We start from the raw sequence: 124241 nt of genomic DNA on the forward strand, positions 1-124241 counted from the left end.
CGTGCCATGTTGAAACTTAGAGCACTGGGAAATCAAGCAATCAGCTCGCCTCCCTGCCAAGCAGTAGTGAGCCTACCAGGCACAGGCTGCGAATCAAACATTCCACCTCCCCCCACTCTAACCCGGTTAGCAAATGGGAGCCAGAAATCTGGGCATCTCTTGGGAGGTTGACCATATGCAATATAACAAATAAGGGGAATTTCCTTCTACCATCTCTTTGAAGGCAACTATTTTTACCACTGTTTTGCTTTATTATGATTAATGGTATCGCTCTATTCAATGTTCTGTTTTGATAAGTTCTACAATGTTCTGTATTTTGTTTTATTTTGCTATACCTGATTGAACAAGAACAACTATTGTGAAGATAACAAGATACACTGTGGTACCTATTACTGTTATCCTGGTAACCTGTTATGAAGTTCTATACCAATTTCAGTACACTGTCTAAACTGGAAAAAAAGTTGGGGGATTTCAGTGTCAGCTACCCCTGGGTTGAATTTTGCCTTGTGCTCTGGAGGGATCTCCCTGCATCTAGACATGGTGATCTTTGACTGTGCATCCCCGGCAAGAAATCAGTGTCTTCACCAAGGTCTTACCTTGAGTTCTACACCCGCTCTTCTGTCTGAGACCTCCCCAGGGGGGAAGCTGAATATGCCATCTCAGAATTGGCTCCAGGGGGCTGACTATTCAGACTCCCCCAGAACCCTTCTACACCTGAGGAAAGCATGGGATCAAACTATGTGCTCAGAAGGACATGGAATAAATCAGTAACTTTGATTCCTTGAAAACAGCACCCGGCAGCCTGCAGGACACACGGAAGGGATCCTTGGCTGTCTATCTCTGAACATTTTGATTTCTATACTATTTCCAAGTATTGTTTATATTTTTAAAAGTTGGAAAGACAAAAATAGAAAGGAAATAAATGAAGGGTGTGGAGGGCATAGCTTATTTTAAGAGTAGGTCAGAGGTGAGGGGTGCAACTCAGTGATAGAGTTATACTGGGCAAGGCTCTGGGTTCAATCCTCAGCACTACAAAAAATAAATCCAAAATGTGAAAATTGATGTTAACTTAAGAAACAAATTGGAAGACTGGTTCCAAGGGTGAAGAAGAATTTCAAGTTTGAGCCTAATCTTGGCAACTTAATGACTTAACATGACTCTATCTCAAATTTAAAAATTAAAAAAAGGTCTGGGAGCCAGGCATGATTGTGTTCACAGATATCCCAGTCCTTTAGGAGCCTGAGGCAGGAGGATCCTCCATTTTGCCCAGCCCAGGCTACTAAGCAATTTAACAAGACCTTATCTCAAAATAGAAGATGAAATACGGGCTGAGGTTGTAGCTCAGTGCTCAGCGAAGCTCTGGCTTCAGTCCCTAGCATAGTACAAAAAAGAAAGAGAGGGGAGAGGCAGAAAGGGGAGAGAAGAGGGGCAGGGAGTTCAATGACGCTTACTGACCCCTGTTAGTCATTTTTCATTGACAATTTCAGGGTGACTTCTGCATCTGCCACCATACCCCAAGTTACCAGGTGGGTTGCAAGCTTTCAGAGAGAAAACAGCATGCCTTTTTGTACCTCTCCTATGACCCAGCCCCGTTTATTGAAGAGAATAAATACTTAAGCATTGGATTCCATTCAAAAACAAATATTCAATACAGATGATTACTCAATGGGGCAAGGATGGTCTCTTCAACAACTGATGCTGGGAAAACTGAATATCCATGTACAAAAGAATGAAACTGTACTGCTATTTATACAACCCACAAAAAAATCACCCGAAATGGATTAAAGATTTAAATGTAAGATCTGAAATTTTAAAACTTCCAAGAGAAAAGCTCTCTGACATTATGTTTGGCAACGATTTTTTTGATTTGACACCAAAAGTACAGGGAACAAAAGCAAGAAGAAGCAAAGAGGGCTACCACAAACTAAATGCTTCTGCACAGCAGGGAAACAACCAACAAAATGAAAAGGCACCACACAGAATGGAAGTAAATATTTTCAAACCACATGTCTGATAAAGATAATATCCCAAGTATGTCAGGCACTCATGTAACTCGATAGCAAAAACAAGAACAAAAAATAAATAAATGAAAGGGGCTGGAGATTTAGTTCAGTGGCATAAGGGCCTGCCTGGCAAGCACGAGGTTGTGAGTTTGATCCCCGGTACCAAAAAATAAATAAATAAATAAATGAAAGAATTCAATTTAAAAATAGGCAAATGATCTGAAAAGACTTTTGCTTTCAAAGATTTATAAATGGCCGACAAAGGGCTGGGTATTTAGCTCAGTAGTATAAATTCCTACCTGGCAAATGCAAGGTTGTTAGCTTGACCCTCTCCCCAAAAATGGCCAACAGATACATTCAAAAGGGGCTGAATACCACTAATTATCAGAGACATACAAATGAAAACTACCATGAGCTATCGCTTCACTGCTGTTAGGATGAATAGTATCAAAGACACCAGAAATAAGTGTTGGTGAGGGCTTCATGGTTGGTATAATGTAAACTGGTACAGCCATTGTGAAAAACAGAATAGCAATCTCTCAGAAACTTAAAATGGAACTAGAACTTCTATGATTCAACAACTCTACCTCTGTGCATACTCCTGAAGGAAATAAAATGAGCTAAAAAAAGGACAATCTGCATACCCATATTCATATCAGCACAGTTCGTAACAGCCAAGACACCCAAGCATCTGGTGATGGATGAATGCATAGAGAACAGGGGTGTGTGTATACAATGATTATTCAGCCATAAAGAAAAGGAAATCCTGTTATTTGTTACCACATGAATAAGCCTTAAAGGCATAATACTAAGTTAAATAAGTCAGAAAGACAAACACTATATGATCTCACTCACATGCAAAGTCTGAAAAAAAAACTCATAGAAACAGTAAAATGTTGATACCAAGAGGTCAGGAGTTGAGGGAAACAGGAAATGCTGGCCAGAGAGTAGAAACTTTTGTTACGTGGTGAATAAGTTCAGAGGAATCTAATGTACAGCATGATGACAATAGTGCACAATGCTATATTGTGCACTCAAAATTTTCTAAGATCAATCTGAAATGACCACCACACACAGACACCAAAGAAAAAGACAGCTATGCAAGATGATAGGTGTGTTACTTAACTTGACTAGTAATTACTTCATTCATATATATCAAATATATGTAGCATCAAAGTAGTACCCTGCATATTTTAAATATGTAGATTTTTACTATTCCCCAAATTAAATTAATTAATTCACTGTAGAGTCTACTTGATTTGTGGCCAGCAAGGGAGGTGGAGAAAGCACAGAGCCTTCTCTTCCATTTCTGTTTTGTCCAGTCTAGAGTCCTCTTTTCTCCCAGTATTATTAACAAGATCTAATTTTCAGTGAGGTCCATCAATAGTATCTAGAGGGGTGGGGATTTAGCTCAGTGACATATGCGCCTGCCTTGCAAGCGCGTGGTCATGAGTTCGATCCCCAGTACCGATAAAAAAAAAAAATAGTATCTAGAGATCAAGTAGCCAGGGATCCAAGAATGGTTTGCCCTCTTTTCCTGTGGAATATAATCAAGGGCTTGTGATCAACCCCATGGTTCCATCTCCACTCAATCCGGCCGTGAGCTATGTTCTGGTCATAGCTCAATAAAGGCTTTTGTTTGGATTTTTTTCCAGAAGAGAACATATTTTTTTATGCAACAATATCTTAATAGATGGAACTGGGCTCCATTTCTTGGCTTTGAGGTAATGAAAAATTAATTACCATACTTTACAAGTAATAGTTTCCACTCACAGCACTCCCCTAGAAGTAAATATATCATAAATAGTTACTGTAATACCAGTGGCTGGTGGATTGGGCAGCCTGTCGTCCATAAATCCTTTTTCAACAGACATGTTATTTCTCCTGGGGGAACAAACAGATTTGTTTTAGATCAGAGAGTCAACTGACAGATGGCCTTTGTAAAAACACACCATTTGTATAAATAAATTATAGTTTTACTATGGTATTCCACATTCGTGGACTTGGAAAATCAATGTACCTATTCTTTAGAATTGGCCTGAACTGGAAAAAGCAATTTTGTGCAGGTGTGAAATCACATTGCACAGATCTGGCAGCATAGATGCTGAAGTCCAAATTCTCTAGATGGTTGCTGCCACTTCCCATCGCAATTGTCACAAAGAGGTCTGCCTGGGGTAACGGGATGATCTCTTAGACAGCATCACTGAGCAGAGCAAGATACCAACTGGCACGCTCCCCTTAGCCCTGAGTTCTGTTTCCATTAAGCTAAATGACACCATGTGCCTTATTTTCCCAACCAAAACTTTGCATAATTGGAGCTGACAGTATATTTGTCTTAAAAACTTGAGATGTTTCGTTTTTCTATACAATACAATTCATCAGTTAAATGCTAAACATTTGGAAGATTCCTTTAAAATCCAGGACAGCCTTACCTCTGAGCCTACCACAATCTCAGTCACTACCTATCTTATAACTATACACAAGTAACACACTTACCACATATTTATGTATTCTACCACAGGATTTATACATAAGTACACATATATACACACACATACACACAAGTGCAAATTTTCTTCCCAGAACCAAAATTCAGAGCTTAGTATCCAACAGGATAGATTTGTTACTGTTTTTCAGAGCCAAGACTAGCAAACTGTTTATTTCGCTGGAAGACCAAGTCATTCATTTCAGCCACCGATGCTAAGAACAGCCTTTGTGTACCTAATAACAGCCTTTGTGTCCTTTCTTTAAGGACATACTTCCCTCCATAAATGATTAGGATTTTAAAGTCATCAGTCTGGTCAAGGAAATAAAAGTTTAATATTAATCATATTCATTATTAAAAATATAGTAACATGAAGGACAGCATGTTCCTAGCCAAAAATATGTATTTTATGCCAGATCAATTGCCTAGTGCTTTTTTTTTTTGGAGCTATAAGGTACTTTTAGAAGCTGTACTTATTCTTTAGAATGATGAGATATTGTTTAGCTTTTTGTTTGCATTCATAACTATAGACCCCCAGGTTGCTCTTTAGAGTTATGACAGCCGGTCCTTGATGGAATGAATAACATATCCCACAATGCCTAAATTACATCCAAAGAAGAGCTTAAATCAATGATGTCCATTTGTTTTTATGACACTCAGAGGGAATCTCAGGTTACTTCAAAGAAAATCAGAACTCTCAAACAAAATTAATCTAGATAAACACATCTTGCACATTTACATTTACATATACAACATATAAACATATGTCTATATGCTCATAGTCCTTCTGGAAGAGGCAAAGCTAGGAAATTAATGAGTGTTACCAAGAACCCAGAAGGGTAAAATGAGCACAAATTATAGTATGCATTATGCTATTATATGCATTATGAACTAATCAGGGAAAATAAAAGTCCACTAAATGACAACATTATACACTGGATCATCAGAAAGAAAAAAGGTCAGGGAGGAGCAAAAAAATCAATGAAGCTATTTTTAAATGGGTGATTTTGTGAATCAATTACTAGCAGTCCCAATAGGTTGTATGGCTACTCATTTAATCCCCTTTTTTTTTCATATCTACATGGTGCTACATTCCTGTCTGTGAATGCAGAAGCAATTCATCCTGCATCTCAATAAAATCTTACTAGACATCTCCGTTGCTAATGGAGCCAACTCAGAATCAATACATGTATTCATCATGTTATCCACACATACAGGTCAAGGGTTAAGCAAATGTTTTCAATACAGTTATAATCAACCAACCCTCCTGTAATTAGACTATTTGGTGACTCTTTAAGTGTAGGTATTGGGAGAGACCCAAGAGTCTTTTTATCTTATGACCAAGTACAAAATTCCTTTGTTTAAAGCAAGTACACTTCCCTATCATCACATTACACAGCGAACGAGAGCATAAACCTGGTGCTTCCTAAATCTCTGTGGACAAGTTTCTCATCTGCTGGCTGCCTCAGTTTGTCTAACTGTAAAAAAAGGAGAAATAGTGTTTACACCATAGAACTGTCGTGAGGATTAAATGAGTTAGGAAGACTGAAGTGTTCAGCACAATCCACATAGTAAGCTTTTAAAAGTGTGAGCTCTTACTGTCATTATGACCTAACTTATCAGAGGTACTCTAGCTAGAGGTCACTGTGGAACTAAGACCGCTGGTGATCTTGTAATCCTTCTGGCTATTTTTAATGTATCTTAATTATAAATATTATTTTCGTGTTTAGATTTTATATGTGCTAAATATTCATTATTAAACACAAGTCATTTGTCTTGACCTGCATATTAAGTTGCATATTTGTCCTTTGTGCATCCTGAAAAGCTTGAAGATGCCAGAGTTTATATTGGCTGTGTCTCGAAATACACTGGAAACTCTACCACTGATTAGTCTGCATGATCTTGCTGGCTCACAGTACCCACCTGAGTACCAGATTTCCTTCTATAACAGAAAGGGCTTGGACCTGGTGGTCTTTATGATCCCTTCTGTTCTAAGAACCAGAGCATTATCCCTGGGTTCTCTGAGTTGTGACTGTATCACCTACAGATGGTCCCTGACTTAGCAATGGTGCAACTTACAAGTTTTCAACTTTACAATGGTGCAAAAGCAATAAGCATTTGGTAGAAACTGTTCTTGGAATTTGGGTTTTGACCTTTTCCCAGACTACTAATACGCAGCACAATCCTCTCCTGAGACACTGGGCAGTGGCAGTGAGCCATGGCTCCAGACAGCCAGGTGATCACGACAGGAAACGATCAATACCCTCCTGTAGACTGCGTTGCCAAGCGAGATGTTTTGGAGGTTAGGGACATCTGCCCATTAGTCATAAAATACTTTCAATTGATAGTAACTTTCCATCATAAGTATGTGGAACATCTGCATCTGAAGAAACCACTCAGTATAAAGTTGGAGGATCTTCATTAACAAATTTCTTAGACACAGCCTTCCTCAGGATAGTACATCAGCAAATGCTAGGATGAAACCAGTTTCATAAAATTCACATAAAAAGGACAATGTATATCATTTTCATTGGAAAATTATATGTAAATCTAATATATATTTTATATATTAGATATATTACATATAATATATTAGATGTAATAAATCTAATATATACTGATGAGTTATTCCACTATATTTCAGTAAGCATGCCTGACTGAGGGACAAAATAGGAGTATTTTTTAAGCACTTCTAGAGGGTTCTGGAACTCTCTTGAATGCTGGCTTGAACTTTATGTCTGTTAAAGTAAGAAGGAACATAGGCATTTGCCCTGGGAATGAGAAAAAACACCATTCAGAGATGTCACAAAAGATCATTTGAAATCCCTTAAATACATTTCTCAGGCAAAGAAGACTTTATCCTGCCTGGATTTCTGACCTGGCAACTATTTCCCAAGACAAATAACAGTGAGGCTGTACACAACACAAAAGGCTTAAAAAGTCAAGTGATGGAAATCCTGATCACCTGAGACCCCAGTCCCCTGGGATCCAGGAGAGTTTGAGAAGATGTATGAAATTTAAAAAGAGGTTATTTACACCTGTAAGATATATGCAAGATTTGGAGGAAAATTAGAGGAAGGCAGCCGATTTCTCAGCAAAAATACGTGTTTAAAATGTACATCTTCTAAATTTAAAGTGCGATCTATAAATGCCAGCAATAGCCACGACTGACTAGTATAGACCTGAGGGTCATTGGCACTAGGTTCTCCCCATTCAAGCAATCAGGCTTGTCACTCCAAACTCCAAACTCCCCCACTGTCCACACTGTCCACACAGTTACAAGGTATGGCAGCAAATATACATAATATGGTCAAACAGTAATGGCTTTGAAAAGCATCCATTTGGCCAATGCTGGAGAATTTTGCTTTCATCCAAGTCCCTTTTTTGAAGAGATCAAACCATTGCCTCTCAGAATCCTTGAATTCATCAAGGAGAAATGAAAGGAAACATGGATGGTCCTTTACAAGTTAGCATTCCCCAGTGACATTTGGAAAAAAAAAAAAAAAAATGGTGCAACTGGCTTTCCAGCCAGGAACCCTGGCCCACATCTCCAAATAGGAGTGCTGGCTTCCACTGGGGACAATTAGTTCCTAATCCTCACTACTGTCACATCTGATACTGTCTACCATACCCTCACACAAAGGTGTTTTTCTAAAACTAATAAAAATTGGTCCCAAAGTCAATAGCCTCATGCTAAGTTTTATCCCATTGGGATATTACCAATGAACCTACTGTAAGCAGCCCAATTAAAAAATCATGCCCAGGACTGGGGATTCAGCGGCACAAGCGCTAGCTTAAGCACGAGGTTCTAAGTTTGATCCTCGGTACCAAAAGATTACAAACAACAACAACAAAAATCATGGCCATTCACACTGTCTTGACCATCAAAATATGCATCTGCTGTTCCAAGAATTAGACCACAACAGATTCTGAATCCGACTTAATTCATGGAAGAGTGGACAGGCGTGGATATAAATTCTCAGTTCTTGTAGCTGTGGCTACCGTATGTTCTCTTCCCAGTGGCGGCCACGAACACTAATGTGCCTTATTATTTCAGGACATTAGAGAATCGCTCGCGTTCACCTTCTGAGGCTCTCCCAGAAAAGCCAGATGAACACTCGCGCGTCTCCTCCTCCCACCAAAGGTAGATGCGGCCAACAGGAGAGGCTGGGTGGTGACCATGGAGCCTGGGTCCCCCACTCTGGGGAAAGCCTCGTCTCCGCAGGAGGCCCTGGGCGCATCCAGCAGATTCGCTAGCTACGCGGAGGCCGCGCGGTTCCATCTTTAATGCTCCTGAAGGACAATAGCTCATCAAGCCCCACCGAAAGCCCCAGACCCGTCGCGGAGCCTGGGCTGGCGGGGGATGAGGCTGAGCGACTCCTCCTAGAGGTGGTTATGTGGAGGAGCAATCCGTTCTCCCTCCTCCTCCTCCTCCCGCTACTATCCTCGGCCCGGAGAACTGCCGCTTGCCGCCATTGACAAGCGCAGATAAAACCCAAAGAAAGGCAAAGAGTCCTGCCCGGCACCGACGCCGCGCGGGCCGAACCTGCGCCCGGGGAGGGGCGCGCAGAGGGCAGCGGGCGCGCGGAGCAGGCGGCGCAGCACCAGGTGAGTCCGCCATGGCGATGGCATTATTGTTTCGGGGCTCCGGGGTCTGGAAACAAAACGCGCCGCCTGGGCAGTGCAGGGGCCAGGGAGAGCCACCCCTGCCTCGCCCCCTCGCCTCTCGCGGGCGCCCCGGTAGCCGGTCCACCTCTGCAAATAATAATAGGAATAATAGTAATAATAAATCTGCCCAGCTTGCTTCCTCGGGAATAAGGGGGAGGGCTGCTGGAGCAGCGGTAACATTCCTGCGGCCGGCGAGGGGCCGGGGCTCCGCGGGCAATGAGGGAGGAGGAAGGAGGGACGCGCGGTCAGCGGCGGGCCCGGCAGCTGGAGCTGCAGGAGCGGAGGGCTGCTGCGGATGCGGCGTTCGGGGCGCCGAAGAGGAAGGAGGCGCCGCGGGGCGTTGGGCGGGGGGCTGCGCCCGAGCCGAGGGCGCCCAGCCGGGCGGCTCGGGGCCTCCGAGGTGCCGGGCTGCAGGCTGACAATGGAGGGGCGCAGAGGCGAAAACGGCGGCACGGGCGCGGGCAGTGCCGGGGAAGGTCGGCCGGGGACGCACGGCGGGCACCGGAGGCTGCGGCGGGCGTATGCCCCGGGCGGGCGCGGGGCCGGACACTCCCCTCCGGTTCCCGTTCCGGGGCACCCGGTGCCGACGCGCGCTGCGCTTTCCCCGGGAAATGGCGGCCCCTTCGCGGTTCGTCCGCGCAGTCCCTGCGTCGCGCTTTGCGCGGGAAAATAATAAATAATAATAGAAAAATGGGCAATAAAAGTAAAGTGATTGCGGTGCAGGGAAGCGCTGCGCAACCGGGTGCAGGACGCAGAATCAGGCGCGGTGCGCAGCGGGTGGGACCTGCCCTGCTGTCCCCTGCGCCCAGTCGGCGGTCCTGGTGCAGCCGGGATCCGAATCTGGCCAGCCTGGCATCTCGCGCCCCCGGGTGACCTTCCCTGCCTTCCCTCGTGGGGGCGCCGTCAGCCGCTGCCCTCTTTGTTCCACATAACAATGGCCAAATGTCCATTGGTCCCCCAAGGGCCAAATGAGACTCCCTTTGCAAGAGTTCTGCATTGCTGTTTGATTGTTCCCTGGTTGAACCTGAGGACTGGTAATTGCTGGGGCTTTTTACCAACCGCCTCAAGACAGATGAGGGAATTAAAGTGGAGAAATGAGTTGATAAACCAAAGCCCAAGTCTCCGCGGGTTTGAGGGGTACAGTGGGCAGGCAGCTCCACAGCCTGATTGTAGGACAGTTCCTGTGGTACAACAGCCATGTGCTGTCAGGCCAGTGTTGCCCAGTGTGGGGAATTCAAGACGAGGGCCCACAGGCCCAAGGATCCCTAGGGGCTCTCAGTCCACTGTGGCAAAGCGTCCCCAAACACAATCGTACCCTCCGTGGGCTACACAGTTGCTATTGAGATGGTTCACGAGGTGAGAGAAAAAAAGACCTTATTAAAAGCGAGAATGACTTAATTTATATTGTCTCAAAACACCAGCTAAGCCTTCCCTAAGTCTCAGGCTGTTCATATTTACTGGAAGTTTATCTCTTACTGCTTTAGCAGACTTCTTATATTTAAACAAACTGTTCAGAGCGCCAAGATTTGATAACATGCCAATGACTTTTAGAATTCCTTTATCATATCAAGATTATCATATAAATAAATACAGGAATTGTCCAGTGGGAAAATTTCTCTCAAATAATATAATTCACATCTTCAAAACTGCTCTTTACTTGTATCCAAATTTCCTCTTAAAATATACCTGCTTTTGCTAACCTCCGTTTTCCCCACCCCAGCACAGTTCTGCTCGCTTGGATGCATTCATTGTCAGGCTTTAGATATTATATGGTTTCTGCTATTTGAGAACTCTATGAAGAATCTACCCCTGAATCCAGAATGTCCCAAAGACTCTGACCCTGCTCCCACACCATTCCATCTTGTCTGCTTCCCAGGGTTTATGAGGTTCCTTTGGCAGCTGAGCCCCAGCAGGTGGGACACCCCACCAGCTATTGTCTGAAACAACCACTTCAGTTTTTTCTGCCTCCTGCCAGCAAAGCAGGAGGTAAATTCTGTTGTAGGCAACTTTAAAGAGAAAGATATCTGTAACTTGTTCTGGGGAAGCATGTGCAAAAACTCAACCAACTTTCTGGAGAATGTTTTTCATTCTTAAGAAATAGCTTCGGAGTTAGATGCAATCTTGGTGAATGCTTTGAAACATGTGTATTGCACAGAGATAAGCCAAAGAAATCAAAATAAATTTAAAAATAACCAGTTTGCTTAGAGGTCATTCAGCAAACATGCAGAGCTCCGATTTTCAAAACACCTCTGAATGAAAAAAGCAATGCAGATGTGAGGAAGTCAGAGCCTGTTATTGAAACTGCAATCCCCAACCTAGGAGGCAAAAATAGAAATGCAGACAAATAAAGTGCGAAGTGAAATTGACACGCTTGTACTGCCGACAGATGTATAAATATACCAATTTAGAGGGCAGGTTGGCACTATTAAATGGATAATGTGCACATTCTCTGACCCAGCATTCCATTTCTTGGTATAAATCCTGGGGCTGGGGATTTAGATCAGTGGCATAAGTGCATGCCTGGCAAATGCAGTTGTGAGTTCCATCTCCGGTAAAAAATAAAATTAAAAAAAACTCATTAATCTTGGTATATACCCTAAAGAAGCAAGTACATGCATGCTCAGGTCATTGCTGAGTTTTGGTAGTTCCAAAAAAATTTTTTTAAAAAACTGTTAATAGAGAATAGCCATAAGTAAACTCTGATACATTTATCTATCTTCTGGAATATTAAACAGCAGTAAAAAAGAATGAAATATATATATATATATATATATATATAGATAGATAGATAGATATATATATAGATATATATATAGATATATATATATATATATAGAGAGAGAGAGAGAGAGAGAGATCACCAAGATGTATTATTAATGAAAAACAGGCAAATGTAAAAGAATACATACTGTTCTATACTATTGTTATAAAAAAAAAACAAGCTGAGAGCAATGGTGCACACCTGTAATCCCAACTACTAGGGAGGCTAAGTCAGGAGGATCTCAGATTTGAGGACAGCCTGAACAACATAATGAAATTCCCTCAAAATAAAAATTGAAAAGTAAGAAAAAAAAAATAAGGGCTAGGGATGTAGCTCAGCAGAACACTTGTCTAATATCAATGAAACCCTGCTTCTGATGCCCAGTGCTATAGAAAAAATAAAGAAGGAAAGGAGAGCCAGAAAGAGGGAGGGAAAGTTTCTGTAAGTGAAAATGCCACATAATTGGTATAAAATAAGAAATACAGTAAGATCTGGAGCCATCATCAAGAAGATATATTTGGTTTGGTTTTTTGCAGTACCGGGGTTGAACCCAAGGCCTCAGGCATATTAGGCAAACACTCCACTGAGTGATAGATACATAAGCTAATACACTCAGGTTCCTAGTACACGTGGCATGTGGTAGGCATGCAATAGGAGCTTTTTCCTGCACACTGAGCTACATCTCCATCTCTTTTTTGTATTTCATTTTGAGAAAAAGTCTCACTAATTTGCAGTCCTCCTGCTTCAGCCTCCTAGAGGGCTGAGATTACAGGTGTGTGTCACCACACCTGGCTTGGAAGTGCTATTCCACAAAAGAATATAGTGACAACTTGAGGATGAGGAATTTTTTTCTTAAGTATACGCTGGGATGTCTGTTAGGAGTTGGATTAGAGGAAAGAAAGAATATTTGAGAAGATAATTCATTCCTCCCGCCCCCCAAAAAAGTTACAGAAGGAAGCTAAAAATGTTTTTGAAGCAACATATTTGAGTGTGGTTTCTTTCATTCGTTAGCTAATTTAAGGAATATTTATTTTTGTCTATTTGTTTGTTTTGTTTTTGAGACAAGGTCTCACTGTGTAGCTCAGGCTAGACTTGAACTCACTATGTAGCCCAGGCTGGCCTCAAACTCACAGCAATCCTCCTGCCTCAGCCTCTTAGGGAATATTTAGTGAATGTCAACTGTGTACTGATGCTCTGCTGGGTTCCTTGAGGGATAAAGCAAGGAGCAAAGGTAGGAAAAGCAGCCTAGACCAGGGTTCTAGAAATAGGGGAGGGATCAGGGCTGGGGATTTAGCTCAGCGGCATAAGCACCTGCCTTGCAAGCAGGCGGTCATGAGTTCAATCCCTGGGACCGATAAAAATGAAAAAGACAAAAAAAATAGGGGAGGAATCGTAGGTGTGGTCTCACACAGACTGTGTTCACAAAGGAGTCATCCCATGCCCGCTGCCCATCCACACACACCTTTCGCTGCAGCTGAAGGACTGTCCCTCTTGCCTTCTATTATGATTCAGTAAAATCCCATAATCTAAGCTGCAACAATTGTGGCTCCCAGACAGATGGATGGGAGGGACTCAGTGTGCCCAGCTTTCAGGCAAAGGAAAGCATTTACTGTTGTGTAGGTGTAGACGATGTGGCTCTCAGAGTTTCCCTGGGGTTGAAATTTCATTTCCACCCTCTAACACCAGCTCCTGTGACGGATGAGGAAAATCAGAGGATGCTGCTGAATTCTAAGCCTCATCTTATGGAACACAGTCCCAAGTGCTATGGTACTGTAGCAGTTGCCTTTGAGATGGAGGAACAAATAGACAGGAGCATGCTTAAGAAAATGTTAGGAGAGCTGGTTGTAGTGGTGTACATCTATAATCCCAGTACTCTGGGAAGCTGAGGCGGGAGGATCGTGAGTTTGAACCCAGCCAAGGTTATATGGTGACTTAGCAGGACCCGGTGTCAAAATGAAAAAGGGGCTAGAGATGTAAGTCAGTGCAGGGGTCCTGAGTTCAAGCCTCAGTATCAAAAATAACCCCTGCATTCCACAAAAATAGTGCTCTATAATGATTTCTTTCAAAGAAATAAGAGTCAGAGATTTAGCTCAGTGACATAAGTGCCTACCTTGCACATGGTTTTGAATTCAATCCCCGTACCAAAAAAAAGAGAGAAATAAGTGTCATAATGTTTATTAAATGGTTAATACCTGCCAGGTAAGTACTTTATACATACTAACTCATTTAGTTCTGAAAACACCCCCACAGGTAGGTACTGTTAAACCTATCTTTCAAAAACAAAGGTTAAAACTGTACCCAGAGTCACCCTTAAGGGACCCCAATGCAGACAGTTTGACTGCATAACCTTGGACTCTATGTCCATTCAGTAAGAAACAGGAGCCACCAGCATTCCTGTGATTCTCAGGCTGAGTGCATTTTAATATCAAAATTACAAAGTATATGCAAATGTGTATTTTTAAAACTCATTTGCATCACTGTTCTCCCAGCAAATGAAAGATAAAGAACGGAAGGTTGAGCCACGTAACACCATACTTTAAACTGTCTTGTCACGAAGTGTTAAGCAAGATGAATTTGGTGGTTTCTCTGAAGCCCTTATTGTGCATGTATCCATCTCACCATCCATCATACTTTGCCCCATTTATTTGACTGGCATGGCCAATTTGGACCAGGCAAGCAGGGTAAGCAATCCAGTCAGAATTCTTGTGCTGGGACAGAAATGCGTGTGGAAATACACACCGGCCAACAGCCCAGGCACTGACTCCAGCTGATTCTTCGATGGCAGAAGATTTAAGGACAATGACCAAGATTTTTAATCTTAAATGACAGTTCATAGTCCGACTGGTGATTTGGATGTTTTGGTTTTTTTCTGGATATGAGAAGCAGCCCTAATGATACAGTTTAGATGCCTAAATTTGGGGTGTTTCCATGGCAACAGGACAAAGATATAATAAGATAAAATCAGACTCCTCCTGGAACCCAGACCCCACATTTGCTGGGCTGACACTCCCAATGGTCTGTGTATAGAATTTTGTAACTCATGTCTTGAACCTTTGCTGTTACTCAGTGATGCATTAAAATTAAATAGTGGTGGTGGAGGACAGAGAGGTAAATTCCAGTAATTTAGACTGCATACAACATAAACTCTCAGGTGAGGCAGTCATTCACGGGCTCCCCGTCAGAGACCTAAACTTCCAAATTGATCAGTCTTGCAGGGTTTCAGTGAAGCAGTAATCATCAACTCAACTCAAGTGCCCCGTTACTGATAAACTGCTCTTTTCTCTTGAGCTGATCAGAAGTCAACAGCAGAGATGGTCATCTTAGGGTGGAGAGTGGACAGTCCCAGAAGCAAAATTCAGCACATTTTTCAGGTGCATGTGTTCTTTTCTGTGATTATCATGGATGATGAAATAGTGACTTCCGAAGAAAGATGCCCCAGGTGTGACTTACTCTTCCCCGGTGTTGTATCACTGAATGTAAATAGCAGGTGGGGCCAGAAGGGGTCACTCAGGTGAGCGACCTTGTACCACAGCAGCATCTTTTGAACTGCAGAGGACCTGAGAGGTCAGCAGATGTGACGGCTGCAGGTCAGGGCAAAGATGGAAGCCAGTCAAGATCCCACACCCTCCCCTCTACCCAGGGCAGCTCTGTTCTGAGCCCCATGAACTTGTTCAACCAGTGACGAGTTCTGGAAAATCCACTAATTTGCCTATGGGCCATACACAGCTGGTGAGCCCACCTCAGCCCACTCTATGTCCATGCAGAGGGTGCAGTGTGGTTAGTGTTGAATGGCCCTCGTAGGTGCCACCATGGGTCCCCGCATGCATAACCACTGAATGACACAGTGCCCATCACAGAGCACTACAACTGGAACATGAGCTCCCCGCATACACACTCCGACCACTTGTCCCCACAGTGCAGCCAGGCCTGAGCACTAAGCAGGGAAAACAGGGTAGGGAGCCTCAGGCAGGGTGGAAGAAGAGGGTTTCAGAGCAGCTGCCCCTCCTTGCAGCCGTCCTTCGTTGGGGGCAGAGAGCAGACCCCTGCCCACCTGTGTGCTGTTTGCCTGGTGACACTGATGTCCCTAAAAGGCCCTGATACATGAGGCAGCACCTGCTAACTGGCACAGTTCCCTCATCCAACCCTGCATACCCGAGCTCACCCATCTCCTCTTCCCGCTGAGAAGCTCCTCTTGGTCCCATCCAAAGCTAGGGAATGCAGGAGGCTGCTGCTGCCCAACTCAGCACCAGAGGCCTCTGACCGAGGAAGCAGGAGAGCGGCCCACAGTTCCTAGTTGTCGACTTTCAAAGAACAAAGCAACAAGAAAAGACCGGGCTGAACCCAGTGAGGATTTTGTCTTTTTGTTTTGTTTTCTTTGAGTAAATAGATTCAGGAATACAAGCTGGTTCATTTTCTGCTTGACTTTCTTTTGAGACACATTACTAACTCAGATTCAAAGAAAATAAAAGTATTATGCATTTCTCATCCAACTGGTACCCTAGGTGGCCAGACATTTATATTAAAGATAACATAAGGCTAATAACGAAGAAGCAAACTCTACAACAGCAATTGCCGCTTCTCGTTGCTGCAAGAAAACCATAGTCAGAACCGGAGGTGTAGCTCGGTGGCACAGTGCCTGCCTGGCGAGCTCAAGGCCCTGAGTTCGAGTCCCAGTTTAAAAAAAAAAAACAGGAAAGAAACGAAAACCATAGGTCAGATCAGCCCGCCGTCATGGCACACATGGTAATCCCAGCCCTTGGGAGGTTGAGGCAGGAGAATCCCAATTCAAAGCCAGCAAAATCTGTCTCAGACAAAAAATTTTTTTTATATATATATAGAAAGGGATAGGAATGTAGCTCAGTGTAAAGGCCCTGGGTTAAATCCCCTGTACCACCCCCACCCCGAAAAAAAGCAAGGAAAGGGAAAAAACCATAGATCAAATTCAACAAAGACAACAAAACATGTGAAAAGGCCTCTGGTCCTGAAGCCCAGAACCCCAAGTCACCCCTCTCCTCCTCACCATCTGTGTAGTGACCAAAGCTGCCACATGCTTTCTGCCTCTGCATCCCAAAGGGCAGCCAAACTTCCCACTCCGCATGAATTGAAACACTTTTTTTAAAAAAGGAAATGATTTGTTATCCATCAGTATGATTTAAATAAATTGGATTAATGCTTGGTTCTCACATTCATGGTTGGTTAATTCAGTTAATTTGATCTAAATGTCATTTTGATGAAATTGCATTTGATATAACTCTTTACATTATAAATTGTTAATGCGCTTTAACCTATAGGACGATAAAATTATTGACTATCCTCATTCACTGAAAGGAGACTGTGGAAGAAAATGGTTTGGAAAGTATTGCTTGTGCAATCATGATTTGCCCTTGGAGTTCATAAATGGAAGTGTAATAGAGGAAGTGATTTAGCTGGTATTACTGAAATGGTTTTTTACAGCTACAAAATGATGCTAACAAACTATTATTATTTTAATGCAATACTTAGGGTAACACACCAAAATATATTCGAATTCTATTACATGTGAAGCTGTCTAAGAGATTTGGTTCACACTCTCTGTAATATATTTCTACATATGGTTAATATGTTGATATTAAATTCCCTTATGTCCTACTTAGTTTTATTTCATCTCATTTTATTCCCCCGAAAGATAGTTTTGAACTGAGAGTAAAGATGCTTCCTTGCAGTGTCTACTCCATTTATCACAAATATTTGCAATATAAAATATTCTGAAGCACAATACCATAGATGAGGAAAATAGCGTAGGTACTGACAATATAAATAAATTGGATCAATTTCTGCAATTTTAAAACAGGGCACAAATCCACTAGGAATGACAGGTTGTAAATTTCAAGCTCACAAACATGTCAGAAAACAGTATTTAAAGTTTTTAAAAATTCATTTTCATCATTAAAAAGCTGGAAGACATTTCTGGATTTAAAATTACCCATATGAAAGCATTTAGGTTTGTACACTTCTGAAGAGAATAAGCATGAAAGAGTGTTTTAAAGTCTTTAAACACCTGCCTGGCAAGCGAAAGGTCCTGAGTTCAATTCTCTGTACCAAAAAAAAAAACTAAAAACAAAATGTAGTCAGCTGTCTTGTAATTCCAGCTTCTCTGGCAAGACCATCCCTCATCGTGACCCATCTCACCTGGGAACCGTGGCCTGTAATTGTTGTTCCTAGTCCTTAAATTCTCATTTTCCTGTCTCCCCCTCCCTCCTTCCCTTCCTCTTCCTCTTCTTCCTTCTTTTTCTTCCTCTTTTCACTCTCTTCTCCTTCTCCTCCGCTGTCTCCCCTCGCCCTCCTCATCCCTCCCCGGCCTCTTTCTCTCTGTCTTAAACTTGACTGTTACAGAACTGATCATTTAACTCAGGGTGCTGCAGGCTTCTAATGGACCACCCTGCTGTTTGACTAGGAGTTTGTTATGGTCTTCGTTAGTATACAGTAAAATGGGGGGCCAAGGCAGAAGGATTGGCATGGGTTGGAGGCCAGCCCGGACTCCAAAGTGAGTTCAAGGCCAGCCCAAAATAATACATAACAAGATTATGTTCACAGAAAAAAAAAAAAAAAAAAAAGTTAAGTTGCTTGAGGGTTAAAAATTCATTGTTTATCTGCTCAAAAAGACCTGATTTGAATTAAATGAAAACTATCAATCTAAAGAATCTGGAGTGCCTTTTTAAACTTTAAATAAAGTTTGCTATTTCTCACCAAAAGCAATTAATTCAGTAAGGGCAAATGATTAGGGATTTTCCTTTCTTTCCCCTCCTTTGTTCTGGGATTACAGTGTAATTTTAAATATTATTTATGAGAATCTCCTATGCTACAGTTGTACAAATACAGCCACACTGAATTGGATTCCATTATATTAATGCGTCTTTAATAATTTCTTAGTACAACATTTTATACTCTTCAGTTATCTCCAGGCCAGTTCATTTCCAGGGACTCACCTGGTGATGGAAGTGATCTTCATTTTTAAATGTGACAGTATTACTCAATTATAAAACAGTGGAGCTATTTCTCCTTATCAGCATATTCGTTTCTAGACTACTCTGCAAATGAGGTTTGTCAAGATTTAAATAAAAATGTCACTGTCAGTTTCCATTTCAAAATGTTGGACTAAAGCCTGTGCCTTCCTTCAGCCTCCTCCTTCTCTAGAGTCCAGAGAGATAATGACAGAGAGGCTGAAGGAAAATGACAACCAAAGCACAGGGGCTGGTTACCATAGATTATCAGCCAATAGGTGATTTCAAGAAACTTCTAGAAGGCATAACTGGCATAAGAATGTGCATGTCCTGTCACAGGGAAGCCACAACTAAGAATGAATGCCACAGACCTTAGGTGATGGTCCATCTCCCGAACTACTGGGCGAATTGGCCTAGCAATCTGAGGGGTTCTAACTAAAGAAATCTAACAATTACAGGGCTTTGCTAGAAGTTCCACAATAGATGTGGCTTTATAAAATAAAGCTCCCCCTTTCTGGCATTTGGGAGCTCTTATTCCTAATGGGACACTCTAAGGTGTCATGCCCTGGACACACATCCAGAGGTTCCAAGCAGGAAGTGTGCACCTCAAATAACAGTTAGGGAAAGTTCTTCTTCTGTAATAATTAACTCCATCCTTCATTTTTAGATACAATGCATAAACAAAGATGGCCAGACATATAGGAAAGACGCATGAAAGCAACAGATGAAGATAAATAAACAGAACTGCCTAAATAAAACAACTTAAAGAACAGACAGTAACTTTAACACCTAATTAGTTTCAGAGAGAATCAAAGAGATGGTACACTCATAAAAGAGTAGGATGCTATGAAAAAGGAACAATCAGGATAAGAAAGAGCTCTTCAAAATTAAAATACTACCAAAATCAAATGTTGAAAGGAGTTAAAAGACAGAAGAGCTGTGGAAGAGCGATTCAAAGGATTTAACACCCAGTTTACAGACCTGCCAGTCAGACAAGGAGATGTGAGGGAAACAGAGGGGTGGGGAACTCATCACATGGCTCACCCAAGGCATGGAAGGCTCCAGCCTGCAGACCGAACTGACTCATTGCCAAGTGCTGGGCAGAATGAATGGGGTGGGGGTCAAGAACATCAGTGACTTCAAAATGTTGAAGTAAAACGATTTTGATGCCAACAATTATATGCCCTGTCGAATGATAAACCTTCAGGATCACTCAGTCAACTCAGTTCCATTTGTGTAAGAAAACAAAGTGGGTTGCCCTCTGCTGTGTCTGAAGAGTTACACAAAGTGGATACCAGCAAAACAATGAGAGAGCCCAACAAAGGAAGGCCTGGGGTCAAGGAGGAGAGGAAACACACCCTAGGATGAATTCTGAGCAAAATGATTTCCATCCTGAAGTGTGGTGGAGAGCAGAGCACTGTGGTCTCTGAGAAGAACTCTGTCCTTGCAGAGAGCAGTATCACAAAGTTGGGTGCTTCTGAGCCTACAGTGATGGCACGTATTTCTTTTATCAATAAGAACAAAGAAAAGTACAGACCATCCTTAACTGCTCACTGGCCGTATATTTGCAACGTTTCTTACTGGCTAAACTTTATTTGCAGCCCCAAAGTTAATATTCATGGCACGATTGCTGTCATCTAAGGACCCCCTGTGCAAGGCAGCAAAAGGTTTGTCCGTCCCACCCTGCACTTTCCCCGCTAGGGGTGAGCAAGACCCTATCCTCCTGCTGCACCTCCTGTGCCATAGGAGGTGTTCTCTGGCTGTCTAGTGTCCCAGTTACTAACATTTTTGGATTTTTGTTGGTGTTTGCTGTTGAAAATGGCCCAAAAGCATAGTGTTAAAGAGCTGCCTCGTATTCCTAAGCACAAGTCTGTGATCTGCTATAAGGAGAAACACGTGAAATAGGCAAGGTGAGTTACGGTGCTGTCCACCATTCAGTTCACTGTTAATAACCAGCAATGTACATTAAATAAGGTGCCTGTAAGCAGAAACATAAGTTATGGGGCTAGAGGTGGAGCTCAGAGGTAGAACACTGGCCTCTCATGTGGGAGGTACTGGGTTCCATCCCCAGCAAGGAAAAAAAAACACACACACACACACACACACAGTTCTGTACAGATTGGTTCGCTAAATGTCAGCAGAACCTACCCCTGAAGGGGAAGGAAAAAGAAGTGAGATGTGGTATGTTCACGTACCGACCCCCCACAAGGAATGTAATCATCATGTACTGTAAACAGGTACTAATAAAAGTTTTACAAAGTTTAAGAGAACCTAACTCTTTGTTGCCCCTAGAAGTGAGGGTTGGGCAGTGATTAGTTCCATGTTTAAGTTACCTTTAGAATATGCTTACTGTGTGTAACAAGAATCGACTGTAGTTGTTGGAGAGGAAATACTATAAGAAAATTATGGTCCCAATGGGAAGCCATTGAAATGGGGAAGGATTTTGAAAAGAAGCTATACTTGAGGCTAAGACACAAGGATCTTGGTGCCAAATCACAGAAGAGGAAATATGAGGCCCACAGCCTGCTCATGTCTGAAGGAAATGGCCTTGATAAAGTCTTAATCGTGTAAATGATGCCTCACAGCACTTAATTTTCAAAATAAGCCTAGAAAAAAAAATGTGGATGATTTTGTTGCGATGATATAACGCAGTATAAAATGTTAGAGGGAGAGGTGAAATTGGAAAGGGGACTTGGGAGAAACCAGGGCCACTGGATCCTGGTCTTCTATGCGCAGGGCATGAGAGATGCCCGGAGTCCACAGAGTCAGAAACAGAGAAGGAAACGTACTTTTAAGTTTCCCAGGCAGACCATGGAAGAAGGAAGAGTGAAAATATAACGTCCATCGTTGGAAAAGTGGGGAACAGACAGGTTAAATTCTTACGCTTCTTAGATGCAGAAACTGTGGGAAAGTAAAAGGGGGTGGAGAAGGAGAAGGATAAGCTAGAATTTAAAGGCACTACCACTGAGCTACATCCCAAAGCCCCAAAATCAAATCTGAAGTATAGTTTCTATTGGATGTGTGTTGCTTTCACAACATTATAACTTGAGCCACCATGAGTCTGCGGCCTTCTGTATATGTTTAAGCATATGGGTTTGGGACCCTGATGCAGAAATTCCCAGGCTTTCTCAGCATACAGAGTTCTTAACCTCGAAGTTCTGTGTTTTTGATGCCACTGGGCAGGAAATAAATGCCCCTCAATTACACTTATGAAGTGGGAAAGCCCAAAGTGCTTAATGAGTATTTATGTCCTACCAGTGTACTAGTCACCTGTAAAATAAAATATATGTGAATAAAAAAAAAGAAATCTCTGTTCTGTTTGTAACCAAGGCAATGGGTGTCATATATTGTTATAACTCAGGCCCCGGTATAAAATCTAAGGAAGCAAGAGAACAAAAATTTAGGTGGCAAAGGCTTTATTTCCAGGCCTGGCGACCAGTCTCCGGGAGCCAATTTGGAGACTGTGTCCCAGAGACTGAAGGGAGGACTTTAAAAAGAGGCTGGAGGAAAAGGAGGGGGAGAAACAAAGAAACCTGCAGAGCCATCAAACTTGTTGACCCAAGTCTGGAAACTGTATTGCTGACCACTTAGCTCTGACAATCTTGGGAGTTCCTGGTGTTTCTCAAATTACTCCCATCCTACAGACTGACATTATCTCGGAGTGGCACATCTGCAGCAACATTTGGAGAAGAAAGTGGAGAGTTAATTATCCCAGGTCAGCTTGTTTTCACTAGTGGGTGCGAAGGGGTCAAGAGTTACAAGAAGCTGAAACTTAAGTTTTATAAAGATCTGATATCTAACTCATTTGATGCATACAGAACAAAAGGAAAGCACCGATTGGGGTTTGGGCCATAGTATTTCCCGGTAATTTCTTTGAAGCTAAACAGTTCTTAAAATTGAGTCAGGCTCATTTTATGACAGATCATCACCGGGTTGGGAAGAGGTCACCAGAAACCCAAATTCTTTATGGCCTAGATAGATAGGTGAGGGGAGAGGGAGGCAATAAGGCGCCATACAGAACAGAAAACGGCGATTATGTGTCAAGGTCAGGTAAAGGGTTAAACTCATACGCAAATCTCTCTGCACACAAGCAAGTTACTTCAAACAAGTGTAAATTAATGGGCCATCCTAGTTTTCTTTAGCTCTTTAGTGGAGAATAGAGGCGCCTAACAGTGATTAACAACCCTTGTTAGCTTGTTTTAGCACAACTTCTGTAATTTGTAGAGGGCAACAATGGTTAACATATCAATTAGGTGAGATTCTTGCAATTCTTTACAGAGGAGAGTATTGCTCAACATATCAATTAGGTCACTTAACATATCAGTTAGGGAAAAAGGATAAAAAAACACATTTAGTAAGCCACGTTACAGGTTTGCTATAATACACAAAATAATAAAGGTATTTTCTTAGAGTACAACATATATGATCTGTGTACCTAGTGGGCACCACTTGGACTCTCAGAACTTGGAACCAGACCAGCCACTGCCACCTTCATTTTCTGTTCCATGTGGATTTTTACACACTACTTTCAATCATAACAAAAGGAAAAAAAGAAACAGAAACCTGTTTCTACATAACTATGGCATCATCAAACAATGCATCCTGGAGCTGAGTGGCAGGAAGTGATGAGGTCCAGGAGAGATCAAGAGTTGAGCACTCCAACCATTCATTCCCCAGTGCCCTTGTGGGCTCATTGTGGCCTGGGGGGCATCTGTTTGAAATTTTATTGTGGTTTATTATTATCTTTATTATGGCTTGTTTTCCAGTGTACCAATGCAACTTTCTTACAAGACATTTAAGGGTAAGAGTCATGTAAATTCCATAACATCTAATAGAGTTTCTTATTCAGTCTCAAACATTCCAGAAATACTATCCTTCAGGGACACTATGATGTCACTGATTGCACAATGCATACCAATTTCTAGAGATAGTAAAATGCTATTTTAAAAAAAGCACATCATAAAAATCAGTGACATACAATAGTTTTTGGAATAGGCCAGTTTATGAGTTTATGGCCCGTGTCTCAGTCCGTGCTACAATTTAATATTTACCCTGTGTTATCCATAAAATCTAACTCGTTGGCATCCTTATGGGTTCAAAATCCAATCCTAGAAATAAATCCTAAAACAACAGAGTTTGAATATCCCCTCTGCCCTGGTACACACACAGATCGTCCTGTTGGACTGTGTGCTCTGGGATGGAAGGGAAGGGGCAGGCAGCCAAAATTCCTCCTCTTCCCTGAGTCTGGAGTTTTATTTTCCTGGCCTCCACCATCAAAGTACTCAGCATTCAAATTATGAGTAATTATGAGGCTATATACCTTGGTCTTTCAGCCCTGGACAGTGCAGATCTATGTTTGATCTGGTTCCTAAAGAACCTCCTTCTTCTCCCTGCCCTGGGCAGGAAGACAGAACCTATAGTCATATGGCCCCCAGGGGACCCTGCACAGTGTCTCCGTGATGCCTCATATTCCTTCTTCAAACACGCACACAGTCATAATGCGTTGTCATCTTTGAGCTTCGCCTAACCAGACGACGCAAAACTGTGTCAGAGCAGATAGCAAATAAATGTAAGCATTTACGTATCAGTGCGTTGGAAACATGATTCCACTTGCATTGCAGTATTGTTTTTCTCTTTAGACAGGAGACCTACAGGAGACTCAGATGCACAAAAACAGATAAAACCACCCGGTTTTTTTTTAATTTTTAAAAATTATTTTGAAGGTAGTAAAGTACCACAGAACAAGACGGAACAAAGCCAATTTAGACAGTGTAGTGAAATTGGTACAGAACTTCACAGCAGGTTACCGGGATAACAGTAATAAATTCCACAGTATATCTCATTATCTTCACAATAGTTGTTCTTTCAATCAGGTATAGCAAAATAAAATAAAATACAGAACATTGTAGAACTTATCAAAACAGAATATTGGATAGAGCAATACCATTAATCAGAATAAAACAAAACAGTGGTAAAAATATTTGCCTTCAAAGAGATGGTAGAAGGAAATTCCCCTTAGTTGCTATATTGCATATGATCAACCTCCCAAGAGAGGCTGAGATCTCTGGCTCCCATTTGCTAACGGGGATTGGGAGGGGATGTTTTATTCTCAGCCCATGTGCCAGTAGCCTTGCAACCGCTTAGCAGGGAGGCGAGCTGGTTGCTTGGCTTCCCAGTGCCCTAAATTCCAACATCCTACCCAAGTTTTTTGTTTCATTTTTGGTTTTGTTTTTTTGGAAAAGGGTCTCGCTGTATAATTCAGGCTGACCTTGAACTCACTGTGAAGCCAGGCTGGCCTCAAACTTGCTGAGATCCTCCTGCATTCTGGGATTATAAGCTGGGCCCCATCTAAAATTTTAATTCCTGATTTCCTAAGACTGAATAAAATAGGAAGAAAGGGAGATGTAGAAAAGAAGGAAGGTAGGGGTTACAATTTGTCTTCCCTCCAGGCAGAGCTCGGCACATGCTTAGGGGAAGGGTAGCCTTAGGATGCAGGGTCTTCTAAGAGGTCCAGGATGCCATGTTTCCTGCTTCCAGTCTGTGCCTCCCTAATGTGATCTGACCATTCCTAAAGATACAGGGACCTCACAGTCCCAATATCCCTGGAAGATACAAGATGTGGTGCCTGGTTGCTTAAGGACAGGCCATGCCTGAAAACGTGGTCTCCTCACATAGTAGAGTCTCCAGTCAATCCATTAAAGCACGTCGATCCATCTCGTGGATAGACTTCACTTGGGGCTGCATCCCCAACCTTGTCCAAGGCTTGAACCTGAGGACAGCTAAGGCCACAGAAGACCAAGTCTTGGTATAAAGAACTAATGTTTGCAATATCCCTCCATTTGGATCCCTTTTTACAATTCGTGATGGGTGTTTTCCTACTTGATCCCACTTTGATTTCCTTAGTTGGCTGTTTTATCTTGTTCTTTCTTTGTTTGGCTTTCTTTGGTAACTGGGGTTAATCAGGTATTGAACTCAAGACCTCACGCTTGGAAGGCAGATGCTGTACCACTGAGCTATATCTCAGCCCCTGTTTTATCTTTGTGAATATTTAAATTTCAGTCCCCTAATGTCACTTGCTTTTCTTCTACTACTGGTTCCAGTTTTTAGGGCAATATCTGTCTCCTGTTGGGCAACACTGAGGAAGTCCCAAAGTGACTTTATCCTGCACACCTACCTAAGTTTTGTTTGAGAAAAATATGTGTATGTACATAGGCGTGCAATATGTTCCCACTCTTGTGACCTTTGTAATTCATACATCATTCCATGATGATAGAAGGTGAAGGGAGATGTGGCCACCCAGCGCACTTTATATCCACAGGGCATGTGCGCCCTGTGATGGCTTTTAAGGTGGTTTTCTCGGCAACAGACTTGCTAATCCTCCCCACGCAGAGACTCACACTTACAGGAACTGAAAAAAGCACATAATTGGTTTAGTGCCTTCACTAGGACCTTCCTGTAAACCTGCACAAGTGCTGAACTCTTCAGAACCAACTTCTTAAGAGGACCTAGCTTCTTTTCTAAAACTTTCTGAAAGTGCACTTCAGCAAAATCAGTGTCCAAAGGACCTCAAGAGCCAATGAACCATGTCCCCAGTTGTACAGAAGAGGTCGAAGGCCCAGGCAAATGACACAGGGAGCTCACATTGCAGTTTAGCCAGAAGTAGGACGAACCAGGGCTTCCTGTCCCTGGTCTGGGCTCATCCCACTACCAAATCCCTGCCTTTGAGCACCACTACCCAGCTAGCAGGGAGCATTTGGTCCTGCTGCACATGGCCTCTCTCCTCTAGCACAGCAGGTATACCATGTTTGCCAATGCCTGGCCTCAGTCCCCTCAGTACCATCATATTGATGGATAACATCCTAAAATGCAAGAGGACACCTCAGTTAATAGATCAATGAGTGGGAGCAGCCTTGGACAGCAGGAACATAGAGAATCCAGAAGGTATAAACATGCTGCATTATATTGTGTCTAAGTCTTATTGTCAAAGATGTATTTGCTGAGCATGGTAGTACATGCCTGCAATCCCAGCACTCTGGGAGGCTGAGACAGGAGGATCAAAAGCCAACTTAGGCAAATTAGCAAGCTTAGGCAAATGAGCATATGTCTCAGAAGCCTGTGTTCATAAGTCAGTGCAAAAACCCTGCAATCAATCTTCAGGACTATTTTTACCTGTATTTGACTAATGAATACCTACATTCCTTGGTGGCAAAAAAAAAAAAAAAAAGACATAAAAATAGGGCAAAAGTAAGTACATGTAAGCATTTAAAAGTAACATGTGAAGTATCTAAAGCCCTAAACATACCTTATTCACCTCGGGAATAAGTGGGTATTGAGAATGGGGTTTGTAATTCATTCCATAGCTATGCAATCAGAAGAGAGTTATCACACACTATAGAAAACTGAACTTTATGTTCACACCTTCATCCAGATTAAGAAAATCTCAGTTTTTGTATCCATTTGTCCATAGTTTTAGCCACTTTCTTAAGCATTTTCATTATCATCTTGGCTGTTGGTTACATGACTTGGTCAGAATGGGAGTCTGTTTTAACAGATAGAAATGATTTCAATTTATTTTGGCTTCCTCATTTTTCATCTCCAGAAGAATGCAGTTGCCCTGAAGCAGAGCTTTGGTTCATTAACACATTTCCTAGAAAATGTCTACTTTGTTTACTTTTGTACTGTTTACTTGTCCTTTGTAACTTACTTTTACTTACTCTGAATTATACTGCATTTTTTTGGCTACAGTATTCCCTCAGCCAACAACAGTTCAAGCCCACCCAACTCTATTACAATTTCCTAGACTATCTTAACCCTTACAAAGACTGTGTCCAGGAGGATGTCATGATTCTAGTGTCACACAAAAGATAGCCTCCATAAGTAATGGTGAATCCTTGCTGCACAGAATAGAAGTCTCCTCTTGGTGCTGACATTATATTTCTCCCCCAAAATCAATCTTGCTTCCCCATTCCAAGGAGCAGGAGCTTAGGTCATATTACGACTTCCATCTGCTGTGTCTGATTACTCCGCAGGAGCATATGTAATAAAACTGCCCCTACTGGCCTGAATGTATCTGCTTTAAAAATGCTACAGTATTGGAGAATTTAGAAAAGTGTTGCCATCTGAGAAATGTATATCAGGCCCAAATTCTATCAGTCAAAGCTAACTATTGTGCTGGAAATGGTGGGTCATGCTCAGCTTCTTGGGAGACTGAGGCAGGAATCTTGCTGGCTGAGTTCAAGGCAAAATAGTGAAACCAGCTTTCCAAAAAAAATGAACCACACCATGCACCCATAAAACAATATAGATTTGTTCTCTGAAAGTTCTGAGGTCCAAAATCAGGTTCAGCAGACCCAAACCTCCTGCCCTCCCACGTCTTACTGCTTTCTGATTCTCTGCCTATGTCATATACCATGTGTGGACCCAGTGATAATCTCAGGCCACTCAGATAATCCTGGGTAATCTCCTCATCTGGAGACACCATAATCACATTTGCAAACTCCTTTGGTTGTATAAAGCCACAGGTTCTGGGAGGAGGAAGTCGACATTTCTGGGAATGGCTGTTCAGCTGACCACAGGACCACAACCTCTCCATGACAGTTTTCTGGGACCCCTCAGGTCTGGCCAGCTCCATAGGGGAAGGATGTTTGTGGGTGGGCCCGCTGATGCCCTGCAGTAACCCATGCCCAGCTTTGTGCCCAGCACACCAGCTAGGTCTCTGCCACCTTCGTCGAGCAGCCAGACATGTCACAGCAGCACGCCAGGACAGCACCACTGTGCCCACAATGTTTCCAGCCACCCTTCGTGAACACTGCCTTCTTTCCTTTACAGCTTTGTCTTAGTATCAGGAACCCAGAGTGACAGCAAGCTGAGAGGGAAACTGAGCCAAGATGTCCGGCCGGAGTGGGAAGAAGAAAATGTCCAAGCTGTCCCGCTCAGCCAGAGCTGGAGTCATCTTCCCGGTGGGGAGGCTCATGCGTTACTTGAAGAAAGGGACGTTCAAGTACCGGATCAGCGTGGGTGCTCCCGTCTACATGGCGGCAGTGATCGAGTACCTGGCAGGTAACGCAAGCCCCTGAGGGCAGGCAGGACACCAAGTCACCCTGTGCCTGACCCAGGGACACGGTGGGTGGTGACAGGGTTTCACCCGGTCTGTGTGCTCATGGAGTGTCTGCAAGCTTCCAGGAAGAGCAGAGGGCACGGGAAGGACAGAATCAGTGTGAGGACAGAGGGTCTCAGTCAAGGGGCCCTTCTAGACCTGTCCCCAGCAAACTGTGTCTCACTTAAGCAAGTACAGTACACAGACTATCTAAAATCCAGAAGAAGAGAAATGACTGGGAGGATTTTGTAAAAGATCTTTATTTAAATCAAATTGCTCAAACAACATCAGTTTTCCTTACTGGGGTGATGGTACACATCTCTACTGCCAGTACTCAGGAGGATGAGGGAAGAGGATCATGAGTTCAAGTCCAGCCTGGTTTATATAATGAAACAATCTCCAAAATCAGGACTCGAGGTCCGTAAGCAACATTGCTCTCAACATGAAAGGTATCTTTAGATGATTCAATAAAGGCTCTAAATTTGCCTTTACTAAAATAGTCATCATTCTGTGGGACATAGTTGCTGTTGTTAAACTATTTATTCACTAAAAGTTGAGATTTGGTGTGTGTATATGGTTGGTTTTTGTTTGTTTCTAGTTTTATGATATTAAGGCTGCATTTTAAGAAACATAGAAAAAGTATTTAAATGCTTGGCAGGGTAGCACATTCCTGTAAATCCTAGCAATCGGGAGGCTGAGGCAGGAGAATTGCTGCAAGATTGAGACCAATCTGGCCTACATAGTGAGTCCAAGGCCAGCATGAACTGCATAGTGAGACCCTGCCTCAAAAACCCAAAACAAAATAAACAATATAAAAATGTTTATAAATAAGTATGCTTAGTTCCTTGTAGGCTCATTTTATCCACAAGCAACAATGTCACCAACTTTACCCAAGAGTCACAATTTCCCCAGACCCCAAGGTCCAGTGCCTTGGGAATTCTACCTGGTGAAAAAGCAAACCTCCCAGACTGCACCCCTGGAGAGCTGAGCCTCACTCACCCCTGTGGGAGCAATCTCTTCCCCTCCTAGTCCCACTGCCCCCTACTAAGGAAAAGTGTGCCTTGCCCGCAGGTGGAAACCTCTCCCAGGGTTTCAGATGGACCCTCAGGACCCTCAGGAGGTTGCAGAGCATTGCATTTCACAGCTGGACTTCTGGGGTCTTGAGGACAAGGTCTGGGGCAGGACCTGAATTTCTGCAATTATGACATACTCTCTGGTGGTCCTGGTGCAGCCAGTCTGGGAACCACACTTAGTAGCAAGATTGTAACTGGTTTTGCAGCCTAGGGCCTGAAGTCTGGTGCTTGTTTAGAATGCACCTTCTAGCTGCACTCCTGGGGTCTGATTCACCCCTGGGGTCTGAGGAGAGCCCTGGGAATGTGCTGGGGAAATTTCCCTGCTCAGCTCAGGGAGGGAGAGGAAGGACTTTGAGATCAGTCTGTGAATTTTCAAAGCAACTCAGTGAGGCTAGAAGATGCTGAGCAGCCCCCAGACCCCTCAGCTTCCAAGTAATGAGGTGGGATTTGAGGCCTCCTAACCCAGGCTGTGTACTTTTTGCTATATCACCATGCCATGGTATTTATATAATGAAAATGATTAAGCATTTCCAGTGTATCCATTTGGCAGAACTCTGAACTCCAATAGTACACAAAATGTAATCTTTTGTTTTGAGAGATGTTGTTGTTTTGAGACAGGGTCTCATTACTCAGGTTGACCTTTAATTCACTATGTAGCCCAGCTTGGCCTCGAACTCAGTGAAATCCTCCAGCCTCAGGCTCCCAAATACTGGGACCATCCGTGTGCTTGCTCCACCACACCCAGCTACAAAATGTGTCCTTCTGAATCACAAGTCTGTGCTATTTGGTCAGGAGAGTTAGATGGGGAAGCTTACGTTCTCCCAGCCTTCCTTCCTTCTGCAGTATTTGCTGAGTGTCTGTGTATCTGAGCGCACAGCAAGTCCTCACACCGTGAGGCCGGGGACAGAACTGGCCACTGGTAGGATGGACTGGCAGGAAAAGTGAGCAAAGAGCAGGTGAGGCTGGCGGAGCCAGTCACCTGCAGAGAAGGTGAGCGGGGCCTTCCGGGGCCCGGGCCGTCCTCACCGCGTCCTTTCCCTCTGCCAGCTCAGGCTGCAGTTGAGAGGGTACAGGCTTCGATTTCAGTTCAGACCTGCATTTCACACTTTGCCAATTCTGTTAAACAAACTAGTGGGTGAACCTGGAGTGTGGGATACTCTCAGTAAGCGGTAGTTTGCCAGGCATGGTGGTGCATGTCTGCAATCTCAGCACTGTGGGAGGTTGAGGTAGAAGGATCACAAGTTCAAAGCCCCGGCCTAGGCAACTTGGTGACTTAATGAGACCCCAACTCAAAAATTTTTGAAGTTTTTTTTTAATGAGTTGGGGGTATTAAGGATGTAGCTCAGTGTGAAGATCCCAAGCTCAGTCCTCAGGAAAGAATTTTTAAAAAAGGAATTCTTCCTCATGTCTCTCTGTTAGGAGCTGATAAAATCATTCAGACAAGGTATAAACGGCTAATTTTGTGAAGCTGGTGTGTTTTTAGGCTAAGTTTGCTTTTTAATGAGACAAGGAATTTAAATCTGAATTCCACTGATTTTAATCACATTAGTGGAATTGAAGGCCACATTGAGTATGTGAAAGGGAAGTTGCTATTTGAAGGGACATCAACTGAGTTTGTTGAAGGGGCTCAAAGCATGGAAGCTGTCCATTACCCTTGAAATGACCTTCACATCCATGCAGCAAATCCTGATTGATGCAGCTGTTGGATCTGGACTTCACAATGTAGCAGAAAACAAGCTGACTTGTCCCCCTTGGCTGGGCACACAGTCTGATGGGGGCAGTTACTTAGCTTATCATAATGAGATGGGATGCGTGATAAGGGGAGTTCCAGGAAGTTTGGGGAGCCCAGGTGGGGAGAGACACTGTCTCAGTAAAGCACAAGTCTTCAAGATATCAAGCAGGTTCTTAGCCCTGTTTTTTCTCAAGTCAATCAATTGCAAAGTCTGGTGCTCGTGTCCAGCCCCTAGGGGTTCTGGGGTATGTGCAAGCTGCCCCCAAATGATTCTGATGAGCAGTCAGGCTGGGGAATTAGGAGGATCTAGCTAGGTTCTGAGGGGCTGGTTGAGCTAGGGTGAGCAGTGGAGGAGGTAGGGAGGGGGAGGAAGTATGTGGTACCATCCAGGAACTAAGGAAGTTCTGGTGCCCAGGCAGCTGTGGAAAATGGGAGATGAGGGAAGAGATGGGCAGAGAGATGAGAGCTGGATTGTGGGGGCCCTTGGACCTTGTGGGCAATGTGCACATTTTACACACACAGCAGGGTGTGGCTTTTGGGGGAGCCTTAGGTGGAGAACCATTGGCAAGGAACAAGAACAGCATCTCTGAGGCCTGTTGCAGGGTCCCTGTGGATACTGACTGGGGGTAGGGGTGCACAGAGGGGGGGGGGTGACAAGAAAAACAAACTGAGGGTATCAGCTCTGCACAGTACTAGATAGGCTGGCAGGGAGGGTGACAAGGGTGACACCAGTCTCCAGGCTGGGACTGCCTGCTCTCTCTCCGGCCTGGCTGCATGGGCCACAGCATGGATATGTAAGTAAGAGGCAAGGGACCAGAGAGTATGTGTAAGAATTTTGCCCAGAGGGAAGAGAAGAGAAGAAAGCAGCTGTCGGATGAGCAGGCAGTGGTGGTGGAAGAGCAGGAGGTGGCCTGCAGGGTTGCATTTGGGATCCTTTCAGGGGAGTGGCAGGAGACAGGGTGGGGCATGCACAGGGGCCAGGATGCAGCCAGGCTGCAGCTGGGAATCTGAACTCAGCTGTTGAGAGGTTCACGCAGAGGTCTCCACTCTGCTGGGTGCAATTTAGAAACTCCGTGCGTCCGGCTCTCCCTGTCATTAAGGTGAGACCTCCTAGGTGTGTCTGGCTGAGGCACAAATGTGGTATGAAGGTCATGGGAGTGCGTGGCGTCACAGAAAACACAGGTGGACCCAAGACCCAGCCCCAGAGAGTGACATCAGAGTGCCCAGATTTCTGGGTATCAAACCCAAGGCGTTCACACTGAGCTACATCCCCAGCCCTTATTTTGCTTTTATTTGTGATCCTCTTCCCTCAGCCTGCCAGACCATTGGGAATGCATGTGTCTCCACATTTGACTTATCTTATGTATTTGAAGCTGATTCTGATTCTCTTTGGAGGGACTACTATTTTTAAAAAATAACAGAAAATATCCAATGTGGGTTAGACTATGGATAATTTGATGGTTTTCTCAAAAAATTAACCTAAACCAGGGATGGTGGCACCCACCTATAATGTCAGCATTCTAGAAATGTGAAGCAAAAGATTCAAAAGCTAGAGCCCACCCTGGGCAATTTAGCAAAACTCTGTCTTGAAATAAAAAATAAAAATGCCAAGAGGCCAGGGATTTAGCTCAGTGCCTGCACGAGGTAAGCATGAGGTTTTGAGTTTGATCCCTGTACAAAAAAAAAAAAAAAGGCATGGTGTTGCACACTTTTAATCCCAGCACTCAGGAGGCTGAAGCAAGGAGAATGGTTGTGAGTCCAAGGCCAGCCTGGGCTACATAGTGAGCTCAAGGCCATGTACATAGCAAGACAGTCTCAAAAATTAAAATGGTTTTCAAAATAAAGGTTAGGTTACATATATCCCCCACAATTTCTTGTAAATACATTATATACCTTACTCAGAGTCAGGGGCTGCGGAACTCACAAGACTATCAAAGCGGTCCTGCAGACATCCCTGGAGCAGCCCAGCCATCTCCTCTCATGTTCTTGCCTGTGGTTTCTGGAGGTCACCGCCCCCGGAGTGACAGTGGCACAAAAATGTCCAGTGGGAGAAGGCAAGGGAGCTGCATAGGTTCTCCAGCTACACTGGACAGGAGAGCGCAGCCCGCCTTGCCTGACACCAGCCCCAGGGTCATACACCAGCCTGACGCTAGAGTGCGCTGTCAGTGCCAAGGTCTTGTCACCCAATAGCGGACAGTGCCTCCGTGCATGCGCACTTCAGTCTCCTGGTCTGTAATATATTTTGACAGCGCAATTACGTTTTAAATTGCGATTGATGAGAGTGGTGGCACATGCCTATAATCTCAGCTACTCCAGAGGCTGAGGCAGGGGGATACCAATTTCAAGGCCAGCATAGGTATCATGGCTTGACCCTGTCTCAAAATAAAATATAAAAGGCTGGAGATGTAGCTCAGTACTAAAGTGCTTGCCTAGCACGCGTGAGATCCTGGCTTCAAACCTCAGTTCATTAAAAATAAAAACGAGTGAATTTCAGGACACCTCATTAAATCATTGTGAAATCCATCATTTATTCACCATTTCCAGATAATTGGATCTCTTCACTTAACAAGCATTTTTTTATCTAAACATCTTTATTTAATATATCTGTGTTTGGCAATTGACTTTGGCAGCCAAGACCATACCTATGTATAGCTGTGAAATTTGTGCTCTGCACAAGAGCACACATGTAAAGCAATATCATTAGCATCAGACTGCAAAGATTTGTGTTTGTTATGGGAATTCCCAGTACAAGGCAGTAAAGAGCCCTTTGGAAGGGCTTGGCTCTGGAGATGGGGAAATCATTAAGATAGCCATTTCAATTACTTGGTCTGGAAGAGCAAAAAGCTTAACTTTGGTAATGACAGGAGGAAGAAAGGACCTGCGACTAATGAGGATGTATGGAGCCTTTGAGGTGACCAGGAGAGGACCAGGAGGCATGGGAGGGGCAGGTTTGAGGAAATGACTTTGATTTGGGGTGTGGTGAGTTTGACCCACCTGTGGAGCCCCAGGGGACATTCCAGGTGACAGGTGGGAGCAGGAGGGACAGCGACTGTCACAAGCTGGGAGCTTGTGACATGTGTTAGATGGAATCCCCCCACCCCTGCCCAGAAAACTGCAAAGCACTTAGAGCAGTGGGTGCCCCACTTCATGGGCAACTGGACAAGGCAGTGTGGCCAAGGAGGGACAGAGTCTGAGGGCACCATGTCCCTTTATGTCCCTCATCCCAACCCTACATTTCATGTTCTGTTTCCCTTCTGAGGACTGGAAAATACCGTGCTGGTTTAAATTGTCTATAAAATGAAAGACATAGATTCCCAACATAATGTACATGGGCTTCACAATGTCCCTTTGGCTGAAGACACTTTGCCAGCTACTCAGTCATGTCCCAGACGGTCACTGCTGCTGAGAATGCGACAGCCAAAGTGCGGGGTCCACTGCAGCTGTCCATGGGCTTGCACAAATGTCTCAGCAGCGTAGCAGGACGGTCTCCCCACATTTACAGTAAAACCAATTTGTACAAAGCCATTTTCCTGTGGATCACCAGGATAAGAGTTCTTTTATCCCCAGGATCAATAAAATCAGTCAAGAATGTAGCCAACTTTTATCATTTCGGTAGACATAATAACATTTGACACTGAATGGTTAATGTTATTTCAGGCATATAAACGATGCCTCTGTCATAAGGACATCCATACTGAACAACCAAAGGACATAAAAGATCATTTGTTCTAGGTTTCTGTACATGCATAATATTGAAAAGAGTTTCTTTTTTATCTTTGGTTTTGATGTTTATGTGTGTTGTTTGTTTTATCTTTGTTGTTATTTGCTTATTTGATTGGTTGCTTGGTCTTTGGAGACAAACTGGCCTCCAACTCATAATCTTCCTGCCTCAACCTACTGAGTGCTGAGATGATAGGTGTGCACCACGCCCAGCAAAAAGTTTTTAAAGAAGAAAAGTTCTACTGCTTCTGCACTAGAGTACACAATCTAGGTTTTCTTTGTCACACAGAAAGCCTTTGTCAGCAGGTTATTTCAAGAGCCCAGTTACCCATTCTCTGAGCCTCACCTGGGGGCCTACATTGTGTGCTGAATCGCTGCCTGTTGGTCTCTTCCTGTGTTACCTTGATTCCTGCAGCTTCACAGTCTGTGGGTCTGATACCTGTGCCTCTGTCTGACAAGCTGAAAACAGCCTGATCTTCCTCAGGGGCTTCCTGGAGGCCCCAAGTATGCGCGGCTGCCCTGGGCCTCCCTGTAGGCTCAGGGTTAACCCCACCATCTGCAGGAGGATGCTATTCTCCCCCTCACTGCAGGTAACAAGGGGAAGGGAGATGGAGTCCAAGATGCTAAATTCGATTAGCTGCTCAGAATCTTTAAATGAGGTTGATCCTCCCCTTCCTTCTAGAGAAGGGGCAAGTTCCCTCCTTCCAGGTGTGGACCCCAAAAATGTCATGCTCCAGGATGTTCGGGTGCAGCACACCCAACTTCATAGCACCTGGCAGGAAGGAGCTGCACATTTTAACCCACACTCCTCTGCTAGGCCATCTGTCTCTTGTGGTGTATTGTTTTTTTGGGTTTTTTTTGCAGGGGGGACACAACAACCTGAATATGTCAGACCAAATTATCTATCACAGCACTAATTTCAAATACTCTGTTCCATTGTCCCAAAAATATGCTCATACATTCAAACTGCAATGCCCTGATATTTGATGCAGAAAACACAGTCACTGTGTAAATGAATTGTTGGTAAACACAATATTCATTGCTTAATAATCAGGGAAGGATGTGAGAATGAATTTGCAATGATTTAGCACTTTTCATTATGGAAATGCCACATAAATATTTAAGTCTAATCTTTATTTTATTCTAATTTTTTGTTAATCACATTTGCTTAGTTAATATGGGCATACTTATGCCAAGCTTTTATTATTGCCATAGATTTTGTGAATGATGGCAATTTCATGTGCTATTTTATTTGAAATTAGGTTGATTGTAAAGCTTTAAACAGAATTGCCTGGTAATTTTAGGAATTAGTGTTTGTGTTATTGTACCAGAAAATCTCTTCAAAACATACGCCCACACCTGCCTACACACACACACACACACACACACACACACACGCACACATGCACTATTCATGCAAATGTACATGCACTTTTTTCAGTGAGACAATATACTGGCATATTGCCTGCAGATTTCTAAGGGAAGTAATTTTTCTTAAAGTCTCATTCATACTTTTTTAAGGCAGACAAATTTGATTTAGCAGAACATCCTTCTAAAATTGAGGAATATGCCAGGTGTGGTGGCACATGCCTATGATTCCAGCATTCAGGAGGGGAAAGCTAGAAGATCACCACAAGTTCGAGGCCAACCTTGAGCTACATAGTGCTACATGCATAGCAAGACTCTGTCACAAAAGATAAAGTAAATAAAATTGAAGAAGAAAGAAAAATAACCCAAAATAAAAACAAAGAGAAAGAAGGAAAGCACAGAGATGATATAAACCAATTCTATAAATTTTTACTAATTGATCCCCAAAATTTTGATAGCATGTAAAGTAGTTTTGGGGGAAAATCTCTTTTATTGGCATTTTCACATTTATCAAATCATGTTTGTTAAAACCAGAGCCATGCTTGAGTCCTCAGGGACATGTGGAATAACCCCAGGCCCCAACGTGCCTTCCTGCACCAGATTCATGGGTGTCGCCTTTAGGAATTTGCTTTTCAGTTCAACATTTCCTATTCCATAGTCGAAGTCTATTCTTTCCATCCATTTTGCTGTAGGACAGCAGAAATCTGGGCTATCAAGCAAAGGCAAATCTAAAGGGAAACCAAATGAATACCAAAGATAGTCTTTACCAACATTGCTGTTCTCTTCAGAGTTAGCCACAACTTCTTGGTCAGATGGCTGCTCAGATTTCAGCAGGCACATCCTCAGTTCCTGAGTAGGAAGGGAAGAAGGTCATAGCCCTTCCTTGGCAGATGCTTCCCACAAGCCCCAGTCAGCACAACTGCTTGCCTTCCTTTGGCCGCAGATCAGTCACATGATCACATTTCACACTTACCAACAAGGGAGGATGGGAAATGTGGTCCTTGTAGTGAGCTCAGCAAAAAAAAAGGGGGGGGGCAGGGAATATCCTAAGGAGGACAAGGGAGACTTACTATTAGGAAACCATTAGACTTTGTCACAGGATCCTATATGATGTCTTGCTATATGGTGTACTTCTCTGTAACTGGAGTCTGTCTGGAAAGACATAAAAATCACAAATGAGTAAGTATGTGTGGTCAAACTCCAAGACCAAATCTAAAGAAAAGGAGTTCAAACCTGGCTCTATGATTGTCTGTTAACAGCGGAAATCCTGGAATTGGCCGGGAATGCCGCAAGGGACAACAAGAAGGCGCGGATAGCCCCGAGACACATCCTGCTGGCCGTTGCCAATGATGAGGAGCTCAACCAGGTATGTCTGAAGCATAGAGATGGCGAGAGATGGCAGGGTGGGTCCACCGAGCACGCTTCTGATTAGTGGCCCACAAAGCACTCCTGCAACAATTCTCAGACTCTCTCTCTCTGTCATCCTCTGTTTCTCTGTCTGTCTCTCTGCTTATCTCTCTGCCTCTCTCTCTGTCTCTCTCATTCAGACCAGGTCAGAGAAAAACAAATTTTGCCCCTTTATTGAGATACTCAGAGTGACATCAAGTTGCTCTGAGTAGATCTCATTATGCATGCCAGGTCTCCCCAGACCTTCCTTTCCATATTACAGACAAGTTCCGTGCATACAGCTCCTTGTACTTTACTCACCCAAACAGTGTCGATGGTTTATTTTGGTCAGAGCTAGAGAACTCTTATTTATACACTAGAACTGGCCTCTACTACCTTGGAACTGACTCCAACGTCAAGTGAATGCCCACTTACCCCAGGACAGTGTGAGAATTTTTATTGGTATTTATTTTCTAATCTCATTCTTCTCAAACAATAGTGAAGCATGTTTTTATTGCCAATCCATCACAGACTGATTTCAAAAAAGTAATAAAAATTGATTACTAGTAAAGTAAAAAATGAAGACATACAAACAAGCCACAGTTTTGTTTTGTTTTTGTTTGTTTATTATCAGATTCATTAGCTGCAAAATAACCCTTGGGAAATTGCTATAAAAGTTTCTAGACTGTCTTGCACTCTGGGTGAATGATTTGAGGATGACAGTGTGCAATGCCCTCTAATTAATGTGTTTTGAAATTTTTTTGTAGTTTTTGTTCTTCCTCCATTTTTTCTTTCTTTTTATCCTTGAATAAAATGGATTTGGAAAAAAAAATTCTAGACTCTTTTTCAAGATTTCTGTGCTTCTTTCCTCTTAGAGGGGAAACTTACATTTCATGGTTGAGCTGAGGTCTCACACACTACTGGCGTGGTGCTATTTCAGGATAGCCAGCATATTGTAGTATAGTAGTACACGTTATTGATAAATAAACCTACCTACTAAGATATATGCGTTTAAATGGTATTTTCCTAATGGGTCACATGTTCAAGGATATGCAGACTGATGGTGTATCATGAACCTGAAAGGGTCTAGTCTCTGTACTGACCTATGAGCCCCATTTTGTCCAGCTGTGTTCTCCCCATGTGAAGCCCTTTATCCTCTTGTTGTCTGAAATTCCAGCGCCCCAGGCAGCCATCCCTGTTTCAGCTTCTATAACTCTTTAACTTTGTTTTGTTTTGTTTTGCTTTCTGCCTAAGATCATAGGATCCTTGACACCTACAGAGAAATGCTCTACAGGAAGGGAAAGCCAATAAAATTGTGTATCGTACAATTTCTTTAGGATGGCAAAGATCAGATTTAAGCTGCATTTTGCTGTTAGAATTTTATGAAATTCCGATCCAGTGAGCTCTCTGCTGCTGTGTGATGCTTCCCTTTCTCTCCTCAGCTGCTAAAAGGAGTGACCATCGCCAGTGGAGGTGTCCTACCCAGAATCCACCCCGAACTGCTGGCCAAAAAGCGAGGGACCAAAGGCAAGTCAGAAACAATCCTCTCCCCACCCCCAGAGAAAAGAGGAAGGAAGGCCACGTCAGGCAAGAAAGGCGGCAAGAAAGCCAAGGCTGCCAAGCCACGGGCATCCAAAAAGGTGAGCCAGAGTGTATCAGCAGGCCCTGTTGGGGTCTGACTGCGGTGTGCCCCAGCCCCCGAGGGATGAGATGAGGAGGTGAAGCCTTTGGGACGTGATGAGCTCACAACAGCAGAGCCCTCATACTTGAAATCAGTGCCCGTATAAAGGAAGCCTGAGGGAGCTTGGTCACTGTTTCCACCACGTGAGCTCACAGAGAGAAGGTGTCATGAGCAAGAAGATGTCATGACCATGTCTAGTGCCTTGATCTTGAGCATCCCAGCATCCAGAAATGGGAGGAATACTAGACTGTTATCTAGGCTGTGGTGAATCAGTAAGCCTGAAGAGAGTAAGAGACCCACAGAATGAAAGAAAAGTTAAAGATTGAAATAATGAGAGTGCTCTTCCAATGCATCACTGAAGACTGAAGACTCTACAGCTTGGTGCTGAGGGAAAGTGATGAGAATGTGTAAACAGGAGAATAAAGGCCTTTGAGATTAGAGCTCAATTATCCAAAAGCTATACTAGAGATTTCCAAACCCAAAGCATGGGCAGGATCTAAAGATCCTTTTGCCTGTGTTAATCAGCTTTCTGTAGCTGTGACAAAACACCTGAGATAATTAACTTAAAAAGAATTAAGGTTTATTTGGGATCATCGTTTCGGAGTTTTTTCCATAGTCATCAACACTTTGGGCCTGTGGCCAGGCATTACACCCTGGTGGGAGTACAAATAGATCAGAGCTGCTCACTTCATGGCAGCCAGAAAGTAAGAGAGAGAGGCAGAAACAGGTCCAAATAACCCCGTCAGAGCCATGGCCCCAGTGACCTCACCTCCTTTTACCAGGTCCCTCCTTTTAAAGTTTCCTTCAAACACCAACAACACCACAAGTTGGTGACCAAACCTTTGGGGGCATTTAAAATTTGAACCATAACATTGTCCCACTGAAGTTGTGAGACATAACCAGGAGCCCTGCTTCTCCTTTTTCTATGGAGACCCATGTTGCATGCTAAACAATCTCTAGTCTCCCATATTTGATTTGGCTAGTTGGTTCAACACTACCTGTGGGTAGTGTTTTCCTATGCTACAGGACAGTAGCCACTAAGCCCAGGTGGCAGATGAAAATTAAAAGTTTAGGTCCAGTTGGGCATGGTGACACATGCCTGTAAACCTCACACTCGGGAGGCCGAGGCAGAAGGACTACTGTGAGTCTGAGGTCAACCTAGGCTATACAGTGAGTTCAAGGCCAGCCTGGACTACAGACTTTTGTCTAAAAGAAAAAGTTCAGGTCCTTGATTGTACAAGTCCCATTTTCAGTGCTCAGTAGCACTGAACAGCACAGACAGCATTTCCATCAGAAAAAATTCTGTCGGATAGCAGGGCTGTCTTAGAGGTTGTGAAGTTTTCACTCCATAGGCCGCCATTATAACAAAAGAACCCTACAAGGTTTCATGCAGCTCGTACTGGGCAGTGGAGAAATCCTGGGGAGAAGAGAAGCTGAGCAAAGCACTATGAACCACCCTGCTGGCCCTGATGCTTATCATTATAAAGACAGGGCAAGACCCCTGACCTGCGTACCTCGCCAGGTCTGAGTGAGGACTGCAGGGTCATGGGGTCCCCTGTGTGCCCTTCGTATTGCCATCCCTTGCTTCCCTCCATCAAGGAACAGTAGAGGATTGCGGTGTAACTCCAAAGTAAGGCACATGTTAGCATGCACAAAGCTGTGGGTTAAATCCACAGGATCAAAAGGGAAAAAAGCAACAGAACCTAACACCTAGCCACTTCCTTCCATATGTAGGTTGGTGGCACCAGGGTAAGAGCTTCATGTAGCTACCTTGGGCTTATTCTGGATTGTTTTTCATTTCTCCTTCTGACTTTTTTTTTAACCAACAGTCCAAACCAAAGGACAGTGACAAAGAAGGAACTTCAAATTCCACCTCTGAAGATGGGCCAGGGGATGGGTTCACCATCTTGTCTTCTAAGAGCCTTGTTCTAGGACAGAAGGTAATAAAGAGAACCATAATGTGCCATTGTATAACACTAGCACATTTTTATAACCTACTGTTTACAGCAGTGATGCCTTCTTCATCCCTCACTCTCTTAATATGACTTTCACTCTCGCCTTGAATTATTCATTTTTAAACTAAAGAGCTATGGTGATTTCTGCATTATGAGAATGAACAAGCCCTTTAGTGCTGGAATCATTCACGCTGACATTGGTCAGCCAAAGTTAAGCACAGAGAATTTTTCTGGTCTGTAGACAGGATGCCATTACTGGTTTTGCAGGGAATTCCCTGGGCCCTAGTTATTTCTGCACCCACCAAAAAAATCCATAGCTAACCATTTCCAGCAGCATCGCAGAGGCCTCTCTCACATGGTCCCATGTAATTTATCAGAGAAAGAAAATAGAAATATATATTTCCTGAATATCCCCAGTGTTAGAAGTGAATTATTTGCCAATAATTCAGTCTGCTTGCCTTCCTGAGCTGCAGAAAGAAAACAAACAGGGCTATACATTTGAGCAGTGTCTAGCAACACAACGGCAACCAGCCAGACATGCAAATAATTCATTCCCACTGGGGTAAAGTTTACTGAGCAGACAATTTATCTATCAAGTCAACTGGGGCAGAAATAAGACACACAAGGAAATACTTAATCATATCTCTGCTTACTGAACATTTGCAGCCTGACAGTGGAGTGTACCTCCATTCAAGCAGCTGGAAGAACATGTTCTAAGAAGAGCATAAATGTGTGGGTTCCTAATCCATCACTGATGGAAGAGAACAGGGAAGCAAACAGATGGAATTTGTGTCCCCTCCAGGGGCCATCCATGGTTATGTGATGATTGGCTTACTCTCACACTTAGCCAGGGAATGCTAAAATTCTTAACACATGTGGGGAAATGATGGAGAATGCCCTTCATTCTACCCTGCTGCAAAAACACAGGACAGCCCCATAACTGTGGTCCCCAAACTTCAATATAGGCAGATAGGAAACCCAGACTTCTCCCCAATAACATGATTGGGTTTGGTTCTCTATCCCAAAAGTTCTGGGCTGCCGCAGGAACAGGAGACCAAGCCCTGGGCTTCTCTTCCTCACAGGAGCTCCTGAGAGAATGTGCTACCAATAACCAGAGCCATGAGGGTTTGGAATCAAAGACATAACTATAAGGGAAAGAAAGAGAGGAGCTCCCATTCCTGTTCCTAGGAGAGCTGCAGATTTGTTGCATGCAGCTGGCCTTAGTGCGAAAAATCAAATTTACTGAGCTCAGGCGAGCTTACTGCAAACCAAATACCTGGGAATCTTGAGCCTGTGGCTATCCACAGCCCTCATACTGGTGATCAGTATGAGTAATTGAGGTAATTAATAACTGTCAAGTAAAATATAAAAGTTTTCAAAGGGATTGGATCCTTCCCATGTTTCCCATTTTTTTCTTCCTAACTCAGCTGTCTCTGACCCAGAGTGACATCAGCCATATTGGCTCTATGAGAGTGGAGGGCATCGTCCACCCAACCACAGCTGAAATTGACCTCAAGGAAGATATAGGTAAGGTCTCGGAACCTCAGTTGTGGTAGCACGGGATAGCAAACTGTTCAGGCAAACTCTCACAACGTCAGTTACTCTCTACCTGACATCCACTGCTTGAAGTCTCTTGTCAAACTCTATCTTTGTGTGTAATTAATGGCGTCACTAGAGAGTAAATTAGTGTGTTTATTTCTGCATATATGTTGTGGCTTTCATACTGAAGCATTAGAGAGAGAGAGAGATCATAAGAGTAGAGCTTAATCAATTTTTCTCAGCCCTTATCTCCTCCAGAAGTAACCACTATCTGACTTTCTAATAGCACAGAAGGTTGCATCTGGAATGTTATTCAAATGAAATGATATACTCCTCTGTGCCTGACTTCTTTTGCTGAGTGTAGTTCATGGTGGGAAATCCACCCAGGCTGTTGAATGTTGTGTTCATTCATTTTCTTTGCTGTGCAGTATTATACTGCATGAAAATGCCACAATTTTTATTGATCCACTCTACCATTGATAGCATTTGGGTAGTTTCCAGATGGGGCTATCCAGAGCAGTGCTTTCATAAATGTTGTTGTATGTGTATATGCTTTGGATTAAACGTCACATACATTTTAAGTTTATTGAGAATGCAATCAATAAAAGAGACATTTAGGAAAAAATAGGTGATCCATAAAACTATAAGCACTGAGTTATTTTGCCAGTGGTTTGCCACCTGTCCCATGAGTAGTGAAGGGAGCTGTCACTAGGTGAAATCAAGAAACTGAGAGATAAATAAACTGTCAAGGGCACTGGAAACAAGCTGAACAGTCACTCTCATGTCCATTTGTCACCATCTTATCTATGTTTGCAAGATAGAACTGTCTGGAGGTGCCTATTGAAAGAATGAAGTGAGCAGGAGAAGCGCTCTCCCTTGGAGTGCAGGAGTGACCTCTGAGGGGGCTGAAGGCCATAGCCAGTAGCTCAGCTATGGTCCTGAGTGGTGACATCAGTACCATAGCTTCTGGGCTCAATCAGGGCTCCCCCCAGACATCAGAGGCCATTTGCTCTGCTGAAAAGGGATAGGAAATGTCTTAGCTATTTTTCTCGTGTTGCTGAGACAAAATACTCAAATACCCAAAGTTACAAGAGGAAAGATTTATTTGGCTCACAGTTTGTAGTGTTTTGAGTCTGTAATTGACTGGTTTCAAGGCAGAGTGGCTTGGCAGGGGTCATCACAGAGGAGAACAGTTTGTGGTACCCACAAGATAGCAAAAGCAATAAGCCTCTTTCTGTTCCTTATATTATATGGAAGCTACCTGTCTTAAGGCAGATGTAGCACTCACACTTTAAATCCCAGCATTAGACCATGAGTCAGTCACAAACTCTAGATTCAGTCACTTCTAAAAAGCACCCCCCCATGACTGCTTGAGGCTGAGGAGGTGCAAATCATAACACTCTGCATCTAGTCCCCCAAAGACTCGTGTACATTCGTTTATACAAAAGGCATTTAATCCATCTCCAAGAGCTTCCAAAGTCCTAACGTGTTCAGCATTGCTGAAAAGGCCAAGTCCCAAGTCTCCTCTGAGATTCAAGGCAAACTTTTAGCTGTCAGCCTCTGTACAAATGAGAAGGTAGTTAAACACTTCCGACATTTAATAGCACATACTGACATTTCTATTCCCAAAGTTACATACATGGGGATCCAAAGAAGTTGTCCAAAGCAAGTCCAAAATACAACAGGGCAAGCATTCAATGCTGCAGTTCCATGTCCAATATCCAAAGCAATCTGTGACAAGGGGTGAAATCCAAAGGATTTGGATGGCTCTGTCTCTATGACACTATCTGTGGTTGTAGCTCCCATTGGCTTTCTTTTTGGGCCCATTATGCTCCCTCTTTGCAGTTTTCCTCAGATGACCCATGTTCCTGGCTTCTATAAATTTTGAAGTCTCCATTGCACCTTTGGCTTCACACATTGCTGCCCTCTTAGGGGCACACTGCCTGGCCTCCCAATCCTTCTTCTAAAATCTGGGTGAAAGCCTTCCTGACCCCACAACTCTTCCATTCTGAATACATCTAAAACTAGCACCACATGGATGATACCAAGATGATACTCTGCTGCAAGCTAGAGCAGTATCCAGGCTTCCCTCTCTATTGTCTATAAGGGTTGAGTCCCTGAATCACTGAGCACTCTGGATCCAATTCTAAGGTCAAATTCACTAGGCCACTGCTGTTCTGAGACATGGTGCTCAGGGATTCTCTTCTCAAAGCAAAGTCTTTCACTTTTGCAATTTTGGCTGCAGAGGGTGAAGCCCTGCTGCTCTATCTTTGCAGTTCACAGTTTTACTGGAGCTTTTTTTATGACCAACTCACAACATTTTAAATCATTCTGCTGGACTCTTTCTCTTGATTCTCAACATAGATCTGGCTAAAAACTCCCTCCCCAACAGTAGCCCTGCTGCTGCTTCAAATGTAACTACTTTGAAATTCTTTCTGCAAGATTAATTAGTCTGTCACTTCAGTCTCAGTCTCAGGCAAAGTCTCTAAACATGAGCCAAATGTAGACAAACATTCTGCCAAAGCATAATACACATCATCTGGAGTCCAGCAGCCAATGCACTCCTTCTCAGAAGTAACCTCCTGAGCTTTCTGGTCTTTTGAGCTCTAAATGGAGCCTGTTATAAGTACAGTGTAAGTAGGATGTTCCAGTGTTGCTTGTTCAGCCAGCATCTCTAAACCTTTCCAAACTCTTCCCACAGGCCATTCTTAAAGGCTCCTGAACAATGTGGTCAGGTATTGTCACAGCAATGACCCCACTCCTGGTACCAAATTCTATTTTAGTTACTTTTCTCTTGTTGCTAAGTCGAAATACTGAATGCCCAAAGTCAAGGGAGAGAAGATTTATTTGGCTTATGGTTTGTAGCAGTTTCAATCTGTAATTGGCTAACTTCAAGGCAGGGTGATTTGGCAGATGATCATCACAGAGAATAGTTCATGGCACCCACAAGATAGCAAAAGCAATAAGGGAGAGAGAAAGAAGCCTCTTTCTCTCCCATATATTGTATGAAGACTACTTGTTCTGGACTGGATGTAGCACTCACATCCTCAACCCCAGCATAGCACCTCTGAAAAGCCCAACCCCATGACTAGATGAGGCTCTGAGGAGAGATGTAGACACAAATCATAACGAGAGGTTCTGAGGGATGACAGTTACAGAAACACAGGCCTTCCCTTGCACATTAACAGACAGGAACAATTTCTTTTTTAGCCTGTACAAGCACCAGCCTTGCTCTCCCCACAGAGGAAGGGCTCCCCCTAGGCCCAAAATCCCTTCAGACGTATTCTACCTTCTCCCAAGTTGCCAGGTTCCTGTTTTATATAAGTATGATAAAAAATATAGCAAAGTTTCCGTTTAAAATATTACAGTAAAAGACCCACTGCCATCAAGCACTCCCTCCAAAAAAATATTCCTCCTCATTTCAAATACACTTATTCCCTTGTTCTTGACATTTTCTGAAGCAGTTCTGGAAGTCTTTCTGCAATTTTGCTGTGATGGCTCCCTTGATGTCCTGAATTCACTCAATGCATTTATCTTTCATGGTCATTTTGACTTTGGGGAAGAAACAGAAGAACAAGTTGCCTAATCTAGTGAATAAGGTAGATGAGGACACACCACATTGTTTTTTGAGCCTCTTGCTGTGCTGGGTGGCACTCAGGAGCATCAGTCACTATACTGTTAAGCACACCTTGTAAAGAACTGAAAGAGGATTTCCAGAACTGCCAGAAAATGGCAAGAATAACGGAATAAGTGTGTTCAAAGCAAGATGGAGTATTTTTAGGAGGATTCATGGCAATGCATCTCTTACTGTAGTAAAGTTTTTATTTAAATTCCATATTTTCGTTCAGCCCATGTACCTTGTTATGGTATTTTCATTTTATATCAGAAAAGCAATAAAGATACTTGTCTTTTTTAAGTAGCAGCATGATAGGATAGAGTACTGCTAGTGGAGCAAGAATTCAAACTCAGATCCCACTGATGTATTCTAAAGGCACCTTTATGGGGACCTTGGGAGGAGACATGGTGAAAAGAACAGGTTCTGAGGCTTCCTGGTCTGTGTCCTGACTTTGAAAAATCACTTCTTCACCGAGTGATTGTGGGAAGTTTTCTTAACCTCTCTGAACCTGCTTCCCATCTGTATAGTTGAGGGTAGCAACAACACTTGTCTCATAGGGATTCTGTGGAGATTAAAACAGTGATATATGGATGAGGGCTTAGTACTGTGTGGGCTCAATGACATCTGATAATTGATAGCCTGTCTGACTGTTGCTACATTGGTGGGAGACCCTCCTGTCATGACTCTCTTCTCCACCAGGATGCAAGCCAATCATTCCACGCAGATAAGGCTTTGATTTATTATTATTATTATTATTATTATTATTATTATTATTATATTGGTACTGGGGATTGAACTCACAACCTTGTGCTTGTCAGGGAGGCACTTATGCCATTGAGCTAAATCCCCAGCCCTGATTTATTATTTTGAAACATTATTATGGCTGGAAGTATAGCTCAGTGGTGTTCATCTCATTGCCTAACATGCATGAGGTTCCCAGTTCAGAAATTAATTAATATTTAATTAATTAAAGCTAAGGAGCTATAAGGGTGGCTTAGTGGTACCGCATGTGCTTAGCATGCAGGAGACCCTAGGTTCAATCCATTCCCAGGAACCTCCAAAATAATTCTTACAAAAAAAGTTCACGTACATGTACTCACTAAAAAAGCAGAAAAATATAATGAAACCTGACACAACCAAATGTGATAATCACTTGTAACTGGTGATTGTTTTTCAGCTCTTCCCCCTCCATGTGCTTCCAGACAAAATAAAAGATAGGGACTGTTTCTTAACAGTACAAACACGACATCATAATCACGCCTTTGTTTATGTCTTTAATTTTTTGGTTTTTTGGCACCAGGAATTGAACTCAGGACCTCATGCTTGCTAGGTGGCACTGTGTTGCTGAACTAAATCCCCAGCTCAATCACCAATCACACCTTTAAAAATATAACTTCATCAACAAATGGCCCCAGCATTCAAATTCCAATTGCATCATAAATGCTGCTTTTTTAAAAGTTTATTTCATTTAGGATCCAAATAAACCCACACTGCAATAGGCTGATAAGTTTCTTATCCTAGAAGCTCTCTCTCTCTCTCTCTCTCTCTCTCTCTCTCTCTCTCTGTCTCTCTCAGAATTGGTAGTTGGATGCAAAGGCTTCATAGGATTCATTTTCAAGAAATTTTGGGCCGTGGTATAGCTCAATGCTAGAAAACTTGCCTAGCACACTGAATCTCGGGGTTTGATAGCCAGCACAAGATTCCTTGGTAGTGACATAGTGTTTTTGCACTAGGCGGCACGTGATACCTGATCATCAGTCTTTGTGTGCAGATATCGATGCCCTCATACTCGAATCCTAGCATTCCTTCATTCTTCCTGGGAAGACTTCCATAGAGAAGAGCTTCTTCATCAGCTTCCCACACTGCTTTATCCTTTGAAGTCTTAAGTCAAGATAGTGAACCCCCCTTGCTGCGCCCTTGGCTCCATGTGGGCCCTGACCTGGACGCAGGGTTCAGCACTTTCACCTATTCCTCTCCTCAGCATGAACTCCTACCGGCGTCAGCTACTCGGCCTTTTCCAGACCTCCAGACCCAGCAGATAACACTGGCCAGGAGTCTGGTGCCAGAGGGGAGACTCAGGCACTCGACATGGCCGGTGATCATCATTTCCCAGTTGTGCCACTGAAACTGAAGCACACTCAGGAAATGTTTCTTACCCAGCCAAAAGGACAGTGACTTCAAGACTAGACATTTGTCCTAAATGAACTGCGTGATGTATCATGGTTGTTCAAAAATACTTAAGTGCAGCCAGGCATGTGATAAACACCTGTAATCTCAGCACTTGGGAGGCTAAGGCAGGATCGTTGCAAGTTTGAGACCAGTCTGGGCTACAAAATGAGCTCAAGGCCAGCCTGAACTACATAGCAAGACCCCGTCTCAAAAAGACAAAAAAAAAAAAAAAAAAACCTTGAGTGCCTCAGTATGGAGAAAGAAAACTCTGTCACCCATGGAATACCCTGGATACTAGTAATAGTAGTAGCAATAATATAAGCTGAATAGCCTTTATCTGAAATGCTTTGAGCCATAAAGGTTTCCAGTTTTGGAGTTTTTCAGATTATGTTATATTTGCATAGACATGACGAGATATCTTGGAGAGGGAATCCAAATTGAAATACAATACCTATTTCACATGTATCTTATCCACAAATCTGAACGTCATTTCACACTGTGTCTTAAGCACACATGAGTTTGACTCTGACCCAGCAGTCACTTGAGAGCAGGTGTGGAATTTTCCATGTTGGTGCTCAAAAAGTTTTGGGTTTCAGAGTCTCCGATCAGGGATGCTCAGTCTGTAATAATAACCAATAGAGAGAGAGAGCTGAAACCTGGCGCAGACATTGAGATCACCAAATGCACCAGAAGATGAGAACTGAGGGGGGCACCTCATCTCCCACCTGGTGCAGTAGTCATCGCAGCCTGGACAGATCCCGTGCCATCCGAGACATGTGGGAGCAGGGCAGGAGGACAACTGCATGGCTTTTTGCTGTTTGCAGGTAAAGCCTTGGAAAAGGCTGGAGGCAAAGAGTTCTTGGAAACAGTAAAGGAGCTTCGCAAATCCCAAGGCCCTTTAGAAGTTGCTGAAGGTAAGTGTGGGATGGGCCCTGTCCCCAGCATACCTCACCTTATTCTTTTCTGGGTTTGTTTGGTTTTTTTTTCTTGAGACAGGGTCCAGGTTGGCCTTGAACTTGCAGCAATCCTCCTGTCTTAGCTTCCTGGAATGCCGGGATTTCCAGGCGTGGGCCACCATGCCCAGCCCCATTTATTCTTACCTTCTCCAGAGTCCCCAGCCTCACTCACCATTTTTAATATACAGATGATCACTTTCATCATGGGCACCTTACGCATGTACACGATTTATCTCCATTCTTTACCCCCGATCCTTTATCCTCCCTTCAATCCTTCTTCCCCTCATTTACAAAAGTTTGTTTCCATTTTTCCTTCTTTTCTCATCTTTTTTTTTTCCCTTCATTTTCTCCTCTCTCCCTTCCCCCAGTGCTCCTTCCCAACTGAGCATTTTTGTCCTATTTTATAATACCTAGTATACATGCTGGTTCTTATTTACACTTTCAGTTTCTCACACCAGAAAAACAATGTGGTATTTAGATGTGTGTTCAGTTTGTTTCACTTAAGAGTATGGTCTCAAGTTCCATCCATTTACCTATTAAAAAAATAAAAGGTACATTGCCATTTATCCCCTCAAAGTGCTCCTTATTATCCTATCATTCTTACCACTTTCTTCCTTTTTCTTCATTCTTATTTTGAAGTTCACTTTATTAAAAAAATTTTGGGTGACTTTTTTTTGAGACATTCTTCCATGTAGTTCAGGCTGGCCTTGAACTCACTGTGTAGCCCAGGCTGGCCTCAAGCTCATGGCGATCCTCCTGTCTCAGCCTTGCAAGTGCTGGAAACAAGTAGGCACCACCGTGCCCGGCTCTTGCTACTTTCTGAAGCAGCTCTGGAAGTCCTCTTTACAAGGTGTGATCAAAATGACAGTGAACACTGCCACTGAGCGCTAGACAGCAAGCACACAGCAAGACGGGTTGTCATGCACCTAATTGATGGGATCTGGCACCGGGCAACTCTGCTCTTCCCCAAAGTCAAGGTGACCACATAAGGTCATTGTTTTTGAATCGCTTCAGAACATTGAGGCAGTCACAACAGCACAAAGAGGACTTCCAGAACTGTTCCAGAAAGTGACCACAAGGATGGGGTAAGTGTGTACGAAGTGAGAGGGAATGTTCTGAGAGGGATTAATGGCAATGTGACTTTTACTGTAACAAATTTTTAAAATTTAAACATTCACTGTAATTTTCGATCTCTCCTTATAAATCAGCCAGTAGTGTGAAGAGCCGGACTCTCCAGCACACAATAGTATTATTCAGGGCCTTTGGCAAAATTACTTTTTTTTTTTAATCTATTTTATTCGTAGATAAAAAAAAAGAAGTAAAAAAAGAAGAAGAAAAAAATTGCAACAAAATTTTAAAGCACGTCAATCAGGGGGTAACAATGGTATATACCTTGGCAAAATTACTTAATCAGTGGTCCAAACCCTGGTTGTCTGCACAACAGACCCCAGGCTACCAGGTATCCTTGTTCAAGCCAAACATGAACTGGACTTTGACTGCTTGTGGACAATAGAGTCCACCTACATGGCTGTGTCTTACCCCCACCCTCGATGGTATCATGTGAACAGGCTCACTGAAGTTTGATTAGATTCAGCACCTTCTGAGCACTGAGAAGACAAGGGGTTTACAGCCTAACCTGCGTGGCTTGAGAGTCCCCTGAACTTAATCTCCAATTTCCAAACTTTATCCTCCAAACAAGTACAATCGCCTGACACCATGATGTCACTAGGAAACATTTCCTGTAGACTAGGTGAACATTGCTTTTTTAGTTTGTAGGGAATGAACCCAGGGCCTTCACACTGAGCTACATTCCTGACCCCTTCCCTCTATTTTTGAGGCAGGGTCTCTACACTAAAGACACGAAGTTGCCCAGGTTGGGCCCAATCATATGATCCCTCATCTCAGCCTTCCAGAGTGCTGGGATTACAGGCCTGAGCCTGTGTCAAATAAGTCTTTCAATCCAACCCACACAGCTCTAGACACCACCCCTCCATCCTTCTTGGGTTTAAGGTAAGACCTGGGAAATGACTTGCAGTCTGTCTCCCACCCATGTCCAGCTGCTGTCAGCCAATCCAGTGGACTCGCTGCTAAATTTGTCATCCACTGTCACATCCCCCAGTGGGGCTCTGACAAATGTGAAGAACAGCTTGAAGAGACCATCAAAAACTGCCTGTCGGCAGCTGAAGACAAGAAGCTGAAGTCTGTCGCCTTCCCACCGTTCCCCAGTGGCAGGTAGGACAGGGTCCTCTCAATGGGTTCTTTGTTCCTGGGCACCAGCCATTCCAACCTGCTCACCTTTGCTGTGCCCAACCAAGGGCTGTCAAGCATGATAGCCAGGTGACAGGGCAAGCACCCCAGTTTCCCACCTTCCACCCCATACAGATGGTCCCCTGGGCCATGGTGGCTGCTCTGCATTGCTGGGGCCAGCTCTGCTGCCTCCTTTGTGTCAGGGCCCCGAGGAATAGAGGCAAGATGGCCTGGTAATGTTTGAGAACCTGTGTTCAAAACACACACACACATACACACAGAGCTGTCCATGTCTAGACTACATTTGAAAACTCCATGCTGAGGCCTTGCTCCACCAAGTGTGGTCAATGGACCAGCAGCAACACGGCTTGGGCAGAGTGTGGACTCCCAGCATACTCTCCAAGACCTTCTGCTTCAGAGTCCACAGTGGGACAGTGGCATCAGGAGGTAGAGGCTTGAGGAACACACCCGGAGTGGTCACGAGCTGCCTACAGGCTTGCTTATGAGGGGCTGGCTCCGCAGCACGGGTCTGACCCTGGGAAGGCTGAGAGAGAGCTAATGGCCAGTCCTGCTGGAATCATCTCCACACAGCAAGCAGCACTGGCTGTCTACAGTCCAGGCCCAGAAGCACAGTGGAACAGTCTCCATCGGCGAGAGCCCAGGCTTGTGCCCCATCCCGGGGAACTCAGCAGGCTACTGTGGCTGTGTCCTAGAGGCTGGTGGTCAGCACTGTCAAGCCCCTGCCCAGAGCTGCGGCTCAGATTACATTGGCAGGTCTCTGTAAGTTAATGAGGGAAATACTAGATACATGAAAAGGAGTTTTGAAGGTGACCTTTGAGCCTACATTTTTGCCCTTATTAAACAATCTAGTTAGCATGTAAAGCAATTTTGAAGGAGCTAATAAAACCTGTATTTGGATGTTTGTTTTGCTGTACTATGGATTCAAGGTCCTTCATACTGAACCTTTTTGTTTTAATTCTGAGTCTAAGATGCCCAGGCTGGAGTAAAACTTGCAATCCTCCTGCCTCAGCCTCATTGGTACAAGTGTTACAGGCCTACACCACCATGCCTGGCCCTCTGTTTGCTTTTTGATGACCAGGTTTAGTGAATCCTGAATTGTTAGAGCTTTTATAGCCCAGTTCTACTGGATTCAGGTGATAGACTCCAATACAGAGCACTCCTCACCCATCAGCTCTGACTTTGCTAAAATCATCCCATGTAAGCCATGTCCTTGCCGCAGGCTGGCCCTTGGAGAGATGATGCTGGACCAGCCTCTGCACACAGTGAGGCCACAGATATGACCCTTCTGGGCCCAGTAGGTCTCAGGGACCAAAATGACATGGGCTTTCCTTTTGCTTTGGCACAGAAACTGCTTTCCCAAACAGACGGCTGCCCAGGTGACCCTCAAGGCAATCTCAGCCCACTTCGACGACTCCAACACATCGTCCCTGAAGAACGTGTACTTCCTGCTCTTCGACAGTGAAAGCATCGGCATCTACGTGCAGGAGATGGCCAAGCTGGACACCAAGTAGCCGAGCTCCAGCAGGGATGCAGGAGCAACAACACGTCACAAGAGTGGGGTTTTATTTTTTAAAAGGAGCGTAGAAGGGTGACGGCAGGGGAGCAGAGGGCAGCTGAGGGGGACGTGGGCAGCAGAGGCAGCCAGCGCAGGTCCTGCCCACGGCACGCGCCCCTGCCTTTTCTATTCTCCCTACTGAGGGCCTCAGTCCACACTTAACCAGGTCTCCACCAGGGGTTTTTTCCATGTCTTTTCTTCGTGTTTTAGAACTTTTTTTAAAAACAAAATCAGACCTCGTTTTAGATTTATAGCATTGACTTTTACACACACTCAAAAAAAATCCTTTTAAGATTCTTAAATCTTTTGTTCCTCCTTTTCCAAGGGAAGAGAGTGTGCGGGTGACTTGGGTTTGTGGGCTGCCTATGTTCCATGGTGGGGAAAAGACAGGAAAGACGTCTCACTGGTGCTTTTCTCTTGTTTCCGTGTCCCCTTCTGCCCCGAGTCCCTGACCCCTGTATCTGTAACGACTCCTAAAATGTTTTTGCTTTGGGCTTATTTTGGTTTGGTTTCATTTTGTTTTTTAAAGAAAATGAAAGAAAAAAAATAAAAGATCCAGTGTCTTTCTTATAATGTGTTCTTTTATTGCAACATTTACTCCTGTTTAGAAAACTAAGAGCCCAGTGGATGGAAGCTTTTGCAGTGTTCTAAGTCAATAGCACCAGGCCTGTCATGAACAGGCTGAGATTCCCACTGTGCCATGCCACAGGACCAAAGCCTTGGACCAAGGTACAGCGGGGTTACCAGCTGGGAGACCCAGCGAAGTGGAACACACCCTGGGTGACCGCATAAATAGGGACAGACTGAGAACCCGAGAGGCAGGAGTCTGAAGGACTCTGCTTCAGTTCCCAAAGGCCATCATCAAAAAGGAGCAGGAAGGAGCAGGTCAGGAAGTCAGACCTGAATTTACTCAGATGAATTCAGCAACCCCTTCTGCTGTGAACATTTAATTGAGGTGTGTCCAAAATAGACACCTCCACTCTGGAAGACCTCTCTACATGGAGGAGTCACTGACACATCTTACCACAGTCAGCAGACAGGCTGCCACACCGCTGGGCCTATAGAGAGTAAATCTGGGGCTAGCCAAGAAACCAGAAGCACAAAACAAAGTCCTTCAGCATCAGCTGGATTTTGTCACTTACAACATCCCCCATGCCAGTAACCTGGCAATACCTGCGAATCTCCTGCAGAAACCCGTCTGCTCCCTGGAGGCTGACTGCCCAGATGGCATCCTACCAGGCTGCACATCTCTGCTGCCTTTCCTGAAACATCCTCAAGAGGGAAGGCCAGGCCATGGCCTCAGCCCTGTCAGCTCCGGAAAGCTCGCTATTGGACTAGCTGGGAGGGAAACTGTATACAGTAACTTTCGTCTTAAAAGTACCTATGGTATATAGTTAGGGTCTAAAAATGGAAATAGAGGAAGGTTTGTGAAGGTTAAAGAGTATAGAGACTGCCTAGATGTGGTGGCATGCACCTGTAATCCCAGGCACTTGAGAGGTTCAGCCGAGAGGACCCCTGGAATTCAAGGCCAAGCTGAGTAACATGGTGAGACCCTGTCTCAGAGGAAAAAGAGAGACAGAGACTATAATCCAGGGAGTTTAAAGTGAGGCTCCTGTTAACAAGCTGCTCATTGCATGACATGTGGACTTCCTGACCCCGATGTGATGGGAAAGGTGTGGAGTGCAGACCCTCTCTCCTTGGCTGCCCTGCTCAGCTGGCCTCACACTGCAGGTTGTCCTTTGGCACTCACAGATGGGATGGCTGCCACCAGACCCAGCACTCTCCCTACTGAGAGTTTGGATCACCACATCCAAGCCCCCTCCCCAACACACATACACAGGCTACACATGCAAATCCCACAGGAGCTGGAGTACAGAAGGCTGCCCAGGCCCTCCTCCCAAGACCCTTCCGCCAGCACAGGTGCAGACAGATCTTTCAGACCCAGAAATGATCCTCTTACATAGTTTTTTAAATCTTCCTTTTGCTCTCATAGTCTCACTCTCCTGCTCCTTTTTGGATTTACACAGGTTATATTTCCAGACAGGGTATCACCAACGCATCTCTCCAGAGAAAGAAAGAGGCTTTGCACTTCTGTCCTTTGGTACAAGTCAGATGGTCCTCTTGTCAAACATCTGTCACCCATGCGCTGGTGCCAGGTCTCCCACCCAGCCTCCCCGTCAGGGTGGAGACTGTCTCATGGTTTTCCAGCTTGTGGAGACGAACAGGTCCCTGCTCTTGGCCAGCCGAACCATGAGCCGACCCACGTAGAAGCCACTGATCTGGCCCACGCCGTCATTTCTACCCATGGACAGGAGAAATGTCAGCGCACCTGTGAGGAAGAGACGCACATAAAGTGGACCCCACTTTAGAGACATGGGTGGGGCTGTGATTCCCAGAGTGCAAACCCTTCCCAAACCTGGAGATTCGGAAATATGCATGACTTTTAGGAAGGCAGATGAGTCCTTGACTGATTCATGTCTTTTCTATACAGGATCTCACTAACCCACTAAGTTGCCCATGCTGGACTCAAACTTGCAATCCCCTTACCTTGCCTTTGAGTGCTGGGATTACAGGCATGTGCCACCATGCCCGGCTTCTTCACTGATTTTTTTGTTTGTTTGTTACCAGGGATTGAACTCACGACCTTGCACTTGCCAGGCAGGTACTGAGCGATATCCCTGGCCTCCACTTTATTGATTTTTAAAGAACTTTAGGGAGCTGTTCCTGTCATCAGCCTTGAGAATTTGGTATGTTAATCAGTCATCTTGTAGCCAAAAAAGATTTTCCCACTTGTAACCCCAAACTCTAAAAACCATGACATTCCCATGCCTCCTTACCTGGCTTGTAGATCTTAAGGGGCCTCTGCTTCAAGCAATTGACGATGTTGGCCACAGCGACATTGGCATGGAGGCCCGCGTGATAGGCCATCTTGGGCTCCTTTAGGTCAGCACAGTCGCCAATGGCGTAGATGTTGCTGTGGCCCTCCACCTGGAGGAACTCGTTCACTCTCAGAGCCCCATTGCTGGCCAGTCTGCCCTCTGTGGACAAGATGACATCTCAAGCAGGCCTCTGAGTGGCCACATTGGGTCCTGGGCACTCTCAAGAGGCCATGGTCCCCTTGTATTCCTGCATACACAGCCTTCCTGCAAAGGCAAGCTTACCCCAGGACAAACACAGAGCTCAGCCAGTGACAGTGATTGGCTAAGCCCTAAATTTCTACTTCATCATAGACTGGAATTTTAAAATATGCACAGGTCTTTAATATGCGATCAACTGCTTTTCTTTTTAAGGGACTGGACAAAACTTATCTTTGAAAATACCTGGGGAAGAAGCAGCCACAGAGCCTGGCCACCCAGTCTGCTACTCACACACAGAGCTTAAACATACATGCGTAGTCCAGCAGGCCTCCATATACAAGCAGCTAAAAAGATAAATGTTGCATTTTAAGAAATGAGGCCATATTTGAGCCCCTACCCCATAAATGGTTTTGCAGCTAAATTAGCCAAATGTTTTGATCTCGATTTGGAGCGACTAGGACATTTGTGAACAGAAAAAAGTTCCAGCCTGGAATTGCCTCCACATCTACATAGAGATGCGCTTGTACTTACAAAAGCAGAATAGAATCTTTCTTATCTCTCTGAAGACTGTTCCTACCTCTTAAAGCTAGGGAGCAGCCCTAAATTTATATCCTTCTGGTCTCAGACCACTTTGGGCCAAGCCATTATCACAGCTGTGGAAAGCGCCCAAAACAGAGACCCTACCCTTAAGTGAAAGTGCAAGGTGATCATTTAGGAGAGAAGCAGTTGCTGTGATGAAAGAAAAAGGCGGGTGCCGATTTAGGGGGAGAAGACTCGGGGCATTTCCAAGGAGTACTGGAGAGGAAGAGGTGGCCTGCACACGCAGGCCATAACTGGGCCACCTCCTTACCAAAAGCACTGCGATAGGCAGAGCTGTTGATCTTGATGCCAATGCAGGGAATCACCAGGTTGGTGGCCACCTCGGTGCCCTTGTCCGTCTGCACTTTGATGTAGTCCCGGTACTCATTGAGAGGCAGCTCCTCCAGGTTGCTCACCCGCTCACCTGTGCGGGAGGACCATGATCAGAAGGCTGGCGCGAGCTCCTCTCAGTCCCCTCCCCCACTCCACAAGCACGAAGTGGACATCTGGGCCCAAAGGACTCAACTGGGGGAAAATGCCAAGAGCTGGCTGCGGGGAAGCGAGGCTTGGGGAAGAGCTGATCAACAGAAGACCCCAGCACATGTCCCTGAGTGACAGCCACTCCCTTGTCTGTGCAGGAGGTCACCTCCCAACACACCATCCACAACGGTGAAACAAGGAAAGGCAGAAGCTGACTTCCCATCCTCATGCCCTGATGATAAGGTGCTAACCGTCCTCCGTGACCAGGTTCTGCAGAGGCTATCACAGCATGAGGGACTGTCATAACAGGTGCCCCATCCCCCAGTTTCTCCACAAACACGAGGAGGCTGAGGCCCAGCACAGTAGACTGTGGGCATCACACCACTGGACTAAAAGCTACACTCACCACCCTCAAAATACAAAGCAACACGCTTATTCCCTCTGCCACAGGCAGGACAGCAGAACAAGGGGCAATTCCCTCAGATGCACTTTAAAAAAACTAATCATTCAGCAAACATGGGCTCTGATGCTCAAAATCCTTTCCCATGTGCCACGATGGACCCTGGATACAGTGGCAAAGAGGGAGGGGGTGAGGTCGCACATACCCAGCAGCAGGTGCACGCCCTTCCGGAGGAGGATCTCCTTCACTTCCTGACGCACAGAGGGCAGGAGCTCCTTGTCAGCCAGGGGTACTTGGGAATGAATAAGGGTGACCTACGGACAAAACAACCCCAGGACAACCCCTGAGTATCCGGCTTATGAGAACATCCACTCCTCCCCCACCTCCAGTTTGCTTCAGGGGAAACTGAGCCACAGAGAAGTAATCTGCTCAGTGCTAGAACCAATTAGTGAGAAGCCAGGCTCAACCCACATCTACAACTCTTTCAGGACCCATGGCCCCACCAGCCACAACCATGCCTCAGGCAGGGCCAACTTGGCAGTTCTTTGCAAGCACCCTTGGGTGCTTGTAATTAGCTAATCTATAGATAAGCTATAGGCATTCTCACTTACCCCAGCCTCACATCAACATTACAGCTGGTTCTAAAAGCAGCACCTCCAGGTCTGCTTGCTGCCAGGGTCAGCACAAGGCGGGAGGCGTACCCCGTGACCAGGTCAAAGCCTGGCTTTGAATCAGACTACCTGGGTTGACATCCTCTATCTGAAACGCACACATCCCCCAAAGACTAAAATGGGCACAAGAGTCCCACTCTAGAATCCTGTGGTGAATGAATATGTATGAAAGAGTTAACTTAGGATATATCAATTCCTCAATAAAGAGTAGCAGTTATACTATTCTAATTTTCCTATTAACTATAAGCATTCTACTACAGATATTATACTTTTTTATCTGGGGCTGGAGATTTAGCTCTGCGGTATAAGTGCCTGCCTGGCAAGCACAAGGTCATGAGTTCAATCCCCGGTACCGGAAAAAAAAAAAAAAAAGCATTTTTTTTTTTATCTGAACTTGTTTACTGGTTCAGACTGGTCTTTGCCTCTGTGATACACAAGAACTATAAATATATATATATATATATATATATATATATATATATATATATCCCCCTGGTTCCTGACACAAAGCTCCTCAAACATTTGTAGACAGGGGTGCTGGCTAAATCTTTTGTTCTAATATTTGGTTCCTGATCCAAAGCATCTAATACCTTTGTAATTTCCTGAATGACAGGAGCATGTGACACACAGTTCCTGAGTCCTTGGAATTCCTTCAGGGATAGGAGCATCTTTGGTCCTAATGAGGCTCCTGGATGAGGCTTGGCCCCCGGGGTGGGAATTTGGAAGCTTCAGTCCTATCCCCAATTCCAACCTCCAGGAAAGGGAAGAAGGGCTGGAGACTAAGTCCACAATCCACCTACGAGATGAAGCCTCCCAAAACTCCTTACAGGTTCCCACTGCCTCCATGTTGGTTTACGTGTCCATGTGGCAGGAAGGGGTGCATCCCAACTCCAAGGGGCAGAAGCTCCTGTGCAAGGAGCTTCATTTATGTCATTTGTAATAAATAAATGGGTTTCCTGGGTTCTACAAGCCCCTCTAACAAACTATGAAACTCAAGGAGGGAATCATAAGAGCTTCCAAATTAGTGATAGGTCAGAAAGAAGTGCAGGTAGCTGGGTCCTACTATGAGCCACTGGTACCTGAAGTGGGGACAGTCGTATAGACTAAACCCTTGGCCCAGGGGCCTGTGCTGACTCCAGTTAGCATCAGAGTTGAGCTGACTCGTAGGACGTGAGTTGGTGCCACAGAATTGGTTGCTATGGGAACAAACCCCACATTTCTGAATTCAGAAGTGTTAAGTATGAGCACAAAGAATAATTAGGTTTTCTTTCTTTTTTTTTTTTTTTTATCGGTACCAGGGATCGAACTCATGACCACGCACTTGCAAGACAGGCGCTTATGCTGCTGAGCTAAATCCCCAGCCCCCTAAGTAGGTTTCCCCTATGCAACTCTTATGAATCAAAATGAAGACCCTGCAATTGTGTCACTCATAATTTCCAATGATTTGCCAGAGAACAGTCAGATAATTCAATTAGTCATGATTAATTTTCCCTTTTAAAACCAACCTGCTTTTCCCTGGGAAAAAAACAGCAATGCACAGGCTCCAACCGCTCTCAGAAGGCAGCCTGCACCCTCAGTAAGCCAGCTCCTACCTGCAGGACCCACGGTGGCCTGCAGGTAGGAACTGGCTTAAAAGGGTGACCTTGGTGGTCAGCCCTCAGCAAGCATCAGAAGGGTACAGTGAGGCTGATGCCACCTCCTGTGTAAGCAGTCTTTCCCAAAGTGGGCAGGCGAGGGGCTGCTTGCCCACTGCCACAGGCCTGGTCCACCTTGTGCAGTCCAGGACAAGGGACCAAGAAGCAACTAAGGGTGTGCTTAGCCACGCTGGTTGCCAGCAAGAAGAGATCATCAAACTCTAGGTTTTTGGGCTGGGGATTTAGCTCAGTGGCATAAGCGCCTGCCTTGCAAGCAGGCAGTCGTGAGTTCGATCCCTGGTACCGATAAAAACGAAAAAGACAAAAACAAAAAACAAAAAAAAAACAAACTCTAGGTTTTATCACAGAAGCCTGACTTCTTAAGAGACACAAGTCCTCTTTGTAAGGACTCTCCCTGGGCTTCATGTTCTCTGTTGCACTGGGATGGCAGGATCCCTCCTGGTTGGGGACACAGTCACAGTGGCTCTGTCAGGGTCCTGGCTCTCAAGGAAAATTTCCTGCAGAATCCTGCTTCAGCACAAGATGGAAAACACACACACACACACACACACACACACACACACACACACACACACACACAAAGTGAGTAGAGCATCCATCCCCCACCCTGGGCAAATCTGTAATGCTCATAAGGGAAAGCCAGCCAGAGCTGGAAGCCTAGGGGGCTGCCTCACCCCTTTCTGTGGGTAGTCTGTTTTGATCTCGGCTGCCATCTCCACTCCGGCAGAGCCTCCTCCCACCACCACAACGAACTCTGAGCGCTGCACCTAGGGACAAAAAGTTTGTCAAACACCTCTAGGCCTCTCACTGCCAGGCGGTCTGCCCCTGTGGACTCCTTGACCAAAGAAGCAGGGAGCGCTCTTTCCATACTGGGGTCTCTCCTGCCCACGCTGCAGGGCTGTTGTGAAAACTGAGATGGGGAGCTGAATCTGCTCTACTAAACCCACAGCCCTGTGTGAACACGACAAGACCTCAGGAAGAACGAGTGTGGACAACCAAGCGGGGCTGAGGAGCCGGAGCACGGGTCCAGGCCTCAGGGCGGGCTCCAGGCTCCTCCCAGGAAATCTCTTTCCAGCAACCTCCAACTTCCCAGCTGCCTCCACCACTCTGAAGCCCTCACTGTGGGCTCCCTGCACAGCCCACAGTCACCACAGCTGTCCCTGCCCTACGTCGGTCAGTGGCAGCTCACCTGTGTCACCATGTCCTCATAGGCCTGGATGGCGGCCTGCTGGCAGCAAACCTTATTAAATTTGCCGGGGAAGGGCCCGGTGCTCCCTGTGGCCAGGATGAGATGTGAGAAGGGCAGGGCCTGTGGGGGACCAGGGAAAGAGAGGTGAGGGTAAGACCGAGCTGGGGCCCAGGAGGCCTGGGTGGAGGCCACCCCTGGGCACCACAGGGTGCCAGGACCCCAGTCCTGTTGGGAGGCAGGACAGTACTAGATCCCCAATTTTATTCCCACTTGGGCCTGCCTGGCAAGCGTGAGGTTGCAAGTTTGATCCCTGATGTCACACACACACACACACACACACACACACACACACACACACAGAGCTGCTGTGGGGAATGAAGTGGAAAACGAGCAGGATGTGCGACTCTGGAGTGGAAGGAGTCCAGAATCTCCTGGGTATCTCAGAAGACACCTCCTCCCCACCCCCTAGAAAAGGGGGCTGTGGAGGAGGATGGGAGGCAGAAAGAGGGCCAGTGGAAGTCTTGTTTGGAACCTAAAAGCTACAAAATGGGCAGGAGACCAATGAGTCTGGATGGCTCAGGACCCTCTTTCCCTACAGATCCCAATGATGCCCTGCTGGCCCTGAGGCTCTGAGAAGCATGGCCCAAAGTGACAGAGCCAGGAGGCATGCAGTAATCTTTCCAAAAAGGAGATTCTCTGGCCCTGAAATTAATTCAACAATAACAAATTAATTCACACAAAAGCACTTGCTCCCTAAGGGCAGAACTTGTCTCCATTCTTTTTTTTTTTTTTTTTTTTTTTTGAGACAGGGTCTTCCTGTCAGGCTGGTCTCCAACTCACAGAAATCTGCCTGCCTCAGCCTCCTAAGTGCCGGTATTACAGGCATGCACCACCATGTCAGGCTTTGTTTCCATTCTTGATCACCTTGAATTTTAACTGAGCAGGTGACTGAGCAGCCCGTGAGATATGTGGGCTGGGGCCATGTGTGGATGGGGCTCCAGTCCTTGCAGGGCATGCTACACACTGGGCAAGGACATAAAGATGAGTGAAGAGACCTCTGCTCACCAATCTCCCAAGCTAGGGGTGTGGCTTCCTGCCTGGGCCTCACTTGGGACGCTGGCTTTCAGGACATGGGCTCTCAGCTAGCACTGCCAGGATTCAAATCCCAGCTTCATCTCTTACAGTTAGGGGACTTAGGCAAGCCTCTAACCTCCCGGTAAAACAAGGCTCTTACTACCTACCCAGTGAGATTTACGCAAAGGCTTAGGACAGTGCCTGGCATAAAGGAAAGACTCACGAAACAATTGCCACTGTATTGTGTGGCTGCTGTGATTAAGCCTTTGTCTATGATACAGCCCCTCTCTGTCCAGCACCATGCAGGCCTGGGTGTCACAGTGGTCTCTGGACCACTGAAGGACTCTGATGAGTTGGACGCTTCCAGGCTCACCTCACCACCCTGCAGCAGCACCGTCTGATTCTTCAGATCTATCCCAACCACCTGGCCCTGCCGGAAGTTGTCCTTGAAGGTCACAGAATAGGAAATGAAAGTCTTTTTGGCAAACCCTGGGGAATGAAAAGGAAGAGGATACAGTGTAGATTTGAGCTAAACCTTTCCTGAGCTGTCTCCCAACAGGGCACCCCACCAGAGCTGGGCCAGCATGTGTGCTGAGACACCCACTGTCCCTAAAGGGTCCAGCTTGCCTGGGTCCTGGAAAAAGTCCAAGCTCTCATTTCAGGGCCTCATTGTGGTAACTGCTTAAGATCAGACACTGTGAGATTCTCCAAATGTGTGTGTATGTATGTGTGTTTTACTAGAGAGTAAGCCACCCTAATTCCCAGCCATAACCCGTTTCTTATAATTTATTTTGAGACAGGCTCTCACTAAGCCACTAAATTACCCACACTAGGTTTGAATTACAATCCTCCTGCCTCAGCCTCCCAGGGTGCTAGGATTATACATGCCCAGCTTAGAATCCACCCAAGTGGAGGACATCACATCCCACAGTAAACAAAGACCACATCACAAAGGCAGCCCAGGAAAGGAATACATTACCACTCTCCACAGAGGCCCGGAGCGATGCTACGTTGTGGTGGAAGGAGTCCTTCATGTCCACCAGCGTGAAGGGCACATTTAGTGCCTGCAGCTGGCTGGCAGCCGCGATGCCACCGAAGCCCCCGCCCACGATCACCACATGCAGAGCTCCTGTGTCCACGGAGACCTGGGACCCCATCTTGTATCAGGCGCTGCTGCGCTGGGAAAAGAGACCACACTGAAGTCAGCGGCAGGGAGGATGGGGTGTCCTTGGTAGAGAGGCCTCACCTCCTAGGCCATCAACTGACCTTTTTAAAAGAGCAAAAATCTTTCACTTAGTAAAATCTTAATTTTGTGACATTTGAATTAAATTCAGAAGGGTTATCCTATGTCTACCCCACGCCTTGCCCCGACTCCCTTTTCCAGAGGCATCCAGTGCTACAGGACTGCGTGAACTCTTCCGGAAACATCCTACACAGCCATGGTCATCAGGCTATGTCTGCGCAAGTCTAACCAACTCTTCAGTCAGCTGCAGTGCTGCATACCTGTGATCCTAGCTACTGGGAAGGCTGAGGAGGAAGACTGCAAATCCGAGGCCAGCTTGGGTAACCGAGTGAGAATTTATCTCAAAATAAAAAATGCAAACCACCTGGGATCCAACTGAGTACAAAGGTCCCGGCTTCCATACTCAGGATGCCTTCCGCTCCAAAACAGAAATTAAAATTTAAAAATGTTGTACACATTTTTTTCTCCATTATATTTCCTCAAAGAATGTGGAAGATAGTAATGATCATTCAACAACACGTAAGTGCTGGCTCCTACTCTCCGACAGGTTCTTGCAGTGGATCTGGTGGGCAGACAGGTAGGGCCCTGCCCTCATAAAGATGGAATCTACAGAGGAAAGGAGGAGGGACGTGATGCACAAGATGCGGGAAGCTAAGCAGGTAAACAACCAGAAGTGATGGGGCAGGCAGAGGGACTGGCCAGCACAGGGCACAGCCAAGGGGGAGAAGACTCTTCAAGCCTCATGCTAGGTGAACACTGCAACCAGACCTCTGCTATGTTCACGGGGTCACCAGGTTGAGCTCCAGACCTAAAGAAGTCAATCAGCAGCGTGTGACAAGCATCCTGCACAACACGATGTTGCTGTGGCTTGAATTTGGGCCCCCAAAAGGCAAGGGCTGGAAATATAGTTCCCAATGTGACCATGTTGGGACCTGATGGGAGGTGGTTGGGTTATGAAGGTTTCCCTCTGTGAATGATGGATAAGTGGCAATTATAAAAGCCCTTGAGGCACATGCCTGTCTGTAATCCCAGCACTCAGGAGGCTGAGGCAGGAGGAGTGAAAGTCTCAGTTCAGCCTAGGCAATTTAGCAACTTAATCAGATCCTGTCTCAAAAAATAAACAAAGTAGAGGTGGGCTGGGGACATAGCTCAGCACAGACTCTGGATTCAATCCCCAGTGCTAGGAAAGAAAAAAGATTCACCCAGTCTGTGGCACTGTTACAGCACCACAAATGGACCAACACGGATGCTGTGTGAACTGAGACCAGGCCAGTGGGATGGGGAGGAGCCTGCTGCTGTCAGGGCAGGCAGAGGGACTGGCCAGCACAGGGCCGTTCCTGGAACAGCTAGGGAACATGTTCCAAGAGATGGGGACATGAAGAAAGGTCTGCCAGGAAAATCATGAACACTGTCTGCCAATAAGACAACCAAGTGTGGAGCCAACCAAGCATGGTGGCACATGCCTGAAATCCAAGACTCTGGAGGCTGGGGCAGGAGGACTGCTGCAGATTCAAGGCCAACATGGGCTACAAAGTGACTTCAAGGCCAACCTGAATTGCACAGTGCAACCATGTCTCAAAAAGACAAAAAAGAAAAAGGGAGCCGGGCATGGTGACACACTCTTGTCATCTCAGCACTTGGGAGGCTGAGACAGAGCTGTTTGCAAGTTTGAGAGCAGCTTGGGCTACAAAGTAAGCCCATGGCCAATCTGAACTGCATAGCAAGACCTTGTCTCAAAGAGACAAGAAATAGAAAGGGTAGGGGAGGAGCCAGATCAGGCAGGCTCCACAGTAAGACTTGAGGTGACAGCAAGGGCCTGCCTGGGGACAGGGAGTGGTCCTTTAACTCACTGGCAGCCTGACTAGTTCCTGGCAAACTGACAATAAACCGTGGCTGAGTCTCAAGGAGCTAAAACCCAGGCACCCTTGGCCCAGAGCGGGAAGCTGAGGCGGTTGGAAGCAGAGCAAAGGGCTGGGCTGGGCCACTGGACAGTGAACTTCTGAGCATGGAGGGAAAAGCAGCCAAACTGCCCAGCTCTCTCACTCCATCTGGAAGCTGGTTGACAGGGCCACCTGCACATCCAGAGTCCAACCTGCGGTGGCCAAGGCCCTGCGTTGGGGCTCATTCCAAGTACTCATAAGGCTGACAACTGGGCCAGAAGGCACCTATCTCCTGGGGGTGAAGACACAGGAGGGCGCAGGGTCCCAGCCAGAGGCAGGAGTGGACACCCAGAGCTGAGCAGGGCCTGGGAACATGGGACATCATGAGGCAGGCTGGGGTGGCACGTGTGTCACCTGCCTCCTCCAGCGTGGTAGCCAAGTATCAGGGGCCAGGAAAAGAGCCCCAATTGGCTGTGTTAAGGGTACAGTGACAAAATAAAAAACAGAGACAAGTTTGGTAGTACATGAGGGGCTGGGGATTTAGCTCAGCGGCATAAGCGCCTGCCTTGCAAGCAGGCAGTCGTGAGTTCGATCCCCGGTATCGATAAAAAGGAAAAAGACCAAAAAAAAAGTTTAGTAATACATGAGTGGCTGCAATGTCATTGTCCCCGATGGGTCCTCCTCCTCACACCCCTTAACAGCCACTATTTACTGGGTGTATACAGTGATAGTCAGGGCTAGCGAAAAGATTCCAATTTGGCAGAAGACTGAGGTTTATGAATGTATAGGCAAGTATAATCCTGGGATAACTCAAGAGGGCACGTATGGTCTTACGCTAAGAAGAGTCAAGGGGGAATGTCAGACAGGAGTACTGATAATCTCAAGGCCTCCATTTCATCCCTTACGGAAATATGCAAAATTAGTCATTGTGAATTTGTGGTCTCCAACAGCCAGAGAATCTGCCTTCCAGCCCAGCTAACCTCAGAGGACACACTGCATGGCCTTCAGACAGGTAACAGGTTCGCCAGTGTGGGAAGAGCCACTCAGTCCACTCAATCCAGTGGCAGCTGAGATGCTGGCAGATGCTGGGAGCATCTCCTCCTGGCCTGTGCCCAACCATAGGTGGGGTTGCTGGGGAGATGGCACGGACAGAAACAAAGCACACCGTGCAGCCACACAGGCTCCACGGCCCTGTGGACTTCAGGGAGCAGGCAGCCAACAGGGCACACAAGGGTGTCAAGGAGGGAGGAAGTGGACTCTGAAGTCCCCCTTGAAGGCTGACCTCAGGTTGCCTCAGAGGGGAGCATGTGTCAGCCCACCTGGGACCCTCTTGGGCAACCCTGTGACACTGGAACCTTCCAGGCTGTCCTGATCATCTGAATGGCTGGGGCAAGACCCATTCCCTCTCTGGGCCTTGATTTACCCTATAAGGAAAGGAGTATAAGGTCCACCCAGCTCTGACACCCTGAACTTACCTTGTGCACAAAAGGTTCCAAAACACGCTGCCCATGAGATGTTTCCTAAATTTTTCTATACTACTTGGAGGGGTGGCTTATGCTTAGAACTCCAGGCTCTATCACTGTTCAAATGCCCACCATCTGACTTTTGCCCTGGAGGAGGATGGCACAGAGGAGGGAAGGCAGGCTGAGTACAAGGGATTGGAAGGGATTAGGTTGCCAGGTGCACCCACTACCCACCCACTGCATTGATTGATCCACCTGTTTTATAGATGGGAGAAAATGAGTCCTTCTCAGGGTTGGGATCAGAACAAGTCCCCCAGGAAACAATGTGACCTTCAGGTTCTTAGACTGGTTGTTCAGAACCGATTCTAAGTACTCATCAGGCTGCCAACTGGGCCAGAAGGAGCTCATCTCCTGGGGATTAGGACCCAGGAGGGCAGAGGCAGGAATGGACACCCAGAGCTGAGCAGGGCCTTGAAACATGGGACATCGTGAGGCAGGCTGGGGTGACATGTGTGTCACCTGCCCTTTCCAGCATGGAGTCAGGCCCTGCCTTTGGACTGGAAGCCAGTGAAACACCCAAAAAATCCTACTTCCAAGCAAGCTGGGCACAGGTGCCAAGAGAGGGTCACAGCTTATCAGAGAAGTGGAGGAAGATCATACCAGTCTACCAAGGAGGCCCAAGGAGGACACCCGAGATCCCTGAATAAAATTTGGGGGGCAGGAGCCTTCCCAGCAGAGGAGACAGCTTAGGGAAGAAGGGAGGAGGCAGGAGCGGCTAAGACACACACTTAGCAGGGACAGAGGCCAGCACAGACATCACAGAGGGTCTGTCATGCCAAGGTGGCTTTAACACCAAGTGGGCAAGCAAGCCCGCCTGCCCCAGGCCCCACAGGGGGCTCCTTCTCTGGCAAGAGAAAGCCAGCATTCTGCAGACAGGCCTCACAGGCAGTGAGCTGGCCCCAGCATCATCAAGCTGCTGCCTCCAAAGCAGACCTTGGCCTCACCAACTAGGCAGACCCCAACCCCTAAGGACAAACTGCTTCCCTGAGTTCCCAGTAGACACCAAGGCAGGGCCTGAAGGTACATCAGAGCTATAGAGACACTAGGGAAGGGCCAGGGGAGGGCCAGTCTGTCATACCTGTGCTGCCTGAGGCCTCTCCAGCAGTCTGACTTCTCTCCTCTATTGACCTCTAACTCCCGGGTTTGGGGACATTCGGTGGCCAGCAGCTCTCCAGCACATTTCACTCTTCTGCAGCAGCCCTTGCCCAATACTCTTGGACACACTGGCTCTGCCCACATCAATTCGTGCCTGGCCCCTAGGACAACTGAACTCTGCCAGGCCAAGACCTACTCTGTCAGATGTTTAATCCAAGGGCTTACGCCATAGGCGTGCATTTCCAGCCACACACCCGGCAAGCATTTAGAATGTATATGTACAAGGAATGAACGTTCAATTCTGTGCGAGCCCTGCCATCCTCAGGAGACTCCATTGATCTGGAAAACTCCATTATTGGAAGACTCCCAGATGAGTTATTACTCATTGTTACTTTTGTTTGTTTATTTGCTTCTATTTTTCCTGCTATTTATTTTTAAAAGATAAATGACTTTTGGGAGGGGGGTCTTTATGAGACAAGGTATCACCATGCAGTTCAAGCTGGCTTGAACTCATTTTGTAGTCGAGGCTGGCCTGGAACTTGCAGCAATCGTCCTGCCTCAGCTTCCCAAGTACTGGAATTACAGGCATCCATCACCATGCCCAGCTCTTGTGAATGACATTTTTACTTGAAAAACTGGGTAACAGAAACACATGTAGGAAGACACTGAAACTCCTGCAATTTAGAACATACACACAGTTGTGCAACGGTGACACAGGGAGGCACCCGCTGCACTCTCATATTTAGTTGGTATGGGGATTTCTCCCTATTTTGGAAAAAAGTTTGGCAACTTTTTTCTAGCACTCATCAGATTCATCTCTGCTCTGAATCAAAATGCTAATAACAATCACTGAAGATGATGGGTTTATTTAATCTTTCCTGAGCTTTTCCTATTTTGTTTAAATCATTTTTAAATAGGTATATACCACTGTTACAGAAATAATAAAGTTTTTTAAATGGAATAGACCTATCCCCATGTAATTTTTTAAGCAAAGCATAAATGATGATCAAAAATATAGTGAATGTTTTTAGGAAGTGTTTTTTTAGTTTGTTTGGTTTGTTTTTGTTTTGTTTTGAGTTTTTTTTTCCTTGAGAGTTCAAGCTGACCTTAAACTCACTATGTAGCTCAGGCTGGCCTTGAACTCAATGATCTGCCTGCCTCCGCTTCCAAAGTGTTGGAGCATGTGCCATCATGCCTGGTTAAAATTTCTAAAAATGTATTATGAAACCAGCTATGGTGACACACACCTGTAATCTCAGTACCAGGCAGGCACAGGCAGGAGGATTGCTATGAGTTCAAGGCCAGCCTGCATTACATAGCAAGACACTGTCTCCAAAAAAAAGTATTATAGTGAAAGACCCAGTGCCATTAATCCCACTCAAAACACTGCCCTTCTTCAGACACACTCATCCCATTGTTTTTGCCACTTTCTGAAGCAGTTCTGGAAGCCTGGAGATTCGGAACTGCCAAATCCTATGGTAATTCTTGGTTTCACTTTTTTTGCTTGTTTGGTTTTTTTGTTTTGCTTTGTTTTTTGAGAGCTGGTCTTGAACTAACTCTGTAGCCCAGGTGGCCTCAAACTCACAGCGATACTCCTGCCTCAGTGTCCTGAGTGCTAGATTACAAGTGTGCAATCTACATGCACTGATTTCCCTTTCTGAGAAACAGCCAGATCCACCATCTGATTCTGAAGTGAACATCAAAGTCCAGGAAAGAAATCTAAGTCTCTTTCCTAAATCTGCCTACCTTGAAGAATGATAGCTTAAGAGAATAAAACAAACTTTAATTATCTAGCAACTCCTCGGTAACTTAATATTTTACACACACACACACACACACACACACACCCAGAACTGCTAGCGGAGGAGAGCTACACTTTACCAATTCATGATTTTTATCCAAGTAAGAACCCGCAACTGACTGGCAACATGCTCAGGAAGTTTACACTTGAGTTTTCTCAGTGAGGCATGCAGCCTAATCCCAGGGGAATTTGCCTTTAGTAAGAGATCTTTAGGAATCCACTGAAAATCCACATTTGCCAAAGCTGTTGAGAGGGTAACCTCAGAAGACACAGCAGGAGCCCCATGGGTTCTGATTAAAGCAAGAACATCACCCTCATGCTGCTTCAGAAAGATCATGGTTGCAATAAGCAGCTTTTGAGTCGTCATGGCTTACGCAGAAGGTAGATTTCAACACTGGCCCTTTGGACAATGGTGTTTCCAGAGTGATCACCCTGGAGGAGAGGGCCACTAGAGCACAGTGTGATGGACTGGGACTGTACCCTCTTCCACTTAGGGGAGGGAGAAGTCAGGCAGCCTCCTTCCCTGGACACCAGGGGCCAGGCTGAGAGTAGAAACTCTGTGGCCAGCCCTCAACAAACACACCCTAAGAGTACCCTATCTAAAGAAAGCCAATCTCAGAAAGAGATTCAAAGTCTGAACAAGAGACAGTTCTCTTTCATGTCCCAGGAAAGGACAACAATGGAGCAGACAGGCCCATTTGGGGTCCACATACACTCCCTGTACCCAAAACCTAGGTCCACCCTCCCATATCTGGTCACTTTGTGGTCCCTATAACATTCCTATATCTTCCAACATGCGCACCTGACCTCTGGCTTCATTTATTCCTCCACCAAAGACCCAACTGGCCATGGAGTGCACCCAGCTGTCCAGCTCCACCACTTAAGGGCTGGGTAATCCCGGGCAAGGCCCTGCCTTGGCTGGACCTCAGTACCCTGCTCAGTGAAACGGAGGTGCATGGTTCATTGATCAAATGAGGCATCCCTGGGAGAACTCTTCCCTAGGTACAGGAGGGCCAGTGGGCGGCATGCGGGTCGGTGTCTAGCAATAGCCCCTTGCATCCCAACTAGAGGAGCATTCCGTCCTCGGCACACCGATGCAAAGTTTGGAAACCTGGAAGTCCCTTCTCAAACTATGTCAGATCCTCTGCCCCGTGTCTGTCCTCCTGCAGGATCCTTAGCTCCCAAGACACTTAGCTGCTCCCCAGTCTCACCTTAAATCCTAGGGTCACAAAGGATCTGGTTGAACAGAGAAGCCAGGTTAACTGGGGGTGCTGGAGGGAAAGGGCTCTCTATAGCACCCAGGAAAGCAGTTCCAGCCAGGTTCAGGAGTCCCACCAGAGCTCAGCGCACTCTTTGTCCCATGGGCCCTCCCTCCCGGGTGTGGTCACTTTCCTCCTAGAGGCAGAGGTTTTGCCCCTGCCCTCAGACACCAGCCTCAGACACCTGCTGCCCTTCCAGGATCGAGACTACAGGGCCCGTGACCCCAGCTCTCCGGCTCTTCCTGGCCCGAGTCCATCTTTCTCGGAAAGACTTCGCAGGGATTTAGGGAGGACGCGGAGGGCGGAGTCCCTCTGCCACGGGCAGGTAATAACGCCCCCGGTTGTGTCTGGGGGATGCGGGGAGCTTCAGGCCTCAAACGCGTATCGCAAGCAACAGCCTGGTCTTCCCAAAGCCACGACTCCGCTGCCGTCCCGACCTCCCCACGCAGTCCCGGGATCCGCGCGCTCCTGCTGGAGTCCCGTCCAGCCAGAGACGCTAAGGCCCGCGTCCCCCAGCGGCGCGACCTCACCTCTGCCGCCTCCCGCCGCCCGTGCACTCCGTCTCAGCCCCGAGCCGCAGGCGTCTTCCGGCGCCAGCCCTCCGGACGCCGGGTGGACTGGGCGGGGACCCGCGCCCAGCACCTCGACCACGCCCCGCGGCCCCCGAGGCCACACCCCACGACCCCCGAGGCCACGCCCCGCCTCCTAGCCACGCCCTCCCGGGGCTAGGCCTGGTAGCCAGGGCACTGACCTTGACAGGGAACCTGAGACCCAGTGAACTTTGCAACAAAAGGTTTCTCTGGTCAACGAGGACTCCACGCTCAGCCCTTCTCGAACCACAAGGCTTGGCTTGGTCCTGGGAAACACCTACTCTTATATTTTTATTTTTTTTAGCTCATGTCTATAGTACATAGTGATTACATTCCTCATGGGCAGGTGGTACGTATGCATAACAACACATCTGAATTCTTTTTACTGGGAAACATCTACCTTTAAAGCTGCTCCTGTGCCCTACTGTAAGCCAGGCATTGTGATAGGTGTGGTGGGAGAGGAGACAGCAAAACAGTTTTGCTTTCCTGGAGGAAGCACTACTTGCAGTAAAGACTGGAGGCAGTGAAGGATGCCAAACTCTCCCTAGCACAGTGAGGAGGGAGAAGAGGCCCGAGGCAAGATGAAGATCTGGAAGGAAGCCAGCACTTTCATTTGTTTGATGACTGTAAATGGAAGCACACACCTGTAATTCTATCGTTCAAAGGGTGAGGCAAGAAGATTGCTGGGAGTTCGAGGACAGACTGGTCTCATAGTGAGTTCTAGGCCAATTTGGACTACATAGCAAGACTCTGTCTCCAAAAGAAAAAAAAAGGAGAAGATGACTAATCAATAAAGAAATTCTTGCAGACAGACTAAAGCGTATTTTATGATGTTCAGAATGCATTTAGGGATTTCTGTTTGGCTCAGTCAGGTTTTCATTGTTTTGTTTTTTGTTTTTGTGGTACTAGAGTTTTACCACCAAGCTACATTCCTGGTGCTTTTAAATTTTATTATTCTTATTAGCACATACTAATACAGTACATACTAATACTAACAGAGAGTTTCTCACTAGCATACTAGCATTGAATATGCAAGAAAATGGATGGAACTAGAAATCAATCAACACGTTATGTGACATAAAGACTCAGAAAGACACGTTTTCCCTCTTTAAAAAAAAAAAGATTTGAAAAGCAGAAGGGGATGAGAGGGAGAGAGGAGGGAAGGACACAGGGGTAACAGGGTGGTGGAGGTGGAAGCTCAGCCCTTTGTGCAAACATCAGCGCTCACCCTTTGAGCTGCAGGAAGGATTCGTAAGATCGCTTCTCTGAAGGGTTAGGACTCGATGCCAGGCACACAGCAGCCTTTCTAGGGCTACAGAGATTTTATTTTGCAAATTAGTTTGCCCAAGGCCACTCTGTTCCTTGGCTGCTTTCTCCCCTACAAGCAACTCATAAATACTGCCCTTTGCCTTCCCAGTTTCCATGGATACTCTCAGAGAGGGAATCCTTTTTTTAAAAGCTTCAAAGAACTTTTTACCCATACTCCTAAGACAAGGTGCTTTGTGATAGTCCCTCTAGGAGACACTGGTGACCAGATTCATCTGCTGCAGGCAGTGAGGTTTGTATCCTCCCAGGAGCACCTGGTTATCAGCTCACAAGCTCTGGCTGCATCCAGTTCTCTGTAATCCCTGTCTCTTCCTTTCCTTGTTCAGCAACTGCCCAGGACATCTGGGTAAAGAGGGGATTATTTATAGTCAGAGAAGTGAGAGTCTCTGCCCTGTTCCCTAAACCTCCAGGCCCATGTGTGGAAGCAAAAGCTCCTGGTGGGCTTGTCCTCACTCTGCCTGGCAGGGATCTATCCAGGAAGCCATGGGCCAAACCTTCCAGGCACAGTGAGACCTGCATGTGGCTAGGCTTTGTGAAATTCCAAATAGCTTTCATCTTTCACTTTTCGTCTTAAAATCCCATAAGGAAAATCGTGCAAGTGTTAATTTTGACACCAAGAAAACATACCTTAGGACAGCTCTTCAGAGCAGAGATCTTACTTTGCTAGACTGTGGGTCACCACCGACCCCATACCAGGTTCCTGAGGAATTCACCCATGTGTGGTAAATGAATGATCTTAAAAATTAAAATATAATTCACATGCCAAAAACTCACCCTTTTAAAGTATATAAATCAGGTATGGTGGTGCACACCTATAATCCTGGCACCTGGAAGACCAAGGCTGGAGGATTGCCAAGAGTTCAAAGCCAGCTTGGGCTACACAGTGAGCTCAAGTTAGGCTAACCCTACACAGCAAGACCTGTCTCAAAAAAAAAAAGACTGGGGTTGTAACTTAGTGTGAAAGCCCTGCGTTCACTCCCCAGTACTGCAAAATAACAAAGATAATAAATAAAGCTATCAGAAATGATGGGAATAATTAGCACTGACCAAGCAGCAGTTATTCAACCAACAAACATCAGTGGATGTTAAACCTAAGAGGTGAAAGAAGGGTAAGAAATAGCATATTTGCATAATCTCAAAGTACCCCTGCAGAAGTGTTTTTTTTTTTTTTTTGTCTTTTTCATTTTTACCAGTACCAGGGATTGAACTCACAACCGCCTGCTTGCAAGGCAGGTGCTTATGCCGCTGAGCTAAATCCCCAGCCCCGGGAATTTTTTTTTAGTTGCACAGGAAAAATGGGACATTTACAGTGGAGAGATCCAGAAGGGAACAATCATACTCAAGTAATCCACATTAACATCATCTTGATGGGACAAGTAAACATCATGTGCCGCCCAAGAGGGCACAGAAGAAGACACTGCTTGAGGGAGAACCCTGCTAAATACGGAGATTCGCATCCAATCCTGGGGAGGTTTGGACCAATCCCAATGAAGAGACAGCTCACGGAGATTGGCTGGTGTCCTCATAAAGTCCAGGGCACAAAACCCAAGGAGATAGAGAAGCTGTTCCCAGTCAAGGAGAACAGGGTAGTGGCCAGTACCCATGATCCCAAATTAGATCTTTTGGTTACCAAAAACATCACCTGTTGACATCTAGGTGTATGGGTATATGGGGGTTGTTGGAGCTTGTCTGAGAATTTGAAATCATTACAAAGTAAAACTATATTTTAAAAGCAGTAGGGGGCAAGGAAGACAAAAATAAATGAATGAAACAGGGATCCTTTCTGTCTTTATTTTTAGAGACACGGTCTCACTATGCAGCCCAGGCTGGCCTCCAGCTTGCCATCCTCCTGCCCCGAGTGCTAGGATTACCACACTCAGCTTCTTGTCTCTCTCCCTTCACTTGCCAACCAGGTGCAGAGGACACAGTCGAGGTCTCAAGGGCCCCAGACCAATGGCACGAGAGGGAAGGCGCCGGCTGTCTCCATCACTCGCACAAAACCAACCCTTCCTGCTTAGACATTTTCCAATTTTCTCTCTGCTTAGCCCTCCTGGAACAAGCAAATAGTTCCATACGTCCTTGTCCCATTCCTGTTGCTCTTGGCATGGAACACCCTCCCCTTTTCAGTCTCCTACTTAGTATACCCTGAAGATCCTTGTCACAGTTTAGCTCAAGTCGCCTTGATGAACCCATACTCGGTCACCCTCTCTGGGTCTATGGACATATTCTTCCATGGGAAAAGTTGCTCAGCTCACTGCACTAGCAGATGGACATACCAGAATCACCAGAACATCCAGTGAGCACCTTGGTATCACACATGCTGGAATAACACCACCCCTGGACCTGGACTCCAGCCCCCAGCTACCACATAGGATTTCTCTCACACTAACCTGGCCCTCTGTATCACGGAGTGCTCTGCCACTGCCCACAGCTGGCATTCAACATCTAGATGTCAGGAATAGCACTGCCAGGCGCAGACTTGCACATGACTAACCCCCAGAGCCTGCATGACAGGAGAGCATTCCAGGAGAAAAAAAAAACACCAGAAAGCATCCCAGACACAGTGCATTTTCTTTCACTGCCGAACTCATGAAAAAAAAAATCTGACCTAGCAGAGCGTAGGTGTTGTGCGGTAGATGTTTATTTCTAAGCCGCAACCACAAATTCTACCCTTTCCATCCCTGAGACCCAGGCCCAGGACTGATAAATGAAGGCACTGTGTCGGAGCAAAGGCCAGACATCCCAGCTCTGAGACTGGCCTGTCCCAGGGTGTGGCAGAGCAGGACCCTGTACTGAGGTATCCTGAGCAAACCCCAGGGCTGCCGGCCCACGTGACACAGGCAGCCAGCCAGTGGCCATTGGGGTAACAGGGGATTATCTGCCTACCAAGACCAGTGCTCTTGTGCCTCTGGACTAGGGTCCCCAAAAGGAAAGGAACATAGCTGAGTCTAGTACCAAGGGCAGAGAGAAACACTGGCTCAAGGCAGCACCCCAGAATGGGTTGCAAGGCTGAGGTCCCATGGGACAAGAAAGAAGTCTGTCCCGAGGCTCAGAGCTCAGATCGTGGTCAACGGGTGGAGATGAGGCGGTCCAGCTGGGTCGTGACCGGTCAGGAACGGAGCCTGGATCCTAAGGCAGCTACCACCTCATCATTTCTTATGATTCCTCGTTCCCAGAGAGTGACATGGCCTCAAAGCTTGCTCCTTGGGACCGTGGGCTGGGGCCGCTGCAGCCGCCACACCACCCTGATGGGCTCGGCGGCACGGTCCAGCTCGCGGAGGCCACTCAGGTCGCCCGTCTGAAGGTACTGCTGCAGGGCCGGCTGGAGCACTGTGATGGGAATGCTGAAGTTCAGGTGTGGGTAGGTGGCCCCAGTGTTATTGTCCCGGGTATTGCTGGCGACAATGCCTGTCAGAGGATCAGAAAGCACAGACGGGCATGAGCCAGGGCACAGAAGGACGCCACTGGGAAGACCATTCCCAATCTGCACCTCTGGGGCCTGCAGGGGTTTTGAAACTCCCCCTAGTGACGGACACTGAGCTTCCTGCCACAGGCACCTGCTCCTCAATCGTCTCCTCTGAACTTTACTCTCCTTAACACCATCTGCATCTCATATGCTCTGGATTCCCCTATTTGACCAACTTCTTTCATCCAATTTTTCTGGTACTGAGAATGGCGTTTGCCAGAGTAGACCCAGGAACGCTTACACAATGAATGAAATAGGACCTGCAGTGTCTCATGTCTGGCCTGCTATTATTGTTTTTGCAGTACTGGGGATTAAACCCAGGGCCTTCACACCGAGATACATCCCCAGCCCTTTTTTAAAGACAGGGCCTCAGTTGCCCAGGCCAGTCTTGAATTATAATTCTCCTGCCTCATCCTCCCAAAGTACTGAGATTAAAGGAACGCACCTCCACATCTGGCTTGTCTATTCTTTAATGTTACCCCTGCAGAAGCTTTGCCTCAAAAGGACAGTTTCTGTGTTCCTCTCAGTTGACTTTCCCCATGCAGATATCTTACATCATAAAATATTTATCAAAATCAAGAAATTAACTTTGGAACGTTAATACTGTGGAAATCTTTCGGCTTTCACTCGTTTTTCCTGACTATTGTCTTTGTTCTTTTCCAGGACTCAATAGTGCATTAATTGTCATGGCTCCCTAAATCGCCTGTGACCTGAGTTGGTTCCCAGCCTTTTCTGTTTGTGCTCTTTACAGTTTGAAGAGCAGAGATCAGCTGTTTTTGTTGGAAGGTCCTCAATGTGGAGTTATCTCATGTTTTCTCATGACTGGACTAAATTCTGTATTGAGAAGAACTCCACAGAAGCAATGAGTCCTTCCCTCTATTCAGAAGTATCTGATGTCTATACATAGTATTTGTCCTTTTACTGGCCCAGGTATCATGAATTTAGGACCTTGTGCAAGGTGGGCAAGTGCTCTACCACTGAACCACATTCCCAGCCCTTATACACGGTTCTTATTTTGTTTGTTTTTGAAACAGGCTGGTCTTGAACTCCTAGCAATCTTCTTGTCTCAGCCTCTTGAGCACTGGGATTATAAGTATATGCCACCATATCTGGCTTTTAGGGGGAAAATTCGGAGGTTATACAAATACTGTTTCTATTAAAATTTTGCACACTAAATTTAGTATCCACCCATTTAGAACCTATTTGTAACAACTGCTACTGCAAACTCGGGAGCTTTTAATGAGCTACATTCTCAGCCCCAGTTGGGAGCCATTGAAGCTGGAAACTGACCACATGTACAGGAGTGAGGCATGGCCAGCCCAAGAACAAAGACACCACAAAGGACAAGATAAGGTCACAGCTGAGGACACCTGGCCCCAACTGCAATTAACTAAATAAAGACTGTAGCTGCAGGCACTTCACTCCTGTAGTGAAATACAACATGGAGATCTTCTCCTAAGATACTTCTCTGAAATTAACATAAAATAGTTCTCCTAAATGAAACATAATCTGTTACTTGTCAAAGTCCTTGAACCACTCCCAAGGTCGTTCAGTTTCCTGTGTTTTCCACTCTAACCCCTTCCTTGTTTGAAAAACTAAAAACATATGGGCCACCTAGAGACATTCCTTGTCTTAGCCCCCAGACTCTCAATCTCTGCAGAGGGTTTTGATCCTCCTTGAGCCCTAAAATCATATCACTTGTCTCATTTATTTTAACCCTTTGCCATATACTCATTTGGAGGATTGGCCAGGTCCCCAGTAGCCCCATTTTTATTTTTGAGACAGAGTCTAAGTCGCCCAAGGTGGGTTTAAACTTGTGATCCTGCTTGCCTTGTCTCCCAGAGTGCTGGGCTTACTCACAGGTGTGAACCACCACTGTTTACTGCAGTGTCTCAATAGTGACTTCCTATTTCCCTCATTCCACATTTACTGATTAGATTTCTGTAAAGAGCTACAGTTTTTCTCTACTTCTAAACTTATTCAATCATTTATATCAGGACAGACTCATGGATACTCCTTTTCTTTGGATTAGCGTTTATAGCAAATTGTTGCTATTTGTTTACGTTCTTCTGCATGTTCTGGTGGGGCCTCCTAGAGGCTGGTTGCTGGTCTTGTCCACACTTAAGTCCCCATCATTTGTGTTGGGAGCACGTCTTCTCTGGACATGATACGTTTGGCTCATCTTGGCTATGTCATGTCCTGGCTCTGGAATCCATCAGTTCTTGATTCCTTTTGTCACAGAAGGGTATTTAGAAACCAAGATCTGAACACATGCATACCCATATTTACAGCAACACAATTCATAATAAGTAAACCTTAGAAGCAGCTTTATACGTCCATCAGCAAATAAGTGGACAATGTATTTACATACAGTGGAGCACTGCTCCGCCATAAAGACAAACCTGAATCATTTGTAGGAAAATGGATGACCATGGAGTGAAATAAATGAGATACACAAGCTTAAATATCTCATGGTTTCCCTTATATGAGAAATCCAAGATATAAATAAAGAACAAAGTAACAGATAGATAAGGCAGGTATAGTGGCACATGCCTGTAATTCCAGCATTCAGGAGGCTGAGGCAGGAGGCTCCCTAACAGTTCAAAGCTAACCTAGGCTACACAGTATAAGACCAGCCTGAACTACATAATGAGACCGTGTTTCAAAACAAAAAAGATAGATAATAGAAAGACTGGCCTTTCTCAAATAGGAAGAAGACCAAGAGATAGAGGAAAAAGGGAGGGAAGGGATAAAAAGGGGATAAAAAGGGAGGGAAGGGCATAAAAAAAGAGGAATAGGGCAGGGACTTAGCTCAGTGGCACAGTGCCTGCCTGGCAAGAACCAGATCATGAGTTTGATCCCCAGTATGAAAAAAATAAAAAAGAGGAATAGAGAAATTAAGGTTGGTATATACACCAACTTCAAACAAGGAATGTAAATATTATATACTACAAAAATGTACTAGTTTGCCAGGCATGGTGGCACACACCTATAATCCTAGCACTCAGGAAGTTGAGGCAGGATTACTGTGAGTTTGAGACCAGCCTGGCTACAAAGTGAGTTCAAGACCGGCCCGAACTGCATAGTGAGACTGTCTTAAAAATAACAACAACAACAAAAAAAGCAAACAGTTACTATTTAAAAAAAAAAAGAACCCAAGAGCTAAGCTATAGGTATGTTCTAGGCATCACTGCTCCTGGCCCCTTTCAGCAGACAGAGCTTAAAGACAGAGACTGCGTGACTATTAACTGATGTGCACACAACAGAGTTCACTTCTGTGCTCACCAGGCTATAGACATGGTTTTAAAAGTCAGCCAAGGGGCTGGAGGTTTAGCTCAGTGGCATAAGTGCCTGCCTTGCAGGTAAGCAGTCGTAAGTTCGATCCCTGGTACTGATAAAAATGAAAAAGACAAAAAAAAAAAGTCAGCCAGGATTGGGGAAAAAAAGATATAGGGAAAAATTGTGACAGGTGATTCCAACTGCATTACAAATAAGTAACATAACCTGAGTTCCTCAGATAGTGAAGTTCTGCCTGGACACTCGAAACCTAAAGACAAGAACCAATGCACATGTGCACTCCAGCCCTGTGCTCTACTGCCTACATTTACAGCTCACAGGGATGTGGGCTGGTAATTCTTACACTATTTTCTTTGTAAAGTAGGAATACTACACATATATACTATGGTTGGTACATATGGTTGGACAAATACATATATTGTAAACAGGAAAAGCTATGTCTCTTGCTACAAGTGAAAAAGAAACAAAATGCATGGTTAGTATGAATCAAGTGATGCCACATATAGAATTCTGGAAGTTTTTACAGGGACTCACACTTTGATTTTGAAAAAACTCCAAGTGACTCAGTTAAACAAAAAACTTAGCCAGGTGTGTGGATGCATACCTGTGATCCCAGCACTTAGGAGGCTGAGACAGGAGGATCACGAGTGAGGTCATCCTGAGTTACATATGCAAGTTGAAGGCCAGCCCACCCTACACAGTGAGCCCTGCCTCAAAAAACAAAACATGAAACAAAAACATTTGAGTTATAATTTTTGTTGCTGTTGTTGAGGCAGGATCTTACTATGTAGTTCAGGCTGGCCATGAATTCCCTTTGTAGCCCAGGCTGGCATCAAACCTGTGATGATTTTCGTAAGCCTCCCTGCTACTGGGATTACAGGCATGTTCTCTCCACATCAGGCTCAAGTTACAAATTTTTAAAATTTGATTTTTTGGATTTGATTTATGGTTTTCCTCTTCTGTTTTCAAGTACTAAGGACTGAACTCAGGGCCTTTGCACAAAGCTGTATTCTCAGCCTTTTCTTTTTTATTTGGAGACAAGGTCTCGCTAAATCATTATTAAACTGCCTAGGCCAGGCTCAAACTTGCAATCCTCCTGCTCAGCCTCTCAAAACGCTGAAAATTATGAGCATCTGCCACCAAATCTGGGCATAAGACTGAAAAAAATTAAAAGTTTCTAGCTGCTCCTGAACTGTGCTAGGTCACATCCGTCTATGGCCACAACTTGCAGCAGCTGAGCAAGTTTCATTCTAGCTGATCCCTGACCCTTTACCTCCACTTCTTCTGTCTTCACTCATTTACCTCCTGACCTCTGTGCACTGAAGAATTTGTGAGCCTTGGACTGTTCCAACTCTTGAATTTCACACATCAGAGCCTGGAGCTCAGCTTCTTCCCTCTCCACCCACTGAGGCAGAGCAGCCTGAAATCTCCAATCACTAACTCTGGGCCTGAGGCGCACCATCTCCCCAGCCAGAGGGCTCTCCTTGCATTGGACACTGGGTGGGACAAGGTCCTGATAGGGAGAAGGCTGGGGAGGGCCAAGGGGCTGGTTACCCAGGAGGTCCCCCGAGTGGGTGGAGAAGAGGGGTCCCCCACTGGAGCCACCATGCACGGCACATGTGGTCTGCAGCATCACTGGCGTGTTGTCCACCTGCACCACAGCTGACAGGATGCCCGAGGTCACCGAGGGCCCACAGGCTTGGCCGAAGACACCAAAGCCCACCACAATGACAGCTGTACCTGCCAGGGGAGAGAGGATGCTAAAGTGAGACCTTGCTCCCCACCCAACTGTGTCCCCTCTTAAAGCCCAACCCTTCTTTGCCTTTTGTGTTCTGCTCAGATATTGACACCTCCAGGGAGTTCCCCAGCGCCCCACAACAGGAAGAGGCCAGGACTCTACTGAGTTCCCAGCACCACATCCACTCAACTATATGTTCAGCATCACTAGACAAAGCGGTCAGTTCTGGGGATTCCTAAACCTAGCTAGGTGCTCAATAAATCAGCTTTTCCTGGGACCAAGAAGAATCTTGCTGAAAAGAAAGTGATGATGGGTCACCAAGCAGTCATCTTGCCCATTCTGCAGGAATGGAGCCAGGCACAGGGCTAGGCACAATACAGGTCAACCAATACAGGTCAACCGATCCTGGTCCTCAGCATGCCCAGGAGGAAGATATAACAGCCCCTTTCACAGACATGGAAACCAAGGCAGGGAACAGCTAAGTGGTCCATCCTAGGCCACCAGCTGGCAGAGGAGATGCCAATCCAGAGCCCCAGTGCCCATCATCATATCACGCTGATTCATGAAATAGGTCATCAGTACCTAACAGGCAGCATCATAAAGCCTTGTATTAAATGATGCCTACAAGGTGCTACAAGCTCCTCTGGGCAGCCTGACATGTCTGGAGCCCTACAGGGCCCAGCACCCCACCTGCCCTAGCCCCTGGGCTGTGCTGCTGCAGCAGGGAGGCCTCCAGCAAGTGCTCCAGCTGTGCCACCCTAACTCCCTACCTCAGCTAGGGTGGGGACATGAGCAGGCACCTGCGCTGGCATGGCAAGTGTCCAGCACTGACCTTCCCGGGGTCTGGCCCAGGCCAGAGAGTTCCTCATTCAGGCTGTGCCCTTTGTCCTTACCTTCATGGAAGTGCTCTACAGGCTTAGGTATAGGGACACCATCCAGGTCTTCTTCCAGGCTCACCACTGCTATGTCATACGGAGATGCCTCCTGGGTAGCAAACACCACATGTCCCCAAATCGCCACACTCCTGGAAGTAAAGGAAATAAATGACAGGCTAGCATTCTGCCCCTTCAGCATCAGGGAGGAAGGAAAGTGACAGTAAAAGTCATGAACTTGCGTCTAACGATCTAGGTGTCAGCTCTGAGACCTACCAGCCAGGCAGCTTTTGGTAAGTCACAACCAAAGATGCTTTTTAAACTGAAGAGTACTTCATGAGAGCTTTCTTTACTGCACCATGAAAACACCTACATCTAGTGAGCACTGTGGGCCAGGCCCAGAGTGGACACCTTGTGGACATCATCTCATTTCATCTTCATAAGCCTGTAACTAGTCACTGGTATTATCTCCAATTTAGATGGTGCAACTGAGGTCCAGAGAGGTTAAGTAACTACCCCAAGTAAGTGGTGGGAGCCAAGGAAGCCCCAATGCCCTTGCTCACATAACATGCTAGCATGTCCACAGCACGAGTGCTAGGCTCTGGTCCAAGACATTATATGTGAACTCATAAGGAGACAGTTTAGACACTCTGCAAGGGGACCTTCTAGCAGACCTTGTGATTTTCTTGGGCACAAAAATAGTGGGGAGGGTAAGGATCCCGGGCCCACATCCCAGGGAAATCCTCCAGGATTCCCTATAAAATCATTGCTAACCTGCCAGTCACCAGTGGGGAGCGCTGTGGCAAAGCTGGGCTAAGAGGAATTCCCAAAGGCTTTAGATGCAGGCTGAGCTGAACTTGGGAAGGGAAAGGCTGGGCATTAATACCACATGCTCTTCTGCTTAGCTTGGCCTGATCAAGCTCCTGAAGCCTCAGAAAAAAGAACAGATAGGATAAAAGGAGAGCAAAGGGAACAAGTGACTGGCCAAAATCCCAGCTGGCTGCCTACCAGGGTCACCCAAACATAATTTGGAATAGGCACATCTGCCCTGTGCTCTAATTAAGTAGAGCCTATGGCTGTAATTTCCACACAGAAAGGGGCCCAGCTAAGCTCTAAGCGATAAACTAAGGCTAAGCTCTAAGAGATAAACTAAGATTAGCCCAGGGCAACACCCAGACCCCAGGTCCTTTCCCGGCCCTTTCAGGGTTGAAGAGGGCAGGCTGGAGAGTTTCTGGTCAAAGGGCTTAGTAGGTGTGAGGTACAGGGCTGGGAGGCAGTGAAACTGCCCAGCGGAAGCTCAGAATGACAGAGAGCTCTGACTCGTCCTACAGGTGGGAGCTTCGAGGCTCCCAATTCCAGAGGTGCTTGGAGCTTGGTTCTGGGAGTCAAAGAGGAGGGAGGGTTCACTCTGTGCACTCAAATCTTCACAATTGGAAGGCCTGATCCGCAACCGAGACCCTGGGAGAAGCAGAGTGAAGCATCCACAGGGGCCTTACTTTGGGTTGGCGGAATGCACCAAAACCTTGGCTGCCTCTCGAGGGGCCACATGCCGGCAGGTCACCACAAGGCGGGGAGCCATGGCCACTCCGGAACCCCACACGCTGCCGAACTCCACCAGCACGGCTGCGGCTGCCCAAGGGGGACTGAGTCCTCGAAGAGGCAGGCTCCGCGGGGAGCCCACCTCGGTTGGCAGCAGAGCGGCCAAGGCGGCGATGTCTGGCAGGTGGGCAAGCGCGGCGCGGGCGGCGCGGAGCAGTGGACCCGCGGCACAGAGCAGCGTGAGGCCTACCCACTCGCGAGCTTTCCAACACAGCGGCGCGGCCACCAGCGCCACCAGCGACCCCGCAGGCCGCGCAGCGAATACGCCGCCGCCCTCGGTGCCGGGCAGGCAGCGCGCATCCGTGAGCAGGAGCGGGCCTGCGGCATTGCTAAGCACACCGCGGCTCAGCGTGTTGAGGAAGATGTCTGGGCAGAAGGCCCCGAACGGGGAGCCGCAAGCCAGCAGCGGCGTTCCCTTGGCCACGGCCCCAAGGGGCGCCACGGTCATGGCTGGCCCATGAGCCGCCTCTGCCTCCGCCTTCGCCGCCGCCTCCCCGCAGGGCTGCACGCGCAGCAGCGCGAACCAGCCCAGCGCCCGCAGCTGGTCCTCCTCCTCGTCCCCCGACACCTCCTCCTCCGGCGCCGCGCTGGCGAAGCGCCACTGCTCGGCAGCCTCGCTCCCGAAGAGGCGCGCGAAGTGGGCCCTGAAGGCCGGGCAGCTCAGGAGCAGCAGCAGCTCAGCCGCGCGCGGGGTCTGCAGGAGTCGCCCGCGGGGCTGGGCAGCCGGGCAGGGCTCGAGGTCGGCACAGCTGGGCGTGAACAGCCCGGGACGGCCCTGCTCCGAGCGGCCCGCGGGACTCGCGGCCGTTGGCCCCCACTGCACGTGCAGGCGCAGGTCGTCGCCGCAACTGTCGCCGGGCAGGAAGGTGGCGCCGGCCGCAGTGAGAGTCCCACTGCCCCCGCGCAGGAATGGGGTGAAGATCCCCCCGTGGCACAGCACCAGGACCGGGTTGCGGCTCAGGATGACCCCGCTGCAGCTCCACAAGCCCGCCTCGGGCTGCTCGGCCCGAGAGGCGCTCACCACGCAGCCTGCCTGCTCGGCTACCCTCATGGTGGGCCCCCACTGCCGCCTCATGACCTCAGGGACCGGACACCTGGGGCTTGTGGGAAGACCAGCAAGCAACCAGGACCCCCGAAGGGTAGGCAACCCGGCGCAGAGGAACCCACGGCTGAAATACCAGAGGTGCAAGTACTGACTCGGGACTTCCTTGTCTAGCCCGATTGGCTAAACCCCATTAGCTCTCACCTGATTGGCTGGGCATGGCGCCGAACCCTGATTAGCCAATCAGGCTAACGCTGATTCCCCCCTGTTCCCGCCCTCTAAGGTTTGCTCAACCTCTGGGACTTTAGAAGCAGCTGTCCCCTAGGATGAGCCCTGCGAGAGTGACAGGCGTGCGGCGTCAGGAGGAGACAGGATGAGATGGGAGGAGAACAGGGCGGGTCCCGTCAGCCCAGCCTCTTCTCTTTGCCGGGAGTAGGTACAGCACTGAGCGCTGACGTGGCTAGTTGTATCCATGCTTTGACAAAGTGGTTTGCCCTGGCACAGATGTAGGACATTTATCCTCAGGATTCCGGGGTAATACGCGCCAGGAAATAGCAGGTATTTTGAAACTTTGAAAGCAAACCCCACAGCAGTCCACTAGGGGGCATGGGACTTGCAAAATTACTCTCAAGATCTTTTATTGTCAAAGCCCCAACACGACAGATCTCAGGGAAAGTGGGTTGGTTTGCTCTAAATTAACTGTTCTTAAACTATGACAAAGTTGCTAAAGTAAAAAAAAAACAAAACAAAACAAAAAATGAAACCTACAACCCTATAGTTTAGTGAGCCCATTTCACATAATGACATAATCACCATTCAGGATTTATGTAGGTCAGAAGCCAAATCCTTTTTCTTGGTCCAGAATGGAAACAGTTCAAGATTTTGCAGGCCATCAACCCTGCAAATTGTTCAAATCAAAATATTCATCTCTGCAGTGGTAGCACACAAAAGCCTAAAGAATGGTAGCTATGTTCAAGAAAATTTTAAAAACTTTAATGTCACTTAAATTTCATGTTCCGCAAAATAGCATCTTTTTTTTTTTTTCCAATCATTTAAAAGTGTAAGCCAAGGATTTTGCTCAGCGGTACAAGTACCTTCTTGGCAAGTTCAAGGTCATGAGTTAGATCCCTGATACCAAAAAAAAGATGTAAAATCCATTTTAAACTCCTAGGATAGAACATAGCTAACAGTACAGCTTTGCCCCAAAAATTACAATATCCCTTCTCTAATTTAGGTTATAGAACTTGTTATATTTTTGGAAAGTATCCTTGAGGACAGGCCAACAGGTGAACTTCGTGATATCCCCAAATTGGTCACCACGAGCAATACATTTTATGAAGGTCTGCACTTCTGTGTCACTAAAATACATGTCCATCTTTAGTAAGGTTACTAATACACATTTGTCAGCATTAATGAAAAAAAATTTTTTTTAAATATTTGTTAAATGACAGAGTTTTGCAAAATTTTAGATTCTATGAATAAAATGAGTGCTGCTAGGTATATTATCCACACAGCACAGGAAATGTTCCCAGGGCCCCCAGTAACACAAACCTGTTTGAGAAAGAGTATTTTCAAGACCAAAAGTGAGCTGTCCTGTAGGAGGCACTGTCTTCTTTTGGCTTTGTGACACACTAGATAGCTTGATCATAGCAGTCTCTTCCCTATGCCAACTTCCTAATGATTAAGACTTCCCTTCTCAAAACAAGGGGAAAAAAAAAAAAAAAAAAAAAGACTTCCCTTCTCTCTAGAGTACAGGATTCTCTTAATGATTTTCAGGCCTCCAGCATGATCTGTTACGTGTCAAATTTTTCTGTGCTAATCGCAGGCCATAGTAGAAAGAAGTCCCAAGTGACAGCCAATCTTTAGTTGCAGAGAAGCTGTTGCAGTGTTTTCCAGGCTACTTGTGCGTTAGTTCAGGAATCTCATTTGGGGTTTTCTAAAAGCAAGGCATCAGCTGGGTGTAGTGGAGCATACCTACAATCCCAGCACTCAGGAGGCTGAAGCAAGATCTGCATTCTCAAGCCAGCCTGAGCTACAGCAAGTTCAATGCAGCACAGCACAAACTACATAGCGAAAAAATAAGTCAAAGCAAGGCTTTGTGCATGCCTATTAAATGCACAGCACAGACCCCCTCTGATTTGTATCAAGTGCAGCATTCAGTTCTCCCCAATACTGCTGGAGGAAGCACAGCTAAACAGACTGCTCTCCAACATGTTAATAAGAGACTGCTCAAGTGTTTAGCATTCCCATCATGCTGCAGAGACAACCAACAACACTGGCTCTGCAGGCTGTACCAAGCAGCACTAAGTTTACTACTGCTGGTGGCCCAGCATACTTTTCCAGCAAAATTGAAGTCTCTCACCTGCACCCACCTTAGATGTTCATTCCAGCACACAAGGAAGAACACTGTTTTTTCCTCACCCAAACAAAATGTGCTATATGCTCAAACAGAACAAATCAATGGCAAAAAAGTAGCAAGTTTGTTTTTTAAGTTTTTATTAAAATGCTTAGGATACAGACTGATTTGTAAATGACTGTTTTACTTTTCCTGAAATAGGACATATGTGCACTCTGATAAAACAGAATGAGAAGTCTCAATTCATGGGAGTTCCTGTCCGAGGCCGCGCGCCTCTGCCCGGAGCTAAGCTCCTCACGCCAGCCTCTTCCAGCTTCCTTACAGTACCAGTGGTGTTCTGTGGGGAAAAGACAGACTGGTGCAACGCGACTTTTCAATCCCCTTTCTCCGGTGGCCAATGTAAACCACTTTCATAAAAAGCTGCACTACTTAGAGCCCACAGTTTCGTAGCTCATTACAAAGTGACTAGGGGCAAGCAGAAAAAAATAACGAAAACTAACACTGAAGCAATCTCTCATGTCCTTGGACAGAGAGGAGGGCAACTTTTAGCCAAAAAACAAAACAAAACAAAACCCTGCTCGTTAACTCCTAGGTTCATCCACTGTTAGCTAGATTTGTTCACTCAAGGCTTTATTCCTTCCAAATCAGCAATCACATCCTAATCCACCTGTGCTCACTATCAATGCAATGCATGCCCTTCCCAGGCTGGAACCTCACTGAGCCTCTCTATTGTGTACTTGACGCTGAGCAGAGCGCTTCCCCACCAGGTCAGTACACAAGAGGTCCAACCAGAAATGTGTTGCCTACAGTCCCTGCCCTCCCCCTGGAAGCAGGAAGCCTCTGAACTGAGTTCAGTCCTCTAGCAAGAAGCATCATCACAATTTTCAATTTTGAGGAACCTACCTTTAACTTTTTATTAAAGGGAAAACCAATGAAGATACTTATCTTAAGCCAGCTCCTAGTCTTTCATCTCTCCTACCAGTGTAGAGTATCAGTTAAGACCATAAATACCCAATCTCAAGAGTGGCACCATGAAAATGGAATGCTAGAAAAATAATGCTTGTGGTCCTCCTGGGGCTGCTGCTTTCAAACTGGGTGATCACAGCCATCAGGGACCCGACCTCAAGAGAAGAGCTCCGTACAAAGTTCTTGCACTCATGTTTTCCCCAGCTTCCTTCTGGAAGGAGTAAGGACTCTTTCATACCACAAAGAAAAAATCTGGAAAAGCAGCAGATGTTGACCTTTACTTTAAACACCAACAAAACAGATAACCAATAAGGAGGAAAAGATGTAAGAAAGAGAGAGTTCATGAACAGCCCAAGAGAGAAATCAATTCTGTAGGTAGAACTTGAAAGCTCATTAACAGCGTCTTTCCTAGTTTACAAAAGTGCCAAACCACCAGATGTTCACACCCTCACGAGTTGATCGCTGTCCTGTGCCCTCCTATTCAGAATGCCCGCCCCCCTGACCTGTATGATGGCAACCAAGGCACATTTGTAGCACACAACTACATGGAAGATATCTCCAACTCTCTCCAGACCAGTCACTTTTTATTAACTAAAAATGAAAAAAGAAGATGCTAGTGAAAAAAAAAAAATGAAATTTCACAATATAAAAGGAAGGACGGGCTGAAATTTGTAACTTTATAAGCAAAAATAATATAACAATAACCCCTTTATAGTTAACTCCTCCACAGTGAACATTTTGCTTACTCACTCCGTGATAAGGAACAACTCCAGCTGACCACAGTGATACCTGCCACAACCACGAGGCCAGGACTCTGTCCCCTCCCTAGCTCTCCATGCCAAGCTGACGCCACCTCCTACAAGACAGTTACAGAGACAGGGAGCTCAGGGGAGCTTCTCTCAGTGACCTGCTAACTCAGCAGGAGTAAGTTTACTCTCTGAGCTCTGGCCTTCAATGTGCATCTGTTCATAATTTCATGAGATATCTAAATGCCATTAACTAGTTAAAAAAAAAAAATAGAAAACTCTGGACCAAGTAAATTGTAACTCAAAAAGTTGGGAGGGTTACCAATTATATTAACAATGCTTTCTTTAAAAAATAGAATCACTTTCTTTTGAAATCAACCACAGTGGTGAGACGTGTTTTTCTTCTCAGGTGTCCCATGATGGCACACAGCTTTACCTGGCAAATCCTGCCAGCTTCCGCGTCCTGGGATACTGACCTGCACCAGCACGTGGGCAGTGTTACCTCCCGACAGTGTGGAGAAGAGCACATGTCACCACTGGGCAATGAGAGTTGACAGACTCTTGGCTTCTCAACGCCAGACATGGTTGGAGAGCTTTCCTTGTTCTATTAGAAAAGTTCATGAGGAAGCTGTGAATAGGATCAGTCCAGAGGAGTAAAACTCTTTTATTTTCACTGTCCCAACATCAGTCAATGTACTGGGAAAGCCAGCGGAAGCCCTCGCCGTAGCCTTGCCTCTTGAGCACACTGCACATGAACACTTCCATGGGGCGGGCATTCAGCTCCTTCAGAGTCACGTTGCCCTGCAGAGGCAAACCAAGAAGGCCATTAGCACCTCTGCAGTAGGAGAGCTTCAGGAAACGACCGCCTGCACAGCAACTGAAATCCCCAACGGAGTGCAGAGACAATCCACGGAATGGAAAAATTTTTACCAGCCACTCCTCACACAAAAGACTAATACCTAGACCGTATAAAGAACTCAAACAAAATCACATCCCCCAAATTTAAAGACGCAATGGGCATCTGAAATGAATAGACATTTCTCAGATGAAGAAATACAAAAAGCAAATATATGAACATTGGTCATTTGTGAAATGAAAATTAAAATAATATTAACATTCTATCTCAATCCAGAAAAGATGGCTATCATCAAGAAATCAAAAAATAACAAATGCTGGTAAGGTTGTTGGGGAAAAGGAACCATTCTCCACTGCTGACAGAATTGAAAACTGGTACAACCACTGAAAATCAGTATGGAGATTGCTTAAAACAGTAAAACTACAGGTTCCATTTAACCCACATGATGGAGACTACTACAAAGCAGCTCTGAGCAGTGTTTAAATTTACTTGAGTCTGTTCCAGCCTAGGATGCCTGTCTGGAGATGGGTAGCTGATTCACAGTAAGTGAGCCTCTATGAATCACTGGTCCAGGCTGAGACCTGTAGTGGCCCCTGATGCCACAAAGGGCAAGATAAGGCCACAGCTGAGGACACCTAGCTCCAACCCCAATTAACTAAATAGACACTGTAACTCACTTCTGCCAATGTCAACCGGACATAAGATAGTTCTTTTTTTAAGTAAGATAGTTCTAATTAGCATAATTTACTACTTTGGTGAGTCTTTGAACTGATTGCCAAAGTCCTCCTCAGTATCCCCTTCCTTTGTTTGAAAACCAAATAAATACAGGCCACCAGAGAATTTCTTTGTCTCAGCCCCCAGAGAATCTCAAATTCTGCTAGAGGGTTTTGATCCTCCTGGAGTCCTAAAATCATATCTTTTAAGTTTTTGTTGTCCACCCATTTGGGCTGGAGGCCTGATAGGTCCGAGATACCCACCTATTCCCCTCTAGGTATCTTCCTGAAAGAGTTAAAAGTGTCATACCATAGCAATAAAGCAACACTCATGTTGGTTTTTTTTTTTTTTTGTCTTTTTCATTTTTATCGGTACCAGGGATCAAACTCACGACCGCCTGCTTGCAAGGCAGGTACTTAAGCCGCTGAGCTAAATCCCAGCCCCAACACTCATGTTTATGGTAGCACAATTTATAATAGCTAAATCTTGGAAACAGCCCATATGCACATCAATAAATGAATGGATAAAGAAAATGTAGTGTGGTACAATGGATACCTTGTTTCCATTGCCAAAAGGATAAACCTGAATGCTTTGCCATAAAGGATAAACTTCAGCCATTTTTAGGTAAAAGGACGCACCTCAAGACCATAATTTTAAGTGAAATAAATCAAACACACAAGTTTAAATATAGCATTATTTCTTGTGTATGAGAAACCCAAAAGGTAGGTAAAGAGAAAAATGGAGGACAGATTTCGGGAAGCAGGAAAAACACGTTTAAGTGGAAAGGGGAACAAGGGAAGGTTAGTGATCAGTAAATGATTACTCTTTTTTGTAACTTGAAATCTTATTTAAAAAAAAAAAACACACAATTTCAGGGCTGGGCATATAGCTCAGTGGCATAAGCGCCTGCCTGGAAAGCATGAGGTCGTGAGTTCAATCCCCAATACAAAAATAAAACAAAACAAAACACCCTAATTTCCAGCTAAGTACTATGCTTTCAAAACACATTTGAAAAAAAGGGATGGCTGGGGCTGGGGATTTAGCTCAGCGGCATAAGCACCTGCCTTGCAAGCAGGCAGTCATGAGTTCAATACCTGGTACCGATAAAAAAGAAAAAGACAAAAAAAAGAAAAGAAAAGAAAAGAAAAAAACGATGGCACATGCCTGTAAGTCCTAGCTCTCAGGAGGCTGAAGCAGGAGGACTGTAGAGAGTTAGAGGTCAGCCTGGGCTACACAGTGAGTTCTAGGTCAGGTTGAACTGCATAGTAAAACCCTGTCTCAAAAAACTAAACCAAAACAAACAAACAAACAAAAAAATTAAAATGGAGTAATAAGGGCTGGGGATATGGCTGAGAGGCACAGCGCATGCCTGGCAAGTGCAAGGTCGTATGTTCAAGTCCCAGTACCAAAAAAAAATAATAATCTCATTTTTATTGCATTACACTATATTTTCTTTACTTATTTATATCTAAAGACTTAAGATAGCATCCTGGACCTATTCCCTGAGAACATCAACTCCTGAACCTCAAAGAGCTGGCACCAGTAGAGTAAGTTAATGAATTCACCCCCCCACCTGCTTTTTCCCTGTTGTAGATCCATGGTGCTTCTCTCTTCCTGGGCTCTGCTTGGTCTCAGGTCCTCAGTCAGTCTCTCCTCTGACCAGCATCTCCTTCCTCTTGCCCCTTGTTCTCTTGACTCCATACCCTCTGTCCCTCTGCCCCATGTCACCCCAGCTCAAATCTGATCGTGAATGGGGTTGGGTCAGAATCCTCACTGTGATCTTCCAGGTTCCTCTTCTTCCTTCCCCTCACCCCACCTTCACTTCATACCCGCCCAAAAGACAAAAAATTCTAAAAAAAAAAACCCTGGGGATTTAGCTCAGTGGCATAAGTGCCTGCCTGGCAAGCGCAAGGTCATGAGTTCAATCCCCAGTACCAAAACAAAACAAAACAAAAAAAACAAAAAAAAAGAAAAGAAAAAGAAGAGTTCTATTGGGCTAGGGATTTAGCTCAGTGGCATAAGTGCCTGCCTGGCAAGTGTAAGGTCATGAGTTCGATCCCTGATATCAAAAAAACAAAAACAAAAAACTTTTTTTTCAGATTTTATTTTGTCAGACTCTCATTATATAGCCCAGGTTACCTCAAACTCACAGCAATCCTCCTATCCCAGCCAGCTCAGAGCTGAAATTACAGGCCCGCACTACCATGTCCGGCTAGGAAAAAACATTCATTCATGAAAGAACAAGATCACATACCTAGATTCCTTCCTACTTAGGTAGCTGAGGCAGACAGATCCTCAGTTCAAGATCTAAAAGACCGTATCTTGAAATTACAAGGATCACGGATATAGCTTGGTGGTAGAGTATTTGCCTAGTATGTACAAGCCCCTGGGTTCAATCCCCAGCACTACAAATAAAAATACAGAAAATACATGTCACTGCATTCAGCGAGTTTATAAAATACCTACACCTAAGCTAAATCCTAAGCTTCTTCAAACTTTTTTTATACATTAGTTTTTTTTTTTTTTTTTTTTTTTGGTACGGGGGATCGAAATCATGACTAGCGCTTGCCAGATAGGCACTTATGCCACTGAACCAAATCCCCAGCCCTACCTCTTCAAACTTTTGAAAGTAAAGGAAAATCTAGACTGCCAAACATCAGTGTTAAATACGGTGAATATCCTCTCTAAGCTTCTTGAAGCCATTTCTCTTACCTTTCCTGTAGTCTGCCCATAAAGTCCAAATATCTCACGGAGTTTTTCTTCACTGATTGCATCTGTTCTGTCGATTTTATTTCCCAAGATAAGGATTGGCACATTGGATATTGTTTCATCAGTCATTAACCCCTGAAGACAGGATAAATGGAAGTTAACTAAGCCACCAGATAATGACCATTTTGGCTTCTACTGATCTCTAAAACACATGCAATGTGGAAGTCTGACCATTTATGTGCCCGATTCAAGGTTCATCTTGACATTAGGTAAGTATGTTCAAAGTGCCTCTTCAGGATGCAAATTGTAACTTAAGGATGCCTATGCACAGGCAGCAGGACTGCCCAACCTCAACTCTGAGCCAGGCTGCTCAGCCACCCAGGGCACTATGGGAACAGTGTCCTGGCTGAAGAGCCTTGCAGACAATGGCAGGACCTCTCCGGGTGCCTGCTGCATACTCAGTGAAGGCAAAGTACTCACAGGACCTTGGAGGAATGGAGAAGGGTAAGAGACACCACTTCCTCATTCCATGTTCCTATTTCTGAAAACAAAGCTGGGTGATAAGACAATGTGGTAGATGATTGAGGATCACAATGAAGGGAGACAGAATATTAATACTAAAACAAGTTCAGGGAAATAAAATGACAATTGGGGCTGAAGAAAAATCTTAGCAAAGACAGAGAACCAAAACCTGGCTCTAAAGGAAAGACAGGACTGAGGTAAGTGAAAAAGAGAACATAAACAACAGGTTTACGGTAAGGTAAGAGTTCAGGAAAGCACATGGCATATGGCCTGCCTTGATCAAAACACTGATACTGAAGGAAGTGACAATGGGATGGAAAGGGATATCCCACATGACAGTGCAAATCTGAAAAAGTTAGCTACATAGATCCTACAAACCACAAACCCTGAAGTCAGTGAATAAAATCTGTACTTCCAGAACAATAAACTTGCAAATAGTTTCTACTCATGGTACGCATGTAAAAGGAGATGGTCTGATGCCAGCTATGGTGGCACATGCTTGTGATCAGAAGGCTGAGGCAGGATGATTGTTGCAAGTCTGAAACCAGCTGAGGCTACAAAAAAGCTCAAGGCCAGCCCGAACTGCATAGCAAGACCCTGTCTCAAAAAGATGAAAACAAAAAACAAACAAGCAAAAAAAGATGGGACAGTCTACAATGTAGCAGCATTTAATAAATAGTGCAGAGGGCATTATAGAGAAAGAAGTAAAATGAATATGAACATCTAAATAAAACAGACCAAAGAAATCAAAACCAGCCCAGATTTCAAGCCTGGGCATCTAATTCTCACTGGCAAGAAAGCAAAATTGAAGGGACCAAGAACACAATTTGACCATCTTCAATTCTAGAAAATGTTAAGACAAAATCAGTGCAACGATATTATTCATTAAGTGCCAACGAAGTGCCAACTCTGTGTCCAATGCTTTGCTATAGTAGACTCTTGACTTATAAACTTAACTTGTTCCCAAAGTCTAGTTGTAACTCAGGCTGTTAACCAAAGGCTGAGGTTCTTCTACATAGCCTTCAGAGTCTCTCTGGCATACAGGCAAATCTCCATGTCCTTAGAGAGCCAGTGACCAGGATTTCTCATTTAACCCCATACAGGAATGGGTGATGTAATGTTTGTTTTAAAACTCTTTAAGGGTTAAATCTGTATGAGAACATCTGGAAGCACAAGCGGCCAGCATGTGAGTCATAACTCAGGAGTTTGGTTGTAAGTTAAAACTAATATTCTAGCTATAACCCAAGTAGGGGTTATATGTCAGGTCGGCTGTAACTAAAGGGTTCAGTTGTACAAGGGTTTCACAAACCTGTAAACAAAGTCCCTACCGCACAGGTTCACAGTCTAGTGAGAAAGATGGCTAAGAAAATTAGTAAAGACAACAGATACCAGTAGGGTGGGGCGAGGCCTAATGTAACATAGTCTGAGAAGTCAGGGATGATATCCCACAAGTCAGAATACAACTCTTGAGACTTCTTCAAGGACATTTTTAAAAAACAAAAGGGGTGGGGCAGGCTTAGTGAGGAAACCAAACAGGGAATGGCTACTTGAGCATACCCAAAGAAGGACAAATTGTTCTTTGTGTGGAATGTAATTTAAGGTAGGCAACAGAAAGAAAGGATGCCAGAGAGAAAAAACAAGGGAGACAATCAGAAAAGATTATATATGCTATGCAAAAGATTTACAGCTTTTATCCTGAAAATATAGAGAACTATTAAGGGAAAATAAACGGAACAATTTTGCATTTTACAGAGCATGGCAGAATGGTGGTAGAATCTACAGTAATTCATAGATTTCTGGACTGCATGTTCAGGAAGATGACAGGGGCAGATGAACAGTTCCACTGTGCTGAACCCAACAGATTCCAACCTCTTATGAACAGCAAGTATAAAACTGTAAAGTACACGCTTGATAGTGAGGGAAAAGCAGCTACATTTATAAAGGTCAGAACAGAGAAACAGTGCTGGGACAACAGAAAAGGAACATTGCACACCATGCAGATGCAGTAAATCGGGTTCTGGGCACAAGAACAAGTGACAAAAGAAAGGCAGCGTGTGCTCTGGCCTGGGGTTACACAGAATGGCTCTAGGATGGTGCCCAAGCTCAAATGGGTGAGGGAAGTGATTTCCTCAGCACCCCTATCTCACAGGTACTAGAATTGGCTAGCAGTAACATCACTTACGAGATGGGAATTCAGGAGGTCTGGTCTAGAGAAATCAATCTAGAGTCACTGACACAGGAGTAGAGATGAGAATAGCCTGGGAGCACATGCAGATCCCAAGGAAGCCCACACCTGAGGGCTGAGCAGAGGAACAAGCACGTGTGAAAGAGACTGTGAGACAGACAGAGAGCTCCCAAATTGGGAGTGTAAAGGGGAATCTGCGGAAAGGAGCAGCTCATGTCAAGGGGAAAAGAAGGTAAGGGCTGGGCTGCTTCTCTAGGCAGCTCCAAAAGACCACAGCTATGAACTTGAGAAATGTACCTAGAAACTGCCAAACCAGAGCAGTGCAATGTTTCCAAAGCAGGAAACCTAAAGGGAGCCTCTGACTTACATCAAAGGATGCATGGGACCAAAAACTGAAGCCTAAGAACAGGTTTAAGTCTGGCAAATCATTCAAGGAGAGGGTGACTCTCCTTGGGAAAGTAGAGACTAAAAAACATAAAGAACTAAAAAAGCCAAGAGTGATCACGCACACCTATGATCCTAGTACCCAGGAAGCTGAGGCAAGAGATCACCAGTTTGAACTATTTAGCAAAACCTTGTCTTTTAAAAAAAAAAAAAAAATTTTTATATATATATATATATATATAAAAAGAACTCAAGTATTTAAAGTCTTACCATGCAGATACTCCACAAAAAGACTGTATGAAGTACACAGAAGGGAACACTACCAACTACACTGAGATAATCTGAGGAGTGTCCTACACAAACTCAGGCATGAAGTCAGCTTAGGATGAAAACCCCAAAATTAATTTATTCGAGTTCAAGCAGAGGTTCCTCAGGATGCTGAAAAATGCCTTACATTTAAAAACATTTTCTTCCTATACTAGGTCTTTTATATATATCTATGTATATTGGGGAAGGGAAGATTTGTGAGACATGGTCATGCTAGGTAGTTCAGGCAGGCTGTGAACTCACCACATAGCTACAAGCCTGGCCTCAAACTCATGACAATCCTCCTGCCTCTGCCTTCCAAGTGCTGGGATTACAGTCGTGTGCTATCACACTGTGTATTAACTGGAATGATTAAATATTGGTACTACTGAGCTGTCTTCAAGAAAGGAAAAAATATATACATACATTAAGCTCAACTTTGGATTCCATGAGACGAGAATGATCTGCACAGTCCACCAGGAAGACAATCCCATTAATTGCGGGGAGGTAATTTTTCCAAACTCGACGAGCTAAAACATAAATTTGTACTTGTATCAACAAAAAAATATGTATTTTGAAAATGAAAAACCGAATGGTCTATAAAATGGGCAAATCTTGGTCAGTTTCAGTAACACTAAGCCCCTATGAATTCTCTATTAAAAGTATTAAGTCAGAAGAGAGGATGCAAATAATGGTGCATAAGCCGAACGTGATTTTTGTAAATTGCTAAGTTAAGAGTTTCTGCCACTGGCAATCTATGTGCCAATCATCAGCTAGAGCTGAGCAGCAGGGGATGGCCCTCTGGATGAGTCTAAGTTCTTCAGTCAGCCAAAAGTTTCACCACTCCCTGGTCTTCACTCCCTCAATCTGACTCACTGACATGATTGGTCCTGTCCTTGGAGTCAAGTGTTTGCAACCTGAGTTATCCCATCAGTATACTAATGATTTTCCTCCATAAATAACTTTGTCCCAAATTAGTTCCTAACCAGTGAGAGTGCAGGTGGTGCTCACTCCGCTGCTCCTCACTTAGGTGGACTGGGCTGGGACATGTTGCCCATTCCCACCCAATGAATAGAATACTTCAGTAACTGAGGCCTCCAGGCCAGTTACTCAGTCTCCTGTATTAACGTTAAGTATTTAGTTTGTTTTATTACAAGAAGTGATCACAGAGCAGGGTATGATGCCTGTAATCCCAGCACTAGGCAGGCTGAGCCAGAAAGATCACTAGAAATTCACTGGATAGCCCGATTCTCTGTCTCAACCCTGGCGCCCCAAAGAAGTGATAAAAGCTCAGAAGTAACGCTTTAACTGCATTTGGCAAACTCAGGGTCGCACTCAGGAGTTTCACACTGGATCCATCCCTCAGTCTTCTTACTTAATTTTTTAAACTTCAAGACAGTGCCTCACTAAGCTGCTTGGTTGCCCATACTAGCCTCAAATGTGTGATCCTCCTGTCTCTCTCTCCCAGAGTGCTAGGACTACAGCCATGTGCCACCCACTTGTCTTGTCAGGTTTTTTTGACATTGTAGTTCAAATTGTCCTTGAACTCACTATGTAGCCCAGGGTGGCCTAGAACTCATGGTATCTTCCTGCTCAGCCTCCTTAGTGCAGGGATCATAGGCATGGCCTGTACCCACCTCGCGTGCATTGTAATTCGCATTGTAATTCCTAAACTAGTTATTTCTTGTCCTTGTAATGGGATGAATAAGAAAGTAACTCTGTATCAAAGGCTAACAACAGTTCAGTTATCTGGTCACTTTTCAAAGTGGCCTGGGAAGGAGATGCTGGAACTTTCCATGTCTATACTGAGTTTAATAGCTAGACAGCTAGACTGTCTTTATAAGATAAAAATGTAAAGTTATGCAAATAAAAAGGAAATCTCCAAATGTACAGTGTTTTACTGTATTAACATCTATAAAATGATGGCTAAATTACTAGGAAGAGGTATTTCCGCTAAGTAAATTTTTTTCATCAAACAAAACTATATACATCAGGGGCTGGGAATTTAGCTCAGCGGCATAAGCGCCTGCCTTGCAAGCAGGTAGTCATGAGTTCGATCCCTGGTACCGATAAAAAAAAAAAAAAAAAAAACTATATATATCAATAATTTTCTTTAACAGATTCTGAAACCTAAAAAAAATTTTTTTGAGGGCAAAACTCTTTCAATTAAGAGCCGAATATATTTATTGAGAGAAAGAAAGCTTTTGTCTGAGAGACAAAAGGGGTCTCGAGTAGTTTGCCTCAAAGCTAAATTGATCACACCAAATAATCTACAATTCCCAGTTCAAGTATCTAAAGACATATGGTACGTATATTCTCCAGATGGTCTTGGTTCATGTCTTATATTGCTCTGAATTCAAATTTGTAAGCAATTACAAAAACATTTTGAAAAAAGGAAAAAAAGACACCTTACCCATTCCTACCCAATGAATAGAATACAAGTTCATTATGGAAAGAAAGAAAACAAGGTAATTCACAATTCTTCCATCAAAACACAACTTCCAACTGAGGTATGTACCTTCCTGGGCAATTTAGTAAGACCTTGTCTCAAAACAGAAAAGCATCAATGGGGCATGGTGGAACACACCTGTAATCCTAGCACTTGGGAGGCTGAGGCAGGAGGATCACTGCAAATTCAAGACCAGCCTAGACTACAAAGTTAGCTCAAGGCCAGCCTGAACTGCATAGAGACCTTGTCTCAAAAAGACAAAAAAAAAAAAAAAAACATATCTTAAGTAGTCCATGTATATATTTCAATGCAAAGGCCCTGGTTCAACGCTTAGTACTACAAGAAAGAAAAATGAACCACAAGCTCGGAGCAACATGGTGATACACACCTCCAAACCCAGTCCTAGGGAGATGGAGGAAAAAGAATGTGTGTTTGAGGTCAGCCTGGCCTACATGAAACTCTGACTCAAAAAAACCCAAAACGGGCTGGGGATTTAGCTCAGCGGCATAAGTGCCTGACTTGCAAGTGCGCAGTCGCAAGTTCGGTCCCTGGAACCGATTAAAAAAAAAAAAAAAAAAAAACCCAAAACAAAAAAACCAAAGACCAAAAAGCCAAAAACCCCACAATTTCAGGGGGTAGGGATGTACTTGGGTGGTAGAGGTCTTGCCTAGCAAACAAACAAACAAACAAATGAAAGATCCCCAGAAACCCTTTTGTCTGCATTTCTTTTTTTTGGTACCAGGATCGAACTCACAATCTCACTTGCCAGGCAGGCACTTATGCTGCTGAGCTAAATCCCCGGCCCTACATTTTTTTTCTGTACGTCTTCTACATGATTATAATCGTACTATACATGTCAGGATGCAAGCACGCTAATGAAATCACTGAATCCCTGACTATAAAATTATGCTAAATGACTGAAAACTATCAATATTCTATTCTTTTAATTAAAACCTTTTAAAAAGCTGTTTTAGCTGGGAATATAGCTCAGTGGCACAAGTGCCTGCCTGGCAAGCGTAAGATCCTGAGTTCAATTTCCAGTACCGAAAGAAAGAGAGAAAGTAAGCAAGCAAGCATGCAATGTTAGATTGAGCCTAATAAAATGCTTTTTTGGAATCTAATGAGTCTTTTAAGAGGCTTCTCAACTCATTAATTTAGTAAATCTGTCAGAATCTCAACAATTTCTTTTTCTTACTTTCCCATTTCCTATATTACATATGTTTTACTTCTCTACCTAGAGTCTTGGTAAATGTAAAGTGTCTGATAAAGTTCTTACTCTGAGGACTGGGATGTAGGTACAGCATTTACCGATTATATATGAAGTCCTGGCTCAGTCCCTAGTGCAGGGAAACAAAGATGCCCATTTTGTAGATTTCTAAAATACACACAAACTGGGCATGGTGGCACACACCTGTAATCCCAGCAATCGGGAGGCTGAGGCAGGAGGATCACCATGAGTTCAAAGACAGTCTGGGTTACAAAGTGAGTTCAAGCCCAGCCTGACCTACACAGTGAGACCTTGCCTCAAAACCAAAAACAGTGATTCCTGATGGGAATTTGGGACCAAGAAGACAACCTAAGTAAGGCAAAAAAAAAAGTCTCACTATACAGTTCAAACTGGCCTTAAGCTCCCTTTGTAGCCCATGCTGGCCTTGAACTCACAATGATCCTCTTGCGTCAGCCTCCCAAAGAGTGCTGGGATTACGGGCATGTACCACCTCACCCAGCCAAAAAGACAAGAACTAAACAGTAGATGTTGGGATACAGCTCAGTGGCACAAGCACTTGCCTGGCAAGCGGGAGGTCATGAGTTCAGACCCTGGTACCAAAAAAAAAAAAAAAATCCAAAGAAGAACAAAATGTTCCAAGTTTGAGCGTGGTAGCACATGCTTGTAATCCCAGCATTGGGGAGACTGAGGCAGGAGGACTGTTGTGAGGTTGAGGCCAGCCTGTGCTACAAAGTGAATTCAAGGCCAGCCTGAGCTGCATAATAAGCCCTGTCTCAAAAAAGAGAAAAAGAAAGAAAAGAAAAAACATTCCAATTGTGCCAAGTGGGCAGAAACATACAAAAAAATCTGTTCAGAGAGTGGTCATAAATAGTCACTATCCTACTTTGGCAACCTGCACATAGCTATATCCCTATCCTTTTTCATTTTTTAGACAGGGTCTCTATAAATTGCTAAACTGCCCAAGCCTGGGCTCAAACTTGCAATCCTCTGGCTGCAGTGCTGGGATTATAAGTATGTGCCATCATATTAGGCTATTTGGGGAGCTTTTGATTAGTTAAGCAGTAAGTTAAATTCCTACATACTTATATTCCACTGATCAAGAGACAACAACTAACACAAGCGTGATACTGTACTGGCCTGCTCTACAGGACCAACTTCAATAAAGGAAATTACTGAGACAAGTGACAGAGATGACAGAGGATATGAGTATGTAGACTTTTTTTTTAAAAATCCCAGATTTCCTAACTATTGTGATTGTAAAAGGAATATTCTTGTTCTTAGGAAATAGGCATAGGGGGGAAAAATGGCTGTGATGTACTAAAATTTATTCAAAGCTGGGTGTGGTGGCCCACTCCTGTAATCCCAGCACTTGGGAGGCTGAGGCAGGAGGATGGTCGAAAGTTCAAGACCAGACTGGGCTACAAAGTGAGCTCAAGGCCAGCCTGAACTGCATAGTGAGACCCTGCCTCAAAAAGACAAAAAATCTATTCAGAGGTTGAGGCAGAAGGATTGCCACTCCAAACAGGAGTTTGAGGACATGCTGAGCTACATGGTGAGTTCAAGACCAATCTGGAATACATAGTGAGATATTGTCTTGAAAAGCCAAAAATAAAAATTAAAAATTATCCAGAATATTAATATATTATTAATAGATATAAGAGACACCAATAAATCTGGTGACTTGCAACGATCCTCTGGCCTCAGCCTTCCAAATGCTGGGATTATAGGTATGCACCACCACGCCCAGCTGTGAACAGATTTTAGTACATCACAGCCATTTTGTTTCCCCCAATATATTATCAATATATGTAAAAGATCTGGACAATAAATCTGGACAAGATACAAATGAATAAAATTTCTTGTATTATTTATACAATTCTGCACAAGTTTGAAATTACTTAAAAATACTAGATACACCAAACAACTTTTCTGAAGTAGTAAAATCTCAACTTTAAATGCATTTAAAAGGGAACAACACTGCTGAGGGGAGGGAGAGAAATGAACCGTAAGTCAAAACCCTACTTCCACTGAGTCAACTCACCCTGCTCATGTCCGCCAAGATCAAAAGTGGTAAACGTCATTCCAGCGATTGTCAGCTCTTCTGATGCTGAAAGATCATCAAAGGTGGGGAAAAGTAACTTTGTCATCTGCATACTCAACTACTAGTACTGAAGCCAGTACTACAGCAAAATTGAATGAAGCTTTATAAGGTAATTATAAAGGAGACAGGCATGAAAACATTCTCATCCTATTCTAAAAGGCTAGTTTTTCTCCAGGGCGTATTTTCTCTCTGCTTCTTAAATGTAGACACAGAAGTGGCCCACGACAGAACCACTGGGGACACAAGTGACAAAGCTTCAGGGGTTAGATATGCCTGTATGTGGCCTGTATATCTTCTATGCTAACTTGGGCAAGTTGGCTTCTGGGACTCAGACCATAAAGAAGCTATGTTAATAGGGGTTCACCCTCCAAGCCTGATATTGACCTTCCATAATCAACAGGCCACCTGGTATTTTCACACTTACTCGGATGTAGAGTTGGAACATGTTGGCCCAGTCTGTCATCTTTGAGCATATGAAGAAGAGTAGTTTTGCCTGCATTGTCTAAACCCAAGAATACAAGTTTACCAGATTTCTTGTAGAGCCCTAAAAGAGAAAAGAAGTTTTAATGTAAATGGCTCTTTATATACCCAAGGACCACTTGCATTTAAACTGCTGGAGGAAATACACAGTTTTAGTGATTTCTTTTTTTTTTTTTTTTTTGAAACAGGGTCTCACTTTGTAGCCTGGAATGGCCTCAAACTTGCAGCCTTGAACTCCTGCCTCAACTCCTGCCTCATCCTCCCAAGTGCTGGGATTGTAGGCACAGCCACCACACCTGATTTAAGGCACACAGGTTTAAACCCACAACATAACCCAGGAAAATGACTTTACCTAGGAACTGGAGCACACTGCTGAAGCCATTGTAGATCCACTCAAAGATGAAAGACATCGTTAATGCTTAGTACCTGTATAAAATAGAAAAGTAGCAAATATTAGCTTTCCAAATGCCAGGACATACTGGAGAAATTAACTCTTATTCCACCCCCTGATGTATGCCTAATGTTATGTTTTCTGGCCTAAGAACACAAAGAAGAGAAATCTAATTTCCTCCCTTGAGACAAGGATTTCAAATCCTCAAAGGAAGCCTCTAGGATCCTCCTGCTACATGAATTCATGGTTTCCTAATAGTTATCAATTGACACTCACAGAATGAGAAGTTATGCTTTTCTCTTTCACTGTGTGACTCATTCCATGCAGCTGCTCACTGACATTCCCTAAACACAGCACTGCTGTCTACCAGTTAGCAGCACCTCTAAAAAAGTCAGTGTTATCAAGAATCTGGATCAAATAGCCTTACAGAAGAGCCAAATGCAGTGACATACACCTATAATCCTAGCGGGTACTTAAGAGCTGAGGCAGGAAAATCATAAATTTGAGGTCAACATGGGAACTTACTAAGACTTCACTAAAACTAAGATTTAAAAAAGGAATAGGGATGCCATTCGGTGATAGAGTACCTGCTACTTCCCTACAGGTAAGAGGCCCTAACTTTGGTTCCAACTACCACTGCCCCTGCCTCCAAAGACCACAGATGTACTATGGAAAAAATAAGAGTGAAAGCGTATTAACCTACCCTTGTATACAGGTTTACAAGTCACCCAAAATCCTACTGGCTGTCACAACTGTCCCTGCTCCATTTATCAATGTTCTTTCTTCTTAAGCAATTATTTGCCTACCCCTTTGCAGAGATGTTTCTGCTATAAAGAGACCTATAAAGCCAGGCACAGTGCTTTGTGCTTTTAATCTCGAAGGTAGGAAGGAAGATCACAAGTTCAAGTCCCACCTGGACAACTTAGTGAGACTGTCTTGAAACTAAAAACAAAAGGCTGGGGATAGAATTCATTGGTAGCTTCCCTGGATTATGATCTCCAGTTCCATACCCCACTCCTCAAAATAGGAACCATGAAGAATCCCAGCACTCTGGGAGGCTGAGGCAAGAGGATCACAAGTTCAAACCCAGTTTGGGAGGGAGAGATAAAGAGAGAATTCTTACATACTAGAAATAACTGAGCCAAACCTCACTTCATAAATTGTTATTTTCTTAAAATACTCATTCACGGGCTGAGGATTTAGCTCAGTGGCTACGTGCCTGCCTGGCAAGTGCAAGGTCAAGAGTTCAATGCCCAATACCAAAAAAAAGTACTCATAAATAGGTTCCTAAGCAAGTAAATATGTCAATTAGTATTGAATGAAATTACCACGACTTTTTTTGTTTTCCATAGCCCATGATAAAATCACTGAAGTTACTAATAGGTCTACACATATTTGTAAGAGATGGCCTCTCACACCAGGTTGGTTTTCAGCTCCAGGGCTCGGCTGGGTGTGGTAACACACCCCTGTAGTCCCAGCACTTGGGAAGCTGAGGCAGGATTGCTATAAGTTCAAGGCTAGCCTGAACTACACTGTCTCAAAACAAAACAAAAAACGTTCCTATTCACCTCGGGTAAATTAAAGAGCAATGACCCTTTCTTCTACAATTCCTGAACACCAGCCATCCTTCCCTACTCTTCGCGGTCTATTGGAGAAGCACAGCTTGCTTCAGAGAGCAACTCTGAAAGTTACTCCCACTCTGCCCACTGCTTTCCAGCCCAACACTTCGATATTCATTTATACTTCATAGGTTGTGGTCCACACAGACTTGCTTTTAAATTTTTTTGTTTTTGTCTTTTTCGTTTCTATCGGTACCAGGGATCGAACTCAGGACTGCACACTTGCAAGGAAGGCGCCTATGCCGCTGAGCTAAATCCCCAGCCCCATGCTTTTAAATTTTACATCATTTTAGAATTATTCCCAAGCAAGTAATCCTACAAAAGCTACAAGAGCAAAAACTCACTCTGCGGTGGTTTTTCTTTTTTTCCTTTTAATGTTTTGTTTTGTTTTGTTTTGTTTTGAAACAGAGTCTTGCTATGTAGCCCACACTGGTCTTAAACTTGCAGTGATCCTCCTGCCTCAGAGGACTGGGTCTATAGGCATGCACCATCGCGTCCAGTTGGTAAAAGAGTATTTTTATGTAGGAAGAGAATTACTTTGACATTTTTTTATTTTTCCTTGGCATTCCTGGTTTCAAAGCCCTCCAATTCTTCTGATCTATAAACTGTGAAGAAACTTAAGATGATGCTAAAAAAATTAAAATCAAAACACTTACTAAAGCTGAAGAATTGTGTTGTACTGCTACCCAAAGTGAAAAAATAATTAGCTGTGATGGTTCCTCCATCCTTGAGATCTCAGAATTTACAGCAACTCAGTAGTTTTGAAACTTATACACAGTATCTACACACATCCCATTTCAACCTTCACCAAGTTTATCAAGCAATAGCCTCATTTAACAAGATGACACTCAAACTGACTTGTTTAAGACTGCTAAGTTGAAATCGTTGACATTTTTAGAACTTAAACTATCCTCTTAACACCAAAGCCAAAACCCTTCCTGACAATATCACATAAAACTCAAATCCCACCCAGAGAACTGCTTAAAAACGAGTTATTTCACTAGCGCTGCAATTACACAGACAGTAATATTTAAAGAGTTTTATACTTCACACCTTCTGGGTCTTTTAATAATTGACATTCTGGGGCTGGGGATTTAGCTCAGCGGCATAAGCGCCTGCCTTGCAAGCAGGCAGTCGTGAGTTCGATCCCTGATACTGATAAAAAAACAAAAAAAGACCAAAAAAAATTGACATTCTATTCTTTTTTTTTCTTTTGAGATAAGGTCTCACTGTGTAGTTCAGATTGCCTTGAACTCACTTTGTACCCCAGGCTGACTCAGAATTTGTTTGTTTTTGGTACTGGGAATCAATCTCAGGGACCTTGCACTTGCCAGGCAGGCGCTGTGCCACTGAGCTATATCCCAGTCCCTGACCTCAAATTTGTAGCAATTCTCCTACCTCAGCCTACTGAGTGCTAGGATTACCGGTATGCATCTCCACTCCCAACACTATTTTCTATTCTTGATCCACTTCATCACCATACGGCAAGTCAGAATACTCTAAAGGGCCCTAAAGAGCAACAAAAACACTGCTGTACCTAAATTGAAAACCTGAATATTTTAGGACTGATTGAAACATATAGAAAGGAGAAGCACCAAACTGACCATTAGCCAATAAAATATTTACACATTACTTTTTTTTAAAGACAGAGTCTTCCTTTGCAGTTCAGGTTGATCTAGAACTCCCTGATCCTCCTGCCTCAGCCTCTGGAAGGCAGGAATCACAGGCTTGGGCCAGCATGCCCAGCTCACATGTTACTTCTTACATACACTCAGATAAGATTCAAGACACCAACGCAGACATATCTAGGGTAGGAGGTGGCTAGATTTTTGCTAAGAAACTCTGCTCAGTTGGAAAGGGATATATGTCAAAGATCGGCCCCTCGGCAAATTTCCCTAAACCAGTCACAACCTAAGCAGATGGACTGGGAGAATACTCACAGAGGCAATTTGATGTCTGACCCTTGGCTAGTATCGTGAATCGTTAAGAAAGCACTTAATTATGCCAAACGTACATTTTTCCATCACGAGAGAGAGGGAAAAAGTGGGAAGAAGAAAACACGGGGTTAGACCCAGAGCATCCAATGACGCGGGGAGAAGCCCTGGTCAAGGAGCTCCTAGACCTGGTGCGAGCGCTCACACCTGCTAGCTTCGGGGCCTCACAGGGTCTCAGTGCTCGAGTCTACAGAACAAGAAGATCATCACGGGCTCCCTCCCACCGGCCTCACTGAGGACTGAAGCTCATCCGATAGGGAATATGAAGGCTTTCACAAACCAGAGCTTAGACCCAGCAGCTGCAAGACTCCCTGGTGGAATGCAGGTGAACTCCACACCCCAGAGGCCGGCAGGAGACGGATCAGACCCGGCCAAGTCGGCCCGTCCCCGCCCAGAACCAGTCCCGTGGCCCCACGGAACCGCCTGCGTGTCACTTCCCCCCCCATCGTGCCGAGGCCGGCCTCCGCCCCGACCCTCTCCACCGACCGCCCCAGATCCCTGGACACGGCTGCGCCACCGCAGCAGTCCCCGGACTCACAGCCCGAAGGGCTCCTTCAGCGGCAGCGGGCGGCTTGGACCCTCCTCAAGCTCACAGACCAGCAGCACCCCGGACCGCCAGCTACTCGCCGGACGTACGTCACACCCGCCCCTCCTGGACTTCCGGGTGCGCGCTTGCCCCGCCCCTAGCGCCTCATCGCTCTGCCCAGGTACCGCCCTACCAGGGACTCGGGCCGCGGGGGGCGGGCCTAAAGAGTGACGTAAGTCGCTCGGGGGCGGGCCCCGGCGTCCCAGGTCCCTCCCCCACCTCCCCCCACCCCCCCTCCGCTCTCGTGAAGCCCGCTGACCGCGCGAGACGTGGCAGCGCCAGGTCGGCGGGCGCAGATGCTGTCCCTGGATGCTGCTGCAATGGGGCTCTTGGTAGCGCGGCTGGACGCTCCCAGAGAGACAAAAGGCGCCATGGCCGTCTCCTAGGAAAGACGAGTTGACCCTGGGCTCGATCATCTCAGGTGGATGTCTCCACGCGAATGGAATGCATTAAGTCACACTGTCCCTGCCCAGGGATAGCCTAATGTTAGAAAACAGCTGGTATTTATTTAGCACTTAGATTCCAGACCCAGCGCCGGGCCTTGGGAGTGCTTCATCTCATTTAACTTCATTAGAGTCTTATGAAACAGTGTTAACCCCGTTGTACACATAAGAGAACCGAAGTTCACGTTGAATAACCGAGCCCGAACACAGGTAAGGAGCAAAGAACATGTTGTCCCCAGCAGACCGTGCTTCCCATGCATATCCTCTCTAGGTTCTGAGAACAGCCAGTGAGCTAGGTATCATTATCCACATTTCATAGATAAGAAAGCAGTGGAGTAGAAAGATGTTGCGCTTAGATAAAAAGATTTATTAGCATGAAGATCTCAGTTGTCCTTGAGTACAATTAGAATTTTAGGTCTGCCATGGTGGCCACCACCTGAAATCCAGCCTCTAGGAGGCTGAGACAGGAGGAAGATCACAAGTTTACACGTAGTGTGGGCGACATGTCTCCTAAATAACCAAAACTTTAAAAATGGGAATAGTTCAGTGTGAAGGTCTGGGTTCAATCTCATAATGAGAAATAATGAGAATAATAATGAGAAAAATAGAAATTTAGCATAATTCCAACAACAGAACTAGTAGAATTAATAGGGTGTGTGTGTCTGTGTGTGTGAATCCACCCTGCTTGTTTCTAACATTTACGTGAAAAAATAAAACCAATCAGAGCCAGATGTGGTAGTATACACCTGTAATTCCAGCACTCAAGAGGCAGAGGCAGGAGGGTTGTTGTGAATTTGAGACCAGCCGGGGCTACAAAGTGAGCTTGAGACCAGCCTAAACTGCATAGTGGGTACTATCTCAAAAGAGAAAAAGAAAAAAAGTCAAGAAATAAACCATCTTTGAAAAAGAACTAGGAGAGAAAGCTAGCACGATCAAATATAATGTACTGTAGAGCCTCTATGTTAGCTAAAACTGGTACACAAAAAGCCAGGCCAATGGAATGGGACAAAGTACAGAAATAGACCCAAGTACATGCAGAAAAAAATTAACTGGGCATCTGGGACTGCTGCAGGTCTCAGAGGGCTGGGTGGTCTAGCTCAGGACTTCCACCCCTCTTTCACTGACTCTGGCCAAACAGAGGCACTGTTTCCATGGGGCTTGGAACCCCAGTGTCTGTGGCCTGGAGGGGCATACAGGTCTCTCCTTGTCCCTGCTAACACATTGGATCAGTGGCTCTGCTGGGAGCCTGCTTAAAGACGTGGGGGAGTTCACATCGTGCATGTGGCTTGAGCAGCTGGCGAGGAAGAAAGAAGCGTAGGGCAGATTCTCATGAAAACTGCAAGCTCTACTCACTAGTCTGAGCAAATTGACAAATGCTCCACTACCCCATAAGCACCCCTAAAATGAGCAAACCAGACATTGTTGTGCATGGAAAGCTATTTTTCCAGAGTGTTCTCAATAAATGTTCCTATTATATCTTATTTTAAAAAAGGTTGAGATGGGGCTGGCGATTTAGCTCAGCGGCATAAGCACCTGCCTTGCAAGCAGGCGGTCCTGAGTTTGATCCCCGGTATCAAAAAAAAAAAAAAGTTGAAACAACCTAGGTTGTCAAAAAATGCAATTGTGTGTGTGTGTGTTTTGTTTTATCTTATTTTGGTAGAACTGGGAATTGACCCCAGGAAGCACTGAACTTTTTTTTTTTTTTTAATTTTAAATAGTCTTTTTTCCCCCTTTTTTTCCTAAGCAAGGCCTCGAATATGCAGTTCAAGCTGGCCTTGACTCACTATGCAGTGAAGGCTGGCCTTCCTGTCTCCTAGAGATCCCCCTGTCTCACCCTCCTGAGTGCCGGAATTCTAGGCATGTACTATCACACCTGGCCTCTAAAGGGAGACTTACTATGTAATGCAGGCTCACCTCAAACTCACTGTCTTGCCTCAGCTTCCTTAAATTACAAGAGTGAGTCACTACATACAACAAATGAATGGTTTTTATAGAGAATACATAATTTTAAAACATTTGACCAATTTTGAGTATCACCACCACCACCTTCTTCAGCTTGCCTGCCTCCCTTCTTCTCTCCCTCCCTTCTTCTCCTGTTTCCTTTTTCCTTCTTTCCTTCTTTCCTTCTTTCCTTCTTTCCTTCCTTCCTTCCTTCCTTCCTTCCTTCCTTCCTTCTTTCCTTCATGCATACAAGATCATCTCTGTGTGGAGGGCCCCTCAATGTCTTCACCTTCTGCTCAAGACTTGGTCTAAGCACAGTCTCCACAGTCAACCTTTTCATGGGAGGTAAGTCCTCCCACGTTGTATTTCTGCTTCGTAATTACTATTGAAACACCTCTTGTGCTCATGCTATACTTTGGGAGGTCCTGGATTTATTGAGACCTATCAGTATTGGATATTGAACACAGTCTTCACACTGAGCCACATCCCCAAACCTTTTTTTGCTTTTGTTTTGTTTTGTTTTGTTTTGTTTAGACAGGGTCTCACTATGCAGTTCAGGCTGGACTTGAATTCATTTTGTAGCCCAGGCTGGCCTTGAACTCGCAGCAGTCCTCCTGCCTCAGCCTCCCAAGTGCTGGGATTACAGGTGTGTACCACTACCCTGGCTGTTCCGATTTGTTTTGAGACAGATTTTGCTGTGTAGTCCAGGTTGGTTTTGAACTCACAGTGATCCTCCTGCCTCTTCCTCCCAAGTGCTGGGATTACAGATGTGTATGCCACAGTGCCTAGAAAAATTCATCCATTTAAAATGTCCATTTAAATTTTTTGTCTCAAAAAAGAAAAAGAAAACTTCATGAAGTAGAAACTGTGCTATATGACATTTTGTGTCCAGCTTCATTCACTTAACATCATGGTTTTTTTTTTTTTTCTTTTTTAAACATCATGTTTTTCAGGTCTTTTCTGTGTCATCCCATGTGGTCAGACTTCACTGTTTGATGGATGAATAATATTCTGCTGTATGTCTGTCATATTTTATTGATACATTTTTTAGTTGATGGGTTATTTAAAATAGTTACATTCTCAGGCTGTCCTTTTTGTTTGAACATGTGCTGTCTCAGTGTTTACCTAGGCATGTAATTGCTAGGCTGTATAATGCTTAACCATTTGAGGGACTGCCAGTTTCCAAAGTGGTTGTACTGTTTACATTCTCATCAGCATTGCAGGAGGTTAAAATTCTTCTATAATGTTTTTACTGTATGTTGTGATTTAGATTGGAAATGTTTCCTGAAAGTCTCTTGTGGGCTTTCAGAAAGTGACTAGATCACAGGGGCTCTAACTTCGTCCAGCAGATTGATCCACTGATGGATCAGAAGTTGATGGCATTATTGGATGGCAACAGGAGGTAGAGCCTTGTGGAAGGGGGCAGAGTAGGGGCTGCGACCTGAGGAAGCTGTGTGGTCCCCAGCCCCTTCCTCTCTGGCTGTTTGTTCCTCTCTTAGCTTCCAGATGCCTTGCAGTACACAGCTCCATATTATCCCTCACCATCAGCCCACAACAAGGGAACCGTCAACCACGGACTGAACCATGAGAAATTGTAAGCCAGAATAACCCTTCTTTCCTGGGTGTGTCAGATGTTTTGTCCCCACAGTGAAAAGCAGGTGAACACATGACTTCACTAGTACTCTCCTGGAAGGCAGAGTGAACTTGAATTTGGCCAGCCCAGCTCTCAGTTCAGTGCAGCATCAGGTCAACTTGCAGCACATTTATTAGATGTCAGAAAGCCCATCAAATCCAGCCCACTGATGGCGATGGGTCAATAGGAGGTAGTATTCAGAGCACTGAATAAGGTCACTTAGCAGAATTCACGGTACAGAGTAAGGAGGTCGAATAGGAGAAGTTTGGTCTTGGCCAGGAATCTAGCAAATCTTCCCTGGACACCACTAGCAGCCTATTACAAACACAGCCTCAGGTTTCATTGGTTCCTAGGAAGCTGGAGTCTCTGGGAGGAGGCTTTAACAAGCCCTGCAGCTAATTCTGGTGCACACTGAAGTTTCAGAACCACAGGTTTATAACATTCTTTTGAGGGTTGATTAGGCGTTGCTAGGAGGGGAGAAGCACATTTAATAAGCTAAGGTGTGTGTGTGTGTGTGTGTGTGTGTGTGTGTGTGTGTGTGTGACTGAGCTGCATACCTGGCCCTTTGTTACTGTGTTTATTTTGAGACAGGGTTGTTAGTGAGGTCCTGGGGTGCCACTGCAGCTTAAATGGATCATGCACTGGAACGACTCTTTTTAATTAGATCTGCGCTGTGGGTCATCTTGCTACCGCTGTGACTCTCAGGTTCTTGGTGGCCCACCTTCTACCCCTCTCTGCTCTGCTTTCTCCTCCACAGGAAGTGTGGAAACTAATTGCTAGGTCTGTCACAGTCCCCGTTTTTTGACAGGCGAGGAAATAATCTGACCTATTCCTTCTCCTATTTAGGCTCTGCATCTTCAACCTAATATTGTAGTAGAGTTTGTCCATTCAAGGCTTCGGGTAGATGGTGACCAGACTGCAGCCCATGACTCTCCTGACAAAGTCATCAAGCTTTCTCCCATTCAACAGGCAGTTCGACAGTTCATCACGGACAGGCCCTGACTCCTTTCTTACTGTCTTCTGCTTCTCCTTCTCCTCCTCCTTCTTCTCTTCCTCTTCAACCTCTTTTTTTTCCTCCTCTTTTTTCCTGTCTTTTTGAGACAGGGTCTCTATGCAGTTCAGGCTGGCCTTGAACTCACATTGTAGTCCAGGCTAGCCTTGAACTCACAGCAATTCTCCTGCCTCAGCCTCCTAAGTGCTGAGATTGTAGGCATATACCACCATGCCCGGCCTCTTACTATCTTCTGACAAGGTTTTTGTTTTTACAACTCAGCCAGTGAATCATAACATCCCAAGGGAGTTGGAGAGCAGATAACAGCCAGCAGGTAGGGCCTGCCCCCCCTTTCAGCCAGAAACAGCTACGTGGAGACAGACAGCACCACAGTCTCAGCATCGGTCTCTCAGAGGGGAATGAGACAGGAGATGAGGGTGTGGCTAGCCTGCTGGGAGAGTGGGAATGACCCATCAGTCACAGAGATCTAGAACTGTACCCCGAAAACAGTTCCCAAGCCTGTACCTGGGACCAACCAGAAAGTGCTATCTTCAGTTTTTCTGGCATGAAATCAAACAGGTTTTTGATAGGATGACCTGGGTCTGATGTCACCTTGAGGAGTGGGAGATCCAAAAGATGCTACCACCTGGCCACGGTGCCCTCTCCCTCAGTGGCTCATTCTCTGCAGAGCATACTTTTGTTCCTACCTTTAACAAATGTACAACTTCACTATGTTTTTCATGTGTTTTGTCTAATTTTTTATTCAAGACACCCAGAACCTGGAAAGAATCTCTGAAAAGAGCCCAGATCTCCAAACCCAGTAACAAAGTCTCAGTCTTTACATTCCCTAGGTTCAGCTTGAACTTGAGATCTGCCTCAGCCTACCCATGTTAGGATTATACACATGTGCTACCAGGCCTGGCTTTGAGCTTTTAGCTCAAAGTCCTGAGATTTAAGGGACTTCCTTAAAGAATTGGCAAGAGGGAAAACCAGTCAAGTTTCTTCCTTTATTTCTTTTTTCTCTTTTTGTTGCTGTTTGAAACAGGGTCTCACTGTGTAGTCCAGGCTGGCCTTGCAGTCGCTACGTGGGCTAGGTTGACCTAGAACTCACAGTAATCCTCTTGCCTCAGCCTCCCAAGTGCTAGGATTACAGGCCTGTGCCACCATGCTGGTCAGTTTTCTGAAGGACAGTTTAGTATGGGTCAGGATCTTTGTAAAGGTACCTATTCATCAACATGCATTCTACTTCTAGGAATTTACCTTCAGGGAAAAAGTCAGATTTTTTCCAAGATTTGTTTATAAAAATGTCATTGATTGAAACTAGAGGAAACAGGAAATAAACCAAAAGGTAAATTATGAGAAATTGGTCAAATGAACTATTGTATATCATTATATAATTAACTGAGACATTTTATATAGCACTGAATATTTTTATTTATTTGTTTTTTAAAGCAAATAAATTATGTAGTTTAAGCTGGCTTTGAATTCACTAGCTAGCCTAAGCTGGTCTTGAACTCATAGATCCCATCCTGTCTCAGCCTTACAAATGTTGAGATTACCAGCATGTACCACCATAGCCAGCCACCACCATATTTTTTATAAAAGAAGAAAAGTTCATATATAGAGTTGTTTTGGGTTTTTTTGGTTTTTTTTGTACCGGGGATTGAACTCATGACCTTCTGCTTGCCAAGCAGATGCTTATGCCACTGAGCTAAACCCCCGGCCCCCATATATGGAGTTTAAATGACAGGTTACCACAGTGTGATCCAGTTTCTCAGTTTTGTCTTACAGATATTTGTGTACACGCACTGATTTTTGTTATTTGCAGTGGTTACATTCTCCAGTCACCCAACACTGAATCTGCCTACTCTGTTGTCACTTAAGAGAGGGAATTTGTTCAGTCAGAGGAGCTTAGATCACTGTTTATGGTTCCCCACTCAGATCCTTCTGGGAGATTCCCCGGGCTCCTCTTTACAGAGAACACCCCAGCCTTGCAACTGAAAACACAACAAACGACCAGGACTTTCCTTGTAATCTGTGATCTCATAGTCTTACAAATACAGATCAAACCTTAGTTACTGTCTCCCAGTCACTCATCTGATCACCTGCAGTCACAGAGAGAATTTTCTTCTACTACACCCTGCTCCCTGGAGTCATGGCGTCTTCCATGTAAGTATGCAGTCTAGGTGGGAGCCTGCCACCTCCTTACACACAAACAGGAAACTGAGGCTCAAACGTAAACAGACTGCCTGATATCATAAATGGCAAGAGCCAGCTGCCAGGTCACAGGGTCCCAGCACAGAGCTCTTCCCCGAAGTGCCATCCACTGGATCTCTGGGAATCCGGTGGCACACTGTGAGACACAGCCACCAACAGCAGCTTGCCCTGAAATGGTACTCCTGCCCTCCGCAGTCCACAAACATTAGTGTCACAAACAACAATGTACCTGGGTCTTACAGCCTGCGTGAAACCTTGGGTTTATTCATCCATCACTGAGATTAAAGCCTCAGGGTTGCTGTTCCCACTGTGACCTTGGCACCCCCGGCATAGGATGTCCCCCAGTCTGTGTGCAGAGGTACACATCACCGTACATTGATACCAATGCGGAACCTCTGTGGAGCTGGGTGATCACTGGGCTGCAGCTCCACCACTTTGAGAGGCACAGCAACCAAATCATGCTGGACAGGCCATCTGAAGCCAAGCATAGTGGCGCATGTCTGTCATTCTAGCACATGGGGGAGCTGAGTCAAGCGGAGGGCAAGTTTGAGCCGAGTCCAGAAAACTTAGTGGGACCCTGTCTCAAAACTTTTTTTTTCTTTTTTCTTTAGCTGATCCTCCTGCCTCAGCCTCCTAAGTACTAGGATGACAATATGTGCCACTGTGTCCAGCAGAAATTTAAAAAATTAAAAGGCTTAGTTGTAACTCAGTATAAAATTGATGGTTTGATCCCCAGTACTGCAAAAAAGAATGAAAAATGCAAGAGAGAAAACCATTTGAGAAGCATTCTGGAAGCCTTAACTACACTCTTCCCATGGACTTGGCACAGTGCTGAAGGACGGGGATCTAAAGGACCATGATGCTCCCTTGCACAGGAGGAGCCCACGGACTTAGGTAGGGTCCAACTTCTGTGCCTGCGGTTCGTTTTCATGGACTATGAGGGAAGACAGGTGCTGGGGAACAGACATAAAGCAGGAATAGCAGACAGTGGCCCCTCTTCACAACAGGAAGAACAGGACACAGGCCAGCAGCAAGGTGCTGCATGTCACATTGGAGCATTCACACCCCTGGCGGTGACAGGCTGCTTGAAGCCAGGGCCCAAGTGTGGGAGGCTTGCAGTCCGGGCAGCACAGGCTGCCGTTTGGTGGGTGTGGAGTTGAATGTTGCAGTTGACTCAGCTGTGACTTAAGTTTCTCCAGGTGACCTCCCAAAGCGACACAGGCTCATGTGGCTTGGAGTGGAGAGAACACCACGGAAGAGGAAGACTGATTTGTCGCTGTGGGTACAGATGGGGTGCAATGGTGACCCTTTCATCTGCATTTCCAGCCTGGAACTAGGGCCAGTTCTCAGCTAGGTAGGTGCTCAGGGGTCTCAGCCACTCACTCAGGCTTCTGATGTTGCATCGCTCGGGGAGCTGTGGCTCACAGAGTTTCTGAGAGAGCTGTGTGACGCGCAGAGGACCCACAGCCAGAACCCGTGTTCAGGAAGGGACCGCATCCTGTTCTTGTCACTGTTGCCACTGGAGACCTTTGCTGCGTCATCTCACACTGATTATATTAAAACTACAGAAAAATCTTTCACCCTGTTTTTTTTTTCCTCTCTTATTATTTTTAACTATGGCAGTAATTTCAGGCATCTGGATTCATCAGAAGCACTTGGGGAAATTTGTTTTTTGGGGGTGTTTTTGGTACTGGGGATTGAACTCACAACCTCATGCTTGCCACGCAGGTACTTATGCTGCTGAGCTAAATCCCTAGCTGACGAAACTGTTGAAAAGTGTATTTCAAACTGGATGTGGCATGCACGTATAATCCCAATACTCAAGAGGCTGAAGGGGCTGGGGATAGAGTTCAGTGGCACAGTGCCTGCCTGGCAAGCACAAGGTCCTGAGTTCAATTCCCAATACCACCAGAAAAAAAAGGGGGGGAGGCAGAAGAATCCTGGAGAGCTCAAGGCCAGCCTGTGCCACATAGGAAGTCGAAGGCAGCCTAAATGACCATAGTAAGACCCTATCTCAAAACATGGACTTCAGGGCCCAGGCCCTTCAGGTGCTAATCAGGCCTTTGTTTTAAACAAACCTCACAGGTGCCTCAAGGACCTGGAGAAAGGCTGCCATGTCTGCCTGTGTCCTTCTGTCACTAGCTGTGTGGGTGCCATTCATTGATGCCCTTCTGCACTGTAACTTGATTTGCCTTAAAATTCCTTACAGTAATGTATACACACTTTAGGAAAAACAACTGAGCACAGAAGCTCAGAGGGTGAAAGAAACTCACTGGACCCCCCCTCATCCTTGCTGACCACTACACCTGCTTCCCAGAGGTGGCCCTGCCCTCTGCGGTTGGGGGTTCCCCTCACAAGCACAGCATTGCTGTCTCTCTTCCCCCACACTGCTTTCATAACACACAAACAGGATCAGAGGTCAGAACGGGGATCGGCCAGTATTTTCTGTAATAGGTGCAAACATTTTCAGCTTTTGGGACCATCGCATTTCTCTGTCCTACTGCTGAACTCTCCATCACAGCCCAGGGGCAGTCACAGATGATGTGGAAATGAAGGGACATAGCTGTGCTCCAGTGAGATTTTATTTACAAAGCAGTCAGCAGGCTGACCTTGGCCCACAGGGCACCACCAAGCTCTAGGCTTTCTCCTTTTGCATGCTTAATTTGAAGCTCTCTTCCATGCCAGCCTGCACATCTAGCTCACTCTAACTGCTGCACGGTGCGGATTGTGTATTCAGCCTTTCCTCTGTGGGCCATTTAGATATTTGCCAGCTTTGCATTATAAACAAAGCTGTATATGCTGTCTGCTTGGCTGACCACTCCGCAGGATGAATTCTCAGGATTGCCATGCCGAAGGCTGAATACGAATTTACAGTATTGGTAGATGGTGCCAAATGGCTCCCAGGCATCTTTTTAAATTCAGATTGGCATATAACCTTGTGATTCTCATTGCCTAATATATTTGTTTTTACACTGGGGATTGAAACCATGGATTTGGCACATGCTTTACCATTGAGCTACGTCCCGGTCCCTTATTGCTTAATCTTGTTCCCCAGTGAGTGTTTTTTTTTTTTTTTTTTTTTTTTTTTTTTTTGTCTTTTTCGTTTTTTTATCAGTACCAGGGATCGAACTCACTACTGCCTGCTTGCGAGGCAGGCGCTTATGCCGCTGAGCTAAATCCCCAGCCCCCTCAGTGAATTTTTTTGTGTGTTGCTTAATATTTTTCCGGCTGCTTTAAAGATTCAGAAATAATCAATGGAAAACCCTAAAGGTCAACAGAGACAGCAATGAACTATGTGGTAATTGATTCAACTGTGACATATAAAGTTTTTTATCATGAAGCAATTTCATTGCATTTTTGTCAATGTAAAAATAAATTCTCTTCTGCCCAAACATTCCTAGAAAACAGTAGACATTCTTTTCTAAATGTAAAGAACACTATATAGCTGGATATGGTGGTACATGCCTACAATTCCAGCTAGAGGAGGCTGAGGCAGGAGGACTGTAAATTCAAGGCAAGCCTGGGCAACTTACGCACTTAGTGAGACCTTCCCTGTGCCAAAAATTTTAAAATGTGCTGGGAATGTAGTTCAGTGGTACAGCGCATGCCTAGCATGTGTAAGACTCTGGATGCAGTTTCTGGTACCACCAAAAACAAAAATGAAGAAACAAACACAAAAGAAAACAAAAAACTCAGCAAAAACAACAGCAACAGAACAAAAAATCCCCACTATGTGTGAGAGCACAGTTTAGGCACGTGCAGAGCCAAATGTATTTGTAGGTAGGACATGATTACTATTTGAGCTGTAGCCTTTGCAGGCCTGGGCTCAGTGATGATGCAATGAACTTTGAATTTCCCATTTAAAATACTACTTTAGCTGGGTGTGGTGGAGGCTGACACAGGAGGATCACACGAGTTCAAGGTGAACCTGAACTATATAGCAAGACCCTGTCTCAAAAGAAAAAAAAAATTCTAGTTCGGATCTTTTACATGACAGAGCCAGTGTTTTAGGATTGCTTACATGGAAAAAAAATACACTGCTCATAGCCAATGTGGTTGAGATCACAACTGTGAATAGCTTACTCTGAGAAAGCACCCGTGGGACACTGGCAGGAGCAGGGTCTTTCATGCTCCTCCCCTCCAGTCCTGTGTGATGCTTTCACACCACACAGATAAAAGTAAGGCTCAGGTACACAGACCAGGTGCAGTGACAGTCAGGCCTGTTTGCTGAGCCAAAGGAAAAAAAATACAGTGGTGTGCTGCACTGCACACCGGCATTATAGTGACCATTGTTGATTTCATATTGTTTTTAAGTCCTATATTGCTTACACTGGTTTGTTTTTATTGGTTTTATTTTTATTTTCCTTGGTTTTATCCTCTTTAAAATAAAAAGAATTGTTAATAATGATTGTAAAGGCAGAATTCATGCATATCAGTAAAGAAAGCCCTGTCTCAAAACTGGAAGACCTGGGTCTAAGTCCTGCTCCACCACTTACTATTTGAGGGGTCTTGGGGAAGTTTTTACTTAGGTTCCCCACATCTTTTCTCAGAGACAGGCAGGCAGGCATAACCCGACTCCCGTCCTGTCCTTTTTGAGACAGGGTCTCACTCTGTAATCCAGGCTGGCCCTGAATTCCACACTGGACATGAACTTGGAGTGATCCTCCTGCTTCAGCCTCCCGAGTGCTAGGATCACAGGCATGTGCCACCACGAGGCCAAGGTACCTGGCATTTTCACTAAATGTTCTTTGTGGTTCCATGGTAAAGCTGCTTTTCTCTGCTACCTTGAGGCCATCTGCCATGTGTCACTTCTGGGAAGAAGCATTTAATTATGTGAGACTCCAGCAGTCTCCCACCCCCTCCCACAGAGAGCAACATGAGAAATCAAGTGTCATTGGGAGGTACCATGCTGCCCGGGGGCGGAACCGACTCCCGGTGAGGAAGACTGAGCGCTCTCGATGACCCTAGCCAAAACTGACCAGGCTCTTATGGTGACTGTGTCTGTCACTACACTCCCGTTATCTAAATGAACCCAGTGCCGGGCAGAACGTTTGTGATCCTAGGATTTCTTTTTGCTTTAGTTCACAGAACACTCTTCATCCAAATTCCCAGAGCTTCTCCTGGACAGTGGTTACGGGCTTCACCTGGTATATGACACAGTTATGGCGGCCTGAGCAAATGAACGCAGGATTATACTTTTCTTTGTTGTAACAGAGGAGTGACAGCTTTCTACAAAGGTCCAGGCACAGGCAATCTAGCACCCATGTTCCCTCCTGCATGAGTTCATCCTTCCCTTCCTGTAAATGCAGATGGGTGATTCCCGTGTAGTGGGCACACATGTGACACATCCCTCATGGCAGGATCTTCATTCGAAAGTTCATTTCTTTCTTCTTTGGGGGGGTGTGTGTGTACCAGGAATTGAACTCAGGACCTTGCACTTCCCAGGCAGGTGTATGTTTGCTGAGCTATGACCTGGCCTGAAAGCTCATTTCTTAGTTTAACAGAAATAACTTTAGAAAGCCAGGTGTGGCTGCACACACCTATAGTCCCAGAACTCAAAGGCTGAGGTAGGAGGATCACCACAAGTTCAAGGCCAGTCTGAACTACGAAGACTTTAATTCAAAGAAACAAGGAAGTAAGTTCAAAATCCACTATTAGAATCGACATTGTTTAAAAATAGAAGAGCAGCTGGGCATGGTGGGCCTATAATCCCAGTGCATGAAAGGCTGAGGCAGGAAGATTAAGTTTGAAGCCAGCCTGGACTATATAACAAGACCCCATCTCAAGACAAAAAGTCACTCACTAAAGAATAAGGAATATTAAAATCTGAATGCTGGTGACATGTGGCATAACTTGTTTTTTCCTTAGCGTGGAGAACACACTGAGAACACTATAAACCCCAGAAATGGCGAGACATCGAACAAGTCTGAGGTCCCAAGACCAAAACAGCAGCACAGCCAGGCGCCTCAGAGTACGTAACAGGCAAGATGCTGCCGACATGCTGGTGCCCACCTGTAATTCCAGCACTAGGAAAGCTGAGGCAGGATCGCTGTGAATTCTCAGCCCTGCAACAAGACAGGCAAAATGCCTACAATGCCTTTGACAATGAGCTATCATAACAGAGTCAATAAACTATTAATTTGAACAAGAAGACAGTGAACTGATGCTATGGTTGAGATGAATCCTGACAGTCTTTTAAAGCAGCTGTTTTAAAACTGCACTGTCAATTAGAAATTCCCTTGAAGCAAATTCAAAACTAGAAATTCTCAGCAAACAAACAGAAGCTGTTTAAAAGAACTAAATGGAAGTCACAGAACTGGAAACGGGCTGGGGATGTAGCTCAGTGGCATAGGCGCCTGCCTGGCAAGTGCAAGGTCCCAGTACCCTCATTTACAGAGCTGTGTTTCCATTTTAGGCTTTGCTCACTTTTTTCTTTTCCCTTCGTTCCTTCACCCCTCCCTACTCCCTAATTCCCCTTTCCTTTTGAATAAGGAAATGAAAAATGTGATGGACAGGCTTGAATACAGAAGTGACAGAGGATAGAAACATTAAACTTCGGGACAGAACCACCAAACTCACCCAGTCAGACAGAAAAAACCAGAACCTACAGATAGATCTGTGTGACAACAAAAGATCCAACATTTGTATCGTGTCCCAGACAGAGAGGAGAAAGAGGTCAGAAAGTATTGGAGGAAATGGCTGAAAAATCTCCAAACGTGGTGAAAGATACAAATCTATAGACCCAAGATGAGTGAACCCCAAAATGGATAAAGTGCTAATTTTTCAAAACTCACCTGAAGATTTAGCTCAGCAGTATAAGCGCCTGCCTTGCAAGCAGGCAGTCGTGAGTTCGATGCCCGGTACCGATAAAAAGGAAAAAAAAAACTCCCCTGAAATATAAATGATGTGCACACACTAATCAAGGGACAGACTGGCATGGTGCATTTTAAAAATGTGATTCAACTCTACGTTGCTTATAAAAAAACTTTGAGATCAACAATGTAGGTAGGTTGAAAGAATAGAAACAACATATCAGGCAATCAGGAAGTGAAGAAAAGCGGAGGTGGCTGCACCACTAGCCACTGAAGCGGCCTCAAGTAAAGGACGGCAGATATGAGGAGCCATCAGGTGAAGACGAAGGGCCAGTCCCCCAGGGAGATGGGACACTGGAGTGTGCTTAGCAAGCAACAGAGCACAAAATACATGAAAGAAACACTGACAGAACTGAAAAGCCACATGGACAACCCAGCTATAACTAGGGACCTTCACACCTGCTCTTTGAAACTCACAGAACTGTTAGAAAATCAACAATGCCACAGAATACCAAAATGCACCATCTGCCCACGGGGCAGGACCTAAAGGACATAAGTAAAACATAGAACACTCATCAACAGCAAGACACTTTACTTTTGATAGTGCTAAGACTCAAAACCAAGGTTCATGCAGGCTGGCAAGTGTCCTACCCGTGAGCTATCCCTCCCGCTCCTCAGGACAGTGTCAAATAGCCTTGACTATATTTTTGGTACCAGGAATGGAACTCAGGACTCTGTGCTTGCCAGGAAGGTGCCTGTGCTGCTGAGCTATATCCCTAGCCCAGTCCTGACAGATTTAAAAAGACTTAAAATTAGAGTGTTTTCTGACCATACAGGAATCAAACCAGAAATAAGTTAACAGAAATGCATTCGATTTAGGGAATCAAAGATCATAGCTGAATCAGTCCAGGCTATTCCAGTGACCATGTCTGTCACATCCCGTTATCTAAATGACAGTGCCCAGTACTATGTTAAACCTCAATAAAGTCACGTGTAGAACAACTGCCGGTCCTAGGAGTTTGGGTTTCTTTTTGGCTTTAGTCCACATAAAATTTTTAATCTATCCAAATACTAGAACTTCCCATCTGTTACTGTTACTAGCTCCATCCCAATATGTGACGTGGTTATGGCAGCCTGAGCAAAAAGGTTTTGAGCTCAGGATTAAAATTTATCTATAGGTTTAACACAATGCCTATTAAAATCCCGATAGTTTTGTTACTGGCATAGACAAATAAAAATTTATTGTACAATGTATATGCAAAGGCACAGGGCCAAGAAGAAACAATCTTTCTTGAGACAGGGTCTCACTGTGTTCAGTCAGGCCTTGAACTCACTAAGTAACACAGGCTGGCCTCGAACCCATGGAGATTTTTGCCTCAGCCTTCCGAGTGCTGGGATTATTACAGGTGTGAGCCACCAAGCTGTCTCTGAGATTTTTGAAATGACTAAATTCTAGAAAAACGGAAGCCATTTTCAGAGGTCAAGGACTGAAGTATGGGGAGGGGGACCTGATAGGGCAGGGAAGGGCTACAAGGGGATCTGTGTAAGGCTGGCCCCATCCTTGCCCGTAGGACACGTGAACCTACGTAAGCAATTACATGTACAGAACAGACCACAAAATCAGGACAAGTGAAATGGGGAGTCTGCAATCTGTAAGCCATATCAACATCTTCGATGCGATACACATAGTTTTACAAAATGATAGTTTTTGAGAAACTGGACAAGATGTAGAGGAATTTTTCTGT

At 45.2% G+C, this 124241-nt stretch overlaps 4 protein-coding genes across 9 annotated transcripts; 1 reads left to right on the forward strand and 3 right to left on the reverse strand.

The window, feature by feature from the left end:
* The first annotated feature begins 8929 nt into the window (after positions 1-8929).
* LOC100735668 (core histone macro-H2A.2) lies at positions 8930-54584 on the forward strand. The gene is made up of 9 exons (XM_003473707.5): positions 8930-9096; positions 28726-28956; positions 38146-38252; positions 39715-39912; positions 41783-41893; positions 43336-43435; positions 50057-50146; positions 52246-52420; positions 53802-54584. The coding sequence occupies exons 2-9, from the start codon at positions 28785-28787 to the stop codon at positions 53965-53967; spliced, it is 1119 nt and encodes a 372-aa protein (XP_003473755.1). The 5' UTR covers positions 8930-9096; positions 28726-28784; the 3' UTR covers positions 53968-54584.
* A 1406-nt stretch (positions 54585-55990) lies between these two features.
* Positions 55991-72603, reverse strand: Aifm2 (apoptosis inducing factor mitochondria associated 2). Of its 4 annotated transcripts, none has more exons than XM_013156769.3 (9): positions 72468-72603; positions 64116-64314; positions 63510-63625; positions 62063-62182; positions 61548-61640; positions 58753-58861; positions 57939-58091; positions 56849-57049; positions 55991-56340 (listed from the first exon to the last, which is right to left on the reverse strand). In XM_013156769.3, exons 2-9 carry the CDS (start codon positions 64291-64293, stop codon positions 56189-56191), a joined length of 1122 nt encoding a protein of 373 aa, XP_013012223.1. In that variant the 5' UTR covers positions 64294-64314; positions 72468-72603; the 3' UTR covers positions 55991-56188. The 4 variants fall into 4 exon arrangements, with proteins under 4 accessions (XP_013012223.1, XP_003473757.1, XP_063094686.1 ...); XM_003473709.5 differs by having other exon boundaries at positions 64116-64309; positions 72468-72594; XM_063238616.1 differs by lacking the exon at positions 72468-72603 and adding an exon at positions 68861-69175 and having other exon boundaries at positions 64116-64309.
* A 3012-nt stretch (positions 72604-75615) lies between these two features.
* Positions 75616-86060, reverse strand: Tysnd1 (trypsin like peroxisomal matrix peptidase 1). Of its 3 annotated transcripts, none has more exons than XM_013156944.3 (5): positions 84723-86044; positions 84001-84156; positions 83248-83378; positions 82171-82356; positions 75616-77261 (listed from the first exon to the last, which is right to left on the reverse strand). In XM_013156944.3, exons 1-5 carry the CDS (start codon positions 85898-85900, stop codon positions 77044-77046), a joined length of 1869 nt encoding a protein of 622 aa, XP_013012398.2. In that variant the 5' UTR covers positions 85901-86044; the 3' UTR covers positions 75616-77043. The 3 variants fall into 3 exon arrangements, with proteins under 3 accessions (XP_013012398.2, XP_003473761.2, XP_063094684.1); XM_063238614.1 differs by lacking the exon at positions 75616-77261 and adding an exon at positions 77774-79548 and having other exon boundaries at positions 84723-86060; XM_003473713.5 differs by lacking the exon at positions 84001-84156 and having other exon boundaries at positions 84723-86040.
* A 2286-nt stretch (positions 86061-88346) lies between these two features.
* Sar1a (secretion associated Ras related GTPase 1A) lies at positions 88347-108562 on the reverse strand. Its single transcript, XM_063238617.1, has 7 exons — positions 108412-108562; positions 104222-104295; positions 103814-103933; positions 103330-103395; positions 98038-98141; positions 94218-94349; positions 88347-90736 (listed from the first exon to the last, which is right to left on the reverse strand). Exons 2-7 carry the CDS (start codon positions 104277-104279, stop codon positions 90620-90622), a joined length of 597 nt encoding a protein of 198 aa, XP_063094687.1. The 5' UTR covers positions 104280-104295; positions 108412-108562; the 3' UTR covers positions 88347-90619.
* Between the last annotated feature and the right edge of the window lie 15679 nt (positions 108563-124241).

Source organism: Cavia porcellus, unplaced genomic scaffold (assembly GCF_034190915.1).
Source record: "Cavia porcellus strain 051 isolate PalLab524CR breed Dunkin Hartley unplaced genomic scaffold, mCavPor4.1 scaffold_28, whole genome shotgun sequence".
Taxonomy (NCBI): Eukaryota; Metazoa; Chordata; class Mammalia; order Rodentia; family Caviidae; genus Cavia; species Cavia porcellus.

What these genes read in the sequence shown, in the direction of transcription:
- LOC100735668 (XM_003473707.5), top strand. Translation starts at nt 28,785, where the DNA reads ATGTCCGGCCGGAGTGGGAAGAAGAAAATGTCCAAGCTGTCCCGCTCA. An exon ending in AGCCACGGGCATCCAAAAAG is followed by an intron (nt 39,913 to 41,782) that starts GTGAGCCAGAGT and finishes TTTAACCAACAG; the next exon opens with TCCAAACCAAAGGACAGTGA. An exon ending in GCCTTGTTCTAGGACAGAAG is followed by an intron (nt 41,894 to 43,335) that starts GTAATAAAGAGA and finishes TTCCTAACTCAG; the next exon opens with CTGTCTCTGACCCAGAGTGA.
- Aifm2 (XM_013156769.3), bottom strand. Translation starts at nt 64,293, where the DNA reads ATGGGGTCCCAGGTCTCCGTGGACACAGGAGCTCTGCATGTGGTGATC. An exon ending in CCGGGCCTCTGTGGAGAGTG is followed by an intron (nt 63,626 to 64,115) that starts GTAATGTATTCC and finishes TTCATTCCCCAG; the next exon opens with GGTTTGCCAAAAAGACTTTC. An exon ending in ATGAGGACATGGTGACACAG is followed by an intron (nt 61,641 to 62,062) that starts GTGAGCTGCCAC and finishes TTTTGTCCCTAG; the next exon opens with GTGCAGCGCTCAGAGTTCGT.
- Tysnd1 (XM_013156944.3), bottom strand. Translation starts at nt 85,900, where the DNA reads ATGAGGCGGCAGTGGGGGCCCACCATGAGGGTAGCCGAGCAGGCAGGC. An exon ending in TCCCCACTGGTGACTGGCAG is followed by an intron (nt 83,379 to 84,000) that starts GTTAGCAATGAT and finishes CTTTACTTCCAG; the next exon opens with GAGTGTGGCGATTTGGGGAC. An exon ending in TGTAGAGCACTTCCATGAAG is followed by an intron (nt 82,357 to 83,247) that starts GTAAGGACAAAG and finishes CTCCCCTGGCAG; the next exon opens with GTACAGCTGTCATTGTGGTG.
- Sar1a (XM_063238617.1), bottom strand. Translation starts at nt 104,279, where the DNA reads ATGTCTTTCATCTTTGAGTGGATCTACAATGGCTTCAGCAGTGTGCTC. An exon ending in TGTTCCAACTCTACATCCGA is followed by an intron (nt 103,396 to 103,813) that starts GTAAGTGTGAAA and finishes ATGATCTTTCAG; the next exon opens with CATCAGAAGAGCTGACAATC. An exon ending in AATCCAAAGTTGAGCTTAAT is followed by an intron (nt 94,350 to 98,037) that starts GTATGTATATAT and finishes TCCTGTCTTCAG; the next exon opens with GGGTTAATGACTGATGAAAC.